General features: G+C 39.1%; 2 protein-coding genes across 2 annotated transcripts; both read right to left on the minus strand.

The window, feature by feature from the left end:
- Positions 1-822: 822 nt before the first annotated feature.
- Positions 823-80,176, minus strand: LRRC69 (leucine rich repeat containing 69). The gene is made up of 8 exons (XM_052651585.1): positions 79,994-80,176; positions 51,326-51,452; positions 45,921-45,993; positions 42,873-43,068; positions 39,892-39,963; positions 23,560-23,661; positions 14,339-14,518; positions 823-933 (listed from the first exon to the last, which is right to left on the minus strand). Exons 1-8 carry the CDS (start codon positions 80,174-80,176, stop codon positions 823-825), a joined length of 1,044 nt encoding a protein of 347 aa, XP_052507545.1.
- Positions 80,177-81,738: 1,562 nt separating this feature from the next.
- Positions 81,739-104,604, minus strand: OTUD6B (OTU deubiquitinase 6B). The gene is made up of 9 exons (XM_052651683.1): positions 104,473-104,604; positions 103,688-103,839; positions 101,132-101,212; positions 93,626-93,938; positions 91,981-92,042; positions 89,977-90,083; positions 89,243-89,293; positions 81,953-82,019; positions 81,739-81,846 (listed from the first exon to the last, which is right to left on the minus strand). Exons 1-9 carry the CDS (start codon positions 104,552-104,554, stop codon positions 81,760-81,762), a joined length of 1,002 nt encoding a protein of 333 aa, XP_052507643.1. The 5' UTR covers positions 104,555-104,604; the 3' UTR covers positions 81,739-81,759.
- Between the last annotated feature and the right edge of the window lie 31,099 nt (positions 104,605-135,703).

Consider the following 135,703-nt stretch of genomic DNA (forward strand, 5'->3'; position numbering starts at 1 on the left):
GCATTATTTACAAATAGCAAAGACATGGGAACAACCTAAGTGTTCATGAATGATGAATGGATGAAAATATGGGATATTATATAATACTACTCAGTCATAAAAAAATTAGATGCAATATTGTCATTTGCTACAACAGGGAAGCACCTTGAGGAGATTACGCTAAATGAAATAAGAGAAAGATGAACATTATATGATTTCACTTATATGTGGAATATAAAATAAACAAGCAAAATAAACACACAGATACCGAGAACATATTAGTGATTACCAGTAGGGAAGTGGGTTGGGGAAGGGCAAAATGGATAAAGGGGATTAACCATATGGCAATGAATGGAAACTAAACTTCTGGTAGTGTATACAGAAGCTGAAATATAACATTGAATATATGAAACTTACATAATGTTATAAACCAATGTTACCTTAATAAAGAAAGAAAAAGAAAGATTTTAGTGCCTCTTAGAAAATAAGAACTCAACTGAAATCATAATTGAACTATCCAGCACTAAAAAGTGATTCTCTCTCACTTGCAAAATACCCATAAAATAAACACTTGACCCCATCAAAATAGAATGACCAAAAAATGACACCCAATTGCCACACACACTGATTTTTCTATTTTTTTATTTTATTTTTCAGCACACTTAAGAGTCTAAACAATCTAAAGGTAGACTGTGGTGCTTAAATTGGTCCTTTACTTTTCTTTTCTTCCTTTACTTAATGTATTGACAAAGAGCAGGGTATCACAAGCCGGGCATAATCTGACTATGTGTGCAGAGCCGACGGGTAAGTCATGTGAGGCTCTAAATGAGCTTCTTACCTGCTCTACCCCTGAGCAATCCCAAAGATGTTAGGGTTACGTTGGTAAAAACATTTATAAGAACAAATTAATATTTGAAGAGGTACCAGCTGTAGATTTCTGCTTATTTTCCAGTTCTAAAAAGTAAAGATTAAAAATAAAATTAAGGCACTACTGAATAAATATTTTAAACATTTACAATATTTTAAGTATTTTAAGTAAATAAATATTAGCTTTCTCAGAGATTTCAGAATATGGATTTCTAAAGTACATGCTAAACTATTTATGCTTGATTTGCTCTTTTCCCACACACAAACAAACAAGCTTAACTAGTTAACAAAGGCGTGCTGCTGTGTGCTGTGCCTAGTCGCTCAGTCGTGTCTGACTCTTTGTGACCCCAAGGACTGTAGCCCACCAGGCTCCTCTCTCCATGGGATTCTCCAGGCAAGAATCCTGGAGTGGGTTGCCATTCCCTTCTTCGGGGGATCTTCCCAACCCAGGGATCAAACCCAGGTCTTCTTCACTGCTGGTGGATTCTTTACTGCCTGAGCCACCAGTGAAGCCCTAAGAAGGGCATACTCAACACTAAATAAAATTCAAATGATAAAAGATTATCTAGACTTTTATCCAAAGATATTATTCTATTGCCTAGTTGTAAAGTTTCTGGGATGAAGGCAAAAAAAATGATACAGAATCCACACAAACCTGATTCTGATCTACAGGGATGTTAAACTGATCAGTAAACAGAGACTAACTGAACACTTCAATACACATCTCAGTTTTACCCAGCATCCATTTCTCATGGAAATTAATCTTCCTGATACTCTGTTTATTGTCTGCAATGTTCATTAAGATTTTCATGGGCTAGGTTTCAGGCAAGTTGACCAATATATGACTTAAGTTTTTGTACTTACAATATCTCTCATGTTACTTCTAAATGTACAAATAAGGAATTTTAGAACATATACACTAAGTTGGTATACATGTTCTGACCATTTCAATTCAGTTCTGTTTGGTCATTCAGTCGTATCCAACTCTTTGCAGCCCCATGGACTGCAGCAGACAGGCCTCTCTGTCCATCACCAACTCCCAGAGTTTATTCAAACTCATGTCCATTGAGTCAGTGATGCTATGCAACCATCTCATCCTGTCATCCCCTTCTCCTCCCACCATCAATCTTTCACAGCATCAGGGTCTTTTCAAATGAGTCAATTATTCACATCAGGTGGCCAAAGTATTGACCTCTTAGTGTACATGTTCTGACCACTATATTTGAAATAATAGCAACCTCAAAGCTTACCATTTATATGCTTTATAAACACTTCTGAGGTCAACACAGCTCTCAGTGAGAGAGTCCAAAATAGAGTCAAAATTTAATTGGTTGATAACGCTGCTTAGTTTTATCATTAACCAACCCACTGGGCTATCATTATCACAATCCACAGTAAAAGATTTCATTACTGTTCTGTTCACTCTTCCATAAAAGAACACCCTGGACCTATTTAAAGGTTAAAGCGCCTAAATACAGCTATTAATCCACCCTCAAGAGAGTTATAATCTTTCAACTTGGTAATAAATCAATGAAGAGCCAAAGGCTCAGAGAATACTAATGATAAAATATTTTGGATGAGGGTGAAAATTAGAATCTCTACAAACCTGACTTATCTCCTAGAAGTTTACGTGATCAACCAGGAAACATGACTGAAATTCCCTAATGGGAATATTATTTTTTGTCTGTCAGCACTCATTTCCCACCAGCTGGCACAAAAGCCCACCTGTTCCTTTAAGGAACTACCCATACTCCAATTTCAGTGCAAATGTTATGAAAGAGAGAGGGCAACTGATCCCACTACCATAGCCATGTAAGCACATGACCCAAGAGCTTCCAAGAAAACCGATAATCATCAGCCCCAAAGCTTTCCCTGAATCTGTTGAGAGAGGGAAGTGCCCCCTCCACAGCCAAAAGACACAACTGAGAGAACTGTAACCGAAGAGCAAGGGTGCCCCTAGTGGCTCAGTGGTAAAGATCCACCTACAGAGCAGGAGCCACAGGAGATGCAGGTTCGATCCCTGAGTCGGGAAGATCCCCAGGAGGAGGGCATGGCAACCCACTCCAGTGGGTTGTTCTTGCCTGGACAATCCCATGGACAGAGGAGCATGGCGGGCTACACTCCACAGGATCACAAAGAATGAGACACGACTGAAGCAACTTAGCACACATGTACGCAATCCGAGAGAAAAGTCAAAACAAAGGAAACCAGGAGGACAAATTCTGGATGAATAAATTTGGATACCCAACCCAGCATGATTAAATATTCAGCCAGACTTATCCCTAGACCTTCTTCATTACTTGAGTTAGTGTGTGAGGTGGGTTTCTTTTACTTGCAGCTAGGAATTATGACAAATAAAACCAAAACCCTGTACCCCATTAGGCAAAAGTGTCAAAGATACAAAGATACATAAGAAACAATCCCTGCCTCTAAGAATCTTTCAGCAACTAGTTGGAAATGTAAGACATAAACACAAAAAAATAACTAGAAACATAAGGCTCAATCCAATGACGTGTTCTGCATGAGCACAGAGAAAAGACACATCACCATAGGCTGCATATGAAGCAAGACTTCACAATATAACAAAACAGTGAACTAGGGCTTTAAGGATGTCTAGGATGTGGCTACCTGGAGAAGATACAAAAAGACATTTATTAATAGAAAAGGTTAACTATGAGAGCAGTAATTCAAGAATGTTCATTTTGTATTGGGAAAAATATACTCTCTATATAACCAATAAACATCATAAAATGTTGACTCACAGGACATCAACAATAAATATTAGTCCAAAGATAAAAAGAATTCATAAGTAGTTGTACAGTATCAGACACATTATATATAATAATTCAAATCTACTCTATATGAGATCAAATTGATTAATTAGCTTATAATGGTTGTATGTTGAAATGGTACTTAAATAACTAATGACAAAAGCCAAAATCTACATGTGGCCTTCCCATATACATAGTAGATAACCCTCTCATCTAACAAGCTATTCCTGTCGACTACTGTAACACATCTCATCCAGAAGTAACGGCTATCAAAATATACCGTGCTACATGCACTTCACTCAGCTTCTGTTTAAAAACCAGGACAAAGAGCAGAGCCATGAACCAAGAGGAGGAGGTTGAAGAAAGACAAACACAAACCAAGGAAGCAAGCACGGCCATACAGCAATCCAATTCTCTTTGTCCAGTTTCTCCATGAGGTGAAAATTTCATAACAGAAACTATTAAAAGCATTTTCTATTTCTGCTGTGGTTTTAGCCATTCTCCCTCGTGTCTTTAAGAAACTGCATGAGCAGAATTTGACTTGGCACTTGCTGCAAGCAGGAATGCAAGATGTCTGTGTTCCTCATTCTTCTTCTGGAGGATATTATTAGAATACAGTATTTTATTTAAATTTTTTAGTATCTTATTTTACCAAAAGCTATTATCAGCTTTGTATTGAACAATTTGTGGTTATTAAAAGAAAATCTCTAATACCTCGACTCTTGATGCCCATATAAGTTTCTATTTCCATCTGTGGCACTGTCACCACTATGACATATATTTCTAATTGTATAACATACATCCATTTGAAATAAGCATTTACAAAGGAATTATGACACACAGAGCAGACATGTCTTCAAAAACCTCAATTAATAACACCTCGTAACTCTACCAAAGATAAATACCGCTTTGTTGTTTACAGTTAGAAACTGAAACGCTAAAACATCCTTTTTATCAAGCCAAAGTCAGAGAAGAAGGAAAGGAGTTGGTTTATGATTTTCTATCTTTTTAGCAAAAAGCTTTAAAATGTGAAATGCTACACTAAAGTCTAATTTTCAGTCTTTAGTCTCTATAGTGAAATGCATTATTTCATAAAGGAAATAAACATGATTATAATCCTCTCCGTATTTTAAGGAAAAGTAGTCTTACACTTTAAGTTTGAAAATGCATGCTTACTAAGTTTTATATTCATTGAATGGTGGAATTGAGAGTTGTTTTTAAAATATGCCTGAGTGACAACTACCATATTTTAAGCTTTAAGAAACCAAAAACTATCAAAATATATATTTATATCATATAGTATAAAGCAAAGCTTTGGATAAAGTTTCAGTATTTCATGAAGCGCAAGGACTAGGAAAGAAGAGATTGATGTCTTTCTTTTTTTTTAGGAAAAGGTATCATGGTAGGCAGGAAAAAGGCTCCCCCAAAATATCCAGGTCTTAAACTCTGGAACCTGTGACTACATATGTTATCTTACATGGAAAAAGAGACTTTGCAGGTGTGATAAAATTAAAGATCTTTAAAAAAAAAAAAAAGATTAAAAGGATCTCAAGATGGAGCGGTTAGCCCGAATTATCCAGGTGGACCCAATTTCATTGTAAGGACCACTGAAAGTGGAAGCGGGAGACAAAAGAGAAAGTCCAAGTGACGTGGTCTGAGAAGGACTAGATTTGCCAATGCTGGCTTTGAGGATGGAGGAAGGAGACCTTGAGCCAAGGAATGAAGGCGGCCACTAAACCCTGGAAAGAGCGAGAAAATGGATTCTCTCTTGGAGGAAAGAATCCTCCAGAAGGAATGTAGACCTCCTGACACTGATTTTAGCACAATAACACTCATATTGGACTTCTGACCTACTAAACTACAAGATAATACATTTTTGTTGTTAAAACATCAAGATTATTAGAAATTTGTTACAGCAGCAATGGGAAACGAATACTAGTATCATGTTCTGAATTAGCAGGACCATGAAAAGCATGACTATGATAGCCACTCTCCCAACTAAGGAATCAAGGCACTCTGGAGCTAGGAAGATTTTGAATCTACTCACTTCATTATACAGATGAGGAAACTGGTCCAGATATAATGAGAAGGAAGGTGACTTACCTTAGGCCTCATAGTTAGAGGCAGAGACATGACAAGAATCTAAGTTCACTAAACTCTAGATCATTTTAGTCATAGTGTGCCTCCCAGCTTCTTTCTCCAATGTAGTGTTTTGATCAGAGTTTAATAATAATTTGCAGAACGGTTTGGAAGAATGAACAGTTACTGGAAAGTGTACATATTTTCAAATAAAACATAAAAGTTTGTTGTCTGCTATTCTAGTCTGTCTCCAACTGATTGCTAAACATAGTCACTTGAATTATCCACATATCACTTGAAACTCAACATGTCTAAAATGAAACTTGAAGTCTTGCCCCAAATCAGATCCCTCTGGAATCTTCTGGGTTTCCCACGTCCAATCAGTCACCGCGTTCTGCTCTCTTTCCTCCCTCATGGCGCTTCCTTTCCTTGCATTTCTACTTCTACCCCCCACACTCCACCAGGCAAGCACTCTAACAGGTCTCTGTTCTTTAGTTTCTCTTCTCTTCAAACTCCAATTACTCTAGTATAAATGATTCCTTCTAAATCCCAAATGACTCCTTCTAAAATTCTTTTTTATAGCATTGACTCATCCCCACACATTCAGGAGCACTCCATTTCCAAACAGGATCAAGTTCAAACTCTTTATTCTATCCTTTCCCATGTTCACAGAATTTGACCTTAATATTTCTGTCTCTTTCTCCTACTCTTAGCCACAAATCACCTTAATTGATTCATTGCCTATAAACATGACTCTATCGCCTCCATACTGTTCTCTTCTCCTAGAATATCTTCCCTGCTTCCTTCTCCATGTATCTGAATTCTAACTATGTTAATGCCCTGCACAAGTTTCAGCATCTGCCTAGGCACTTCCTAGGCCTGACAACCTATAGCAATCTCATCTTACACTTTGAATCCCTAAAGCAACTAGTCTCATTTAACATTTTGAGTTTATAGCTAATGTCTTTTACACCTTCAGAGTTTGAACTCTTAGATTTTAACCATTTGAGACAAACTAGGTTCCCTATTTGTTTCCATGGTACTTAGCACCCAGACGTCCCTGCTTAAAGCAAGCTCTCAAATATCTATGGAATGACTGAAAGTGAAAATGAAAGGTGAAAGTGAAAGTTGCTCAGTCGTGTCTGACTCTTTGTGACCCCATGGACTATACCGTCCATAGAATTCTCCAGGCCAGAAAGGAGTGGGTAGCCTTTCCCTTCTCCAGGGGATCTTCCCAACCCAGGCATCAAACCCAGTCTCCCACATTGCAGGTGGATTCTTTACCATCTGAGCCACAAGGGAAGCCCTGAAAGTAAGTATAAAAATACAAGATGAACATTCAGAATGACAACTCCTCTATTCCACATAAGCACCAGGAATGAGCACTCCTCTAAAGTTAACTGCTTCAATTAGGAAGTGTAGGAATATTCAGTTTTGCTTAGGACAGTCCTGGCTTCCTGATTTTTCAGTTACTAAGAATGCTGTCTACTTTCACTCTCAAAAGAATCTTGACTAACATGATATACTATACATGGTCAGTCCACCCTTAGGGCAGTTTGGACTGTAATAAGGGCAGAAATCATAAAGAAAATCATGCTCATGACTCAGCGACCCATCTAGCTACGCAACATTCTCTCCAGTACAGAGTGATACTGCCCTCTCATCACCATCTCTGCATAATCAATGGCTTTTGAGTTTCACGTGGGAGGTTCAAACATTCTGGTAATGCACAGCAGATAAATGTGCAGTTGAATGAAATTTAAGATTCTTTAGAAGGAAAAAAAAATTATGTATACTGAATACAATTGTTAACTCTACCTAGCAGTTTAAGAAAAGAGTTCCTTAAAGGGAAAAGAGAATTCAATGAATTCCCATATAAGTAGCAGCAATCAAGAGACAGTATGTGAGATCATTCATGATGCTGTTATTGTTCAGTAGCTAAGTAGTTTCCCGACTATAGATCACCAGGCTCCTCTGTTCGCCACCATCTCCCAGTTTTTCAAATTCACATGCATTGATTTGGTGATGCTACCTAACCGTCTCATCCTCTGCCACCCCCTTCTCCCAATCAATCTTTCCCAGCATCAGGGTCTTTTCCAATGAGTCAGCTCTTTGCATCAGGTGGCCAAAGTATTGAACCTTCAGCTTCAGCATTAGTACTTCCAATGAATATTCAGGGTTGATTGACTTTAGGATTGACTGGTTTGATCTCCCTGCTCTCCAACAGACTCTCAAGTCTTCTCCAGCACCACAGTTCAAAAGAATCAATTTTTTGGTGCTCAGCCTTCTTTACGGTCCAACTTTCATAGCCATACATGACTAATGGAAAAACCATAGCTTTTACTAGATGGAACTTTGTTAGCAAAGTGATGTCTCTGCTTTTGAATACATTGTCTAGGTTTGTCATAGTTTTCCTTCCAAAAAGCAAGCATCTATTCATTTCATGGCTGCAATCACTGTCCACAGTGATTTTGGAACCCGAGAAAATAAAAATCTGTCACTGCTTCCATTTTTTTATTCTTCTATTTGCTGTAATGGGACCAGATGCCATGCTCTTAGTTTTTTGAATGTTGAGTTTTAAAGCAGGTTTTCCACTCTCCTCTTTCACCCTCATCAAGAAGCTCTTTAGTTCCTCTACATTTTCTGCCATTAAAGTGGTATCATCTGCATATTTGAGGTTGTTGATAGCTCTCCTGGCAATCTTGATTCCACCTTGTAATTCATCAAGCTGGAATCATGCTTGGCATTTCACATGATGTACTCTGTATATAAGATAAATAAGCAGGGTGACAACATATAGCCTTATTATGCTTCTTTCCCAATTTTGAACCAGTCAGTTGTTTTACACCTGGTTTTAACTGTTGGTTCTTGACCCACATACAGGTTTCTCAGGAGGCAGGTAAAGTGGTCTGGTACTCCCATCTCTTGAAGAATTTTTCAGTTTGTTGTGATCCACACAGTCAAAGGCTCTAGCATAGTCAATGAAGCAGAAGTAAATATTTTTCTGGAATTCCCTTGCTTTCTCCATGATGCAACAAAAATTGGCAATTTGATCTCTGGTTTCTCTACCTCTTCAAAACCCAGCTTTTACATCTGGAAGTTCCTGTTTCATATACTGCTGAAGCTGACCTTGAAGGATTTTGAGCATAACCTTGCCAGCATGCGAGATAAGTGCAATTGCACAGAAGTTTGAACCTTCTTTGACATTGTCCTTCTTTGGGATTGGAATGAAAACTGACCTTTCCTAGTCTTGTGGCCACTGCTGGGTTTTCCAAATATTCTGACATATTGACTGCTTTGATTTAGGTCATACCTGGATGGCTTAGTGGTTCTCCCTACTTTCTTCAATTTAACCCTGAACTTCAGTCATGATCTAAGCCACAATCAGCCAGGTCTTGTTTTTACGATCTTATAGAGCTTCTCCATCTTGGTTGCGAAGAACATAATCAATTTGATTTTGGTATTGACCATTTATATCCACGTAGAGTCATCTATTGTGTTTTTGGAAGATGGTGTTTGCTGTTGCTAGTGTATTCTCTTGACCAAACTGTTAGGCTTTGCCCAGCGTCATTTTGTACTCTAAGGCCAAATTTGCTTGTTATTCTGGGTATCTCATGACTTCCTACTTTTGCATTCCAATCCCCTATAATGAAAAGGACATCTTTTTTTGGTGTGAGCTCTAGAAGACCTTGTAGATCTTCTTAGAACTGGTCAGCTTCTTCAGCATCAGTAGCTGGGGCACAGACTTGGATTACTGTGATGCTGAATGGTTTGCCTTGAAAAAGAACCAAGATGATTCTGTCATTTTTAAGACTGTACCCAAGTACTGCATTTTGGACTCCAGTGGACTGTGAGGACTACACCATTTCTTCTAAGAGATTCTTGCCAATAGTAGTGGATATAATGGTTATCTGAATATATCCACCCATTCCCATCTATTTTAGTTCACTGATTCCTAAGATGTCGATGTTCAATCTTGCCATCTCCTGCTTGACTGCATCCAATTTACCTTGATTCATGGACCTAACATTCCAAGGTCCTATACAATATTGTTCTTTACTACACTGGACTTTACTTTCACCACCAAACACATTCACAGCTGAGTGCCATTTCCACTTTGGCCCAGCCACTTCACTCTTTCTAAAGCTATTAGTAACTGCCCTCCACTATTCCCCAGTAGCATACTGTACACCTTCTGACCTGGGGGGTGGAGGGGAGGGCTCATCCTCCAGTGTCATATCTTTTTGCCTTTTCATACTGTCTTTGGGGTTCTCCAGGCAAGAATACTGGAGTGGGCTGCCACTTCCTTCAGCAGTGAACCACATTTTATCAGAACTCGTCACCATGACCTATCCATCTTCGGTAGCACTGCACCACATGATTCATAGTTTCATTGAGTTATGCAAGCCCCTTTGCCACAACAAAGCTGTGGGTCATGAATGGCAAGATTATCTATACTCTAACTGTTTAACTGTTTTCCAAATAAAGTGATAAGAAACATTCATGCCATTTCAATTTTCTGAATAACTATATATTACTGTCATGATTATTTATAGTTCGAAAATGTGGTATCTTTGATCTCCTAAGTGTGTAATTTACTTTAAATTAACTAACCACTGCATAAATGTTTTAAAACTAACATTCATTTTCACAGCTGACTGGTTGAAATGATCAGTTTCATAAATTAATGTCAGTGGTATATAAACAATAATAACTTTTTGTTGCAAAGTAGCATTTTGCTCTATATGTAATGAGTAAAATTATTAAATGTAATCTTATATTTTATTACTGACAGCTTGTTATAAAAAAAGGAATTAAGACTGAAATTTTCATTATTTTCATAAAGTAGATCAGCTTTTCCACTCATGTGTGGTGAAACCTACTCAATTGAGATTCTTTTGAAGGAAGCCCTAATTACATTACATCACAAAATACAGGACTGAGAGTTCATATTCCAAACTATTCCCTCCCTAAACTCTTCAACTTTAAAGGAATCTAGGAAAATATTAAGTTCAATTAATCTAACTATACAAAATGAAAATATTGAATGCATATCTTTGGCACTATTTGGAATGAAGTATTTGGAAATAATTTTACGAGATTATTTCATTGGTAGTACCAAGTACCATCAACATAGATGTTATGATCCAAGTTGGTGGTAACTAAAAAGGATTAATTTTTGTTGTTGCTTTGAAGCATTATATCCGTAATAGTTAATACTTAAGTATCAATTACTTGAAGTTAATGATAATTCTGTAAATGCTGAGGACTAACAAAACTCAGATGGCAAGAGCTATAACACATGAAAAAGTCAAAGGCATCTGACTGAATTATGGTAAAAGTTAATATTTGAGATTCAGAAGAATTTTTCATCAAATATTTTCCAATCCACATCTCACTAATTCATAAAATAATTATGGCATAATTTCACATTCACATGAATAGAAACATTACAATTTGATATTTAGTTATTTCTAGGTTTTTAAATCAAGAACAAGGCCAATTTGTGATTGTGTCTCCTTTTTCAATACAATAGGAAAGACTAGAGATCTCTTCAAGAAAATTAGAGATATTAAGGGAACATTTCATGCAAAGGTGGGCACAATAAAGGACAAAAACAATATGACCCAACAGAAGAAGAGATATTAAGACGTGGCAAGACTACACAGTGAAGTGAAAGTCTCTCAGTCATGTCTGACTCTTTGCAACCCCATGGATTAAACAGTCCATGGAATTCTCCAGGCCAGAATACTGGAGTGAGTAGCCATACCCTTCTCCAGGGGATCTTCCCAACCAGGGATCAAACCCAGGTCTCCCACATTGCAGGCAGATTCTTTACCAGCTGAGCTACCAGGGAAGAAGAACTATACAAAAAAGATCTTAATGACCCAGATAACCACAATGGTGTGATCACTAACCTAGAGCTAGACATCTTGGAATGCAAAGACAAGTGGGCCTTAGGAAGCATCACTACAAACAAAGCTAATGGAGGTGACTGAATTCTAGCTGAACTATTTCAAATCCTAAAATAGGATGCTGTTAAGATGCTGCACTCACTATACCAGCAAATTTGGAAAATACAGCACTGGCCACAGGACTGGAAAAGGTGAATTTTCATTTCAATTCCAAAGAAGGGCAATGACAAAGAATGTTCAAACTACCGCACAACTGCATTCATTACACATGCTAGCAAAGTAAAGCTCAAAATCAACAGCAAGTGAACCTAGAACTTGCAGATGTTCAAGCTGCATTTAGAAAAGGCAGAGGAACCAGAGATCAAATTGCCAACATCCACTGGATCATAGAAAAAGCAAGAAAATTCCAGAAAAACATCTACATCTGGTTCATTGACTATACTAAATCCTTTGACTGTGGGGATCACAACAAGCTGTGGAAAATTATTAAAGAGATGGGAGTATCAGACCATTTGATCTGCCTCCCTAGAAACCTGTATGCAGGTCGAAGAAAAAAAAACAGTTAGAACCGGACAAGGAACAATGGACTGGCTCAAAACTGGGAAAGGAGTACATCAAGGCTGTATACTGGCACCCTGCTTATTTAACTTATGTGCAGAGTACATCGTGAGAAATGCTGGGCTAGATGAAGCACAAGCTGGAATCAAGATTGCTAGGAGAAATATCAATAACCTTAGATTTGCAGATGACACCACCTTTACAGCAGAAAGTGAAGAAGAACTAAAGAGCCTCTTGATGAAAGTGAAAGAGGAGAGTGAAAAAGTTGGCTTAAAACTCAACATTCAGAAAACTAAGATCGTGGCATCTGTCCTATCACTTCATGGGAAATAGATGGGGAAACAGTGGAAACAGTGTCAGACTTTATTTTTTGGGCTCCAAAATCACTGCAGATGGTGACTGTAGCCATGAAATTAAAAGACACTTGCTCCTTGGAAGAAAAGTTATGACCAACCTAGACAGTTTATTAAAAAGCAGAGACGTTATTTTGCTGACAAAGTCCATCTAGTCAAGGTTATGGTTTTTCCTGTAGTCATGTATGGATGTGAGAGCTGGACTATAAAGAAAGCTGAGCACCGAAGAATAGATGCTTTTGAACTGTGGTGTTGGAGAAGACTCTTGAGAGTCCCTTGGACTGCAAGGAGATCCAACCAGTCCATCCTAAAGGAGATCAGTGCTGGGTGTTCATTGGAAGGACTGAGATTGAAGCTGAAACTCCAGCACTTTGGCTACCTGATGCAAAGAGCTGATTCATTTGAAAAGACCCTGATGCTAGGAAAGATTGAGGGCAGGAGGAGAAGGGGACGACAGAGGGTGAGATGGTTGGATGGCATCACCAACTCAATGGATATGAGTTTGAGTAAAGTCTGGGAGTTGGTGATGGACAGGGAGACCTGGCGTGCTGCAGTCTATGGGGTTGCAAAGAGTTGGACACGACTGAGTGACTGAACTGAACTGTATGCACTACTGGTGGAAATGCAAATTTGTACAGCCACTATAGGAAAGAGTATGTAGGTCACTCAAAAAATTAAAAATAGAACAACTATAACATACATCAATTCCACTTTATTACATATCCAGAGAAACTGAAATCGGGATCTCGTAGAGATCTGCGCAGTCGTGTTCATTACAGCATTACTCACAATAGCCAGGATTTAGAAACAACCTATGCATGTCTGTTAACAGATGAATGGATGAAGAAGTTGTGGTGTATATCTATACACCACTGAATGTTATTCAGCCAAGGAAAATAAGGAAATCCTGCCATTCATGACAACTTAGATGGACACTGAGGGAAGTACACTAAGTGAAATAAATCAGACAGAGAAAAAATAAATACTGCACAATAATTTATATGTGGAATATAAAAAAGACAAACAGAGAAATAGTAAAGTGATAGTTATCTGACGTTATGGGTTGGGAGAAATGGGGAGATAGTGGTCAAAGTGTACAAATTTTTAGTTATAAGATTAAGTTACAGGGTCTAATGTACAGCATGGTGATTATGGCTAGTACAATATACATGTATCATGCTTATTATATATATGTATATATATATGCATCACACATATGTATGATATATATTAGTCATATACACATATATTAGAATACATATTACATATGTATCATATGTTTGAGAAGAGTTGACTCATTGGAAAAGACTTTGATGCTGGGAGGGACTGGGGGCAGGAGGAGAAGGGGACGACAGAGGATGAGATGGCTGGATGGCATCACTGACTCAATGGGCGTGAATCTGAGTGAACTCCCGGAGTTGGTGAGGGACAGGGAGGCCTGGCATGCTGCGATTCATGGGGTTGCAAAGAGTCAGACACGACTGAGCAACTGAACTGAACTGAACTGAAGAAAATAGATCTTAAGTGTTCTCACCACAAAAATGAAAAATGATGATATGTGACAGGATGGAGATGTAGGTGATAACTGTGGTGGTAGTCATTTTGCATTTATAAATGTATCAAATTAACATGTTGTACACCTTAAATTTATACTGTTATCTATCAATTATAAATCAATAAAGCTGGTGAAAAACTCATTATATCATCATAGATGTCAATTCTTAGATACAAATGTAGTTTATATTGATCAACTTAAACAAGGACAAAGAATAAGAGGTGGTCTATGTTCATATTCATACAAAAAAACACCATTTACCTTTGATGGAGGAAAAAATTCAACACATTCCAGCCATATGGTTAAAAAGAACTTCCCACATATTGCACACTTTCTTCCCTGAGAGATTATGCTCCTGACCTGTGGGTACCATTTTATGGCTTTCATAAGGAAAGGATTCTTTTCTGCTAGCTGATTCATTATAAATCTTGATGTTATTTCCTAGATTAAAAAAGAATATGGTTCCTCAGATTATTCTCAAAATAACTGTTTTATATTACATTGATTCCCATTTCACTAATTTATATTGTTGGCTTATTCTTCACAGTTTCTGTTAAATTAGTTCTCCTTGGTATATATAATGAATTATATTGTTAATAACTGGCATTGCAAGTTTAGTTTTCAGCATATACAAAAAGCAAGTTACTTCCATTGTAATATTTCTGTCTCTGACATATAGGAATTCAGATTATAATAAATTTACATTATTAAAGTATAGGTTCAAATTTTGTATCTCTCATCACAATAGGCAAGGACTGTACAAATATTTAGACTAGACTCAAAAATTGTAAAGTAAAATTGTAAAGTAAAATTCATTTACTAAGCTCTAAATCCTTACTACTTAAGCTACAGAATCAGTAGAACCTGTATCACCTAGAACCTTATTAGAAATTAAGACTTAGCTGCACTTCAGATCTATTGAGCCAGAATCCACAATTTAACAAAGTTCCCCAGGTATTCTGTATGTATGTTAAAGTTTGAGAGATACTAGACTTAAGTTATCTACTAAACTGAGTACCTGAATTGAACCAAATTAGTAGAGTATTGACTTCTATTAATCAAATCTTTGAATACAGTATGTATTAAATGTATCCACATAAATACATACAGAAAACTACACTTTAGATAATAACTTTATTAAACAATAAAATAGGTGGTAAGGATGGTCACTATGACAACATCACCATTCTAAAATAAAAAATTATAAAATACATAATTATATCTTCACTGCCCAAGCAAACAAAATAAACATTTGATTCACTCCACTAAATGCCCCTCTTGTACCAAGAGCATGAAGTTCTATGTAAATTTTACAAAAACACTGCATGAATTTTTAATAGTGTATAAGATCTTTATCTATGGGCTTCCCTAGTGGCTCAGATGGTAGTCTGTCTGCAATGCAGGAGACCTGGGTTCGATCCCTGGGTTGGGAAGATCCCCTGGAGAAGGAAATGGCAGCCCACTCCAGTATTCTTGCCTGGAAAATCCCATGGACTGCGGAGCCTGGTAGGTTACCGTCCACGGGGTCGCAGAGTCGGACACAACTGAGCAACTTCACTTTCACTTTCAAGACCTTTTTTTGGCCAAAGTGAAAGATTTCTCAGTGGTATTCAAGATAGTCCATGTGGAAATACAAACATACATACATAAATATACATATATAAGCATAACCTTTCACTCAACTATCCCAATTAAAATATTAAAAAATAATAACAAATTCTATAAATCTCTGTCTCCCTGTTCCTTATTACTCTATCCCTCCCACTCAGCAAACATCTGGCAAAGTTGCCTCTGTACAGAAACAGCCCTGAGCATGGGTTCCTTAACTGCCTGATCCTTCAGCAGCATAACCTCCTACATACTTCAGCTTATTCTCTGGGATGGTTACATGATGAAGTCATCCTTTCTGAAAGAACTGCCCTTTAACACTAATATTACAGGACTCCTAAATTCAATGTCTATTATCCCTTCCCTCTAATTAATTACACAGAACATAGCTTGTGATTCTGAATAAAGTGGTGATTTTTGAGGTAAGTTTTAGCTACCAGAATTCAATGGCTAGTTTCACTATAAAGCCACAGAAAATAGAGAAGAATTCAGACCCAAGATAGCAGACAGTAGAAGAATTTGCTGAAATACACGGGACCAATGAACAGGTCCCATGAAAAAGACACTGATGATGGGGAGAGGCTGAAGGCAAAAGGAGAAGGGGGCAGCAAAGGACGAGATGGTTAGATACCATCACCAACTCAATGGACATGAATGTGAGCCAACTCTGGGAGACTGCAGAGGACAGAGGAGCCTGACGTGTTACAGTTCATGGGGTCACAAAAAGTCGGACATGACTTAGCAACTGAACAATAACAATTCACACAGCTGACATTTTCCATTCATGATTTCTGGAACCAATCATGTTTGTTGCACTTGGAATTGTTGCAGAACTCTTCTATTACCCATTATTTATATCTTTCTCCTACTTGCTGCCAATGTGTTGCTTTGGAAGACTAATATATATCATTGAAATATAAAGTTATTACTAGAAGAAACACACACACACACATATATATAATGATACTTTTGGCATGACCAAAACTTTAAATTTTAGGAAATTTGTACCATAAAGACACATGCAATGCAGTTTTTGAGAATATACTACTTAATGATGGCTTGATCTCAGTGTTATTTAAAAGTCAAGAAATCATTTATGGAAAAATAAATTATTCCTTTTGAATAGCTTATATGCTATTCTGTTAGAATATTTGTTAGCTAACTATATGCAGGTCAGAGATTATATCTATGTTTAAACAATCATAGATTAAAATTAGTTTAAGGTGTTTCTTTTAGTTTCCTTGATTTGATTTGGATCATAAAGTTATCTTTACATATATTTATATATAAATATTAAAAACTATAAAACATAAAAATAAATGTGAATCAGAAGTAATGGAGAACTTTGGAACTCTTGTATGATCAGTTGTTACTGAATGATAGGCACTAAAACACAGCATCAAGAGCAAGATACTGAGTCAGTCAGATACATAAATAAGTGCAAATCATGTGGCTCTATGACTTACTAGTGTGACCCTATTTGACAAGTCCTTAAATTCTCTGATCTGGAATACCTCACCTATAAAATAGGAATTTTGTTTCCAACTCTACCATACAGATTTCAGAGAATTAAATGATATAATACAGGTAAAACTCTGTCTAGTATCTGCTGACAGAGTATACTCTGGTTAATATTTTGTTATAATATAATTATCAATATTAAATTTTAGTTCACAAATCTCTGAGATAAGGAAAAGTCTTTAAAAATCTTAACCAAGGAATATCCTGAAACCAGTCCCTATAGTTTTGAAAGTCCAAGTGGTTTAATCAGTCATGTTATAATGGTAACCAAATATCCAGTAGAAATGACTTTTAAGTATAAATACAAAATTATAGTAAATTTGTCATCTTTCTAAGAAAAAATCTTAGAGATACTTTCAAAAACACCCAAATCATTTATATAAGTAAAAATCATTGCTTCTACTAAATAAGCAAAACAAAACTCCCAAATTGTTGTGCTCCTGGGTCCTTAAAGTTTTGAAAATGAGAGGGAAGAACTGTTCTCTCACCCTGCACCTGGGTCCCCGACTCAAGGTAACATTCTTGCTCTCATGGGCTCCCTGTAAGACCCCTGCCACCTTGGGTTAACTGCTTATCCAGTCCCCTCCACAAACCAGAATTTCTTCGAACAAGAGACTACCTTTGTTTCCCTTTTCCCTCACTTCTGGCAGCCCCTTTCTGAGGCAATATTGCAGCATGGAGTCTGGAGGCCAACTGCGTAGAATGGCATCAGCATTTTAAAACTTACTAGACCTGTGAACTTGGACAAGTTATTTAAACCAAGGCTCAATTTATCTATAAAAGAGGAATAATAATGGTGTCTTCTTTCTGAGGGTTAATGGAGGACTGCTGCAATTCATGGGGTCAGACACGACTGAGCGACTGAACAGAACTGAACTGAAATTAGTTCATTTCCATTAAGTGCTTGGAACAATGCCTTGCCCATGGTAAGTATAGTAAGTACTAGTTGTCTATTAGTATTTTTATTATTACTATCAATACTATTTTATTACCACTGTTCTGAAATGTTTGATTCAAGGAGAACAACTAGGGTAGGAGGAATTGAACAAATTTAATACTTCAATTTTAAAATCATTTATAATTAAACATCAAATAAGTTTTTATTCACATAAGAGAGGGAAATAATACTGTTTATGGAAATATAGATTGAGTCTCTGGAAGAGAACTGGAAAAGAGTTAATCAGCCTTGAAGGATGAAAGTCCTTTGGCTAAGTGATTTCATTCACAGGGATAATATGGACATGAGAAGAGGGTCCAAGGTCAGGGGCGGCAGCCAGGAGGAGACACCCCACGTCCAAGGTCAGAGCGGTGGCCGAGAGGAGCTACTCCGCATCCGAGGTCAGTGGTGGCCGGGAGGAGACACCCCACGTCCGGGGTCAGTGCGGCGGCTGGGAGGAGCTACCCCGCGTCCCAGGCCAGTGGCAGCCAGGAGGAGACACTCTGCGTCCGAGGTCAGGGGCAGCCAGGAGAAGCCATCTCGCACCCGAGGCCAGGGGAGGTGACCCTGAGGAGCCACCCTGAGCCCAAGGCCAGGGGCGGCAGCTGGGAGGAGCCACCCACGTCCGAGGCCAGGGTCAGTGGCGGGGAGGAGCAACCCTTGGAGCTGTGGCTGCGCAGGCACAGGAGGGCCTAGAGGAGCCATCCCACGTTGAAGGTCAGGAACGGAGGCAGTAAGGAGATAGCCCTCGATCAAGGTAAGGAGCAGCGGCTGTGCTTTGCTGGAGCAGCCATGAAGAGATATCCCATGCCCAAGGTAAGAGAAACCCAAGTAAGATGGTAGGTGATGCAAGAGGGCATCAGAGGGCAAACACACTGAAACCATACTAACAGAAAACTAGTCAATCTAATCACACTAGGACCATAGCCTTGTCTAACTTAATGAAACCAACCCATGCCTGTGGGGCAACCCAAGATGGGCAGGTCATGATGGACAGGTCTGACAGAATGTGGTCCGCTGCAGAAGGGAATGGCAAGCCACTTCAGTATTCTTGCCTTGAGAACCCCATGAACAGTAGGAAAAGGCAAAATGATATGATACCGAAAGAGGAACTCCCCAGGTCATTAGGTGCTACTGGAGATCAGTGGAGAAATAACTCCAGAAAGAATGAAGGGATGGAGCCAAAGCAAAAATAATACCCAGCTGTGGATGTGACTGCTGATAGAAGTAAGGTCCGATGCTGTAAAGAGCAATATTGCATGGGAACCTGGAACGTCAGGTCCATGAATCAAGGCAAAGTGGAAGTGGTCAAACAAGAGATGGCAAGGGTGAACGTCAACATTCTAGGAATCAGCGAACTAAAATGGACTGGAATGGGTGAATTTAACTCAGATGACCATTATATCTACTACTGCAAGCAAGAATCCCTCAGGAGAAATGGAGTAGCCATCATGGTCAAAAAAAGAGTCCGAAATGCAGTACTTGGATGCAATCTCAAAAACGACAGAATGATCTCTGTTCGTTTCCAAGGCAAACCATTCAATATCACAGTAATCCAAGTCTACGCCTCAACCAGCACGCTGAAGAAACTGAAGTTGAACAGTTTCATGAAGACCTACAAGACCTTTTAGAACTAACACCCAAAAAAGATGTCCTTTTCATTATAGGGGACTGGAATGCAAAAGTAGGAAGTCAAGAAACACCTGGAGTAACAGGCAAATTTGGCCTTGGAATGCAGAATGAAGCAGGGCAAAGACTAATAGAGTTTTGCCAAGGAAATGCACTGGTCATAGCAAACACCCTCTTCCAACAACACAAGAGAAGACTCTACACATGGACATCACCAGATGGTCAACACCGAAATCAGATTGATTATATTCTTTGCAGCCAAAGATGGAGAAGCTCTATACAGTCAACAAAAACAAGACCAGCAGCTGACTGTGGCTCAGATCATGAACTCCTTATTACCAAATTCAGACTCAAATTGAAGAAAGTAGGGAAAACCGCTAGACCATTCAGATATGACCTAAATCAAATCCCTTATGATTATACGGTGGAAGTGAGAAACAGATTTAAGGGCCTAGATCTGATAGATAGAGTGCCTGATGAACTATGGACTGAGGTTTGTGACACTGTACAGGAGACAGGGATGAAGACCATCCCCATGGAAAAGAAATGCAAAAAAGCAAAATAGCTGTCCGGGGAGGCCTTACAAATAGCTGCGAAAAGAAGAGAGGTGAAAAGCAAAGGACAAAAGGAAAGATATAAACATCTGAATGCAGAGTTCCAGAGAATAGCAAGAAGAGATAAGAAAGCCTTCTTCAGTGATCAATGCAAAGAAATAAGATGAAAACAACAGAATGGGAAAGACTAGAGATCTCTTCAAGAAAATTAGAGACACCAAGGGAACATTTCATGCAAAGATGGGCTCGATAAAGGACAGAAATGGTATGGACCTAACAGAAGCAGAAGATATTAAGAAGAGGTGGCAAGAATACACGGAAGAACTGTACAGAAAAGCTCTTCATGACCCAGATAATCATGATGATGTGATCACTAATCTACAGCCAGACATCTTGGAATGTGAAGTCAAGTGGGCCTTAGAAAGCATCACTACGAACAAAGCTAGAGGACGTGATGGAATTCCAGTTGAGCTATTTCAAATCCTGAAAGATGATGCTGTGAAAGTGCTGCACTCAATATGCCAGCAAATTTGGAAAACTTAGCAGTGGCCACAGGACTGGAAAAGGTCAGTTTTCATTCCAATCCCAAAGAAAGGAAATGCCAAAGAATGATCAAACTACCGGACAACTGCACTCATCTCACATGCTAGTAAAGTAATGCTCAAAATTCTCCAAGCCAGGCTTCAGCAATACGTGAACCATGAACTTCCTGATGTTCAAGCTGGTTTTAGAAAAGGCAGAGGAACCAGAGATCAAATTGCCAACATCCACTGGATCATGGAAGAAGCAAGAGAGTTCCAGAAAAACATCTATTTCGGCTTTATTGACTATGCCAAAGCCTTTGACTGTGTAGATCACAATAAACTGTGGAAAATTCTGAGAGAGATGGGAATACCAGACCACCTAACCTGCCTCTTGAGAAATCTGTATGCAGGTCAGGAAGCAACAGTTAGAACTGGACATGGAACAACAGACTGGTTCCAAATAGGAAAAGGAGTACGTCAAGGCTGTATATTGTCACCCTGCTTATTTAACTTACATGCAGAGTACATTATGAGAAACGTTGGACTGGAAGAAACACAAGCTGGAATCAAGATTGCCGGGAGGAATAACAATAACCTCAGATATGCAGATGACACCACCCTTATGGCAGAAAGTGAAGAGGAGCTAAAAGGCCTCTTGATGAAAGTGAAAGAGGAGAGTGAAAAAGTTGGCTTAAAGCTCAACTCAGAAAATGAAGATCATGGCATCTGGTCCCATCACTTCATGGGAAATAGATGGGGAAACAGTGGAAACAGTGTCAGACTTTACTTTTTTGTGCTCCAAACTCACCGCAGATGGTGACTGCAGCCATGAAGTTAAAAGACGTTACTCATTGGAAGAAAAGTTATGACCAACCTAGATAGCATATTCAAAAGCAGAGACATTATTTTGCCGGCTAAGGTCCGTCTAGTCAAGACTATGGTTTTTCCTGTGGTCATGTATGGATGTGAGAGTTGGACTGTGAAGAAGGCTGAGCGCCGAAGAATTGATGCTTTGGAACTGTGGTGTTGGAGAAGACTCTTGAGAGTCCCTTGGACTGCAAGGAGATCCAACCAGTCCATTCTGAAGGAGATCAACCCTGGGATTTCTTTGGAAGGAATGATGCTAAAGCTGAAGCTCCAGTACCTTGGCCACCTCACGCAAAGAGTTGACTCATTGGAAAAGACTCTGATGCTGGGAGGGATTGGGGGCAGGAGGAGAAGGGGACGACCAAGGATGAGATGGCTGGATGGTATCACAGACTCGATGGACGTGAGTCTGAGTGAACTCCGGGAGTTGGTGATGGACAGGGAGGCGTGGCGTGCTGTGATTCATGGGGTCGCAAAGAGTTGGACACGACTGAGCGGCTGAACTGAACTGAATGTTTATAAAGGCCAAAAGTTATAAGATTATTAATATCTAAACAGCCAACAGCAGGAAATTAGTTTAAAATATTCTGGTATAATTGTATACCAGTATATTATTATGTAATCATCAATATAGATGTCATGGACTTATTTTTTACTGACTGGAAAAATATTCACCATATTTTGAGTAAAAAATGAAGTATCTAAATAGTACACAGCTTGAACAAAGTTTTGATATCAAAAACTTCTGGATTTATGAAAAGTTCTAGCAAAATAAATGTTAGAACAGTGATTGTATCTCTGCACACTGGATTTTTGAGTATTTTTATGAATTTTTATTGCCTTTTCTCTGATTTCTCTAAATAAGCTTGTATTACTTTTAAATAATTTTTCAACTGGTGGCTCAGATGGTAAAGAATCCGCCTGCAATGCAGGAGACCCTGGTTCAATTCCTGGGTTGGAAAGATCCTCTGGAGAAGGAAATACCAATACACTCCAGTACTCTTGCCTAGAGAATTTCATGGACAGCGGAGCTTGGTGGGCTACAGTCCACAGTATCGCAAAGAGTTGAACACAACTGAGTGACTGACACACATGGCATTATAACTAATATGTTCTTCCTCGCTCATCTGTATTTTCTAGTTTTCTGTATTAAACATATATTACTTGTTCAATAAGGGGAAAATGTTATTTTTAAAAAAAAACTAAACCATTATTGTTTCCTGTAGTCAAGAAACTTGAACCATTCCCAATACTTGAACGTTTTAAGACAATTCTGCATGTTCAGCTAAAAGGACCTGAGAAATCCACATTCACAATAGAGACTCATACTCAAATGTGGTAAAATCTGCAGTCTTCGATGTGTCTATCACCAAAAGACATACACAGCCAGTCCTCTAGTATACTTCCCTATTCCTTCTTTTAATATCACCAACTTCTTTGACTAAAGGGAACACAATTTCTGGATCTTATTCTTTCATCCCCTAGGAATGGGGATAAATGACAAGGGGATGGAAGAGGCAAAAGACCCCAGTAAGAACAAATCAAATATATCTTTAGATAATACTGAAAAAATACATGGACGCTAAAGCGAACACAAATTCCTCTCTTTTGATCCAACAAAATGTTTAAAACGTCTCTGAATGTGGTCACTCTGGAAATCAGATAGGATCACATTGGATTCTGCATCAAGTCAAAAAGATTATGACTAGGGTCCACAATGCCAATGGATTATGGTTGTATTAATCATTTGCTGGCTTGGTAAGAATGCTTTAGAAGAAAACTCTTTAAAACTTAAATCATGGCTGTAGCTCGAAGACCTGTGTGAATGACATAAGGCTTCACCTGTAAACTCCAGACGTCCTCCTGTTTTATAGCACTAACTGGCCACTTCAGGAACAGTGGGTTTCCCTCACAGTAGAACTCCTTCAGCTTCAAATCTTGAAACTTTCAAAAACAAAATAAAAAACTTCATTACACAACAAAATAAACCTTACTTCGGAGCCTCCATCGTCAACAAAACTAGACTTTTTAAAAAATCTACTTTAAAATTTAAAATAATTAAATATTTACCAATATTTTTAAAAAATATTACTTTATTTAAAATCCATATTCCACATTAGGATTTTAACAGCATGGCATACTCAAGTTATTAGAAGCATAACCATGTTAGCAAGGATGGCAATGACTTTAAAGGTCATTGGTGGCATCCCCCAAACTAGACAGCTGAGAAAGCTTGTTCAGGATCATAGACCTGGTTATTAATGAAATAAGGGTTAATTAATCAAATGCTGGGTACAGTCTGCAACTGGTATGTTTGTTAGGAACCAAGTATGATGAAAAATCCCTGGAGGTATGCATAGCAACCCACTCCAGTATTCTTGCCTGAAGAATCCTCATGGACAGGGAAGCCTGGAGGGCTACAGTCCATAAGATTGCACAGAGTTGGACCCAACTGAAGCAACTTAGCACGCACTCATGCATGATGAAAAATAACACTCTAATACACACCATCATCTAGGTATCACATACTGTCTTATGATTCATTTATTTATGATCAGGGAGGGAGGAAGGTAAGGGGAATAGAGAAATATCAAAACAGTTGATTTACCTGTTGTGCACAATGAAAATTTTAAAAAAAGGAATTCTCTTATATTAATATTATGCTTTGACTCCCAAGAACTTATGTGGTTTTTAAAATTAAACTAATTTAGGGATTTACTTTTCCGAGACTGTGAGATAGGGAAAATAATACCTGCCTTCAGTGGTGTGCAGATAAAATGGTTCTTTGGAAAGGAAAAAGAAGCTCTGATTTGTGGCATGTTTCGATTCGAAGGTGTCAATTTTCCTACAATGGCTGATTCCAGCCACTGAACAGAGTTGGGAAGAGATGTGGAAAACTGACTCTTCTGAGCCAGGACCAGTGCCATTACACCACTGCACTTCACACTTATGAAAGAATTAGAGATACTTCCTTGATTTCAGCCCAGGGTTTAAAAAAATAATTGATTTTAATACATCTCTCCAGGGCAGCATGTCATCAGGTCTCAAAAGTCTCATGAAATTTCTACAACATAGACAAGATTTTAAAATGAAATACAGGGTTCAAGACCCCACTGGAATCACCTTTAGACATTCTGTCTTTCTTAATTTAGTTTCCTCTGGTATCCATCAAGAAGGAGAACCCAGAGAGTTGAATCCAATGGTAGCCCCTGGTAAGTGCTGGGTGTGCTAAAATGAAAAGAGCACTTCTTGTGCTTAATGGAATCACCCTTTCTTCCTTCTGGTCCTGGAAAATAACATTCTATTATTTATACTTAAACTCAGTCTTTTTATAAAAAACTGATACAAACGAGTATCTTGGGATATGCAAAAGCATTAACAGATGTGAACCTCATTTCAAAGCTGACCATGGTCCAAAGAGCATATATTTTTCTTTAGGGATCATTTTTTTCTTCCTTCAAACCCTGTCATTATTCTTCCATTGAACATGGTAATGAGTTATCCAGCTTGCTAACTTACTACACATAATATATCAGAAAGAAATTAATGAAAGGAAAATAATTAATAATGAAAGTCATTAACATATGTTTTGTAGCAGGTAAATTTCAGCAACCTGAAGTCACACAACGTCTCAGTGTCCGCTCTGAATATTCCCAGAGCAGCATTCTTTAATAGCCTGTTTCTACATGCACTATGGGGCTTCCTGTCAGTGCAAGCACGCTGTCACCTCAGTAGTGCCTGACTCTGTCTGACCCTATGGACTGCAGTCTGTCAGCTCCTCTGTCGATGGGACTCTCCACGCAAGAATAAGTTGCCTTGCCCTCCTCCGGGATATCTTCCTGACTCAGGGATCAAACCTGTGTCTCTTATGTCTACCTGCATCAGAAAGCAGGTTTTTTACCAAGAGCGCCAGCTCAGAAGCCCTTCCTGTCAGTCTAACTTTTTAATACAACAATATACTTTGCTAGTGTCATCACTCCAATAGCATAATCTCTCCTGCTAATAAAATACTGTTATAGCTGTTCAGAGGTTCTTTGCATAGGCCTGCTTGAACAAACACTGTCATGACTTTAATCTCAAATGGAACAATTTTGTCCCTCCCCTCCCCCTTCAAGGGTCTACAGATATTTTTCATTGTTACAAGTGGGGGAGGGGCAGTATTACTGGCATCTATTTAGTAAATATTAGGGATGCTGAGAAACATCCTATAATATATACAGCAGCCCCCGTAACAAAGAATTATCAGGCCCAAAGTGGTGCTGAAGTTGAGAAAACCCTGGTTTAGAGGTACAAGGTCATAAACATTCACTGACCCTCTTATCTAGAAAGGGTATTTGCAGCTGGAGGAAAATGAAGGTTCAAATGAGGGGTTTTATTTTTTTAACATAAAGACGACTTGATCATGTAGAAGTACCAACATGGAGAGATTAATTTAGAGGAGAAAGAATAATTGAAAGAGTAATGCTCAGGTGAAGGACACAGAAAGACCTTTGAATATTAACATTTTTGAATTATCCTGTTCTCTATGGCTAGAAGAAAAGATGCAGACATGAATAAGTTTGAAGGTGTGGAACTGGATGTGAAGGAGTCAGACGTGATCCTTTCAATTTTGCCTTTGAAATAGAGAATAAGACCATCTGCTAACTGAGTTATGAAGTTGTTAGCAAGTTGCTAATGTGGGAAAAGTATGGAACAGTATGGGATATGCTATAGGTTTTAGAAAAGGAACCTGGCATGGTACAAGCAAAAATATTATACAGGGGTGTTGAGGGACCCACTGAATCCACACATTTGGAGCAGTCCCTGCCCATAGACTGTGTGCTCCTGTGGCACCCAGCAGTCCAGATGCACTAAGAATCTGCAGAAGGATATACCAGAAAGCAGGGAATGAGCACATACGTACTAAAGCATAAGTGAACTGGACTGGGTTCTTTGACGTTTGGACCAGATAGAAAAAGAAATAACAATACAAAGTTTTGAGGGACTGAAAGTAAAAGGCAGTGTGGAGGGACATGAAGTCTCAGTGATCTCAAAGGAAAGATACTGCGATAAAGCAACAAGAGAACTTGAGCATGGAATAAAACAGAGGTCAAACTGCCAAACTGGACTCTTAATTCTTCACACTGAGAGCAGCTGAACAGACGTGATGTGATGGTAAAGCGAAGACCTGAAAAGAGCATCAAAGTCAAGGAATCAAGGGACTTTGAGCCTAAGTTGACTGTGTTGACCACATTTATAAGACTTGAGTAATATTTATTCTCAAATATTTGGCTGTCTCCTGGACATCTCCAGATGGGAGTCCCACAGTCACCATAAATTCTAACATTCAAGAATTGAATCCATTTCTCCCATATTTTCTTCATTCCTTTTCCTTATTACCCACATCAAATCTTCTGTCATCAACCTCCTGTTCTATCAATTCTACCTTCTTAAAACTTCCGGAATTTATCCTTTCTTTTCATCCCCCATCCCACCCACCTCCTCAGCACCTCTGCACCATCCTTCTTCCTGCTCCCTGCCCCAGCCACTAATCTCTCTGGTTTGATTGAGGCCTTCATCTTATATGAACTACTGCAACAGTTCATATATTGCAAACTTTTGCTCCCAAAGCAGTCTTTTAAAATGAGAACTTCTTCATAATACATCCTTGCTTAAAATTATCAAGGTTCCCTTATATCCATAGGATAAATTCAAAAGTCCTAGTATATCATATTTGGTTCTCCTTGGCCTGTTTTAACAACCATATATCCTGGTAGGCTCTATTGTTACCCTTATAAAACTGCCATCCTGTAGAACTTAGGGTCTCAGAAGAGGCCAGTGTCTTATAATTATCACTTGTGTTATGCCCACTACTCAACACACTCCTGGATATTCACTTCATGACTAAAATATCACCCCTGTAAGCTTTTTTACCTTCCTTGTGACTCAGATGGTAAAGAATCTGCTTGCAAGGTGGGAGACCCGGGTTCGATCCCTGGGTCGGGAAGATCCCCTGGAGAAGGGAATGGCAACCCACTCTAGTATTCTTGCCAAGAGAGTCCCATGGATAGAGGAGCCTGATGGGCTACAGTTCATGGGGTTGCAAACAGTCAGACACGACTGAGCTACTAACATTTCCACTTTCAGTTTTTGCAACTACTACCAAATATTCCCATATCTCCTTAGGCCTTGTATGTAAATTAATCATATAAGTCATATATGAATCATGCAAAGTCGCTTTTGTCATGTCTGACTCTTTGCGACCCCATGGACTGTAGCCCACCGGGCTTCTCTATCCATCAGATTCTCCAGACAAGAATATTGGAGTGGGTTGCCATTTCCTTCTCCAGGGGATCTTCCTGACCAGGGGATCGAACCTGGGTCCCCTGCATTATAGGCAGACGCTTTTACCGTCGGCCACCAGGGAAGTCCAAATTAATCATACCACCTGTAAATACTATGAGGCAATCACTGTTGAAAAGTCTGTCTTCATTTATCAGGTTTTGGTCTTTTTAAGAGCTGCATCTAGAGCTCTTAAATTACTTTACTCTTAAATTAACTTATTATTTAATGTAAGTTCTAAATAGCACCTAGTACACAGTTGAGGCCCAATAAATAATCAATCACATACAGCTCTCCCTGGATACTCAAGATTTGCAAAGGCCTCCTTCTCTAGACTTGTTCAATTGTTACAAGCGTTTCTGAAAAGCCCCAGGCCTATGGACAATGTGTAAGTTCTGCAAGCCCTTTTTTTGCTTCAGACCAGTCTTAAGTAATGGGGGAGATCAGAACGGGGCTAATTTAGGAAGAAATTTGTTAGTGTAAATGAGGAGAATGGAGGCTGAAATTTCATATGAACTCAAAAACAGAACTGATAAGTAAGTGATGGCAAATAACCACATACCCTTTAGACCATCTCAAAGCTCACAGGGTTGCCCTTTAGCAAATTGGAAATGATATATATGCTAACAGTTATTTGTGACAAGAGTTAAGATTTTAAGTATTGGGACTATGTCATCCAAAAATATGTGAAATGGGAGCAAGTATGTATATATAATTTCCTCAGAATTATTTAAAATTTTAAAACCTTCCTATATATTAAACAATGTATGACAAGTCACATTACACATGTAATATTCAGGTACTCTGCCTTATCACTGTCTATGTATAGAGATCACCCCTACCATCAGCTTTCCCTGTCTCTGCACCAAAGTAAATAAGTGCTATTTGCAGTTACACCTTAGGGTATGCAAGAATCACAATAAACTCTTCACCGACTTCCAATATGGTAGTTGGTGGTTGCCAGAAATTCTCCTCTAGTCAACATGCTAGTCAATACAATTCCATGTTTTCTTTGCTGGCTCATCTTTTTTGCCCAACCATGAAATAGTTCTCCCCTAAGCCTAGCACATTCTCTTCTCACTTATTTTTTCCCTAGGCAATCTGAACCATATACATGACTTCAGTGAAACCTTTATGCATATGACTCAGGTTCCACACCCTACAGCCAACTGCCAACTCAAAATCTTCACTTGGATATCATAAATATATGTTAAATTCACTCTATCCAAGACTGAACTCAGGATCTGCCCTCCTGAAGTTGGTATTTTTCCAGTGTCTTCTATCTTACTCTATAGAAAGCTCACTAGCTCATCACCATTTCTAAATTTACCTCTTAAATATCTCTTGAATTTGTTCAGATATTTCTATCCCAATTGTCACCACCTTAGACCAACTTACTATCATTTACTTCACTTCAGCAAAAGTCTACCAGATGCCCACCCAGTTCCCTTTGTCAACCCTTCCGATGTGTACTCTACACTTCATAAATATGATTTTTTCAAAATATAGTTCTGATTATGTCACCCCCCTTCCTAAAACCCTTTAGACTTGCATTGCTCTTCAAATAAAGATCAAAATCCTCAGCATACTCTACATTCCTTGGTCATGGCCCCCTTCTATTCCTTCCAGTTCCCCGAATATCCAAGGTCCCTCCCATGCCAGGGCCTTTCCACATGCCACTCACTTTGCCTGGAAAGCATCTTTCCCCTTCATCTAATTGATTCCCAGCATTCTTCAGACAAGTTTTGTCACCTCTTCTAAGAAGTCTTCCCCTACCTACTTTTTAATCATTTTCTTTTTCTCCTTCTCAGGCCAGTGGTCCTTTCTTTTAGTGTAGTGATATCAGTTTGCAATTATACATTCATAATGATAATTATTGATTAATCTGTTCTCCTCCCTATAGTACAGCACTGGAAAGAACAGAGATCCTGTCTTGTTTCCTCACCGTTATATGCCCAGTTCTTAGTACAGGGCTTAGTATGTAATATAAAATGTCATAGAAAGAGAAGATAGAATCAGAAATCAAATTGCCTTGTTTGAATTTGAGGTCCTTTAAGCATACCAGCAAACATCCTCTTCCAACAACACAAGAGGCGACTCTATACATGGACATCACCAGATGGTCAGATTGATTATATTCTTTGAAGCTGAAGATGGAGAAGCTCTATACAGTCATAAAAAACAAGACTAGGAGCTGTCACATCATTTACATAAAACCATAGAGCCCACAAGTGGTTTTCAATAGGTAAGTGTTGGCTTGTGTCCCACTTTTTAAAGGCCACTGAATCTTGTTTTAAATGTATATCTCCTAATAAATATTGGAGAAGGAAATGGCAACCCACTCCAATATTCTTGCATGGACAGAGGAGCCTGGTGGGCTATACACCCCATGAGGTCGCAAAGAGTCGGACATGACTGAGCAACTAACACACACACACACACACACACACACACACACACCCCTAATAAATTGAACCACTGACAACCAAAGAAAAATACACTATTTTCAAATTAAGGTCAAATTTTAGAGAGGCTATAACAAGCTGTGAGAATAGGGTACAGCATTTCCTAACATTCAGCCTAGAAAGAAGATAAACTATAGATACTGAACAGGAAAAAAGTGGATCTCTAACATTGCTATTCAATAGAGGCAGAAAAGCAAGGAAGATGGAGGTAGATAACTGGAATGTCTCATGGCTATTTGAGCAAAGTGGAATACTCAAAATACTTCAAAACAAATCATTAGAATATGGAGATATTTGGAGATGTCCTTGTCTATAGCTTTATGAACATTTCCCTGAGTATCATTTTTCACTTTTAGGTTATTTTTAATCATCTTGCAAGAGAGTTTCAAAAGTTTTGATAGAACTTTTGGTACTAGTCTGACATCATAATTTCATTTTTCCAAGTTCCTTTCACAAAACTGTACAAAAGTCACCACTCAAGGACATTTTTGGTCATGGACATGTTGAAACTATATAGAACAATTTTCTAAGTGTACAATCAATTTCACAAAAATACTTGTCTTAATCCAAAGCTGAATGACCTCCATGTGTGTATGTGAACATATCTGTAAATAACTGCTCATACATGGGTATAATTTTACTGAAGGCAAGTGAGTTTATTTGGAAATTATAAGAATCATTCAAATATAAAATGGCTATCATCACTTCACTTTGGATGAAGCACAAAAAAAGTAAAACAACAAAAGGCACTGGGAACATTTGTGAAATATTTAGGCTTTATAAATTAGACAAATAAGAAGCCAAGAGTGACACTAAACCAGGATCTATCTACTAGATATCAAGCAAGGGTCTGGAATCAAGGGAATATAAGATATGCTTTCACTGGAATAGATTAAAATCAATCAGCATTGCATTTTTAGAGCAATGCAAAACAAAACTACAATAATGTATCACCTCACACTGGTCAGAATGGTATCATTAGAATGTGTGCTGCTGCTGCTGCTGCTGCTAAGTTGCTTCAGTCGTGTCCAACTCTGTGCGACCCCACAGACGACAGCCCACCAGGCTCCCCCGTCCCTGGGATTCTCTAGGCAAGAATACTGGAGTGGGTTGCCATTTCCTTCTCCAATGCATGAAAGTGAAAAGTCAAAGTGAAGTTGCTCAATCATGTCTGACTCTTCACGACCCCATGGACTGCAGCCTACCAGGCTCCTCCGTCCATGGGATTTTCCAGGCAAGAGTACTGGAGTGGGGTGCCATTGCCTTCTCCATTAGAATGTCTACAAAGAACAAATACTGGAGAGGGTGTGGAGAAAAGGGAATCCTCCTATGCTATTGGTGGGAATGTCAACGGATGCAACAGTGTGGAAGTTCCTCAGAAAACTAAAAATAGAATGACCATATGATCCAGCAATCCTATTTTTGGCATACACCCAGACAAAACTGTAATTCAGAAAAAAACCCATGCACCCCCGTGTTCACAGTGGCACTGTTCACAATAGCCAAGCCATGGGAACAACCTAAACGTCCACGGACAGATGCATGCATAAAGATGTAGCACATATACACAATGGAGTCCTATTCAGTCATTAAAAGGAATGCAATGCTGCCATTTGCAGCAACATGGATGCTAGAGATTATCATAATGAGTAAAGTAAGTCAGAAAGGGGAAAAAAATATCATGTGACATCACTTATACGTGCAATCTAAAATATGGCACAAATGAACCTATCTACTAAAACAGAAACAGACTCACAGACATAGAGAACATACCTGCGGTTGCAAGGGGGAAAAAGGTTGGGCAAGGGAAGGACTAGGAATGTGGAATTAGCAGCTGTAAACGATCATTATATTGCTATTATTATATATTGTTATTTTTTTATTTGTATATGTAGGATGGACAAACAACAAGAGCCTACTGAATAGCACACGGAACCATATTTGATATCCTCTGATAAGCCACAATGGAAAAGAATATAAAAGAAGAATGTCCATATATTTATAACTGAGTCACTCTGCAGCAGAGATTGGCACAATACTGTAAACCAACTACACTTCAATAAAAAATATACACATATAAACAGAGCTATAAACAGAGAAATAATTTTAAATTAAAAGTATTCAAGGAAATAAATGACATCAAGATAAGTAGTAGGTGACCAGTTGTATAAAGCATCTAAGAAAAGGGAATTCAGTTAACAATGGATTCAGAGGGATCTCATGTGACAATCAGAAACCAAGTGAGTCAGGAGGAAGGGGGGAAAGGATGAGACAGAAATAAACAGAGAATCAAAGGTGAGGATCTAGGGAAAGAAGGAACTCTTTCAGGGAGACAGCTGATTAGTACTGTTTTGTTGATTAACCAAGGTAGGCCAGAGAATGTCAATGGATCTGTAGAGGAAAATAACCCAAAACATTGTGCTGCTAACACAGTATTTACCCTTGCACACAGAACTGTGGTTACCCTACAAATTGCACATTAGAATCATTCAGGTGTTCTCGTAGCTTTGAAAGACATCCCTACATTTGGTATAGTTTCAGCAGCAGATAGCTCAGACCAAACTTTAAAATGAAAAGAAAATAACATTTAATATCCAGCATGTGCCAAGCATTAGTAAAGGATTTATATACATTATCTAATTTAATTATTCATTCATTCTATATGTGCTACGCATCAGCTATTGTGTCACTTACCGAACAATGTTATGATACAAGCGTTTATTAATATCTTTGTTTAAAATCACATGCTAAAAACCTCTCCATTGCTTAGATTGGCTGACGAATACATGTTTAAGAGATTACATCACTTCTGGTTGAAGATGGGCAGAGTAGAAGGACAGGCACTCATCTCCTCCTGAAAGGGCACCAAAATCGCAAGTAGCTTTTGAACAACCATCAACAGGAGGATGCTGAAATCCACCAAAAAAAGGTATCCCACATCCAAAGACAAAGAAGAAGCAACAATGAGATGGTAAGAGGGGTGCAAACACGATAAAATCAAATCCCATACCTGCTGGGTTGGTAACCCACTATCTGGAGAACAATAAATACCAAAGAAGTTCTCCCACTGCTGTGAAGGTTCCGAGTCTCATGTCAGACTTCCCAGCCTGGGGATCCAGCCAAGAGACTGGGAATCCCCAGGGAATCTGACCTTCAAGGCCCATGGAATTTGATTACAGGACGTCCACAGGACAAGGGGAAACAGACTCCACTCTTGGAGGGGGCAAATGAAATCTTGTGTGCACTAAGACCCAGGGGAAAGGAGTCATGACCCTACAGGAGACTGAACCAGTCCTACCTGCTAGTGTTGGAGGGTCTCCTGTGGAGGTGTGGGTCAGCAGGGGCTCGCTGTGGGGATGAGGGCACTGGCAGCAGCAGGCCTAGAAGGGGCCCCTTGCCATAAGTCCTCTTGGAGGTCACCATTAACCCTACCAGAGAGCCAGTAGACCCCAGGGCTGGGTTGTCTCTAACAGAGGCAAACAACTAACAGAGAGTGAGTGCAACCACACCCATCAGCTGAGAATTGGATTAAAGTTTTACTCAGCAGGCTCTGCCCACCAGAGTAAGACTCAGTTTTTCCCACCAACAGTCCCTTCCATCAGGAAGCTTATACAAGTCTCTTAGCTTCATCGATCAGAAGGCAGATAGAAGAAGCAAGAACCACAATCCCTCAGCGGCGAGAACCAAAACCACATTACAGAAAGTTAACCAGAATGAAAAAGTAGAGGGTTTTGTCCCAGATGAAAGGACAAGATAAAACCCCAGAAAACAAATGAATGAAATGGAGATAGACAACTTTCCAGAAAAATAATTCAGAAAAATGACAGCGAAGATGATCCAGAATCTCAGAAAAAGAATGGAGGCAAAGATTGAGAAGATACAAGAAATGTTCACCAAAGACCTAGAACTAAAGAACACACAAACACAGATGAACAATACACGAGAAGGAATCAATAGCAGAATAACTGATGCAGAAGAACAGATACGTACCTGGAGGACAGAACGGTGGAAATCACTGCCACGGAACAGAATATAGAAAGAAGAATGAAAAAAATGAAGACTGCCTCAGAGAACTCTGGGACAACATTATAAATACCAACATTCACATTATAGGGGTCCCAAAAGAGAGAGAGAGAGGACTTGAGAAAATATTTGAAGAAATAATAGCTAAAAACTTTCCTAACATGGGAAAACAGTCAACCAAGTCCAGGAAGCACAGAAAGTCCCAGGCAGGATAAACCCAAGGAGGAACGCACCAAGACACATAGTAATCAAAATGATGAAAATTAAAGACAAAGATAAAATATAAAAAACAACAAGGACAAAAGGACAAATACCATACAAATGAACTCCCATAAGATTATCAGTGGACTTTTCAACAGAAACTAGAAGCCAAAAGGGAATGGCATGATATACTTAAAGTGATGAAAAGGAAGAACTTCCTACCAAGAATACTCTACCCAGCAAGACTCTCATTCAGATTTGATGGAGAAATCAGAAGCTTTCCAGACAAGCAAAAGTTAAGAGAATTCAGCACCACCAAAATGAGCTTTGCAACAAATACTAAAGGAACTTCTCGAAGCACAAAACACAAGAGAAGGAAAAGACCTACACAAAATAAACCCAGAACAATTAAGAAAATGGTAATAGGACCATACTGTTGTTCAGTCACTAAGTCATGTCTGACTCTGTATGACCCCACGGACTGCAGGATGCCAGGCTTCCCTATCCCTCACCATCTCCCAGAGCTTGTACAAACGCATGTTCATTGAGTCAGTGTACCATCCTACTATATTATCCTCTGTCACCCTCTTCTCAGTCTCTCCCAGCATCAGGGTCGTTTCCAATATGTCGGCTCTTCACATCAGGTGGCCAAAGTATTGGAGCTTCAGCTTCAGCATCAGTCCCTCCAATGAATATTCAGGGCTGACTTCCTTTAGGATTGACTGGTTTGATCTCCTTGCTGTCCAAGCAACTCTCAAGAGTCTTCTCCAGCACCACCATTCAAAAGCATCAATTCTTCGGAACTCAGCCTTCTTTATGATCCAACTCTCAAATCCATACATGACTACTGGAAAAACCATAGCTTTGACTATACAGACCTTTGTCGGCAAAGTGATGTCTCTGCTTTTTAATATGCTGTCTAGGTTTATCATAGTTTTTCTTCCAAGGAACAAGTGTCTTTTAATTTCATGGCTGTAGTCATCAACCACAATGATATTGGAGACCAAGAAAATAGTCTGTCTCTGTTGCTATTTTTCCCCATCTATGGTGGCTCAGAGGTTAAAGCATCTGCCTCCAATGCGGGAGACCCGGGTTTGATCCCTGGGTCGGGAAGATCCCCTGGAGAAGGAATGGTAACCCACTCCAGTATTCTTGCCTAGAGAATCCCATGGACAGAGAAGCTTGGTAGGCTACAGTCCACCGGGTCGCAAAGAGTCAGACACGACTGAGCGACTTCACTTTCACTTTCACTTTCATTTGCCATTAAGTGATGGGAATGGATACCATGGTCTTCGTTTTTTGAATGTTGAGTCTTTAGCCAGCTTTTTCACTCTCCTCTTTCACTTTCATCAAGAGGCTCTTTAGTTCCTCTTCACTTTCTGCCATAAGGGTCGTGTCATCTGCATATCTGAGGTTAATGATATTTCCCCCGGCAATCTTGATTCCAGCCTGAGCTTCACCCAGCTTCATCCAGCTTCATCCAGAATTTCACATGATGTACTCTGCATATAGTTAAAATAAACAGAGTGACAATACACAGCCTGGACATACTTTCTCAATTTTAACCAGTCCTTTGTTCCATGTCCTGTTCTAACTGTTGCTTCTTGACCTGCACACAGGTTTCACAGAAGGCCTGTGAAGTGGTGTGGTATTCCCATACCTTTAAAAATTTTCCCCTGTTTATTGTGATCCACACAAAGGCTTTATTATAATCAATGAAGCAGAGGCAGATGTTTTTCTGGAACTCCCTTGCTTTTTCTATGATCCAACAGATACTGGCGACTTGATCTCAGGTTCCTCTGCCTTTTCTAAATCCAGCTAGTATATCTGGAAGTTTTTGGTTCACGTACTGTTGAAGCCTAGATTGAAGGATTTTGAGCATTACTTTGCTAGCGTGTGAAATGAGCTCAATTGTATGGTAGTTTGAACATTCTTTGGCATTATCCTTCTTTGCAATTGGAAAGAAAACTAAACTTTTCCAGTCTTATGGCCACTGCTGAGTTTTTAAACTAGCTGGCATACTGAGTGCAGCACTTTAATAGCATCTTTTAAGATTTGAAATAGCTCCACTGGAATCCCATCACCTCCACTAGCTTTGTTCATAGTAATGCTTCTTAAGGTCCACTGGACTTCACACTCCAGGATGTCTGGCTCTAGGTGAGTGACTACACGATTGTGGTTATCTGGGTCATTAAGACCTTTTTTACAGTTGTTCTGTATATTCCTGCCACCTCTTTTTAATCTCTTCTGCTTCTGTTAGGCCCATGCCATTTCTGTCTTTTATTGTGCCCATTTTTGTATGAACTCTTCCCCTGATATCTCTAATTTTCTAGTCTTTCACATTCTACTGTTTTCCTCTATTTCTTTGCATTAGTCACCTAAGGCTTTCTTATCTCGCCTTGCTATTCTTTGGAACTCTGCATTCAGTTGAGTATATCTTTCCCTTTCTCCATTGCCTTTCACTTCTTTTCTCAGCTCTTTGTAATGCCTCCTCAGATAAACATTTTGCCTTCTTGCATTTCTTTTTCTTAGGGATGGTTTCAATCATCACATCCTGTACAATGTTATAAACCGCCATCCATAGTTCTTCAAACACTCTATCAGGCTGAATCTATGTCACTTTCTCTGAATAACCATAAGGGACTTGATTTAGGTCATACCTGAATGGCCGAGGGTTGGTTCATCCTCTGTGTTCATCATTTACCACAATAGTGGCCTTATCTCTCAAATGTGGAAAATTCTATTCATCTGGACTAGTTGGACCAAACCTCAGATGAATTCACAGAATATTTTACTTCAATGCTCCCAGAAAATTCTGAAATAGGTGCTCCAAATGCAACACTAAGTCATATTCTTTCAAAATTACCCTAAATTAATGGGATGGTGTTTTATTAAAACAGCAAAATTATAACTATAGTATCACTATAGAAGGAACTTTGAATTCATGGTACTACTAAGTCAAATACTGAATATAGTTAAAGAAAATTACTTTTATTTATATGTTTAACAAATATTTATTCAATTCAAGAGCTTCCCAGGTAGTCTAGTGGTCCAACTGTCAATGCAGGAGATAATAAGAGACATGGGTTCAATCCCTTGGTCAGAAAGATCCCATGGAGGAGGGCACGGCAACCCACTCTAGTATTCTTGCCTGGAGACTCCCCACGGAGCCTGGCAGGCTACAGTCCACGGGGAGTCAGACATGACAGAAGTGACTTAGCACACATGCATTTGATTGAAATTCAAGACTCTGCTGGTATAAAGGGAAAAAAGAGAACTCTTTTCCTTTGGAAGATTACAGTCTATTAAGAAGACCAACTTGAAAAGTATTGTTCTATTTTGTGGTACATACGAACCACAGAGGTGCCAGAGAAGACATGGGCGGCTTTGGCAATCAAGGCAGGTATCACAGGGCAGAAGAAGAGTCATACCAAGACATGGATAATATCGTGTAGCAGGAGAAATAAAATTCTGTAGGATTTGCAGGGTTAGTATTAACATCAAATGCTTATTAAACATTCAAAACTGTATGTTTTTGGAAAACAGTTTGGCAATTCCTTAAAAAAAATTAAAATATGGAATATGACTCTGCAATTCCACTGTGGGGTATAAGCCCAAAAGTGAAAGCAGGGACTTGAGCAGACATTTGTACGTCTATATTCACAGCAGCATTATTCTCAATAGCCACAAAGGGCAAGCAATCCAACTGTCTGTGGGCAGACGAATGAAAATACAAAATATATATATACATTTAATGCATATGCATTACATATAATGGAGTATTATTGGAGCCATAAAAAAGAAAATCTGACACAGCTATAACATAGATGGACTGTGGAGACATTATACTAAGTGAAATATGCCAGTCATAAAAGGACAAATATGGTATGATCCTATTTATATGAGATTCCCAAAGTACTCGAATTCTCAGAGACAAGAAGTAGAATGCTGGTTACCACGGGTTAGAGGGAGCGAGGAATGGATAGAAAACTTCTGGAGATAGGTGGTGATAATGGAGCTACACCAACATGAATATATATATATATTTATATATATATATATAGTGACTTAGAACTATACACTTAAAAATGGTTAAAATGATAAGCTTTACTAAATATCACTCAGAGGGTAAAAAGGATGATAATCTCAATTTTGTATTGATTAATCAGAAAAAGTAATGGATCAACAACTATTTATTGAATACCTCCTGGATTGTTGGGCTTCTAATTACTACCTTGAAGTGGAAACACATTCACTCCAACATGAAAAACTATAGCTTATTTCTGAAAAGTTACAAGTTGCTAAGACCAGTTACTTAAAGCAAAGTCAAAATTCATCTCCAAGTGGAAAAAAGTGCATTTCTCATTGTCCATGGCTTAAAAGTAACTAATAAATATCTCCTTTGGACGAACTCAGTTCAGTCACTCAGTCGTGTCTGACTTTTTGCGATCCCATGGACTGCAGCACACCAGGCTTCCCCATCACCAGCTCTCAGCATCAGGGTCTTTTCTAATGAATCAGTTCTTCACATCAAGTGGCCAAAGTATTGGAGCTTCAACTTCAGCATCAGTCCTTCCAATGAATATTCAGGACTGATTTCCTTTAGGACTGACTGGTTTGATCTTACAGTCTAAGGGACTCTCAACTGCAAGGGATAAAAATCTATGCTCTGGAAAGTAATACTTTGAAAAAGTCTGAAGTGACCAAAAACAGTATGTGATTTTTTAAAAAAAACAATCATAGATAATCTATTAAAATATTTATGATAACAATCAGAGTTCACTCCATTCAAACAAGTTCAGCAAGCACAGAACACAAAGGAAGGAATAAGAAAGAACAAGTTCTGAAGTTCTAGAACAAAGCAAATCTTTCCATTATTCGTATTAATTCAAGGTTCCAATTACCAGAGGTTTTACTGGCTGCCTGTTTTTTCACAGAGGATTTCCTCTGGCTTAGACAGTAAAGAATCTGCCCGCAACGTGGGAGACCCAGGTTCAGTTCCTGGATTGGGAAGATGCCCTGGAGAAAGGAGACAGAGGAACCTGGCAGGCTACAGTCCATGCGGTTGCAAAGGGTCGGACACGACTGAGCGACTGACGCTATTTTTTCTATTCCCAATAAACAAAATTATTTTTCAATTATAATACAAGTTGACTCTACTTACTCCTGATGGAAACATCTGAATAACATTTCCAGCTACGTCTAGAATTCTCAGGTTGAAAAGATCACAAAGTCCCTGTGTCAGGAAACAAAAGAGAGAAAGAGAGCTTTTACAAATCTAATATTTGGCATCATAAACATCTCTTGTAAGTTTAAACCTGATGAGGCTGATCACCTTTCCTAATTACCTGATCAGTACTCTCCCCAAGGAAATCACTACGAATGAAGCACCAGATTCTCTGAATTCTCCATTTCCTCTGACCACTTCAGGGCAACATAACATGGTAGCCAAGAACTAGACTATTTGTAGTAAATATCTGTAGGTTCAAATTCACCTCTGACACTTACTATATATCAAATTTCTTAATCTTTGTACTTTAGCTTCTCCATTTCTAAAATGGAAACGTTAATGGAAACCTTACTTTCAATATACCAGCAAGAGATCCAACCAGTCAATCCTAAAGGAAATCAGTCCTGAGTGTTCACTGAAGGACTGATGCTGAAGCTGAAACTCCAATACTTTGACCACCTGATGTGAAGAGCTGACTCATTTGAAAAGTCCCTGATGCTGGGAAAGATTGAAGGCAGGAGGAGAAGGGGACGACAGAGGATGAGATGGTTGGATGGCATCACCGACTCAATGGACATGAGTTTGAGTAAACTCCGGGAGTTGGTGATGGACAGGGTGGCCTGGCGCGCTGCAGTCCATGGGGTCGCAAGGAGTCAGACACGACTGAGTGACTGAACTGAACTGAACTGACCTTCAATATGGACACTGAATGCATTAAACAAATTACTAATCAGAAAGTGCTCACTAAAGGGTTTAATAGATAATGAGCATTTAGTAGACATTTCTATCATTAAAATAGAAAGAATCTTTGGGAGACAGAAAACAGACATAATTCCACTGGCACTTACTTCACAACTACCTCTTGTGCAGCAATAAGCTGACACAACCCTTTCCTTATAAAGGAAATCCGTTAGTCTACCACATGCCCAACAGGACTGGATGGGCATATACATTCAGACACATGTGTGCAGACATACACATGATTTACAACAGATCAGAAAATGATTCACAATACATTCATTATCAAAACAAATGACTATTTTCTGCAATGTCTTATCATTTATAATACAGACCAAAAAGAACAATGATAGACTGAATCATATTAAACTTACAAGGATATAAATGATTACAGGCATTCTTTGCATGATAATTCAGGACAGGATTTACTAGCCTTCAAGTTTTTTTTAAGTTTAAAAGCTTCAGGGTTTATAAATTTGTAGTAAGACTATTGATTTGAAATATGGACTTTTACGTTAGACAGGCATGAATCTAAGATCCTTCCTTGACCTTTTCAAACTATGCTTGAGTCACATAACCACCCTGATCTTTATTCTAAAATGAGTTTAATAAGAGATATATGATAAAGTTGTTATAAACACAAAATAACATAATGCTTCATGATGATCCTGTTGCTGCTGCTGTTGCTTTCCTTCAAATAAGAGAGACATGCTTTTAACAGGTTTATTCTATAATTTCAAGATATTTTACTTGTTTATACTAAGTAGGATTTTAAGAAATATATGAATAAATTTTTGAAACATACTTATTTACAGCCTATACCTTGGTATATTTTTACATATCATATTACAGTGTGCACAGAATTTTTAAAGGAAACATCTTCTTTAGAGAAAAGTGAAATAGTAGGAATTAATCTATTTTTATTCCTCAGTTTACTGCATACCATGCCTTTCCTCCTATCAAATTAATTCTAATTTGCCTAATAAGGAAGGTAAATCTGTTGACAGGTTCCTAACAAGAAACAGTACTCTCAAACTAGAAAAATTGAGGGGGGGGGGGGTTTAATAAAGTCACTGTTTATAAAAGTTTGACAGGGTTTAGGGAAACCAACAAGGTTCTCCAAGCCAAGAAAGGTTGTTCCCTAAACCTACAAAGTTCCCAAAAGCTAGCAACAGCAGGGAGTTCTTTGACACCACAGGTCTAAAGAGCCAAGGGAATGTAACAATGTTCACACGAGAATGTTCTGATGATCGTTCTGATGATCACAGGACGTTGCTATGACCCTCCAGAGAGGCATGCGGGCAACTCACAGCAACATTCTAGAGACAGCCCCAAGGGAAAACCATCTGGTACTCAGTCTCTAGGGCTTTCCAGGGGGCTCAGTGGCAAAGAAGCCGCCTGCCTATGCAGGAGGTAAGGGTTTGGTCCCTGGGTTAGGAATATCCCTTGTGGAAGAAATGGCAACCCACTCCAGTACCCTTGCCTGGAAAATCCCATGGATGGAGGAGCCTGGCAGGTTACAGTCCATGGGGTCACAAGGAGTCAGACACGACCGAGCAAGTGCTCATGCATGCACTCAATCTTCTCCTGCCCTTTCACCTCCTGACACTGCCTCTCACTGAACATACCCTATAGGAGATCAGGGGACAAAGGAGTTCACTGATGCTCATACAAGTCAGTCTCCCAGACACAGAAGAGAAAAGCAGGTTGGAAAAGGATGGACAGTGGATATAAAAGAAAAATGGAAGATATCCAGAATATATTCCAAAATCAAAAAGTACTTATACTTTGTGCTCTATACAAAGTTGCCAGATAAAAATGCAGGAGACTCACTTAAATTTAAGTTTCAGACAAAAAAGATAAGATTTTTTAAATGTATAAGTATGTCCCATATGCAATATTTGGGGCATACTTATACTAAAAGAATTCTTCTTTGGTAGTCTGAAAATCAAATTAAAGCATTTTGTATTTTTATTTACAAAGTCTAGCTTTGTAAAAAAAATCCAAGTTATAACCTTCTTTTGTCATAGTGATTTGGGAACGAATCATATATAATCAGAGGGAAAGCAAATGATGGCTTGTACTCAGACACCCTAATCTAGTCTATAACTGCTCTCTATCATGGTGTAATGAGTTCTTCACCAACAAAAGAAAATCTGGTTCCATCTTGTGCTTACCTCTGGCAAAGATTTAATGTTGTTCCTGGCCAGAAGAAGCTTCTGAAGCTTCTTCAAGAACTTAATTTCTTTGGGTATGCACACAAGCTGATTGTAGTTAAGTTGAAGTTCAGAAAGATTCTCAAGGAAACAAAGTTCTCTAGGAATGCTGGCTAGCTGGTTATGATTTATACTCAAACATCTAAGATTTTTTAATCTAAAAAATAAACAAAATATATGAATGAAATTCACAAGAATAAGCAAGTCCATTGTACATTTATGTACATGTATCATTTATCAGAGCCACATATCAATTCATATTTTTTGTAGCTCATCTGAGCTTTTCTCCAGTCAAGTGTTCACAACTACAATGAATCATTTGAGGATTAAAAAAAAAAAAAAAAGCCTTTGCTGTAATTTAACTTTTAAAGACATTTTATGATCAGATAGTTCATGTTTAAAGTATTTTATGTAATCACAACCTAGATTTAAGAGAAAGAAAATTTTGTCTTCAGTCTTTGTACTTTATTAATAGTTATACTGAAGAGGAAGCCAGAGGCCAAATGCCATATACACACATATGGATATAGATAGATAGGGATAGATTTAGATATAGATCATATATTCTGTACCACTTAGATGCTGTGAAATATGCAAAGACAGGTTGACCACAAATTCTACCCTTATATATATCATTGTCTAGAAGAAGATCTTAGAGACACAAAATAAGGAGAGCAGATACCAACAAACAGTGAGAAAAGGATTAATGTTTGAGCCTGTAATTGCAGATACAGTACCTGAGGTTCATAAGCACATTGGAAGAACAAACATTTTGAACTTGGCCTGAAAAAATTAGGGCAACAGGGAGGCATAGTAAATATGCCTTGAGTAATATTTTCCTTGAGAAAATATTAAGTTTATTTTGAATAAAGAAGCCAGAAGAAATAAGCATTGAAAGTGAAAAGTGAAGTCACTCAGTCATGTCTGACTCTTTGCAGCCCCATGGACTGTAGCCTGCACCAAGCTTCTCTTTCCATGGGATTTTCCAGGCAAAGGTATTAGAGTGGGTTGCCATTTCCTCCTCCAGGGGATCTTCCCGACCCAGCGATCGAACCTGGGTTTCCCGCATTGCAGGCAAACGCTTTATTCTCTGAGCCACCAGGGAAGCTAAAATAAGCATTACTGAACACCAATTTTGTACTTGTGCATTAAAGTTAATCAACAGCACAACCTTAAGGTTGGAATTATTACATTTAATCTAGAAATGAGGAAAACAAAAGATCAGAGGCAGTGAATAACTTGTCTAACTTAACCATCAGAAAACAGTGTCAAGATTCAAATTTCTTCTTGCAAAGCTAAGAATGAAGATTTATAATGCTCTAAAGGTGTTCCCTGGTGGCTCAGACAGTAAAGCATCTGCCTGCAATGCGGGAGACCCAGGTTCGATTCCTGGGTCGGGAAGATCCCCTGGAGAAGGAAATGGCAATCCACTCCAGCACTCTTGCCTGGAAAATCCCATGGACAGAGGAGCCTGGTAGGCTACAGTCCATGGGGTCGCAAAGAGTCAGACACAACTGAGTGACTTCACTTCACTTCAAAGGTGTTAAAAAAATAACAGAATGAGGTGCCATTTCTAGGCAGTTATAAATGGGGCCTGGAGCTTACGATAATAGTGAGAGTGAAAGAGATTTATGGAAAAACTCTATGATCTCAACTGTGGAAGCCATGTGAATAGACGAGACTGACAGAAAGAACAAAAGCGAAAGGGCAGAAAGAGACAGAGAGGAAGCCAATGGAAAGATTCTTGAGAAATATGAACATCTGATCCCCTCCCAAAAGGCACTCAGAGAAGGCAAGAGCAGAAAAATAGATAAACCAGGTTAAGAAGTAATTTCTAAAGGTATGGGAGAAGAGTATTTCAAAATTAAAAAGGTGGGCAAAACTCTAAATATTAAAATATTAAAGAGAAGTAGTGCAAAAAAAATCCAAACCTACTAGAACTAAAAGCAGGGTCACAGACTACAAAGTCTCTATTTAAAATTTATTATTTATTAGTTATTAGAGATGAGAAAACCAAGATCCAAGACAGTTAAAATATTTGGCTAATGTCATAAGGCTATTTGCGCAGTTACGACCTGAACCTAATTCACCAGATCTTCCAAAGCATCATTTTTTTCATTACATCACCAACATATAAATCAATTGATAAACTCAAAGAGTGAAAAAGAAGACAACTATTGGCATTTTATTACTATAAATATTTCTTTTCTTCAGAAATGAGATGGCTTCAAATATTTTTCTAGGTGCTTCTATTTAAAACATTACTTTTTCTGTAAAAACCTATCTTGGAAAAATACATTGGGTAGAGGTATGGACAAGTAAATTGGAATAAACTTTAGGTAAGGCAGAAAGCCTTTTGTTGAGAACTATTCATAGTTTTGGATTCTTCCTTCAAAAATCTGGAGTTTTTATGTTGTAATACATCTGTTTCTGTTCAACAGGCAATACGGAGTCTCTGAAGTAACCCTAAAGGTTTCTCTAACAGTCAGAAGAAAAGCCCAAGAGGGTGTTCTGCCAACAGAAGGACAAGGCCCTCAGTTGGCTCCAGAAAGCCCCTTTAACAACAGCTTGTCTGTGCAAATTTGAGTGATAATAAAATGTGGGGCTTTTTTCATGAAAATGACATACTGATTTTAAAGCCTTTATTTTCACATTACCTATTCCATCAAGCTGAAAATGTTTTACTGTAAAGTCCCCAGTTCTATGGCAGAGCAAGCTCCAAGAACCCCACAGTTAGGAAATCAGTAACAATCAACTTTAGAACTGTTTCAAACCCTCACTTTAATACTTAAAAACACTACCAAATCCTGTGGTTTCTCATTTCTCTGGAGTGTTTAAAGAACCATCTGCTTAAACTTAGTGGCTTGCCTCAGTCTTTCGACTGCTCTTTGCTATGTATAAATCTCACAGGGACTTGAGTCTAGGCATACGGTGTTCTAACGACCAGGGTGGGGGGACACAGTAACTGAGGGGGGGGAAAGTAACCATCTCTCATTATAACAAAATTACCTGCTAATTTCTTGAGGAATCCATGTAAGCTGATTGTTGTTCAGATTAAGCAGGATCAAACTTTGTAAACCATCTGTTAAGAAATAATTTCAATCACTTTAGCTATCTGTTAGAAAATAATGTTTAGTCACTTTTCCATACACCTTTGCTCTCCTTGTTTTTTTGTGTTGGCCAAGGTTCTTTGGGTGCTGCTAACTGATATCCTCTTAAATTAGTTAAGGCAAAAAGGTACACCTTACCACAAAGTTACAAAGCTAAATCGTGGCCCCAGTACTGCCAAACTCACCAGAAACTTGAAGCAGAAACTCAAAGGCACCAGTGCCCAGGGCTGTTTTAGTTGTTTTTTAGACTTGCAAGAGGAGCCCCATCAGTTCAGTTCAGTTCAGTCGCTCAGTTGTGTCCGAATCTTTGCGACCCCGTGAATTGCAGCACGCCAGGCCTCCCTGTCCATCACCAACTCCCAGAGTTTACCCAGACTCATGTCCATCGAGTCTGTGATGCCATCCAGCCATCTCATTCTCTGTTGTCCCCTTCTCCTCCTGCCTCCAGTCCCTCCCAACATCAGAGTCTTTTCCAATGAGTCAAATCTTCGCATAAGGTGGCCAAAGTACTGGAGTTTCAGCTTTAGCATCATTCCTTCCAAAGAAATCCCAGGGCTGATCTCCTTCGGAATGGACTGGCTGGATCTCCTTGCAGTCCAAGGGACTCTCAAGAGTCTTCTCCAACAACACAGTTCAAAAGCATCAATTCTTTGGTGCTCAGCTTTCTTCACAGTCCAACTCTCACTTCCATACATGACCACTGGAAAAACCATAGCCTTGACTAGACAGACCTTTGTTGGCAATGTAATGTCTTTGCTTTTGAATATGCTATCTAGGTTGGTCATAACTTTTCTTCCAAGGAGTAAGCCTCATAAATGTTTGCAAAGCGCCATGAATCAAGTCCAGAAGGTCTTCTTGACCCGTAGAACTCATTCACACGACAGAAAACTCACCAAAGGCCCGCGGCCTGCAGGCACCTCCCACCCAAGCAGGGGTCTGCAGACCTCCCACCTGGACGGAGTCTGCAGTCTCTTAGGAACCAGGCAGGCAGAACTCCATATCGAAGAAAGCAAAGTAGACTCAGAGCGTGCTCCACTCCATGCAAGTGCAGAGCCAGGGTCTCCCTGGAGCAGAAGTCGCAGACGTGCACTGGCCCATGAAAGTTTCTGATCTTCCCCGGAGACTGGAAGGATCCGGGAAATTCTGTGCAGTCTTCCGTGGAGAACAGGTCCTCTTCGGTCACCAGCATCTGCGTAGGGCACAAGACGAAGTCTAGTACTAGGGGGCTCTCCCTGCTCTCCATGCCGGCTACTTTGATGGCTCCCCTCTGGCACCCCTCCTGCGTGCAGGGCGCCAGGCTTGCCCACGCTACTCATGGACACCGTCGTGTGATGCTTCCCAGCCCCTGGAGGAGGTCGATCTCCCAGGCACCACTACCAGTGCCTTGAACTTGAAGTCGGTGACTCCAGACTGGGTGTACCCCGCTTCTAGGTACCTTTTCGTCTCCCGAGCAGTCTCCCTGGTCTTGGCCTCAGACTTTCCCAGGAGCCAGTCCATTGCTGCCTGGGCCTGCCCCGCCCTATCCTATTTCCAACACGCTGGGCCCTGTGGTGCAGCGAGAGTCAAGTTAATAGAAATGTATGCATGTGTATAAATGTGTATGTATAAACATACATAATATGTAATTTTACGTAACTCTGTAATGTAACTCTGTTTGATACTTTCTGAGGCTAGCATAGATTAGAAATATAAAGAAAAAACACTTCAAGGGAAAATAAGTTTTCTGGTTGAGCAGCTTTTATCAAAAGCGGGTTATAAAATGTCCACAGGCCTCCAAGGCCAGAAGATATAATATACACAACATTGTTTGTGGGAAAGGTATGCAGAAAAAAGCCTGGTCTTGATAAGGGTCAGGGCTGCTGACCCTGCATGACTTTGTATTATCCATTGATCTCTAGGTACAACTTAAAGTATAAAAGCTTTCCTGGAAAATAAAGAGGCAGACCAGTTTCTCGGAAATCTGGCTCCCCCCGTGTCAATTCTCTCTCTCTCTCTTTCTCCCTCTCCCTCCCTCTCCTTTTCAGGCTGAATTCCCGTCTGGAACACAAAGGCTTGCCGTGTCTGCTAATTTTGCCTGGGCTTCTAAGACTCAAATGGGAGGCGCTTTGCGTCTCCGCTCCTTCGGGAGACCGGCAGGGTGCCTGTGGCCTAACATAGACAGTGCAAGCTCCTTGTCTCGGAACTTTATTAGCTTCTTGTGTAAACCAAGGAATCTCAGCCCCTTTTTCTCTATTACACTATTCTCTTCTAATCTCTCTTTATATCTCTAAATAAATAAGTCTCTTCTCGCCGATGCTGTCTCCGCTTCGAATTACCCTGGATCCACTCGGGCTGGACCCCGGCAGGAACCAAGAAGATAACTCAAAGCACAGCAGTGGGCCTGGCAGGGGTCCACCTCGCATGGGTACACTGAATCGGTGAGTACATGCTTTCTGCCACAGGGGACCTGCATTTCTGCCAGCTCCCAGTAACTGGTGTCATGTGGGAATATGAGTCCATTGTTGCCTGATCTTTCTTTTTCAGAGAAACACAAAAGAGCCAGAGATCCAGACTTTTATATGAACTCTCTTAATTTGCAAATTTGGGTTGTTGTTCAGTTGCCAAGTTGCATCTGACTCTTCACTATCCCATGGAGTGCAGCACACCAGGCTTCCCTATCCCTCACCATCTCTCTGAGTTTGCCCAAGTTCATGTCCACTGAATCAGTGATGCCCTCCAACCATCTCATCCTCTGTTGCCCTCTTGTCCTTCTTCCTTCAGTCTTTCCTAGCATCAGGGTCTTTTCCAATTAGTTGGCTCTTCACATCAGGTAACTAAAGTATTGGAGCTTCAACTTCAGCATCAGTCCTTCCAATGAGTATTCAGTGTCGATTTCCTTTAAGATTGAAGGATTTGATCTCCTTGCTATACAAGGAAGGGACTCTTAAGAGTCTTCTCCAGCACCACAATTCAAATTCAGTGCTCTGCCTTCCTTATGGTCCAGCTCTCACATCTGTACATGACTACAGGAAAGACCACCGTCTTGACTATATGGACCTTTCTTGGCAAAATGATGTCTTTGCTTTTTAACACACTGTCTAGGTTTTTCATAGCTTTCCCGGCAAGAAGCAACTGTCTTCTAATTTCCAGGCTGCAGTTACCATCCGCAGTGATTCTGGAGCCCAAGAAGAGGAAATCTGTCACCTCTCCCACCTTTTTCCCATCTATTTGCCATGAAATGATGGGACCAAATGCCATGATCTTTGGTTTTTTAATATTGAGTTTTAAGCTGGCTTTGACCCTAATTCAAAGAGGCAGACAAAACAGAACCAACCTATTTGTAAACCAGATTCATCCCACAGGTCACCAGTTTGCAACTTTTCTCTTAGTTCATGTGTTTAGCTCAGACCAGAAAAACTATTTTAGATTCTGTCATAAACCCCAAGAAAGAGAATGTGACTGACTCAGCTTGGGACACATCTTATCCTGGTCCAGTCTACTCTGATGGGGTAGGGAGAGGGGCAAGAACAGCACCATGCAATATATGTTGGACACCAAACTGCTTCTGCCTTTGGATAATCAAGACCTGGCATAGAACATAATTTATGTCACTCACATGACATTTTCAAAGTTCGACAGCCCCAGATCAAGAAATAGAGAAACTATAGACCTTCAGGGGTAGGGTACTGTACACAGATTACATATATTTTTTAAACCTCAAATTTAAGAGCAACATGAGAAAAAATTTCTTTACAGAAGCCTAAAGTAGCATGAACCAGGTTGCTTAATATCATTTATGTATATCAGATTTTACCTGTTTGCCCCTCAGTGTAGATCATAAATATTATTATATACTTTTTTGCATCCCCTTAATTTTTTCTTATTTATAAACTGTTTTCTTTGTAAGTAAATTATAATTGAACCCTGTATCTATAAGTTTGTATATATAATGTACATACCATTAATAAGTTTATTACAGTTATTATTTTGTGGAAAAATATTTCTCCAAGACACATGATCTAATATTTTAAAATATTTTAAAGAGGTAGGTAGTACTAGAATCTACTTGTGTTTTTATTATATATCCACAACTGAGACCCCATGAAATTATACCTTTAATAAATGCTGCTCAGTGATAATGATGACAATATACAGTACCCATGCCTCAGAAGTTCACAGGACATCATAAATTCTATTCTATAGTTATGATTTTACTCTTGAGGACACATAAAGTAGTGAAGGGCCTTACATGAGTTAATGAAGCTATAAGATTATCTGGATCTTTTTGTCATGTGTTCTATCCTTAAGCATTTTCTGCCTATATTAAATAGGAAAAAGGTCATATTAAATGGAGAAATTATTAGCTTAAGGGAAACACGAAGAAGAAATGCCATTTATTTAACCTCATATCTTTTCTTTAAAATTCTCCCCAAGTTGAGTTAAGCTTCACATCTTTATTTATTTATTTATTTATTTATTTATTTTAATTGGAGGCTAATTACTTCCCAATATTGTAGTGGTTTTGCCATACATTGACATAAATCAGCCATGGCTGTATATGTGTCTCCCATCCTGAAGCCCCCCCCACTTCCCTCCCCATCCCATCCCTCAGGGTCATCCCAGTGCACCAGCCCTGAGCACCCTGTCTCATGCATTGAACCTGGACTGGCAATCTATTTCACATATGGTAATATACATGTTTCAATTGTCTCAAATCATCCCACCCTCACCTTCTCCCACAGAGTCCAAAAGTCTGTTCTTTACATCTGTGTCTCTTTTGCTATCTTGCATATAGGGTCATCGTTACCATCTTTCTAAATTCCACATATGTGCGTTAATATATTGTATTGGTGTTTTTCTTTCTGACTTACTTCACTCTGTATAATAGGCTCCAGTTTCATCCACCTCATTAGAACTGATTCAAATGCAGCTTCACATCTTAAACAAAGATAGTGACTTAATAGTTAATATGGTATAAAAAGTATAAAGAACAAGGAGAACTGTGGAGATGTTTCTTGATTTGATTTTCAACTAGTTTTCTCTCCAGTCCAAAAAAAGGGTGCTCAGATATGACAGTCTATGTGTACACTGATTCTGAAAAGGGGAAAATTTGCTAACTTTAATTTAACTACTTATTTTCTTAGATTTACATGTAAAGAAATATATAATGCAGTAGTTTAAAAAAGTTGTTCCCCAAATTCTCTAATTTCAAGTGTAAATATCTTAAACCAAGACTAAAATTCCTTTTTCACTTTAGTTCCAAATTGTTCAATATAAGGAAATTAACTTTGACACTATAAACATGCTCTTATCTGACTAACTTACCACATACTCCAGGCGCAAATCTATGTATCTTATTTCTAAATAAATGGAGCTTCTTCAGGGATGTAAGGTATTTCATCTCTTGTGGAACTTCTTCTAAAAGGTTGTTTCCCAGATTTAGTGCTGTCAACTGCAAACATATAGAAATTAATAAACTCATAATAAACTCATTATCCACCTTCAAATGAGAAAAAAAGAAATAATTAAGCCACTTTCCTGAGATCCATATAACCTAAAAAAAAATCATCATAACCTTAATTATTTCACATTACCCAAAATTATCTTTATAAATAAAAGTTCATTTGAGTTTCATGTTCACTTGATTTAAGCACAAATTCTCAATTAAAGTACATAATTTCATTAAAATTTTATTACGAACCATTTCAAGGGCATTTAAAAACACAATTAATGATCCATTCACAACTCACTTGAGCAACTCAAGAGTATCCTAACACTGTGACTCACAGACTGAGAATCATTTAAAAGTCAGCAAAGGGGCCAATTTCCTGAAATCAGAAATTAGCCAAAGATCTGAGGTCCTTCTCTCATACTAACCCCAAATGAACTTTTTCACTTAGGCCAGTAAGACATGGGTGGGGGTGGAGTAGGAACGTAGCCATTAACATCACTGTGGTCACAAAGTTCATACCAGAAACTATTAACATGATAGGTAGGGTAGGGAAAATCTGCTCTACATGTACCTACTAACATCAGATTGGTCGGATATAGGAAGGACCATACATAAGAGGAGTTAGAAAGATCCTCTAATCCAATAAATCCGTGACACAGGATTATTTCCTAAAGATGGTATTCTTCACTGATTTGAAATCTAATTTTATCTTTCAAGATTTGGAATCTTTCTTTTTACTCCTAAACCACAATCACAAAAAACTAACCAAACTGATACATAGATCACAGCCTTGTCTGACTCAATGAAACTGTGAGCCATGCCAAGTAGGGACACGCAAGACGGACAGGTCATGGTGGAGAGTTCTGACAAAATGTGGTCCATGGGAGATGGGACTAGCAAACCACTTCAGCAGTAAGAAAAGGCAAAGGACAGGATACTGAAAGATGAACTTCCCAGGTCCATAGGTGCCCAATATGCTACTGAAGAACAGCAGAAAAATAGCTCCAAAGAAATGAAAAGGCCAAGCCCAGCAGAAACAACACCCAGTTGTGGATGTATCTGGTAGTGAAAGTAAAGTCTGGTGCTGTAAAGAACAATATTTCATAGGAGCCTGGAATGTTAGGTCCATGAATCAAGGTAAATTGGAAGTATTCAAATAGGAGACAGCAAGAGTGAGCGTCAACATCTTAGGAATCAGTGAACTAAAATGGACGGGAATGGGCAAATTTAATTCAGATGATCATTACATCTACTGTAATGGGCAAGAATCTCTTAGAAGAAATGGATTAGCCTTCATACTCAGCAAAAGAGTCTGAAATAGAGTACTTGGGTGCATTCTCAAAACAACTGAATGATCTCTGTTCATTTCCAAGACAAACCATTCTATATTATAGTAATCCAAGTCTACGCCCCAACCACTAATGCTGAAGAAGCTGAAATTGAATGGTTTTATGAAGAACCTACATGATCTACTAGAACTAACACCAAAAAAAGATGTCCTTTTCAACATAGGGAACTGGAATGAAAAAGTAGGAAATCAAGAGATACCTGGAGTAACAGGCAAGTTTGGCCTTGGAGTACAAAATGAATCAGGACAAAGGCTAACCAAGTTTTGCCAAGAGAATGCACTGATCATAGCAAACATCCTCTTCCAACAACATGAGACAACTCTACAGATGGTCAATACCAAAATCAGATTGATTATGGAGCTTCTCCACCTTCGGATGCAGGGCTTCCCTTTGGCTCAGCTGGTAAAGAATCCAACTGCAATGTGGGAGACCTGGGTTCAATCCCTAGGTTGGGAAGATCCCCTGGAGAAGTGAAAGTTTACCCTGTCCAGTACTCTGGCCTGGAGAATTCCATGGACTGTATAGACCAGGGGGTCACAAAGAGTTGGACACAACTGAGAAACTTTCATTTTCACCTTCAGGTCCAACGAATATAGTCAGCAAAAACAAGACCAGAAGCTGACTGTGGCTCAGATCATGAACTCCTTATTGCAAAATTCAGACTTAAAATGAAGAAAGTAGGGAAAACCATTAGGAGAAGGTGATGGCACCCCACTCAAGTACTCTTGCCTGGAGAATTCCATGAACAGAGGAGCCTGGTGGCTACAGTCCATGGGGTTGTGAAGAGTCAGACATGACTGAGCGACTTCACTTTCACTTTTCACTTTTATGCACTGGAGAAGGAAATGGCAACCCACTCCAGTATTCTTGCCTGGAGAATCCCAGGGACGGAGGAGCCTGGTAGGCTGTCGTCTATGGGGTCACACAGAATCAGTCATGACTGAAGTGACTTAGCAGCATAGCTTACCGTCAGAGAAGGCAATGGCACCCCACTCCAGTACTCTTGCCTGGAAAATCCCACAGACAGAGGAGCCTGGTGGGCTGCAGTCCATGGGGTCGCTAAGAGTCAGACATGACTGAGCAACTTCACTTTCACTTTTCACTTTCATCCATTAGAGAAGGAAATGGCAACCCACTCCAGTATTCTTGCCTGGAGAATCCCAGGGACGGAGGAGCCTGGTAGGCTGTCGTCTATGGGGTCACACAGAATCAGTCATGACTGAAGTGACTTAGCAGCATAGCTTACCGTCAGAGAAGGCAATGGCACCCCACTCCAGTACTCTTGCCTGGAAAATCCCACAGACAGAGGAGCCTGGTGGGCTGCAGTCCATGGGGTCGCTAAGAGTCAGACATGACTGAGCAACTTCACTTTCACTTTTCACTTTCATCCATTAGAGAAGGAAATGGCAACCCACTCCAGTATTCTTGCCTGGAGAATCCCAGGGACGGAGGAGCCTGGTAGGCTGTCGTCTATGGGGTCACACAGAATCAGTCATGACTGAAGTGACTTAGCAGCATAGCTTACCGTCAGAGAAGGCAATGGCACCCCACTCCAGTACTCTTGCCTGGAAAATCCCACAGACAGAGGAGCCTGGTGGGCTGCAGTCCATGGGGTCGCTAAGAGTCAGACATGACTGAGCAACTTCACTTTCACTTTTCACTTTCATCCATTAGAGAAGGAAATGGCAACCCACTCCAGTATTCTTGCCTGGAGAATCCCAGGGACGGAGGAGCCTGGTAGGCTGTCGTCTATGGGGTCACACAGAATCAGTCATGACTGAAGTGACTTAGCAGCATAGCTTACCGTCAGAGAAGGCAATGGCACCCCACTCCAGTACTCTTGCCTGGAAAATCCCACAGACAGAGGAGCCTGGTGGGCTGCAGTCCATGGGGTCGCTAAGAGTCAGACATGACTGAGCAACTTCACTTTCACTTTTCACTTTCATCCATTAGAGAAGGAAATGGCAACCCATTCCAGTGTTCTTGCCTGGAGAATCCCAAGGACAGGGGAGCCTGGTAGGCTGCCCGTCTATGGGGTCGCACAGAGTCGGACACGTCTAAAGCAACTTAGCAGCAGCAGCAGCAGCAGCATAGATTACCATTCAGACTGCATTACAACTTCCATACTTCAGAATTTTAATATTAAAGGGTAAAAGAAAAGGAATCATGGGAATTTGACAAATTATTGAGTTTACATAAGATAAGAAAAATAACTAAAAAGAAAATTAAGGCAGTTTGTGGTTTATATTGAAATACCACCTGGTATTTGGTATGAATGTATGTCAATTATTTAAATTAATAAAAGTAGACATAGATATATTTACAATGAAATTCCCTGTCCTTAGAATTCATGGAAAAGATTTTACTTCAGAAATTCATGCTTTCCTCTGAGAATTACCATTATCCTATAAACAAAAAAAAAGAAAAAAAAAAAAAAAGCATCCATCCTGGAGGCCTTATTCTTTTGTGAAGCTTAAGTTAAAATATATTCAGGTAGCCATGCTACAGAAAGACTTAATCCAGAGTCAGTGACTGTATTAGTTTCCAATTGCAGCTATGACAAATTACCAAAAACTTAGTGGCTTAAAATCATACAAATTTATTGTCTTACAGCTCTGCAGACCAGGTATCAGAATGGGTCTGATTGACCTAAAATCAATGTGTTGTAGGGGTGTGTGTATTTTGGAGACTCTAGGAGGGAATCTGTTTTCTTGCCTTTTCCAGCTTCCAGAGGCTGCCCACATTCCTCAACATCTGATCCCCCTCTTATCTTCAAAGCCAGCAACAGCTGGTCAAGCCCTTCTCAGATCACATTACTCTGAAGCTCTCTTCTACAATTTAAAGACCCTCATAATTACACTGGGTGCACCCAGGTAATCCAGGATAATCTCCTTATATCAAGATGAGGCGACAACTCTAATCTCATTTTCACCCTTCTTTCCCCTTTGACATATGATCCAACATATTTGTAGATTGTGGGGATTAGGATGTGTATATCTTTGGGGCACCAAAGCAACTAAACCCACACACTACAACTACTGAGCTAATGCCCCACAACTAGAGAGTTTGTGCGCGACAATGGAGGATCCTGCATGCTGCAACAGAGACTCAACGCAACCAAGTAAATAAATATTAAAAAAAGAAAAGCTTTCATAAGTCACCTAGTGCAGCAGATAAAATACAAGTGAGCAACTATTATACCTTCTTCATGAACACGGTAATGAGTGGCTTTTTATTTCGTTAGGCAGTTTTACATCACTCAATGGCCTATACTCTTAATTTCTACATTATATGCACTATTTATAGCAATTTTAAACTATTTTTAAAAAGAATTCATTGCTGTTCAGAATGATCATATATATACATATAATACATACACTCATTACACATACACACACAATGGAATTGTATGCAATATATGGATCTCTCATTTTATTCTTTTTCTATAGGTTACACCATCTAGTGAGTATTTTGCAGTAGGTAAAGCACAGGCTTTGGAGACCATCTGCTATGCGATGTACTAGCTCTGGGATCTCAAGAAAGTCACTCAAATTCCTAAGTCACCCTTTCTATTTTTTAAATGGAAATACTAGTATCTACTTCTCAGGGCTGTCTTAAGGATTAGAGACAATATAATGAAGTACCTGGCAAATAATGGATATTATAATGCTAACTATAATCTTTTAGACTTAAGAGAAGACCATGGAACAAGATGTTAGACATACATGGTGCTAGGAGTGCTTCTATGTTGACACTTCAACTCAGTTTTCAAATGTTGAGCCCGTTTGTTTTCTTAATGATTTCTAATTCATTTTCCCAAAGATTTCTAAATTCATAGCCACTTTTGAATGACATTTTCAGGAAAGAGAAAAATATCTGTTATTCTGTTGGCCACAGAATGACTTTCTATTAAACAGTTAATTTTGCTGTAAACTTTTTTATTGTTTCTACAATGATAATGTGTTCAGAATTTCCATTAAACTATTACTATGCCTTGGTTCTCCAATTATTATAATGGATATCTGTGTATAATGGATATCTGTGTATATTATAATGGATATCTGTGTATCTCCCTCTTGCTTCTCCTCCATGTATCACCTTCACCAGGAAGCTGTCTTCCTTTTGAGGTTGCATAGCACTGTGTACTTCCTATGATCAATTATTATCTTCTGCTTTGTATTATAGTGACTCATGCATATATCCTACCTTTACTACAAAGTTGGAAATATTGCAAAAATAGGGCCTCTTTGCAATGCTGTCATTCATCTAGCATTAGAAAACAGTGTCTGGCATATAATAGCTGTTCAACAAATATTAGTTGAATGCTGCCTTAGATCATTTCGTTAAAAACCCAGTGGATAGGGGCTAAAATTTTATGACTAGCCAACACTGCTAAGGCACTCTGCACAAGATGAGTCAAGGGAGGCACAGAGACATTATATGCTCAGTCAGCAAAGTGAGAAAAGGCTGGTGCTCTTCTGGAGATCTGACAGCTAGAGGAAAGAGCAGAAGTTCCAGTGGGGGTTCAAGAGGTTTAATGCAGCCTTGGGCATACAAGCACAGGCAAAAGGAGGAATCAAACTAGGGTAGAGAGAAGGAATTCACTAGGTGCCAAGACAGCGTACACAGTATAAGGAGGCCCTGTTTTGATAGCAAAGCCAGGCTTGGAAAACAGAAGGCACTGCCTATGCTTGACAGAGGAAGAGTGCATTTCCAGTGAATGAGACAGGACAAAGGACAGGCTTGATGTGGACAAACAGTACGATGACATCCGGTCCTCAAACATCCAAACGCTTAGCTCTTCCAAACATTTAAAGTTTTACATTTTAATGGAATGAGTTTTGTGTTGTAATTCTTCTTTTTGGGGATTTGGAACTCTTATCCTTGCTTCTTTAGTCTTTTCTTTAGAAGCTGTGGACAGTATGATAAAATGCCTTGTTAAATCTTGTGCTAAGACTGCCAGAGATTCTTTCCAACACTGTTGAATAAGAAATGCCAGTTCCCATAGAATTAATTTTGGGCTCTAAGGGAATAGTTTTTAGAGGTCACAGGGATCCTCTAGAGATTAGATGTCATGCTTGACCTTGACTACAGTTCCTCATAACACAACATAATTCTTCTTCATGACACTTTTCACAATTATAATTTTACATCTATTTGTATATTTGGTTACTTTTCCCCACTAAACCTAAGAGTAGGGACCCATGGATGTTTTCATTCCTTTTCGTACTGTCAGTATCTAGCAGAGTGCTAGTCTACTAGCAGGCACAAGAACTATTTGTTAAACACAGGAAAGGAGGAAGGCAGGAAGGGAGGGAGGCATTTGGGGAGGGAGGTGATTGGGTTAGGGGTCATCCAAAAGGACCGTAAAAGTATGAAAAATAGAAACTATGGCTATAAAGACAATTTACAAACTACCGAACTCTGCTGAGAGTTGTCCTTATTTACTGTCAATTATTTAAGGTCAAATAAAAAGCTATCACAGACCATATCTTTGTCCTGGGCAGCCACACATGTGAACCACTCAAGGAGATCATTGCTGTACTACCACTGGACTTTATGATGCATGTCAAAATACACTGCACGGAATCAGAAATAAAGGCTATTTGTTTCTTTCGGGATTTTAAAACTCCGAGTGACTTACCTATAAAGGATCTTAGTTTCTAGATGGTGCCATAATCATGACAGCCCTGTGCTTGATTAAGTTGGACTTTGAGAATGGCTTACATCCCATCCCATTCAAGTCGACACTCAGTGGTTTACTTAGTGGCAGTCAATAGGGACAAGACAAGGCCTTCACCCTCAAGAATTAAAATAAAGTGCTTCTTTGAACACTGTTGATATCCCAGCACTTCAACAGTCCCAGGCCAAATGCGTTCATCCTATGTTACGGGACAGAGGCAGAGTCAAGATGGAAGAGTACCAGACATCACTTTCCCAACAAAGGTGCATCTAGTCAAAGCTATGGTTTTTCCAGTAGTCATGTACGGACGTGAGAGGTGGACCATAAAGAAGGCTGAGTGCCTAAGAATTAATGCTTTTGAACTGTGATGTTGGAGAAGACTCTTCAGAGTTCTTTGGACAGCAAGGAGATCAAACTAGTCAATCCTAAAGGAAATCAATACTGAATATTCATTGGAAGGACTGATGCTGATGCTGAAGCTCCAATACTTTGGCCACCTGATATGAAGAACCAATTCACTGGCAGTGACCCTGATGCTGGGAAAGACTGAGGGCAGGAGAAGGGGGTGACAGAGGTCAGGGAAGCTGGTGTGCTGCAGTCCATGGAATCACAAAGAGTTGCACACGCCTTAGTGACTGAACTAAAAAGCAAAAACTAAAGAACAAATAGTAATGAACAACACAATAACTGAAATGAAAAATACCCTAAAAAGAATCTATAGCAGATTAACTGAAGCAGAAAAATAAGTGAGCTGGAAGATGTTAATAGAATGGTGGAAACGATTGTCAACGAGCAGAATAAAGAAAAAAAAAATCAGTCTGACAGTATCAGACAGCTCTGGACAACATTAAACATAGGAACATTTGAATTATAGGAGTCCTAGAGAAGAACAGAAAGGGTCTGAGACAATATCTGAAGAGATTATAGTGAAAACATCCTTAACATGAGAAAGAAAATAGTCAACCAAGCCCAGAGTCCCATACAGGATAAACTCAAGGAGAAACATACAGAATCAAATATTAATCAAACCAATGAAACTAAATTAAAATTTAAAAATATTGAAAGGAGCAAAGGAAAATAATACAAGGGAATCCTCAAAGGTTTATCAGCTGATTTTTCAGCAGAAACTACAGGCTAGACAATAATGGCAGGATATATTTAAAGTGATGAAAGGGAAAAACCTACAACCAACATTACTCTACCCAGCAAGGATTGCATTCAGATTCAAAAGGTTTATAGACAAGCAAAAGCCAAAAAAACTAAGCACCATGAAACCAGTCTTCTGATATATGCTAAGGAATTTATCTAGACAGACAAAAGATAAAGAAAACATCCACAAAAACAAATCCAAAACTATTAGGAAAATGCCAACAGGGACATACATACTGATAATTACTTTAAATGTAAACAGATTAAAGCCTCCAACCAAAAGACATAGACTGACTGATTCAATACTGAAAGAAGACCTGTATCTATGCTATCTACAAGAAACCAACTTCAGACCTAGAGACACATACAGACTGAAAGTAAGGGCATGGGAAAAAAATACTACATGCAAATGGAAATCAAAAGAAAGCAGGAATAGCAATAATCATACCATACAAAATAGACAATATTTTAATGAATTTTTTAGTTGGAGGATAACTGCTTTATAGTATTGTCAGTTTCTGCCATGCACCAACATGAATCAGCCATAGGTATACATACGTTCCCTCCCTCTTGAATCTCTCTCTCACCTCCCACCCAATCTCAACCATCTAGATGGACACAGAGCACCAAGTTTGATATCCCTGAATCATACAGCAAATTTCCACTGGCTAAATATTCTACATACTCTAATGTATATATTTCAACATTAGTCCTTCAATTTGTCCCTCCCTTTCCCTCCCTGTGTCCACAAGTCTGCTCTGTCTGCATGTCCACTGTTGTCCTAAAGATAGGTTCATCAGTACCATCTTTCTAGATCCCATATATATGCATTAATATAGCATATTTATTTTTCTCTTTCTTAGTTCACTCTGCATAATAGACTGTAGGTTCATCCACCTCATTAGAACTGACTCAAATGTGTTCCTGTTTATGGTTGAGTAATCTTCCATTGTATATAGGTAACACAACTTCTTTATCTATTCATCTTCTGATGGGTATCACATTGCTTCCATGTCCTAGCAACTGTAAACAATGTTGCAATGAACACTGAGGTACATGTCTTTTTAATTATGGTTCCCTCAGAGTATATGCCCAGTAGTGGGATTGCTGGGTCATACGGTAGCTTTATTCTGATTTTTTTTTTTTTTAAGGAACCCCCATACCATTCTCCTTAGTGATTGTGATTGTATCAACTTACATTCCCAGCAATAATGCAAGAGTGTTACCTTTTCTCCATACCCTCTTCAGCATTTCTTCTTTGTAAATTTTTTCATGTTCACCATTCTGAACAGTATGAGGTGATATTCTTTGTAGTTTTGATTTGTGTTTCTCTAATACTAGTGATGTTGAGCATCTTTTCATGTATTTATTAGCCATCAGTATGTCTTCTTTGGAGAAATGTCTGTTTAGGTCTTCTGCCCAATTTTTGATTGGATTGTTTGCTTTTCTGATAGTGAGTTGAATGAGCTGCTTTTATATTTTGGAGATTACTTTGTCAGTTGTTTCATTTGCTATTATTCTCTTCCATTCTAAGGGTTTTATTTTCAACTGCTCACACCTCTGTTGTTTACTCACTCAGTCATTTCCCACTCTGTGACCCCATAGACTGCAGCACTGCTAGTCTTCCCTGTCCTTCACTATCTCCTGGAGCTTGTTCAAACTCATGTCCATTGAGTCAGTGATGGCATCCAACTATCTCATCCTCTGTTATCCCTTTCTCCTCCTGCCTTCAGTCTTTCCCACCATCACGGTCTTTTCTAATGAGTCAGCTCTTCACATCAGGCAGCCAAAGTACTAGAGCTTCAGCTTCAGCCTCAGTCCTTCCAGTAAATATTCAGGATTTATTTCCTTTACGATTGACTGGTTTGACCTTGCTGTCCAAGGGACTTTCAAGAGTCTTCAGCACCACAGTTCAAGAGCACCAATTCTTCGGGGCTCAGCCTTCTTTATGGTCCAACTCTCACATCCATACATGACTACTGGAAAAACCATAGCTTTGACTATATGGACCTTTGTTGGCAAACAATGAGAATTTTATTAATACTTCTTTTTTCAATCAAGATTCATTTCTTTTCCTTCTCTGATTGCTGTGGCTAGGAATTTAAAAACTATGTTGAGTAATAGTGGTGAGAATAGGTACCCTTGTCTTGTTCCTGAGGAAATGCTTTCAGTTTTTCACTGTTGAGAATAATATTTGCTGTGAGTTTATCATATATGGCCTTTATTATGTTGAGGTATGATCCTACTATACATACTTTCTGGAAAGGGTTGTTTTTTTATTAAATCATAAGTGGGTGTTGAATTTGGTCAAAAGCTTCCTCTGCATCTATTGAGATGATCATACAGCTTCTAGCTTTGAATTTGTTTATATGGTGCATCACATTGTTTTATATGTATGTACTGAAGAATCCTTGCATCCGTGGGATAAAGTCCACTTGATCACAATGTATGATCCTTTTGATGTGCTGTTGGATTCTGTTTGCAGTAATTTTGTTGAGGAATTTTGCATCTATGTTCATAAGTGATATTGGCCTGTAGTTTTCTTTTTTCTAGCATCTTTTGACTGGTTATGGATTCAGGGTGATGATGGCCTCATACGTTCAGTTTAGTTTTCCTTCCTCTACAATTTTCTGGAGAAGTTTGAACAGTATAGGTGTTAACTCTTCTCAAAGATTTTGATAGAAATTGCCTGTGAAGCCCTCTGGCCATGGGCTTTTGTTCGTTGGAAGATATTTTACTACTCTATTTCCATGCTTGTGATTGGTCTGTTCTTAATTTCTATTTCTTCCTCAATTACAGAAGGTTACACTTTTCTAAGAATTTGCCTATTTCTTCTAGATTGTGAAATTTATTAGCATATACTTACTTGTAGTAGCCTCTTATGATCCTTTGTATTTCTGCATTGTCTGTTGTAACTTTTCCTTTTTCACTTCTAAGTTTATTGATTTGAGTCTTCTCCCTTTCTTTCTTGATGAGTCTGGCTAATGGTTTGACAATTTTATCTTCTCTAAGAAGCAGCTATTAGTTTTATTGATCTTTGCTATTGCCACCTTCATTTCTTTTTATTTCTGCTCTGATCTTTGTGATTTCACTCCTTCTACTAACTTTGGAGCTTTTGTTCTTCTTTTTCTCTTACTGTAAGTATAAGGTTAGGTTGCTTATTTAATGTTTTTCTTGTTTCTTGAGGTAGGTTTGTATTGTGATAAATTTCCCTCTTAACACTGCTTTAATTGCGATCAATGTCTTGAGATGAGTGTTTTTCAATTCCTCTTTTATCTCTTCACTGACCTCTTGTTCATTCAAAGTATGATGTTTAGCCTTTATGTGTTTGTGTTTCTATAGTTTTGTTTTGTTGTTGTGTTCTTTTTCCTGTATTTGGTATCTAATCTGAGAGGACTGTGGTCAGAAAACCTGCTTGAAACAATTTCAATACTTTTATAATTTACCTTGGCTTGATTCGTGACACAAGAGGTGATCTATCCTGGAGAAAGCTCCATGTGAACTTGAGAAAAAGTGAAATCTGCTGTTTGTGGATGAAATGCCCTGTGGATATCAATTAGGTCCAATTGGCCCAATGTATCCATTAGAGCTCGTGTTTCCTTATTAATTTTCTGTCTGGGTGATCAGTTAAGTGTTAAAGTCCCCCAATATTACTGTGTTACTGTCCATTTCCCCATTAATTGTTGTTAGCACTTGCCTTATTTATTGAGGTCCTCTTGAGTGCATATGTATTTTTAATTGTCACATATTCTTGGATTGATCCTGTAATCATTATGTAGTGTCCTTATTTCTTGTAACTATTTTAAAGTCCATTTTATCTGAGTATTGCTACTCCTTCTTTTGATTTCCATTTGCATGAGTATCTTTTTCACTTTCATTCTGTAGGTGTCATTACCTCTGAATTGTGTCTCTGGTAGAGAGCATATATAAGGGGTCTTGTTTTTGTATCCATCCAGTAATTCCGTGTGATTTGGTGGTAGCATTTATTCAACTTACATTTAAAGCAATTATTCATATGTATGACCAACCTAGATATTCAAAAGCATATTCAAAAGCAGAGACATTACTTTGCCGACTAAGGTCCGTCTAGTCAAGGTTGTGGTTTTTCCTGTGCTCATGTATGGATGTGAGAGCTGGACTGTGAAGAAATCTGAGCACCAAAGAACTGATGCTTTTGAACTGTGTTGTTGGAGAAGACTCGTGAGAGGCCCTTGGACTGCAAGGAGATCCAGCCAGTCCATTCTGAAGGAATCAGCCCTGGGATTTCTTTAGAAGGAATGATGCTAAAGCTGAAACTCCAGTACTTTGGCCACCTCATGCGAAGAGTTGACTCACTGGAAAAGACTCTGATGCTGGGAGGGATTAGGGGCAGAAGGAGAAGGGAACGACAGAGGATGAGATGGCTGGATGGCATCACTGACTCGATGGACGTGAATCTGAGTGAACTCCGGGAGTTGGTGATGGACAGGGAGGCCTGGCGTGCTGCGATTCATGGCGTCATGAAGAGTCGGACACGACTGAGCAACTGAACTGAACTGATGATCCTATTACCACTTACTTTATTGTTTTGGGGTTTTTTGTAGGCCTTTTCTTTCTATTTCTTCTCTAGACACATCCCTTTAATATTTTTTGTAAAGCTGGTTTGGTGTTGCTGAATTTTCTTAACTTTTGCTTGTCTGTAAGCTTTTGATTTCTCCTTCAAATAGGAGTGAGATCCTTGCTCAATAGCATAATGTTGGTTGTAGGGTTTCTCCTTTTATCACTTGAGTATATCAAGCTACTCCCTTCTGGCCTGCAGTTTCTATTAAAAGATGAGCTGTTAGCCTTCAAGGGATTCCCTTGTATGTTATTTGTTGCTTTTCCCTTGGTGCATTTAATATTTGTTCTTTGTGTTCAAATTTCATTAGCTCGATTAATATGTGTCTTGGCATGTTTATCCTTGGATTAATCCTGTATGGGACTCTCGGGGCTTCCTGGACTAGAATGGCTATTTCCTTTCAAATGTTAGGGACATTTCTAATAGAATTCCCTCAAATATTTTCTCAATACTGTTTCTTTTTGTCCTCTTCTTCAATTTGTATATGGGTGTGCTTAATGTTGTCCCAGAGGTCTCTGAGACAGTCCTTGTTTATCCTTAGTCTTTATTTGGCTCTGCTTCCTTTATCCACCAATCTATCTTCCAGATTACTTATCCATTCTTCTCCCTTTATATTTCTGCTATTGGTTTCACCTAGTGTATTTTTAATCTCAGTAATTTCGTTGCACATTGCAGATTATCTCTTATTTCTTCTAGGTCTTATTAATAACCTTTTATCATATCTTCTTGATATGTGCATCCAGTCTATTTATCTGAGCCTCTATTTTATTTTCAAGATTTTGGATCAACTTTACTATCGTTATTCTGAATTCTTTTTCAGGTAGAATGCTTATTTCCTCTTCATTTCTTTGTCTTATGAGTGTTTCCATGTTCCTTCATCTGCTACACGTGCCTCTGCTTCTTCATTTTGCTTAATTTATTGTGTTTTGTGTCTTCTTTATGTCAGCTGGAAGATCATGGTTCTTAATAATTGTGGAATCTGTCTCCCATGGGTGGGGTTGGACTAGTGCTTTTTGAAGATTTCCTAGTTGGAAGGACTTTTGCCTGTGTTCTGGTAAACAGAAGTAGATCCTGTGTCTCTGAAGGGCAGTGCATGTCCAGTAGTGTGTTTTGGGGTGCCTATATATTTGGTATGGTTTTGGGCAGCCTGTCTGCTAATGTGCAGATTTTGTTCCTGTCTTCCTGAAGGACTGGTGTGGGGTGTCTGGCACTGGAGATTGCTGGCCTTTGGGTGGGCTTGGTCATAGTGTTGAGATGAAGGCCTTTGGGAGAGCTCATGCCAGTTAACATTCCACGGGGTCGGAAGTTCTCTGATGGTCCAAAATCCTGGACTCAGGTCTCCCACCTTGGGGGTTTACGTCTGACCCAAGACTTCACAGGCCATATAGCATAGAAGATAAGACCTGAAGGTTAATGGTGAAAGCACACTGAACAGCCCAGAAAACCCAAAGAAACTCACATCCTTACAAAGAAAAAAGAAGAGAAAAAAAGGAAAAAGAAAGAAAAAAAAGGAGGGGGGATAAAAACAAGAGTCAAAAAAGAAGAGAGCAATCAAGCCAATAAATCCTTAAATGAAAATGAGTAACAAAACCTAGACTAGCAAGAATACGAAATCAAAAGCATAGCCAAAAATGCAACATAACTAAAGGGTACTTTGTTGATTTTGCCAAGAAAAGTCCATTTTTTCAAAGCTATGGTTTTTCCAGTAGTCATGTGTGGATGTGAGAGTTGGACCATAAAGAAGGCTGAGTGCCAAAGAACTGATGCTCTCGAACTGTGGTGCTGAAGACTCTTGAAAGTCCCTTGGACAGCAAAATCAAACCAGTCAATCCTACAGTAAATCAACTCTGAATATTCATTGGAAAGACTGATGCTGAAGCTAAAGCTCCAATACCTTGGCCACCTGATGTGAAGAGCCAACTCATTGGAAAAGACCCTGATGCTGGGAAAGAATGAGGGCAGGAACAGAAGCGGGCATCAGAGAATGAGGTGGTTGGATGGCATCACTGACTCAATGGACGTAACTCTGCACTAACTCTGGGAGATAGTGAAGGAAAGGAAAGTCTGGTGTGCTGCAGTCCATGGGGTCACAAAGAGTTGAACATGACTTAGCAACTGAACAATAACAACAACTATAAAAATAGGGAAATTTACTTAAAAATAAGATAGTTTTAAAAAGTAAAAAGTTATACAAAATAAAAATGGAATAATATAGAAAGACCAACACTAGAATAATATGAAAAAGAATAACAGAAAATTATATAAGAGTGGTAGTAAGAGGAATGTCCTTCTGATTTCTGTGTTTTCCATCCCACATAGTGTGCTCCAGTCAATCTGCTTACTCAGAAAGTTCTCTAGTATTTCTAGGAAGGTCTCTGGACCTGTGTGGGCAGAGTAGGGTCAGCACAGTCTCAGACCTGGACATACTCCAGCCTGTACTTGCTCCCAAGGGCCACAGTTGCCCCTATAATCCAGTCTCAGGCTAATCACGAGGATTTAGTTTGCTACATCTGAAGCTGCAGAAGCTAATTCCCTTTCTATTCTTCAGTCACATAGCCCCTGGTGTTCAGCTTTGGTTTGGGGCTAACCTTTGCTTGCAGGTCGCCCTCCAGTGTCTGCTCCCCACCTAGGCAAGACGGGGCAAAGACCAAGGCTTATTAGGGCCACTTTTTCAATTGGGCTGGGGAGAAGGTAGTATATGACATCACTCAGTGTGATGTACCAATGAGTGTCTGCAGTAGCAGAACCTGTGGTATGTCGTTACAGTCTGAGATGTCACGTGTGCTCTCCTAGGGGAGTTGGCCTTGGGTTATGAGTCCCTAGGAAGAGCCAAGCTGCTCAAGCTCTGGGCAAGGTGTGGGCAGTAACCTGTGCCTGCTCACCACCTGGTGGCAGATGTTATCTGGGGTTGGGACCCCAGCGGCAGTGTTTTGTCTACTGTCAGGCACTTCCCCTAGCTTTGGCAGTAGCTAGTGGCTTATGTTTCCTGCTCTGGGATCATAAACAGCAGTCACATCTAATGCCAGCAGCACTCTTACTGGTTCGGCCAGTTTGGTGGCCACTGATGGGCACACAGCCATTGTCTGTTGACTGCACGGAGTTAAGAATGGCCTGGGAAGAAAGATCTCTTTCCTCTCTGGGACGGCCAGTCTTTTCCCTCAACTCCCCCAACTGTGTCGTACTAGACCCCTCAGAGTATCTTTACAGCAGCCAGCACCAGTGCTCTCTCCTGGGGCCAAAACCTGAGCCTGAGCCTCAGCACCCCGCCCCTCCCTCTGCTGCAGGCAGGCATGCCAGCCGCTCTCTGGCTCTTACACACTATTCGGCAATGACCTCTGTGGTGAATTCTCTCCATTTTGCCTTCTGAGCACCGGCTATTGCACTTCCGTCCACCCTGTCCATGATGGGGTTTCAAAGTGTGCAGAAACTTTTCCTCTTTCATGACTCCCTTCCCAGAATGGAGGTCCCCATCCTGAAATTTTCTCTTTATTTTTAATCTTTATCTTTTGCCCTATCTCATTCTAAGGAGACCGGCTTGCCTTTAGGGAAGTCTGGGTTTTCCTTCCAGCATGCAGAAGGTGTTCAGAAGGAGCTGTTCTATATGCAGATGAATTTTTGATGCATTTGTGGGGAGGGAGGTGATGGCCCCATCTTATTATTCTTCCATCTTGGAAGTCCTCCTCAAAATAGACTTTAAATAAAGACTGTTTCAAGAGACAAAGAAGGTCACTACATAATGGTAAAGTGATTAAACCAAGAAAAAGATTTAACAATTATATTTATGCACCCACCATAGGAGCACCATAGGAGCATCTCAATAAATAAGGCAAATGCTAACAACAGTAAAAGGTGAAATCAAAATAGTAAGGTATTTTAACACCTAAAATATACTAATGGACAGATCTTCAAGGCAGAAAATAAATAAGGAAATACAAGCTTTAAATGACAAAATACACCAGGTAGATTTAATGGATATCTATAGGACATCCCAGCTGAAAGTGACAGAATATAGAATCTTCTCAAGTGCACATGGAACATTCTCTAAGATCATATTCTGGGTCACAAATCAAGCCTCAGTAAATTTAACAAAATCAAAATTTTATCAAGCATCTTTTCTGACCACAATACTATGAGATTAGAAAACAAGTATTAAGTTAAATATTAAAATAAAAACATGCTAGCTAAACAATACATTACTAAATAACCAAGAGATCACTTAAGAAATCGAAGAGGAAATTTTAAAAATACATAGAAACAAATGACAATGACAACATGATGACCCCAAACCTATGGGAGGCAGTAAAAGCACTTCTGAAAGGGAAGTTCATTGCAATTCAACCTCACCTCAAGAAACAAGAAAAATCTCAAGTAGACAATCTAACCTTACAACTAAAGCAACCACAGAAGGAACAATAAAACCTAAACTTAGTGGAAGAAAAGAAATCATAAAGATCAGAGGAGAAATCAATGAAACAAAAATGAAGAAAATGAGAGTAAGGATCAATAAAAGTAAAAGTTGGTTTTTTAAGAAGATAAAATTGATAAACCATTAGCCAGATGCCTCAAGAATAAAAGGGAGAGGATTCAAATCAGTAAAATTTGAATTGAAAAAAGAAAAATTACAACTGACACTGCAGAAATACAAAGGATCGTAAGAAAATATTACAAGCAACTATATGCAAACAAGATGGATAAGCCAGGAGAAATGGACAAATTCATACTAAAGTACAACATTCCAAGACTGAACCAGGAAGAAATATAAACAGACCACTCATATGTAATTAAACTGAAACTATAATTATAATCTTCCAACAAATTAAGGTCTAGGACCAGATGGCTTTACAAGCAAATTCTACCAAACATTTAGAGAAGAGCTAATGCCTATCTTTCTCAAACTATTCCCAAAAATTGCATGGGAAGGAACACTCCCAAACTTATTCTATGATGGCACAATCACGCTGATCTCAAAACCAGACAAAGACAGCACACACACAAAAAAGAAAATAACAGGTCAATATTACTGATGAACACAGCCACTACAATCCTCAACAAAATACTAGTGAAAAGAATCCAACAACATATTAAAAGGATCATACACCACGATCAAATGGGATTTTTCCTAGGGATGCAAGATTCTTCAACATTTACACAATTCAATCAGTGTGCTACACCATATTAACAAAAACTAAAAACCATCTGATAGTCTCAATAAATGCAGAAAAAGCTTTTGACAACATACAAAACCCATTTACGATGAAAACTCTCCAGAAAGTGGACATAGAGGGAACCTACCTAAACATAATAAAGGTCATTAAAACAAACCCACAGCAAATATCATTCTTGAGAGTAAAAAACTGAAATCATTTTGTCTAAGATCAGGAACAAGGCAACAATGTCCACTCTCAGTACTATTATTCAATGTAGTTTTGAAAGTCCAGAACAAGGCAATCAGAGAAGGAAAAGAAATTTTTAAAAATCTCAGTTGGAAAAGTAGTAGTAAAACTGTCACTGTTTGCAGATGACATGATACTACACATAGAACATTCTAAAGATGCCACCAGAAAACTACTAGAGCTCATCAGTGAATTCGGTAAAACTGCAGGATACAAAAGCAATGCACATAAATCTCTTGTAGTCCTATAACCTAACAACAAAAGATCAGTAAAAAAAAATTAAGAAAACAATCCTGTTTACCATTTCAAGAAAAAGAATAAAATACACAAGAATAAACCTACCTAAGCAGACAAAAAACCTATGTGAAGAAAACTATAAGACACTGATGAAAGAAATCAATGATGACACAAATGGAGAGACATATATACCATGTTCTTGGATCGGAAGAATCAATATTGTGAAAATGACTATACTACCTAAAGCAATCTATAGAATCAATGTAATCTCTATCAAATTACTAATGGCATTTTTCACAGAATTAGAACAAAAATTTTACAGTTTGTATGGAAACACAAAAGACCCAGAATAGACAAAACAATTTTGAGAAAGAAAAGTGGAGCTGGAGGAATTAGGCTCCCCAATTTCAGACTATACAACAAAGCTACAGTCATCAAGACAGTATGGTATTGGCCCAGAAACAGGAATATGGATCAATGGTACATGATAGAAAGCCCAGAGATAAACCCACAGACTTACAGTCACCTAATCCATGACAAAAGAGGCAATAATACACGATAGAGAAAAGACAATCTCTTCAATAACTGGTGCTGGAAGCAAAGGAAACTATAAACAAGGTGAAAGACATCCCTTAGAATGAGAGAAAAAAACAGCAAATGAGACTGACAAAGCATTAATCTTCAAAATATACAAGCAGCTCATTCAGCTCAATACCAGAAAAACAAACAACCCAATCAAAAAGTTTGGGACAGAAGACCTAAATAGACATTTCTCAAAAAAAGATATACAGATGGCTAATAAACACATGAAAAGCTCATTATTAGAGAAATGCAAATCAAAACTACCATGAGATATCACCTCACACCAGTCAGACTGCCCATGATCAAAAAAATCTACAAACTAAATGCTGGAGAAGGTGTGGGGAAAAGGGAACTGTACTGCCCTGTTGGTGGTAATGCAAATCAATACAGCCACTATGGAGAATTCATGGAGATTTCTTTAAAAACTAGGAATAAAACTACCATATGACCCAATAATCCCACTATCTGTCATATACCCTGATGATGCTGCTGCTGCTAAGTCGCTTCAGTCATTGTCTGACTCTGTGCGACCCCATAGACGGCAGCCTACCAGGCTCCCCCATCCCTGGGATTCTCCAGACAAGAACACTGGAGTGGGTTGCCATTTCCTTCTCCAATGCACGAAAGTGAAAAGTGAAGTCGCTCAGTCATGTCTGACTCTGAGGAAACCATAATTGAAAAAGACACATGTACCACCAATGTTCATCACAGCACTATTTACAATAGCCAGGACATGGAAGCAACCTAGATGTCCAACCTAGAAAGATGAATAGATAAAGAAGTTATGGTACATATACACAATATGACTTGGACAGAAAAAGGAATACATTTCATTCAGCTCTAATGAGGTGAATGAACCTAGAGCCTATTATATAAAGTCATGAAGAGACTTTACATATGCATATACATGGAATCTAAAAAGATGGTACTGATGAACCTACCTGCAGGGCAGCAACAGAGACACAGACACAGAGAACAGACTTGTGGACACAGGGGGAAGGAGCAGAGGGTACGAATTCAGAGAGTAGCATTAAGACAAACATTATTATATGTAAAATTAGAGAGCCAGTGGAAATTTGCTGGATGAATCAGGGAGCTCAAATCCAGGGTTCTGTGACAACTTAGAGGAGTGGGATGGGTGGGAGGAGAGAAGGAGCTTCAACAGGAAGGGGACATAGGTATACCTATGTATACGGCTGATTCATGTTGATGCTTGGCAGAAACCAACACAATTCTGCAAAGCAATTATCCTTCAATTAAAAATAAATTAAAAAGCAAAAAATTAATTTTTTTAAAAAGTGGTGCTGGGAAAACTGGAGAAGTACATGTAAAAGAATCAAACTAGAACACTGCTTAATACACAAAAAATAAACTCAAAAAGGATTAGAGACTATAAAAACTCTAAGATGAAAACACTGGTAAAACACTCTTTGATAAAAATTACATCAAGCATTTTTTTGACCCACCTCTTAGCATAATTAAAATAAAAATAAACCAATGGGATCTAATTGAAAGCTTCTGCACAGCAAAGTATTAGCAAGTTGAAAAGACAACTCTCATAATGGGAGAAAATACTTGCAAATGAAGAAATTGACAAGGGATTAATCTCCAAAATATACAAAAAACTCATGAATTCAATATCAAAACAAACAACACAAGGACAAAAATAGGCAGAAGATCTAAATAGACATTTCACTGAAGAAGACATACAGATGGCTAAGAGGCCCATGAAAAGATGCTCAACATCACTAACTACTGCAGAAATTCAAATCAAAACTACAATGAGATATCACCTCACACTGGTTAGAATGGCCATCATCAAAAAAAATCTACATACAAGAAAAAAAATCTACACACAGGAAATGCGGGAGAGGGTGTGGAAAAAATGGAATCCTCTTGCACTGTTGGTTGGAATGTAAACTGATATAGCCACTATGGGGAACAGAAAGGAGGTTTCTTAAAAAACCAAAAAGCTAGAACTATTATATTATCTAGCAATCCCACTACTGGGCATATACCCCGAGAAAACCACAATACAAAAAGAAACATATACCCCAGTATTCAATGCAGCACTATTTACAATAACCAGAACATGGAAGCAACATAAATGTCCATTGACAGATGAACGGATAAAGTTGTGGTCCATATATACAATGGAATATTACTCAACCATAAAATAGAATGAAATCAGACCCTTTGTAGAGATGTTGATGGACCAGAGCCTGTCATACAAAGTAAAATAAGTCAGAAAGAGAAAAACAAACATCTTATATTAATGTGGAATCTAGAAAAGTGATATAGATAAACCTATTTGCAGGGCAGGAATAGAGACAGACATAGGGAACAGACGTGTGGATACAAAGGCGGGGTGGGGAGGGCTGGATGAATTGGGAGATTAGGACTGACATATATATACACTGCTGCTGCTGCTAAGTCGCTTCAGTCATGTCCGACTCTGTGCAACCCCATAGACAGCAGCCCACCAGGCTCCCCCGTCCCTGGGATTCTCCAGGCAAGAACACTGGAGTGGGTTGCCATTGCCTTCTCCAGTGCATGAAAGTGAAAAGTGAAAGTGAAGTCGCTCAGTCACGTCCGACTCTTCCCAACCCCATGGACTGCAGCCCACCAGGCTCCCCCACCCGTGGGATTTTCCAGGCAAGAGTACTGGAGTGAGTTGCCATTGCCTTCTCCATATATACACTACATATGTAAAATAGCTAGTGGGAACCTGGAGCTAGCTCAGCTCAGTGTCCCTGATGATACAGATGGGCGGGATGGGGGAGGGACAGAGGTCTCAGGCAAGGGGATGTATGTTTACATACAGCTGATTCACTTTGTTGTACAACAGAAACTAACAGGATACCGTAAACCAATTATACTCCAACAATAATACAAAATAAATTATAGGACATCAACTATTTCTTTCAAGTCATTAGAAGCGATTTGAAAATTTCCAGTTTCACAAGTCAATTACCAAAGAAAAAAGAGATAAAGTCTGTATTCTCCAAAGACTCTGGTCCCACTTATCCTTGTGTTGTTGCTGCTGCTCCTATGTCGCTTCAGTCGTGTCAGACTCTGTGCAGCCCCACAGACTGCAGCCCACTAGGCTCCTCTGTCCCTGTGATTCTCCAGGCAAGAATACTGGAGTGGGTTACCATTTCCTTCTCCAATGCATGAAAGTGAAAAGTCAAAAGTGAAGTAGTTCAGTCGTGCCCGACTCTTAGCGACCCCATGGACTGCAGCCTATCAGGCTTCTCCGTCCATGGGATTTTCCAGGCAAGAGTACTGGAGTGGGTTGCCATTGCCTTCTCTGAGTCTTGTGTTGCTAGTCAGACCATTAAGGTGATAATAATTTTAATAGCAACACTAATTTATTTAATAGATCCAATGTCAAGTACTGAGTTTTTTATATATTAAAATTTAATTCTCAAATGTGAAGACAAAGACCTTGTTTTTTTCACATCTGTATCCTCAGGACCAGCATAGACACAAGATGATGAATGATAAGTATTTGTCAAAAGAATGGACATGTAAAACGGAGAGTTGGAACAATATATGTATTAATAGTATTTAAAACTGCCATCTTCAGACAACTCAGGTTTTCTAAGTGTATAAAATAATAAAACAACAGAGCTGAGAGCACCTCAAGAGACTTCATTTTATACATGTATTCAATGGTTGACCTTGAAAAGCAACTTAATCTCTTTCTGAATCATAAATTTTATTATCATATCAGTGATAATAATAACTTCCTTGAAAACTTCCTTCCTAGCACTGTGCCAGCACTCAATACATGGGGGATGCTGCTATTCTATCTCATACCATTTTGTATCAAAATGGTACAAAAATTTAGAAACATTACTTTTCAATTAGGAACTTAAATATCAAGATTATTTTAATGCCATGTAAGTGTTTATATATATATATATATATATATCATAGGGGGAGTTTCAATCATTACTAATAAAACTACAACCTATAGCAACACAAAAAAGAATTCTAATTAACTTTAGAAAAACACATTCCTGGATTTTATAGAAAATTGTTGAGTACAAATTATCATCTTTGAACTATGACATAAGCATGACCAAGTTATGAAGACCACAAGGACTCTTACATCATTTCACCTGAAAGACACAACGTGTCCTGCCTGCTTTTTCTGTTATATTTTTTTCCTTAGCACTAATCACTACCTCACATTCCGACTTGTTCTGCCATTTCTTGCATCTCTTCTGACTACAGCATAAGCTCCATGAAGGCAGGTATTTTCACCTGCTTTTAACTAAGTTACCTGAGACATAGATGGTACTCAACACTTAAGTGTGGCTTTGAAAAAATGAAAGCAGAAAATGAGGCCCATAAGAAAGCCTTCCTCAGTGATCAATGCAAAGAAATAGAGGAAAACAACACAATGGGAAAGACTAGAGATCTCTTCAAGAAAATGAGAGATACCAAGGGAACATTTCATGCAAAGATGGGCTCGATAAAGGACAGAAATGGTATGGACCTAACAGAAGCAGAAGATATTAAGAAGAGGTGACAGGAATACACAGAACTGTACAAAAAAGATCTTCACGACCCAGATAATCACAATGGTGTGATCACTCACCTAGAGCCAGACATCCTGGAATGTGAAGTCAAGTGGGCCTTAAGCATCACTACGAACAAAGCTAGTGGAGGTGATGGAATTCCAGTTGAGCTGTTTCAAATCCTGAAAGATGATGCTGTGAAAGTGCTGCACTCAATACGCCAGCAAATTTGGAAAACTCAGCAGTGCCACAGGACTGGAAAAGGTCAGTTTTCATTCCAATCCCAGAGAAAGGCAATGACAAATAATGCTAAAACTACTGCACAATTGCACTCATCTCACACGCTAGTAAAGTAATGCTCAAGATTCTCCAAGCCAGGCTTCAGCAATACGTGAACCGTGAACTTCCTGATGTTCAAGCTGGTTTTATAAAAGGCAGAAGAACCAGAGATCAAACTGCCAACATCCGCTGGATCATGGAAAAAGCAAGAGAGTTCCAGAAAAACATCTGCTTCTGCTTTATTGATTATGCCAAAGCCTTTGACTGTGTGGCTCACAATCAACTGTGGAAAATTCTGAGAGAGATGGAAATACCAGACCACCTGACCTGCCTCTTGAGAAACCTATATGCAGGTCAGGAAGCAACAGTTAGAACTGGACATGGAACAACAGACTGGTTCCAAATAGGAAAAGGAGTATGTCAAGGCTGTATAGTCACCCTGCTTATTTAACTTCTATGCAGAGTACATCATGAGAAACACTGGGCTGGAGGAAGCACAAGCTGGAATCAAGATTGCCGGGACAAATATCAATAACCTCAGATATGTAGATGACACTACCCTTATAGCAGAAAGGGAAGAAGAGCTAAAAAGCCTCTTGATGAAAGTGAAAGAGGAGAGCGAAAAAGTTGGCTTAAAGCTCAACATTCAGAAAACGAAGATCATGGCATCCGGTCCCATCACTTCATAGGAAATAGATGGGGAAACAGTGGAAACAGTGTCAGACTTTATTTTGGGGGGCTCCCAAATCACTGCAGATGGTGACTGCATCCATGAAATTAAAAGATGCTTACTCCTTGGAAGAAAAGTTATGACCAACCTAGATAGCATATTCAAAAGCAGAGACATTACTTTGCCAACAAAGGTCCATCTAGTCAAGGCTATGGTTTTCCCAGTGGTCATGTATGGATGTGAGAGCTGGACTGTGAAGAAAGCTGAGCACCGAAGAATTGATGCTTTGGAACTGTGGTGTTGGAGAAGACTCTTGAAGAGTCCCTTGGACTGCAAGGAGATCCAGCCAGTCCATTCTGAAGGAGATCAGCCCTGGAATTTCTTTGGAAGGAATGATGCTAGAGCTGAAACTCCAATACGTTGGCCACCTCATGAGAAGAGTTGACTCACTGGAAAAAGACTCTGATGTTGGGAAGGATTGGGGGCAGAAGGAGAAGGGGACGACAGAGGATGAGATGGCTGGATGGCATCACTGACTCGATGGACGTGAGTCTGAGTGAACTCCGGGAGATGGTGATGGACAGGGAGGCCTGGCGTGCTGCGATTCGTGGGGTCGCAAAGAGTCGGACACGACTGAGTAACTGAACTGAACTGAAGATTAAATACCTGTTTAGTTGGTGAACAGCTGAACAGGTTGAAGTACCCAGGACTTCCAGATACTCATCCAGGGTTCTTTTCAGCTCTCCAAGCGCTCTCTTTTCTGAAAGTTTTGTTTTCTCTGTTAGCAGCTGGCAAAATGAGCAATACTTCTGAAATGTGTAAATAATCTCTATCCATCATTTGCGGATTTCTAGCACATTTGAGGTGCTTCTAGAATGGGCTTCTTCTGGTAGCTCAGAAGGTTCATTCACCTGCAACATGGGAGACCTGGGTTCGATCCCCAGGTTGGGAAGAACCCCTGGAGAAGAACTGTGTAAATAATCTCTACCTCTCATTTGAGGGTTTCTAGCACATTTTATTTGAGATGCTTCTTCAACACCCATTATAAAAGGGAAATACATTTTTTTTCCAAAAGTCCACAACATTGGAGATTCTATATGAAAAATATTGGCTAGTTCATAACAGTCAAACAATAATGCCATGAGCCTGCATGTTTGTAAAGCACGTTAAAGATGGACCACAAAAAGCCTAATTTCTATCAGCTGAATTCTTCTTTAAAAGTAAGATGTGATTTCTTCTTTAAAAGTTAAGAGCTGAGCTGAGCGAACACCCTGTTAAAGGAAACTGAGCTGGGAAGTCAAAATTTAGAGTCTCTCCTAATAGTCAAAGGATGAGGAGGAAAGTAACAAGGGAGCCACAAGAAGACAAACTAATGATCAGACTCATCATCTTTTTTTACCTGCGGAAGTATATTTTGCAATCTATACTCTTTACTAAACAACTATTAATCAAACAGGAGAGAAGAATACACATGTTTTCAAATATGCAAAAGTTCAAAAAATCTAATTACCACATACCTACTAGGGTGGGGCTTCCCAGGTAGTGCTAGTGGTAAAGATCCTGCCTGTCAATGCAGGAGACAAGAGATTCACAGTCCATCCCTGAGTTGGGAAGATGTCCTGGAGGAGAGCATGGCCACCCACTCCAATATTCTTGCCTGGAGAATCCCATGGACTGAGTAGCCTGGCGAGCTACCGTCCAAGGGGTCACAAAGAGTTAGATACGAGACTTAGGATACACGAAGATCGGGATGATGCCTGGAGAATTATTTCTAGAAAATAAGTGAGTAAACCAAAAAAAAGAAGAAAATATGGTTATGGGAAACACTGATTCCAATTCAGGAGAAATGCACAAGGATATTTGAGCAGGAAGTATCCACCTAACCTAGATTAGCTTAAACTGGGGCAGGAGGATGGAGGCTCCTGGAAGTCACCCAAGGAAAAAGCACATTTGATAGGATATGTAATATGATCAAGTTCAAAATGAGGCCATGACAAAGGAAAAAGGTACAAGAATAAGTGAAAGACATTAGGAACTCCAAGGTAACAAAAACAGTATATAAGGACGAAAATATAATCATAGTACTTTGATTGGCTCCATGTACATTTCCTAAAGGAAATCAACGCTGAATATTCATTGGAAGGACTGATGCTGAAGCTGAGGCTCCAATACTCTGGCCACCTGATGCGAAGAGCTGACTCATCAGAAAAGACCCTGATGCTGGGCAAGATAGAAGGTGGGAGAAGGGGACAACAGAGAACAAGATGGTTGGAGGCATCACTGACTCTACGGACATGAGGTTGAGCAAACTCCAGGAGATAGTGAAGGACAGGGAAGCCTGGCATGGGGTCACAGGGAGTCAGACACAACTGAGCCACTGAACAAAATGATACTTACTTATTAACAATATACATTTTAGAATTTTAGAATTCTCCGAGACAAAGATTTAATCACGGTTATTACTGGGTACATTGTAAATACTATACACCTCATAAAATAAGAAGTTTATAATTTGTGAAGAGGAAGAGAAAACGTGAGCTGAAAGTAGATTACAGATGCTAACGCTGCCATCTCACCAAGTGGAGAGGAAAAAGACTGTAGCTGATGAAAAATAAACAAAGGTTGGGAGATTAGGACTGACACATACACACTACTATACATAAAACAGACAACTAATAATATCTACTGTATAGCGCAAGGTACTCTACTCAGTACTCTGTAATGACCTATATGGGAAAAGAATCTAAAAGAGTGGATATATGTATATGTATTACTGATTCACTTTGCAGTCCATCAGAAAATAACACAGCATTATAAATCAACTATACTCCAGTAAAAATTAATCAAAAAAGAAACAAAGGTACATTTCAAAGATAACTATGAGAAACTAAACATATTAATAATTTATATTTGGAAGATGATGAAGATTGATATTTAAAATGGACATATCAAGAAAAAGAACTAAAAGCAGTTATATAAGGAAGTCAAAATTGTGATTTCTTAAGAATAAATGGACTGTTACTCTAATGAAAAAAAAAAAATCACACAAAGGTGGAGAATTGGCTCACTCAAATTCCAAATTCTTTTACATAAAACTCCTCCGTCACATTAGAAAAGTCCAAATCTTTACTGTTGTTCTGTAACTCAAAGGTACTTTTGGAAGTTATTAAAGGGGGAGTTTTGGAGTATTTCCCTATTTCTTGGAAAGACATGGGCACAGATTACAAACTCAAATAAGTTTGTAAACCTAAGAAATGAAGTAGGTGAAGGAAAGAAAATAAGAGTTGTTGTTAGTAACTCTCAACTCAAAACTAATGAACTTAATGAATTACTGTTACTTAGCTGGTTAGAGATTCTTTCAGTGCTGATGACAGTTTAGAAATGAACAAAAAGAAAACTACAAAGTTAATATCCCTTGCCTTCTCCCAACTTTAAGATTTTTAGCAGCTGGAGTTTCAAAGAAATGTCGTTCATCAGAAATACTTAACACAAGCATCTGGGATTCATTCTGTTGCTCTTTACAAAGGATATTCTTTATTTAAAATGCTAAGTTTCTTTTAAGGACTACTTCATAAGAAATCCATGTTGTCCTTCCCATTTCCTGCCAGTACTCCATTTCAAAGTGTAGCCTGCTCTAGGAAATTGAAAAGAACTCCCCTCTAATATCAGAAATCTCTCTTCATTCCATACGCAATAGCTTCAGGATAGTCCTCAGGGTATACAGCCTCTCAGGGATCTTCAAACTCACTTTGAGACGGAGCCCCAAGGTAGACAAGTAGATCCAGGCTCCCAAGCCCTCTCCAAATGACAGCCTCCAGAAAAATAAGTGTTGCAGAGGCCTAACCCTCTGATGCCAAGTGTGGGCCACAGAGCATATGAATAAATTGAAACATCTCCCCCTACCATATGTAATTCACTAGAAGAGAAAACCATCTGATGCTGTTCCAGCAACCATCCACATTAATTCTCCAGGGAGCTAAGTCTCCAGTGATTGAAGCCTTCTTCTCTTAATTCTTTTTTCTCTTCCTATCCTCTTTCCACCCTTAGTTGAAAAAGATAATGCTGTTTCTCACCTGGGTCAAGTTGCTTATCTCTGGGCACACTTTGGAAATTTGGTTATTCTGAAGGTACAGTGTCTTCAGGCCTGGCAGTTTTTCTAACACTGAGGGCATCTTTGTTATGTTCTTTCCATTTAAGGTTATGATTTTAGTGTTTTTACCACCCTTCAGTGCTCTTATTAACAACCTTTCAGCCATGGGTATGGAAGAGAAACAGGTTCCTTATTATCCATCTTTGGAATCTCTAATTGCAGAATTGGTGTGTCATGGAAACAGAAACATTCTGAGATCTATCATGCTGAAGGTGGGAGCACTGGATAATTTCCTGTGTAAAAGGTAGGGAAGGAAAATAACTGATTCCAGGTTTAGGGCAGCAAATGTACAAGATGAGCCTAGAATATCTTATACCAGAAACATGACATTACCAAGGACTAATGAGATCACATCAAAAGAACATACAAGCGGGGCTCCCATTAGTCTAAAATGGGAAAATTTGAGAATCACAAAGAATGACGAATGGACCAAAATAAATTAAAATCTAGAGCTAATGGTATCATAAAAATAAAAGAAAGCCTCTGATTACATTGGAAGTTGCTGGGGAACCAACTCTTAAGACTGAAAAATAATAAATGGAAAAAAACGAAGCACTTATTCTGCTTTTCCAGTACAAATCATATTTTTGTATAACCTAATAAAGTTCTTACTCATTGAAAAATTGAAGCCAATAAATGAGGAAGAAAAAAATAGATTTAGAAAAATCACCAGTTTTGCAAAACTAATGAAATAATGGATATATAAAGATAATTGGATGCTAAATGCATTAGGTGAGAGGTTGACAGGAAACTTTCCAAGTATGAAATCAGGTTAATTACCTACTAATCAATTTTACCATCACTAAAATTGAGAAAATCATATACTGTTTTTAGGTTTATCATGGTGTCATACAATAAAAATTACACAGTATCAATATTAAATATTCTTGAATCTGAGTTTAATCATGCTTCTATATCTAAATACCATTTACAGAAAATATGAGGGATAGAAAAAAGCTAAATTAATCTCAGGGAAACAGTCAGACAAATCCCCAAACTGGGAAATTCTATAAGGCAAATGATATACAATATTTAACCAACAAGTTATGTCACTAATAAAAAGATGGGAAAACTGTTATGAAAAATGAGACTTAAGAAAAACAACAGTCAAATGCAGTCTGTGAATCTTGTTTAGCTCCTGATTTGAATAAAAATATTTCAGAGTCAACTGAGGAAATTTGATCATGGACAATGTATCAGATAATAGGAATTACTAATTTTGTTATGTATAATAATGACATGGTAGTACTATTTTCTTAAAATGTACCTAACATTTAGAAATGGATCTGAATTTTCAGGTGAATTTTTTTTTTAATAAGTGGGGCAGAAAAGTGAGTGGAAAAAATAGACCAAATAAGATTGACCAAACATTGGTAATTATTAATGCTCAGTAATAGGTAATAGGGGTTCATTATATTATTCTATTTTTTGTATAATCTTTGAAAATTTCCAAATGAATGATTAAGACAAAGGCAAAAGAGTAAGGGAAAAGAGATAAGGGCAAAGATATTTGATTAGAACCCCACCTGGGCTAGTTATGAGGCTTGGAGGCATTTGGACTACATATGTACCACATCTGGAGGGCTCATTTCCAAAAACTTGAACACTATAAAACGCATTCTGCATTCAAAGTACTCAGAACACAATTCCATCTTCCTCTGTAATTCCCTTTATTCATTCAACAAACATTTAGAAGTACCTACTATGTGCGACACTGTTCCACTGGGGATAAACGAATGAAATAAAATGACAAAAATATCTCAATGAAATTACATTCTAGAAGGAGGAGAAAAAACAAGCAAATAAGTAAGGTGTTAGATGGCACTAGATGCTACAGAAAAAAATAATAAAACAGGTAAGAAGCTTGCAATTTTAGAGTAACCTGAGAAGGCTTCACTGCAAGGGTGCTATCAGAGACGGGAGCTTTTCCAAATAAGATGGCGAAGCAACTGCAAAGAAGAATCATTAAATTTATACAGGTTATTATAATTAACATCAGTATCATCATAACACTAAAATAAAAGGTGCTGATTAATAGAGTTCCAATTGCTAGAATCATCATTTTTGGGGGTACTTAATCACTGCTCTTTTTATTGAAATATCTCTTCCAAACCTTCCAAACCTATTTTCCAATGTCTTTATTTTGATACTCTTTTAGTTTCCTAAGAACAATCACGATGTTACTATCTGAACAAATTATAAAACTTTGTTTTAAAAAAAGAAGTCTCATAATACTCATCTCCTCTAAAGTAATGCTGCATGGCTAGGACCCCAGCTGACACTGTCTAAATGGGTCATTTTTTTCCTGCTTTAAATGGGTAAACAGGCCAATACAATCTACTACTGCTTTTTTTTTTTTTATTAATTTTCCTAACCTAGAAAATCTGGTAAACATTTTTAATTTCTCCTTCTCTCTCCAGGCTCCTCTGCCCAGAGGATCCTCCAGGCAAGAACACTGGAGTGGGTGCCATCCCCTTCTCCAGATCTTCCGGATTCAGGGATTGAACCCAGGTTTCCTGCATTGCAGGCAGATTCTTTAATGCTGAGCCACCAGAACGACCAACCCCAGACCCTAGGTAACCACTAATCTCCCTTCTATCTCTATATGTTTGCCTAGTCCAAACATTTTATACAGATAAGAACATATGTCTTTCACTCAACGTAATGCTTTCAAGGTTCATCCAGAGTTACAGCATGTACCAGTACCTCAGTCCTTTTTATTGAATAAAAATACTCCATCCTATATTTATTTATCTACTTATCAGTTGATGGACATTTAGATTGTTTCTGCTTTTTGGATACTACAAACAGTGCTCTGTACAATTTTCTTGGGCGTATACCTAGGATAGGTCAAATGGTACCCTTTCAGGAACTGCCAGATTGTTTACCAAAGTGCCTTCATCAGTTTATATTCCTACCAGCAATGTATAAAAGCTTATCTTTTCATTTACTGTCGCTTTTGACCCAAATTGATACAATCAATCCCTTTAAAAAATTTTGCCTTGAAACAGTTCATAATTCACTCCATCAGACTAAAGCCACATCCCAAAACTCTTTGCAATAGCCTTTCTCTATTATAGGTTCCCAAATGAAACTACTGTGGGACAGTAAGAATTTTAGAAGCTCTCTCATCTGCTGATTAGGAAATGCCTTTAATATTTCTGAGATCCTAACAAAGGGTTTCACATATGCCCTAGGCTTCATCTTTGGAGTTCATTTTCCTGACAGTTCCCCGATTTGGTCTCTATCTAAAAGTTAAAGTCTTAGTTGCTCAGTCATATCCGACTCTTGGCGACCCCATGGACTGTAGCCCACCAGGCTCCTCCATCCATGGAATTCTCCAGGCAAGAATACTGGAGTGGTTGGCCATTCCCTTCTCCAGGGGCATTTTTCCAACCCAGGGATCGAACCCAGGTCTCTTGCATTGCAGACACATTCTATCTGAAACTTACTCCTTAATTTTACCATAATTTACTGTCTGGCTGGCTGAAGCACAAGCTGGAATCAAGACTGCCGGGAGAAATATCAATAACCTCAGATACACAGATGACATCACCCTTATGGCAGAAAGCGAAGAACTTAACAGCCTCTTGATGAAAGTGAAAGAGGAGAGTGAAAAAGCTGGCTTAAAACATTCAAAAAACTAATATCATGGCATCTGGTCCCATTACTTCATGGCAAATAGATGGGGAAACAATGGAAACAGTGACAGACTTTATTTTTTTAGACTTCAAAATCACTGCAGATGGTGACTGCAGCCATGAAATTAAAAGATGTTTGCTCCTTAGAAGAAAAGCTATGACCAACCTTGACAGCATATTGAAAAGCAGAGACATATTACTTTGCCAACAAAGTTCCATCTAGTCAAGGCTATGGTTTTTCCAGTAGTCATGTATGGATGTGAGAGTTGGATTATAAAGTTGAGTGCCAAAGAATTGGTGCTTCTGAACTATGGTGTTGGAGAAGACTCTTGACAGTCCCTTGGACTGCAAGGAGATCAAACCAGTCAATTCTAAAGGAAATCGGTAATGAATACTCACTGGAAGGACTGATGCTGAAGCTGAAACTCCAATCCTTTGGCCACCTGATGCATTGGAAAAGACCCTGACACTGGGAAAGATTGAAAGCAAGAGAAGGGGATGACAGAGGGTGAAATGGTTGGATGGCATCACCAACTCAATGGACGTGAGTTTGAGCAAGCTCCAGAAGTTGGTGATGGACAAGGAAGCCTGGTGGACTGCATTCAGTCCATGCAGTTGCAAACAGTCAGACATGACTGAGTGACTGAACTGAACTGAACTGTCTGGAGTGGCTAAGAATGAGAAAGTTTTGCTTTGCTTTTCAAACCCCCAAAATTTGCAGCTCATTTATATTTAATAATTTTTCCTCTTGCTTGCCTTTCTCCTCCATCTAGAAGAATCCAGATAGCACCTTCAATACTCTCTAGAAATCTCGTCAGGGAGATCACCCAGCTGATGAGATATACTTATTTTCCACTTAATGCTTACTGGCATCATTATTAAACTTTCTTCTACTATGTAACAGAAATTACTTTTCTTCCAAATTCTAATAATATTTTCCTCATATTCCTTACCAGCATCAGGCTCCTGCTAACAATCTCTTCAAGGCCTTTTTAACTTACACCCGAGTTCCAAAGCTCATTTCATGGTTTAAGTATTTTGTTACCATACCAAATTCTTTTCAGGGCTCAATCAGAGAAAAAGACCAACTGGGAACCATACAGTTTGACTTTAGCTAATTACAGAAGCTGCCGAAGCCATCTGTGTAGGTCTGTTGCGTTTGTGTCTGGTGCTGTGCCTACCCCAGAATTCAGAGAAGCTCAAGCAAAAGATCTGGCAGAAGTGGGAGAAGCTAAAGGCTTTACGAAAAAAGTGACCTATCTTGTTCATTTCTATGTCCCTAGTGCCTCAGTGCTACATGGTGTTAGCACCTCTCTAAGTCCCAAGAGTAGTGCTTGCACACTTGAGAGTTAACAAAAGCTGAAGATTTCTATTTAAATGTCTACATGAAACAGCACAAAAAATAACTACTTTTACTGAGCATTTATTACATATTAGGCAGTGTGCTAAATTCTTTATGTAAGTGGACTTACTTAGTCATAGAAGGCAGGGCTTGGTATTTTTTAAAAAAATCAGAAGCAAGACTGTAAGTCATTCCTGTTAAAAAAAATTAATAAATTCAGCAGCCTTGTGCAAAAGCAGTAATTTGTTTCAGTAAGCCATGTTAGTCACCCAAGTATACTGAAAGAAGACAATCATTAACTTCTTCCTGGTCAGTATATTAACAAAGCTTTTTATTTGTTTTGGGTCTGTATATTTATTTTCAGCAACCCCTGGGTCAGGAAGATCCCTTGCAGGAGGAAATGGCAACCCACTCCAGTATTCTTGCCTAGAAAATTCCATGGACAGAGGAGCCTGGTGGGCTGCAGTCCATGGGGTCGTAAAGAGCTGGACACAACTGAGCACACACACATACCCACACTTATTTCAGAAGTTATTATTTTTTAGGTTTGTTAAAATCAGATTGTCCTAATCGACACAGGAAGGTAAATTAACTGTAACACACTATCAGAAGTTTTAAAAAGGGAAAACTCTCTTGGGTTCCATTCTTCAACTAACCAGAAGACGTAAGAATTCACCAAGGGTAATATAAATTAAAAGACAGCCCTTCTGTGAGCCAAGAATAATTCTAAGTCACTATCTCGTTTATTCGTAACAGTCTATTAGCCTAATGAAACTCCTAAAAGTCATATCCTATCCACTGAATTGATCTTATAACTATTAACAAACCTTAAGCACTTTATAGGACTAACAATGTGACAGACATTTTAATAGTGAGGTCCTTGTTTCTAAGCACTTAAAGACTAAGGGGAGATAATAACAACAATAATAAACAACTAAATGTTAATAACTATCATTAAGTTACTTGCAAGTAACATGTATGACCCGGGGTGCCTAACCTAGCCCCGGTGGGAGAAGTCTGGGGAGCTTACCTAGGTCAGAGCTATTTAAGCTGAGACCAGGAGGACAATAAACCAGGTAAAGCAGGTGGGACCCAACTTCAAGTGTCAGTTCAAAGGCCTTGTAGGAGGGAACATGGTGGGATAATATAGAGAACTGCTGCTTCTGAAACTGACTTTAAAAACAGCATTAGAAACTCTGTGAGTTCTACTTTTCCACAAGATGGAGAAAGATATATTTCAAATGAGACTTAGAAAAATCAATGTATGTAAATACACAAGACAGGAAGAAAAAGCTCATTTGTTCAGTAACAGTAAAAACAGTATGAAATTACAAATTAAACTTCAAAAAAAAAAAAAAAAACCCTGCCCTATTGCTTCAGCTAGTTCCTAACAACTTCTACCAAGACCAGGTATTAACAAGCATGTGCCCGCAGTAACTTGCAGATTTCCTTCTTACTGCTTCATTTTCTTACTCATGTGTATTCATTTTTCTTTAACATCCAAGAGTTTTGGATAGTCTTCTAATTTGCCCTTATTTTAAAATAACAAAATAATACATAAATATTAGAATCTGTTATTTTCAATTATACATGAGGACAAAATAAAAACTAAATAAAATTCTCAAAAAGTTTTCTCTACTTCTATATTCTAAAAGTATTAAAGAATAACAATTTAAACAATGCTCATTTAATTCATCTTTTATTTTTTTCTTTTAGCCAACATTAGATAATATGAACAAAACTGTACTGTTAACTATAGTTACACATCCTTATTTGCTTTATATGTTATAAACATACTTAAGCAGATAAAATTCACTGAATTAGACATATTCCAGAACTCTGACATATACTTTTCTAAGTCAGGCAAAAGAAAGCTTATCAGATTTTCCTACGAGATCAGCATCATACAGCAAACTAAACTAGTATATGCTGCTTTTAACTTAACATGTGCCTTTTCAGACTTTAATTTTAGGTCACAGCTAAAATAATTTTTATCTCAAGTTTTATGAAAGAACAGAAGCTGAAACATACAAATCCTGTCCGTAACCATATTGGCCATTTAAAAATTAAAAATATACCTATAATCAAGAAAATTCTATTCACCCTGCTAGAAAAAAATAGCCAATAAGTTATTTTATAATACTTTAAGTATAGTGGGAATTTACAATAACTAGATTTCACTGTATCTTATTTTATTGCTTAATGCTTCTCTTTTAATTTTAAAATAACAGATTACCCATCGCCCCTCCTTTGCAAAAAAAGCCAGATCCAGCATTACAAAACAAGCAGCATTCAGAATATATTCTGCTTAGCAGGCAGAGTGGTTCTTAGTCTTTGCAAGTATGTAAAACCTTCATGCAGCACTTATCTGCTCAATAGTTCCCCACACGTCCCCTGCTGAATACATAACACTGATACCCTGTTTTCTATGTTATAAAACCCAGTTGTTGTTACTTAGTTATTCAGTTGTGTCCAACTCTGTTGACACCACAGACTATGCAGCCCACCAGGCTCCTCTGTCCATGGAATTTTGCAGGCAAGGTTACTGGAGTGGGTTGCCATTTCCCATTACAGGGGATCTTCCTGACCCAGGGATCAAACACGGGTCTCCATACCTCCTGCATTGCAGGTGGATTCTTTACCACTGAGCCACTGGGGAAGCTCATAAAACCCAGTATTTACTTAGAAAAATTTGTTGCATTCATGGAGAAAAAATTCAAACTTTATATACACTTGATGTAAGATGTTATTAGTTACTTATCTGAGAAAAACAGATCAAACCAAAAAGGTCTCATTATCATAAAACCCCTTACATAACAAATTACCACACACATTTGTACATATGGGTGTACCATCTTCTTAAAATATTTTTATAAATAACTTAAAATCTGATCTGACAAATCATTCAACTGAAAAGTACTACACTGACTTTATTATACAATCTTGACTCAACAGTGGCTTTCAGCTTTCTCCATATATATAACATAAAAATTCCCAGATATTTGAAACAAATATTTTCAAATATTTGAGGAAAGATGAAATTAATAAGGCTAATAAAATAATAGTAACAAAAGCTTTCCCTAATCCTAGAGAATGAAGCAAAAAGAGAGACCTTATAAGACAAACTGGAAAAGAAGAATTTGAAGTAAATTTGGCCTTGGACCCTTTTATAAATTTACAAATTGCTACTCCTTCAATTTGCACAAGTTAAAGAATAACAGAAGCTAATAACTTATTTCTCAGTGGAAAAGGGTGCAAGGAAAGCAAAGCAGCTGAGTAGTGATGGTGAAAGTACAACAAAGAATATAAAACTTTATAGTTAAGATAATCAAGAAATGATGTCACAACCATTCTGAAGTTGAGAAATAACAAGGAATAATCAATGAATTAGAAAAGCAATAATGTGCTGTATCTTTTAAAGTTATATACAAATAAAAGACTTATTTTTATTTTTATTAAAGCAATCTTCTTAGCTGCACTTTGATGGGGTTACAAAAATGGCACAGCATCAACCTAAAGGGGTGGGAAGGGTAGTGATGGGAGGGAGGTTCCGGAGGGAAGGGATATATGTATACTTAAGGCTGACTCGTGTTGTTATATGGCAGAAACCAACACAACGTTCTAAAGCAATTATCCTCCAATTAAAAATAAATGTTAAAAAAAGTCACAGCATTAATCCCATCAACAGCAATGTTACTGCAATCAAATTATTTATAAACATTAATTATATTTGTTATTACCATCACCACATTATTGCAATGTCAGAGAGACTGAGTCATTTCACATCTTCACGAAAAATTACATTGATACAGTTACTGAAAGCTTTCGGTATTATAAGGAGAAAAAAAAATTTTTTTAACTTCAACACAAAATAGAATGTTCAGAATCTTATATTTAATAAAAATATCAACAATCAGGGTACCATCTTGGTCTATAAATGATATTCTTCACAAAGAATTTACAAGTGTTTTTAAAACACCATTAAGGGGACATTGGTTAAAGTTTCTCTCGGACACGTTTTTTTAAAACCTATTAGTAGCTTTGCCATAAAACTGATTTAAGGTAGTTGTGTTTTTTCAGAAACACTGAAAATAATCCAATACTTGGTATTAATACTCAGATCAGCACACTGACATAATAGCAACATTTTATAGACTAGCTGCAATTTTCAGTAGCTGTGTTCACCAACCGTGTAACAGAATTGTAGTGTTCTCCTAAGCCATATGCATGTCTCATATAACTGAAATGAAAAAAGGAGAAATAAGTAATTTAGACAAAAGTACTTCACTGTATATAAATGTTTTATGTATTTAAAACCAAGTACTCTGAATTAATCACTTCACAGGGGTATCATTCAATAGACTTCATTACTTAAAACTTTAACACCATTTAAAAAGCATCATCAGTGAGTAAAATATGGTTCAGTAACTCTGCTGAGTTTGTCCGGTAAAACACAATCATTAGAGTGAAAAAAAAGACTGAGATGGCAAATTCTCCATGCTGTGTTTCAGAGAACTCTCAATTATGTAAAATACTTTCACAATATGAAGAAAAAAATCTCTAAAGAATAAACAATAAGGCAACATGAGTGTATTTCAGCTTTTACACTTGCTGAAACTTTTAGCGTTATTAATGTCAAACCAGAAGAACATTAAAAATAATCCTCAAATTTTGTAACCTTTAGAAATGGCTTTATTCTTAACACATACATAAGAATAAATCACAAAAGGTTTAAACAATTATCTAAACCATGTATTTTGACAATGCTTTCTAATTCTGTAATTGCCTTTAAGATGAAATAAGCATAATTAATGCTGCTGAAAATAGACTTGTTTTGATTAATCAACATAACCTAAAATTTTTCATAATCCCTTTTGTCTTAATTATGAAAAATATTAACAGTAGGAATTTCTAGGTACTTACACAAGTATTAACGGATCTTCTGGATATTCTTCACCAACTACTATAGGAGGAGAATCTGCCTGTATTATCTCTATTGGTGTTCGTAAAATGTGAGACAAGGCTCTTAGCTATAAGAGACAAAATGAAAACTATATATATATATATATAATTTGTAAGAGAAATAGAGGTAAATCTTATTCAAATCTTAAACTACTGAGTTGATGCATGAACAGGGCAACCAGTCAGAGCAGGGATCTACTTCTATTCCTTAATACACATCAAGAGCTCAGTAAAAGGGCATGGAATGGAGGGTGCAAAACAAGCTCTGGAAATCTTAGCATCCCATCTAAGTCTTCAGAAATCATACACAGAATTTCTCTTTAATAATTTAAATTTACTCCATTGTGAAAATAGCAACTCTTATTTCAAATGAATTAACAAATGATTTAAGAGAAAATGTCCTTCAAAAGATGTTTAAAGGTTTTTCCAATTTAAAAAGTCACTTATGTCTCTAGAACTCACATTGATTTGAGATTCTTATTAAAAGTTCAAGCATCTTTAATTACTCCTAATGTAGTCACAAAGCTAGCCTTCCCAAGTTTCGAAGACCCAGGAGAGGCATATAAAACATTAAGGCATATTAAACAAGTTCCCTCTGGTGGCTGAGAAGAGGTACAAATATAACACTGCTAAGAAAAACACTTGGACGAAGCAATCACGTCCTATCTTCAAACTTAATTCTTGAAGTGAAATACTCAGAGCCACAAACTATTTGAGATGGCTAATCATCATTACTGGAGAAGGCAATGGCACCCCACTCCAGTACTCTTGCCTGGAGAATCCCATGGACAGAGGAGCCTGGTAGGCTGCAGTCCATGGGGTCACTAAGAGTCGGACACGACTGAGCGACTGAGCGACTTCACTTTCACTTTTCACCTTCATGCATTGGAGAAGGGAATGACAACTCACTCCAGTGTTCTCGCCTGGACAATCCAAGGGGCGGCGGAGCCTGGTGGGCTGCCGTCTATGGGGCCGCACAGAGTCGGACACGACTGAAGCGACATAGCAGCAGCAGCAGCAATCATCATTACACAGTAATATTAATAATACTGCTAGATTCATCCACGTAGCACTTTAGCTTCAAACTTCAATGCATATAGCCTTTGCTTTGTTTAATATATACAAATGGACTATCATATACACATGGGGTTTTATTATCCTCATTCAATAATCAGGAAACTGGAGCTCAGGAGGTTGGCTGACTCCCCCAAAGTCAGAAAACTGAGAAGTAGAAGGAACCAGCACCCAGCCCCCAGACTTTCCCTGTTACTCCCTGACTTCTAACACCCCAAGCTACCTCATCACCATCTGCACACTCGGGGGTTTCATTTTCCTTTAATGAAACAAAGATAACAGTAAAATAAATAATTAGAGCTATAAAAAAAAAAGTCATGATTAACTCCCTACAAATGACTAAACATATTTTCTTGCAAGTAAATTTTAATGCATTAAATACTGCTTTCAAATCAGTCAGTATCAACTAGGAACTCAAGACACAATTGTAATAGATGTGTTATGGTAGGATTTGACCTGTAATCTCACATTAAAATATTGTTTTCTATTTCTGACATTTTCCAATGTGATTTTCATCAGTTGAGCCACTTGGGTAAAATTTTACTGTATTTGAGAAAATCTTCACTTTCATAAGTCCATAAACTCAAATATATTGCCTGTAGCAAGATCACAAATGGAAATATGCAGACAACACTAGCTTCACCAACTCACAGATCAAACACTGGGCTATTTAAAATTAAACAGTGCTTCAGTTCCCAAAGGTACATAATTAAATTAAAGGCCTAAGAATATTAACTCCTTATATCAGTGTTTTATCGGTAGAGAAATAGCAAATATATAAAGAAAAGGAATTGTCAAAAGAAAAATTGGGGTCACCTGAAAAATATGTCTGGAAACTACAGAAGGGATTTAAAAATGATTTAACAATTTCCCAATGAATAACAAACTTACCTCAAGTTGACCCCCCCATGCAGCTGTGTTTACAATATCATCACAATACTTTCCAAACTCTTCTGTAGGAAACAGATCAGAATATAGCACTTTTTAGAATTCATATTAGATCCCTTTTCTAACTCCCACAATGCCTGATGAAACTGCCCAAGTTACGAACTTCCTCTTTCTCCATATATATCCTCCAGAATTTAATCCATTTCCCAAATCCAAACTTAACTCACTCCATCTTTCCATCCAAGAGCAAAGCAATTCATCTGTTTCTCTCTCTCAACCTGAGGTCTAGCAATCTCAACTAAATTATAAGCCTACCTCTCTCTTGATCCAAGCACTGACCCCAAAATTGCCACCACATTCACACTGCAAAATCCAAATCTGCATCTGAAAGAATATGCTACAAGATTAAAAGATGCATCCTCTGTAAAACAGGCTTCACTATAAAACCCTATAAGAAATGTGAGAAGAGAATCAAAGTACAAATGAGTTGAAACTCCTTACCCAGTGACTATCTGATGACAGTGACATCAAACAGTGCCTACATATTTTGGAAATGTTTACTTTACTATTCTAGCCAAAAAAAGGTCTTCCTGTATCAGTTTTGAGAGGAGGTAAAAGACCTAACTTCAGAGTTTATAATGGCATATCTTGAGCATACACACTGCTGTTATACAGAAAGTTAAAGTCAGAAGAAACACTAACACCCTTGGTGTTTAGAGGAAGAGGAAAAAAATTATGGGCATCTAGGAGAAAACACATTCCATATGCCCATCTTATTCAGTCTCATATCCCCAGTGATAAGAACAGTGTATCAGCATGCTACGGCCCTCAATAAACACTGACTGAAGGACTGGGGATAATTACAGCTTTCGTCTTTTTCTTTGATTCACCAAGCTGAGGTATCACCTCCTCTCCCCTGCCCTACAACTAGCACAGCTGGGGACTTCATTAAACAAAAGCCAACCCTAGCCTTCCCCTCTTCAATCCACCCTGACCATATGACTTACTCTCAGGGGATATTGCCACATCTGCTGTCTTATCTCAAGGACCAACTTTCTCCCTTACTCCCCTTTCACTTTCAGAAACTTTTTCAAATTTTTACTCGTTTCCTCCTGTATTTGCTAGTTGTACATTTTTTTTTTAACCTTCTCAACTATCAAAGATATTATACAGACTAATAAGGCAGGTTTTGCAGTCAAATTCTGCCTGAATATTATGACTTATTAAGAATAAAATTAAATCTTCCAAAGTACAGGATAAAAGGAAGAATTAGTTTTCCTAACCATTCTCTACTGATCGTCTTCAGATCCAATACTTGCAGAGACTAGGCAAAGCTTAACTTTGTGAAATATGAACTTATTTACACACTTTTTAAACTAGTAATATGAACCCTATTCCTATTTTTATCTTAAGATTAATATTTTCAACTATAAAATAGTTAAGTACTTAAAAAGATCTTGATAAACAAAAATGTGCTATCATCTACTAAAGTCATAGAAAATAATTTTGCCTAAATGTTGAGATGTTTTCCCCCCATAGGACTATTCAGGCTTTCTTTTCTTTTTCATTCTCAGTTCCAGAAACCACTTTACTTAATAACCATCACAGCTACAACAGCAACAAGACGTAGCAGAGAAAAATAAATTACCTGGAGTATACATTTCTCCTGTATTAGGATTTGTTAAAAATGGCAGAAAGTCTTCCACATGACTCTGCATATAGTTAGCAGTCTGACACCTTAAGGCAGCCACAGTCAGAACGCCGTTCTGCTCTTTCAGCTGATCTTCAATGGCTCTATACATACAGTGCCCATCAGATGGAATCTGTTTAATTTCCAACTGTCTAGCTGCCAATATTTGAGCAAGTTTTTCACTTTCTACATGTCTAGCTCCGGTTAAGTTTTCAATTTCAGCTTCGGCTATCCTTTCTTCCCGCTCCTTTTCCAATGCAGCCTTTTTGTCCTATGCAGAAGGTAAAACGTAGGAAAGTTAATTCCTAATAATTAAGACTCGTTTACATTTATCATGGGAACAGAAATATAAGATTCTCAAAAACATTTTTCTCCCTTCTCCCACAAGCACTATCAGATAGATGATCTCATCACCTGTAGAATTTTCTATACTGTGAACTCTTCTAAAGGCAAACAATATTTCTCATCTGTGTGTACCCAGCACGGAGCTGTCTTGGAACAAAACAAGGCTCTCAAATTTTTCTGTGAAGTCTGTCTGAAACTATATGCCAAGTTTCTAAAAACTTGACTTACTGATTTCAAAGTACTATGGTAGATTGAGCTGTCCTAGGCCTTAAAGTAATATCATTATCATACTTAAGTCCAAGCTTTATAACTTATTACTCCACCAGTGAGGTCTTAATGTGCTAGATCACCAGTTCATGAGCAAGGCATTAATTTGCTTAGGTCTTTAGAATGGTATAGCAGCTCTATTTATCCGGCATTAAAAAAAAAAAAAAAATGTCCACATACAAACACACACACATTTAGCTTAAGTAACAGATAAAAACATTCTTCTCTATTAAAAAAACTATTACAGATAATCTAAAGTCCCCCTTAAGGACCACTGCCAATCTCTCAGCCTGCTCTAGAGATCTGATATGTATCCCTCTAGATTTTTTTCCTATGCATTTTAATAAATACAGATGTATTCATAGAAAATCTATAGAAAACAGTATTTTAACAAACGTGCTATCATCCATTACATTCTTCAACTTGCTTTCCTTCTATTCAAATTTCCTAAGAAATCTTCCCATACCAACATATGCAAAGATGGGATGAGGAGAAGGTAATGAGAGATTTATGACATGAAGGATGGATAGGAAGTAGAATGGGAAGACTAGGGAAAAGAAAGAAAATTCCTGACACTTGGAATAACAAGGATCAAAAGGCAGAAAGCACTGTATGCTTCATTCATGGCTGAACACAGTTCATATAGCTAAAATACCAGAGAAAAGTGTCAAGAGATGAGGTGGGAGGCAAAAAAGACTGTACATAGTTAATAACATGAAAATCTATGCATACATAGTTCAAAAAGCACCAGAAGGATATCCATACAATAGTGCTTTTCTCTGGATGGCAGATTACAAAATAAGTTTTGTTTTGTGTGTGAGCCTGCGTGCGTGTGTGTGTGTGTGTGTACATGTTTCTGAATCTCCATGGTTTCTTTTGGGTACCAGCTGCGTGTGTGTGTGTACATGTTTCTGAATCTCCATGGTTTCTTTTGGGTACCATGGTATATTCCCAAGTGGCTCAATGGTAAAATGTCAATGCAGGAGATGGGATTCAATCCCTGTGTCGGGAAGATCCCTGGAAGAGAAAACGGCACTCCAGTATCCACTCCAGTATCCTTGCCTGGAAAATTCCACACACAGAGGAGCCTGGCAGGCTACAGTCCATGGCGTCACAAAGCGTCAGATACGACTGAGCACACAGCACATGTGCCTGCCTGTGCGTGTAAACAGCTCTCTAGCTGTCCATGATATGTTTTATTTGTACGCTGAGAGCAAGTATTTTCAACTTAAGAGAATAAAAAGTTAAACTACATTCTATAAATTTTGATGTACTGGTAGCAAACTACAGGGAAGGATTTGAATAAACCAAGAAAAAGAAGATACAGGTAAAAATTTTTATATCCCCAGCTCTAACCTTCCCGTAACAGCAGAAAATATGAATGGAAAGGCAAATTTCAATTTCACTTAATGCCACCTGCTTCTACTATACGCTTGTTATATGCCATGCCAGATAACGCTAGTGCTTCCTAAGTTACCTGAATCAAAAGCTGCTGCTGCTGCTGCTAAGTCACTTCAGTCGTGTCCGACTCTGTGCGACCCCACAGACGGCAGCCCACCAGGCTCCCCCATCCCTGGGAGTCTCCAGGCAAGAACCCTGGAGTGGGTTGCCATTTCCTTCTCCAGTGCATAAAAGTGAAAGTGGAGTCGCTCAGTCTTGTCCGACTGTTAGCGACCTCATGGACTGCAGCCTACCAGGCTCCTCTGTCCATGGGATTTTCCAGGCAAGAGTACTGGAGTGGGGTGCCACTGCCTTCTCCGAATCAGAAGCAGTATTATCTTAATAAAACATAAACCTATTTAAATTTTTTCTTTCCAACTCAAACCATGACAAAAGTAACATGATACAATTTATTTCATTGCATATCTACAACTGTGGATCACAGTGGCATAAAACCTTAAAACACAAGATGGCACTATTACTTTTTAAAAGACTACAGAAAACATTTTTCAGAGGGGAGAGGAAGAATAAGCACCTTGAATATCACCTAATCCAAAACTCCTCATTTTCCTCTTCTGAGGAAAGGAAGATTTCCAAAATAGCATGAAGAAAGATTTCAAAAGGCCATACAGTTGGTTAGGAGCTGAGCAGGGACCAGGGACAACAGACAGCTCCTTCTATCCAGGCACGTGAATCAGAATAAAAGTTGGAGCAGACAGGAGCTGGAGTTAATGATGTCAAGTACTATGGGGAAATTGGAACTTTACACTATCTATAAAACCTTAATTTAAGCCTCTAAAATACTCATCCAAGAATCTCTTTTTTTTTCCCCTCATGCTCTGCTTCAATATTACACAGCAACTGCATTTCCTTTCCAGGACACCCAGTAGAAAACACACTGGATTGTTTTCCCAACATTCTTCTACTATATGAAGTTTTCCAATGGCAGTTTTCCAATGGCATGAGCAATTTCCATTTTACAACCCTAGTCCTGGAGATAGAATGGCATCAATAAACTCTAATGAAAATGTATGTGAGATGAAAATAGCACAATAACTCAAACATACACTGTCAGTAAAACTAGACTCATTCTGGTATAGCAACAGCAAAAACAAATCTGAAGATAAATATTAAGAGCTAGGAACCAGTGCAGCAGTTGTAAACTTTTAGCATGCCACTGAGACAACTTGAGACTCCTCAGCTTTTCGTTTATAATATAAAGAAATGAGGGAGATCTCATTCCAGCTCTCAAATTTCAAATTTTTGGAACCCAGTTCTACGTTCTACTTCAGGCTGTTTCTACTATATCAATGAGTTTTCACTGAAGCTCTCTGAAATAAATAAAATACTCCCTATGCTTTTCTAGATTGACTTTTCATCCCTTGGTGCCTCTGGGTGGGTGGGAGTAGGGAGTGGGGTGGGAAGTGGTTCAATGTAAGTCTAAGACTCAATTATCTACCCTCGTTTTCAGGTCCCATTTTCTTAAATACTATAAACTCAGTGTTTTCTGCTCCAAAATCCTATTAACACAACGAAGCAGTAAGAAACTTTGGGCATTATTTATGAGGGTGTTTTCTCTGCCAAGTGTTGAACTGGCAAAGAAGTGTTGCCAATCTGCTGACTATAAAAGTATACATTTATTGACACTATAGCTGGAAAAAGCATGCATTTCAGCTATGCAATACTTTAGGAGAAACGTAACAAAGTGTTTGAGAAAGGTAAGCATTTGTTTTGTTGCCTAAGGGACAAGGTAGAGTGAACAAATTTTGATAGACATAAAGGAGTTGTATCCTTTTCTAGAATTAAATAGTTGCTTCTCTAAGATACAGGGGCTTCCCTGGTGGCTCAGAGAGTAAACCGTCTGTCTGCAATGCAGGAGACCTGGGTTTAATTCCTGGGTGGGAAAGATCCCCTGGAGAAGGAAATGGCAACCCACTCGTGTTTTTGCCTGGGAAATCCCATGGACAGAGGAGCCTTGCAGGCTACAGTCCATGGGACTGCAAAGAGTTGGACATGACTGAGCAACTTCACTCTAACATGCGTGGGCTTCCCAGGTGAAACTAGTGGTAAAGAGTCTACCTGCCAGTGCAGCAGACTCAAGAAACACCTGTTCAATACCTGGATCAGGACGATCCCCTGGAGAAGGAAATGGCAACCCATTCCAGTATTCTTGCCTGGGATATCCCAGAGGAGCCTGGCGGGCTACAGTCCATGATGTTGCAAAGAGTTGGACACGACAATGACTGAGCAAACACACTCTAAGGTATGTATATACTATATACTACTATACACTAAGCAGAGTCAATTCCAACAAATATTTTGTTATGCAAAATTTCTGCCCTTCACTTCTGACCTATAGAAAATAGATGACAATTATAAGACTATAACAGAAAGAACATATGTCATTAAGTAGAGAGCTGGTGAATTAGATAATCTCTCAGTTCAGTTCAGTTCAGTCGCTTAGTCGTGTCCGACTCTTTGCAACCCCATGAATCACAGCACACCAGGCCTTCCTGTCCATCACCAACTCCCGGAGTTCACTTAGATTCACGTCCATCGAGTCAGTGATGCCATCCAGCCATCTCATCCTCTGTCGTTCCCTTCTCCTTCTGCCCCCAATCCCTCCCAGCATCAGAGTCTTTTCCAGTGAGTCAGCTCTTCGCATGAGGTGGCCAAAGTACTGGAGCTTCAGCTTTAGCATCATTCCTTCCAAAGAACACCCAGGGTTGATCTCCTTCAGAATGGACTGGTTGGATCTCCTTGCAGTCCAAGGGCCCCTCAAGACTCCTCTCCAACACCACAGTTTAAAAGCATCAATTCGGCACTCAGTCTTCTTCACAGTCCAACTCTCACATCCATACATGACCACTGGAAAAACCATAGCCTTGACTAGACGGACCTCAGTCATCAAAATAACGTCTCTGCTTTTCAATATGGTATCTAGGTTAGTCATAATTTTTCTCGAAAGGAGTAAGCATCTTTTAATTTCATGGCTGCAGTCACCATCTGCAGTGATTTGGGAGCCCCAAAAAATAGTCTGACACTGTTTCCACTGTTTCCCCATCTATTTCCCATTAAGTGATGGGGCCAGATGCCATGATCTTCGTTTTCTGAATGTTGAGCTTTAAGCCAACTTTTTCACTCTCCTCTTTCAATTTCATCAAGAGGCTTTTTAGTTCCTCTTCACTTTCTGCCATAAGGGTGGTGTCATCTGCATATCTGAGGTTATTGGTATTTCTCCCAGCAATCTCGATTCCAGCTGTGCTTCTTCCAGCCCAGTGATTCTCATGCTGTACTCTGCATAGAAGTTAAATAAGCAGGGTGACAATATACAGCCTTGACATACTCCTTTTCCTATTTGGAACCAGTCTGTTGTTCCATGTCCAGTTCTAACTGTTGCTTCCTGACCTGCATACAAACTTCTCAAGATAACCACTGCTGCTGCTGCTGCTGCTGCTAAGTCGCTTCAGTCATGTCTGACTCTGTGCGACCCCATAGATGGTAGCCCACCAGGCTCCTCTGTCCCTGAGATTCTCCAGGCAAGAACACTGGAGTGGGTTGCCATTTCCTTCTCCAATGCAGGAAAGTGAAAAGTGAAAGTGAAGTCACTCAGTCGTGTCTGACTCTTCGCAACCCCACAGACTGCAGCCTAACAGGCTCCTCTGCCCATGGGGTTTTCCAGGCAAGAGTACTGGAGTGGGTTGCCATAACCTCTAAGATACCATAAAACCTAAATTTCATGAGTCTATGAAGTTCACAATTATAATAATTACTCAAGAATAAAATTTTACATTAGTATAAGAAATGCTTGACAATTTGCAACTTAAGCAACTTTCAAACAAATTGTCTTAGGTTGAATTTCTTAAGTGGTGTACTATGCAGTACTTAAACACAGTGAGAAACAGTATCATTTGCTGACCCAGCAGTTCTTCAGGCCTTGTGTTAGGGCTTTGGAAACAGTAAATTATTTAACATTCACAATAACTCTATGAAGTAGGTATTAATTTTCTCCTATTCTAAACATGGGCTTCCTTGGTGGGTCAGATTGTAAAGAATCTGCCTGCAATGATAGAGACCTGGGTTCAATCCCTGGGTCAGGAAGATCCCTTGGAGAAGGGAGTATCAACCCACTCTGGTATTCTTGCCTTTAAAATTCCATGGACAGAGAAGTCTGGAGGGCTACAGTCCAAGGGGTCGCAAAGAGTCCAAAGGATCAGACATGGCTGAACAACTAATACTTCCACTGCCATTTCATACATGTGAAACTAAGGCTTAGAAAGGTTAAGAATCTTATCCAAAGCCACCACAGTGGGATTAAAATCTCCACCTGACTGACACCAATTCCATGCTTTATTAAATGTACATACTAAATTATATTTACTACTAAATTATAAGATACAAGCTAGTTTAAAATAAACATTTGAATCCTAGAAAACACTGTGTTAATATAATAAAACAATATTTGAAAATAAAAAGACTGGATTTAAACTTGTTCTTTTTCAAAGTGAAAAGCCCTTTCCTATCTAATCACATTCTCATAATTTTGATATCATAAACTTATTACATCCAATAAATCAGTTTCCTTATAGCTCTTTGATGATGCAAAATTTCATTCTCACATTTGTTTTTGTGCAAGATGTCTCACTTACTCCAAATAGCCTAACTAAATAATTTTATTTCCATAAAATACCAACTATTTAACACTTAGCACAGTGAGTTTTTCCTTCTCTAAATTTTCATCACAACCAATACATATGTAACTACATAATCCTGTTAATTTTGTGTATCTATATATCTTAACTTCTAGGTTCAAATTCTTCTTTATCACTTAATACCGTAGTTCTTAACCGAAGCTGTACATCAGAATCACCTGGGCTCACACTCTTCAGATTCTAAACTAAGTCTGGAAAAATATATTTGTAAAAAATATCCTTTTCACACCCCCTTTCCTAGATCCACCCTCCTATGAGAACTGCAGACTGGACATTTCTTATCTATTTTCTTATCTATAAAATGAGGATAAGAAATCCTACTTCACAGGATTACTGTCAAGACTAAATGAGATTTCCTATAATCTAAAGCCTAATAGGGCTTCCCTGGTGGCTCAGAAAGTAAAAGCGTCTGCCCACAATGTGGGAGACCTCGGTTCAATCCCTGGGTCGGGAAGATCCCATGGAGAAGTAAATGGCAACCCACTCCAGTATTCTTGCCTGGACGGAGGAGCCTGGTAGGCTACAGTCTACGGGGTCACAAAGAGTCAGACACGACTGAGCGAGTTCACTTCAAAGCCTAATAAATGTTAATTTAGGCCCTTTGGCAAGGGAACTCCTTTTTTTTTCTATTCCCTTCCAATACAACACCTAATATAGTATTACACACATAGCATTAACAAATACTAGGCGACTTTCATACCCGTCTCTTTTGTGCTTTTGATATCCGAAGTGGCTGATTCTCAAGAACCAAGTTTGAAATATTGACAGCAACAGAATCTATCTAAAGGAAACAAAAAATATTACCTAGTTAAGGAAAAATACCTTTAAGTTATTATTTAAAGTATTAGATTATTAAATTATTATTGCAAATCACATATTATGTGTCATTCCACAATTCAAATCTGAATAACAGCACTAGATACAATACTAAATGACATGGTTGTATATACTTTCTCTATATTTTAGAGAGAATTTGTCAGGTTCCCAAGAACTTTCCTTATAGCTCTACAAAGACAATGCTTATTTCTGCATGGTTTCCTTCCGTCTCAGAATGCCTACTCCATTCATATAAATACTTCCTACAAGTGCCAATTCATTCAGTGCACCACCCTTCCCATCTCTAAATGTTTTACTTTATAAAATATATAAGGTCCTGTGTTGGCTCAGTTTATACTACTTTCATAACCTCAAAAATGGGGGCAAAGGCCTTCCTCCATCATAGTTAGCCAAAACCTGATAAGCAATGCTTCTTGACCCTAGTAGAAATTTGTTAATTTATAGTTATCATTAAGACATTACAACCAGTCTTAATCATCAAATGACTGTTATATGTTTGCTAAAGAAAACAGATTTAGACTTATTTACTATCAGGATTAACAGCTAGTATTTTATTACCACAACTATATATTAAGCTAGTTTTTAGGTGACACATACATGGAACATTATCAAAGCCTCTAATAACAAGAGTCAGCAGTCTCTAAGTCTCTTTGGCCCAAATGATCAAAATATCAAAATAAGATTAAGACTTCAAAGAGTGAAATAGGATTCTTACAGTTTTTCAGAGGAATGTGCTAAAATTTATAAACTGCCATACTGACAACAGGCAAGATACAAAGAAACAACTGGGGAAAAAAAGAGAAAGAAATGACAAAAGAATTCAGGTGACATTCTAGAAGAAAACAAGTTTCAGTTAAAATTAAAAAAAGATAATAGTTCAAAGTATGAAGAGAGTTTGTATTTTAACAGTTGGACAATATGTCACTTAACAATCAAACATTTTTCACCTTCGAAACCTAGGAAAGAAATCTCACAATTGAAGGGCCTGAGAGACTAAACTATCTCACTAACAGAAAAGATAAGGAGATAATTAGAAATGCCATGACTCTAACAATACAAACACCTGGAAGCATGCCTTGTTTCTTGGATTTTAATAAAGTGTGTTAAAGGCAAGGAAGGCCAGGATCTTGATGAATGGCAAAAAAACTTCAAGAAAATAAAACTAAGTTATTAAATTTAGTATAAACAAGCCATTTTCCCTGTCAACAGCAGATCAAAAATAAACCAAATAAAATTTATTTATGGTAGATAAAATCTTGGGCTTCCCTTTATAGCTCAGTTGGTAAAAAATCTGCCTGCGATGAAGGAGACCCGGGTTTGATTCCTAGGTCGGGAAGATCCCCTGGAGAAGGAAATGGCAATCCACTCCAGTATTCTTGCTTGGAAAATCCCATGGACAGAGGAGCGTGGCAGGCTACAGTCCATGGGGTCGCAAGAGTCAGACAAGACTTAGCGACTTTACTACTACTACTTGATGAAATCTTGCATAGACATAAGAACTTTTCAACTATCAAAAATGAGAGTGAGGAGTCTATGATATTTGACATCTAAAACCCATGAAATAAATTATCACTCTAGATAAAAATTATAACAGAATTCAGTATTTACCTTCTGGAGTAAGAGCTCTAAATTTGAATTTGGGCTTTGATACTTAGCAGTTGTTATAAATTTAGAAGGCAGTTTTTAATCTCTCTGAATCTGTCTCCCACTTTAAAACTGGGATTATCTACACTTACTTCAGAGGTAACACTGACCAGTGTGTTATTGTGAGAATTATTTGAGAAAATGAATGCAATATATAACAAAGTATGTGGCATACAATACACTGTGTGCAGCTATACTGATGAGATACATATTAGCTAAACTGATGACAGTTAACATGCTCCAATTTACCCAAGAAACATCAGTAAATTTCTATTTATTACAACTTGCTCATAAAGCACTTTCATAACTTAAAAAATGATTTCACATTTATTCTATTTCTTAGAAAAATCTTGTGCTTAAACAGCAGTAGTATTTGTATCATACATGTGAAGAAATTGATGCTCGAGAAGATTAAGTAAATTTGCCCAGGTTCAAATACTATTTAATAGCAATTCTGACACTAGGAGACTGGTCTTCCACTTTCTTTTGATAAAGCCTCCTCTAGCCCATTTTATGAATCTGTTCATCTTTGGGGCAGCAGACTTTCTTTGCTGTCCTTCCTTAAAAAACACACTACCATGTAAACCTGATCAGAAAAAGACCAATGAAAGGTGATGCCTGAGCATGACTAAGTGCCTTCTTTCCCTCCAGTTTTACATTTCATATACTTATATAGTTAACTGTGTTACAGAATCTATATAAAATCTATGGATTTTTATATAGTTAACTGTGCTTTCCGATGTTGGAGACAAGGAGAAACATTACTTTCACATACTTTACTCTCTTTAGAAGTCAGCTTCAACTGATCCAGCTCCTCTCTATGTTTCTGTTCCATTTCTGCTTCTAACTTAGCAACATCTTCTGTAAGTTGCTTCCTCCTCTTTTTGTCATTCCTGGGAACAGCATTCTTCATACTCTGTATTTTGGCTGAAAAGCCAGCAAAATCATTACGTCAAAAACCAAGGGATTAAGAGGAAATAAGAGATAATAGCAATAAGGAGATGGTAAGAAGAAAAGGGTATAGGAAAAAAGTAATTATGAAAGCAAAAAGACAAATTACAAAACAGACAGCTACAGAGAAGAGTCCAGATGAAGCTGAGGCCCTCTCTCAAAAAAAAAATAATAACATAACCGTGAGTTTGGTGTGAGATGAGAAAAGGGCGGGTGGGGGGGGAAGAAACTTAAACGTTTAAATCTTTCAACTCTCCTTTCCGAGTCCTTAAAACTGAGGTGAGATATTTCGAAACGCACCTATTAGGGCCAAGTGTCGGTTAACTAGGGCAGGACCAGGAAAGGGGGGGCCTGAATCCAAGACTGTGGCTAACAAGGGTTTTCAGAAACCCGCACCCCGGCGCCCTCGCAGGATGGGGGAACGCGGCGCACCCGAAAAGAGGAAGCTTTTGAAGGTCGAGGGGATTAAGGGGGCCTGGGATGTAGGTCACTGGCTACCCTGAAGAAGCCTAGGAGGGTTCAGAAGTCCCTCAACGTTCCCCAGAAACGACCCGCCACGCTCCCTTCCCTGGGTCCTTGCGACTCCTGGGTTCCCCGGTCCCCCGTCACCTTGCAGCTCCTTCTTCTCTTTGCGATGCCGTCTCACCAGCTGTTCCTCTTCATCAAGTTCCTCAGTCAAGACTGCCTCCATGACGGGTAGGCAGCCCAGCACACGCGCTGAGAAGCACCAGCGCCTCGGCCTAGCGCCACCTTCCACCTTTCAACCTTCACCCCGCGCGCCATTGGCCGCGAATGGCATCCAGCCCCGCCTTAAGGCGGTATCGAAAGGTCAAAGGTCTGCGCGTGCGCACTCCCTTGACCCGCGCTGATAGGGAGGGGCGGCGGGGTGGAGCGTGTCGGCCGATTGTGGGTGTGGCTCCGTCGGGGGATGTTTGCCTGTGAGCGCTCGTCTATTGGCCCTGACTTGAGCAGTGCAGAGATGACGTAGATTGAGGCGTGCAGAGATGACGTAGAGGGAACTTTCTCGGACGTTTGTTTTGTTCGTTAACCGAAACATCTTTCCCGTTCGGTGCCATTGCTTAGAAGGGTTGTTCAAAAGGTAAGAAAGAAAAAACATTTCAACAAAATCTTGAATAATTCTCATTGGAAATCTTTGTGTTGATTCAGTCAAACCGTAGGGGATTGAGTTCTTTTTTTCTTATTTTCAAGGTCCTGATACCGCAGGTCCTAAGGAAAACAGCTAATTGAGAAAATGCCGCCTCTTGAAACGAGTATAGCGGTGAAAACAGAAGAGATAGCAAGGATTAAGTATCATATCGCACCAGAGCTTAAAGATCTATGCTTAATGATAAAAATTGCTCTTGTCGGAGCACTTGAAAAGTGCGAGGGAGCTGAGAGAACGGAAATGTTCAAGTCTGATGGGGCACAAAATCGAATTACTGAAGTGAACGCAAAACGAGAAATTTTCACAGCATGCAGAAAAAAAAAAAAAAAACAGAAAAAGGAATCAAGTAAAGAGAAAAAGGAAGCCCTCGATGACCTGTCCAGGTGATAAAATCTATGCATAATAGGAATACCTGAAACAGAAGACAAAGCAAATGAAGCTGAAACTGTAATTAAGGAACTAACTGAAGAAAAATATTCAGAGTTAAGAAACTAGATCTACAAGTAGAAAAGGCTCGCAGGGTGCCATTAAGTTTTAGTGAAAAGAAAGCAGTACCTACATATATATATCCTGCTAGTTTTTTTAAATTAGAAAAGGTAAAGAAAAAAAGTCCACAAGTATACCAGAGAAGACAAGCCACTTATAAGAGGATAAAAGTTAGCCTGACCTCAAATTTTTCCCTTGCAACTGTAAATGTCAGAAAACAGTATCTACAGTTTTTGCTCAGAGGCTCAGTCTTATATCCTGCTCTTTACGACCCCGTGGACTATCAGGCTTCTCTGACTGGGGGATTCTCCCAGCAGGAATGGTGGAGTGGGGTGCCATTTTCTCCTCCAGGGGATCTTCCCCACCCCAAGATGGAACAGGTGTCTCTTTTGCCTCATTCATCGGCAGGCGGATTCTTTACCATGTGCGGAGCCCATCTATGGTTTTAAGGGCGAATAGTTTTGAACCAGTTAGATGTCCTGACAAGTTATTTCTGTACCAAGGCAATTGGAAGCGTTCACAGATATGCAGAGGCTGAGAAAGTTTATCTTTTAAGTACTACCATTGAAAACTTTGTTAAATGATGTACTGCAGCCAACAAAAAACATGGATTAAAATAATAAGACTAAGAAGGCAAAGGGATTAAAAACTTGGTGGTAAGGTTTAGTTAAACAGCCTTAAGGTTACAGTGTTATGTAGAATTATAAAAATAAATGCAAACATAAATATGTAAACTGGGTCTAAAATTTCAGCTTATGTCTTTATAAGCTTAAAAGGCATGCTAAATGTTCAATATGTAAAAACAAAAAAAAATACTGCTTTATTTTTAGCATGTAAAGATATGCATGTTCTTAAGTTAAACATTAAAATAAACGGACTTTGTCACTGTGGACAGAACCTGTAGAATAAAGGCATATCAAATGTTAACCTGACAAAATGGGAAAACCAGTAGTATAGTTTTGTTTCCACTAGTTTTAATTACAGGAGTGGGAGAGTAGCAAATTTGTAATGCTAATACTAGTAGTGTAAAAAGAAACTATAAATTACCGATTGGGGTGGTACTGGATTGAAACCTTGTGTAAAGTACATCTTGCCTGTGGAAAATCAGTACCTACTGCTTTATGTAGTAGCTACTTGAAGGTAAATTTGACAATAAATGCTACAAATAGAGTACATATTCAAATTGTAGGGGAAGTGGTGGAAAACAGCAAGGAAGCATTAAAATTGGCATAAAGTAGATTGATACAGGTACTGCTGAGTTACCACACTCAAACTGGTTAAATGTTCCTATTTTAAAAGATTGAAATTGGATCAAAAATCAATCTATAATCCTGGATACCCACATTTGTAGAAAACCGTAAAAGAATTTAAAGACTATGAAAACAGTGAGTCATAAGGGAGCAATATTTTTATTAGACAACTCAAGCTATAACATTTATAAAATATACAGTACAGGTTGTAATACTTAAGATGCTTTCTGTGGTAGATAACATGAATCCATTGTAAAATAAATGTTCAATATCTTCCTATGAGTGATAGTTTTACTGATGTATACATGTTTTTTAAAATTGTACATTTAACATTAGTACACTTTATGTACTTAGAATTAATAAAGTAATCCTTTAAAGAAAATACACATCACAAAAACTGTCAGACTGTGACTTCAATACTTAAAGCATTTAGTAAGCCAAATAAATGAAAAGTTGAGATAACTAAGAAGTAAATAGTTTAGAGGTGTGTGTGCATTTATATTATTTTCAAATTGTCCTGAAACATTTCTAAGTGATTTTATACTAGGGTGCAGAGAAAACTTCAATATATTTCTAGAAATCACAAATTATCACATTGCAAAAAAGCCTAAGAGCTAAGTTAAATGCTGGAAAATAACATATTTGAACATTTTTACTGTTACGAAATCAGTTCAGTTCAGTTCAGTCACTCAGTCGTGCCCGACTCCTTGCGACCCCATGAATCGCAGCACAACAAGCCTCCCTGTCCATCACCAACTCCTGGAGTTCACTCAGACTCACGTCCATCGAGTCAGTGATGCTATCCAGCCATCTCATCCTCTGTCGTCCCCTTCTCCTCCTGCCCCCAATCCCTCCCAGCATTAAAGTCTTTTCCAATGGGTCAACTCTTCTCATGAGGTGGCCAAAGTACTGGAGTTTCAGCTTTAGCATCATTCCTTCCAAAGAAATCTCAGGGCTGATCTCCTTCAGAATGGACTGGTTGGATCTCCTTGCGGTCCAAGGGACTCTCAAGAGTCTTCTCCAACAACACAGTTCAAAAGCATCAATTCTTCGGCACTCAGCCTTCTTCACGGTCCAACTCTCACATCCATACGTGACCACAGGAAAAACCATAACCTTGACTAGACAGACCTTAGTCGGCAAAGTAATGTCTCTGCTTTTGAATATGCTATCTAGGTTGGTCATAACTTTTCTTCCAAAGAGTGAGAGTCTTTTAATTTCATGGCTGCAGTCACCATCTGCAGTGATTTGGGAGCCCCAAAAAAAATAAAGTCTTGACACTGTTTCCCCATCTGTTTGCCATGAAGTGATGGGACCAGATGCCATGATCTTCGTTTTCTGAATGTTGAGCTTTAAGCCAACTTTTTCGCTCTCCTCTTTCACTTTCATCAAGAGGCTTTTTAGTTCCTCCTCACTTTCTGCCATAAGGGTGGTGTCATCTGCATATCTGAGGTTATTGATATTTCTCCCGGCAATCTTGATTCCAGCTTGTGCTTCTTCCAGCCCAGCGTTTCTCATGATGTACTCTGCATAGAAGTTAAATAAGCAGGGTGGCAATAGACAGCCTTGGCGTACTCCTTTTCCTTTCTGGAACCAGTCTGTTGTTCCATGTCCAGTTCTAACTGTTGCTTCCTGGCCTGCATACAGATTTCTCAAGAGGCAGGTCAGGTGGTCTGGTATTCCCATCTCTCTCAGAATTTTCCACAGTTTATTGTGATCCACACAGTCAAAGGCTTTGGCATAGTCAATAAAGCAGAAAGATGTTTTTCTGGAACTCTCTTGCTTCTTCCATGATCCAGCAGATGTTGGCAATTTGATCTCTGGTTCCTCTGCCTTTTCCAAAACCAGCTTGAACATCAGGAAGTTCACAGTTCACGTATTGCTGAAGCCTGGCTTGGAGAATTTTGAGCATTACTATACTAGCATGTGAGATGAGTGCAATTGTGCGGTAGTTTGAGCATTCTTTGGCATTGCCTTTCTTTGGGATTGGAATGAAAACGGACCTTTTCCAGTCCTGTGGCCACTGCTGAGTTTTCCAAATTTGCTGGCATATTGAGTGCAGCACTTTCACAGGATCATCTTTCAGGATTTGAAATAGTTCAACTGGAATTTCATCACCTCCACTGGCTTTGTTCATAGTGATGCTTTCTAAGGCCCATTTGACTTCACATTCCAGGATGTCTGGCTCTAGATGAGTGATCACCATTGTGATTATCCGAGTCGTGAAGATCTTTTTTGTACAGTTCTTCTGTGTATCCTTGCCACCTCTTCCTAATATCTTCTGCTTCTGTTAGGTCCATACCATTTCTGTCCTTTATCGAGCCCATCTTTGCATGAAATGTTCCCTTGGTATCTCTAATTTTCTTGAAGAGATCTCTAGTCTTTCCCATTCTGTTGTTTTCCTCTATTTCTTTACATTGATCGCGGAAGGTTTTCTTATCTCTTCTTGCTATTCTTTGGAACTCTGCATTCAGATGCTTGTATCTTTCCTTTTCTCCTTGGCTTTTTGCTTCTCTTCTTTTCACAGCTATTTGTAAGACCTCCCGGACAGCCATTTTGCTTTTTTGCATTTTTTTTCCATGGGGATGGTCTTGATCCCTATCTCCTGGACAATGTCACGAACCTCATTCCATAGTTCATCAGGCACTCTATCTATCAGATCTAGTCCCTTAAATCTATTTCTCACTTCCTATGTATAATCATTTAGATTATAATAAATGATAATTTAGGAACTGTAACAATAAGAACATTATGTGTTGTATATTATGGGATCGATGTACAAAAGGCAGGGAGCTAAGAAGGAGATGAAGAATGGTATATGCACCTAGGAAAGACCTAGTTACTGAACTTTGTAAATTTTGCTACCTTCCAATTCTAAGCAGTGGATTTACTTAAATATAAACTATTTTAAGTGCCACAGTTAACTTCTTGTTCAATTGCTAAGTCATTCAGTTGCAACGCCATGGACTGCAACACACCAGGTTTCCCTATCCTTCACTATCTCCCGGAGTTTGTTCTTCAAGTCATTGAGGCCATCCAGCCATCTCATCCTCTGTAGCCCCCTTCTTCTCCTGCCCTCAATCTTTCCCAGCATCAAGGTCTTTTCAAGTGAGTCAGTTCTTTGCATCAGGTGGCCAAAGTATTGGAGTTTCAGCTTCAGCATCAGTTCTTCCAATGAATATTCAGGACTGATTTCCTTTAGGATGGACTGGTTTGATCTCCTTGTAGTCCAAGGGACTCTGAAGAGTCTTCTCCAGCTCCACAATTCGAAAGCATCTGTTTTTTCAGTGCTCAAGCCTTTTTTATGGTCCAGTGCTCACATTCTGTAATGACTACTGGAAAAACCATAGGAGCAGATTTTTCACAATTGAATTTTACCATAATGAATTCTAAGGACTTAACAGTTGACTCTTTAAAGAGAGAGAAGCTAATTCTCAACTCTCACCACCAACCTGGCCGTCTCCCCATCACTGTTTTGTTATTCCTTTCTCAGACATCTATATAATTCTTCTTGCTCTACAATCTTTATTGAAAAGTATCATCCTCAGAAAAGCAGCATGAGCATTGCCTGGGAGCTTGTTAGAAATGTGTTATGCCAAGGTAACAGTGGCACAGATTAGATGATGAACTGTATTGTTAAGCATCTATAAACCTCAGTTCACACAGTGCATTGTACATTATGAATGTTTAATAAGGGTTAAATAGTATTAGAATCTAGAAACAGGTTCGTTCAAGCAGTGTTATTGTATGAGAGATTTTGTGATTAAACTAGGCTATTGCAACATCCCTCTTTAAATCAACGATTTGGGCTCGTTTTCTATATATTTCAGATGAGAACTAGTGCTTCTGTTTTTCTTTGTAAAGATGGAACACAAGGAAAACTTATTGAACAATCCAAATTTTAAAATGTTGAAGGAGTACAATTTAAAATGGCAGAAAGACAATTTCCCCAGTGGTCCAGTGGTTAAGAATCCACTTTCCAAGGCAGGGGACGTGGGTTTGGTCACTGGTCATGGAAGTAAGATCCCACATGCCACAACTGCTGAGTGTGCATGCTCACTCAGCCCATGCACAAGAGAGGCCCTGAGAGAAGTCTCTGCACTGCATTGCAACAGGAGAAGCCTCCACACCACAACAAAGACCCAGAACAGCCAAAAAATGCATAAAAAAAAATAAAGGATAATGAAAGAATGAACCTTTCTCTAGTAAATAAAATAACCATGAAGTAGATTGAAATTAGATATTTCAAGGTTTCTGAATAAAATATCCATTTACAGCAGCTATATATAATTGATAACAGGTACATAAGAGCATTGGCAATAATTGTAATAGTAGCTTTAGTAAGTTACAGGACTTTTCTGACTCATGAATGATCTACTCCCCTGAAGGCGCTACAAAACCTTTGTTAGCAAGGGAAAACCAGACCAGTGATGCTTAAATTTAAATATGCAAACCAGTTGCCTGGGAAGATCATGGTGGTGGTTTAGTCGCTAAGTCATATCTTACTCTTACAACCCCATGGACTGTAGCCCCCCAGGCACCTCTGTCCATGGGATTCTCCAGGTAAGAATACTGGAGTGGATTGCCATTCCCTTCTGCAGGGGATCTTTCCGACCCAGGAATCAAACCCTGGTCTCCTGCATTGCAGACAGATTATCAACTGAGCTACGAGGGAAGATCATATTAAGATGCAAATATTGATTCACCAAGTTTAGGGTAAACTTGAGATTTCTTGCGAGTCCCTGTGGGGTGTTGTTGCTGCCACTTTGAGTACCTACCACACTTTCAAGAAGAACAATAATAAAACCTATATTGTATCTACTGTCCATGAAAATGATGCTCAAAAAAGGTAATTGGCTTAAGACCACACAGTAAGTATCAGAACCAAATCTGATCTCAAGGTCACTTTATACCATCTATACAATCCTGTCTTCATCCATACTACAACACCTACGTAGAAGATTGTTGTGAGGAAAAAATTCACAGAATAATGAACAAAGCTCATTACTTCAGGTAAGGTACATAGGTCAGAAAACAATGGCTCATGGAAGGGAAAATGAATTTTGTTTGTAACATGCTGAGCATGATTTGTGACAGGGACATTTGTGGATAAGTCAGACAGGTATTTAGAAATTCAGATCCAGAGCCAGAAGACATGTCATGATTAGAAATTTAGGTTTTAGCTTTCTGACTTGAAGCTGGCATTTGTATCCATCAGAAATCACCCTGGAAAGAGTGATAGGAAATAGAAGAAAAAGAAAAGGAGGTTAAACCTTAAGGGCCACACCTATATTTGATGGGTAGTTGTTAAGAATGAAATATATTCAAATTTATAGTTTCAACTGAATTAAACAACAAAAATAATGCACTACAATCACTGAGTTGAATAATGAGTAGGAGAACCTTTTATCTTTACAGAATCATGCGATGCAGGAGACCTGGGCTCATTCCTTGGGTCAGGAAGATCCCCTGGAGAAGGGAATGGCAACCCACTCCAGTATTCTTCCCTGGAGAATTCCATGGACAGAGGAGCCTGGTGGGCTATACTCCATGGGATCGCAAAGAGTTGGACACAACTGTGCTAACACTTCAGATTTTTTAACTTATAATTTATAAACTATAAAAAATCTGTAATACCACACATTATTCCATATTGATTCTAATTTTGTGATTCACTACTACATGTCTGTATCTAGTTGACTTTTGTTAGTGGTGGTAGTTATGTTCTCTAAAGTTTCTTAAAAAACACTGAATTCAGTTCAGTTCAGTCGCTCAGTTGTGTCCGACTCTTTGCGACCCCATGAATCACAGCACGCCAGGCCTCCCTGTCCATCACCATCTCCTGGAGTTCACTCAGACTCATGTCCATCGAGTCAGTAATGCTATCCAGCCATCTCATCCTCTGTCATCCCCTTCTCCTCCTGCGCCCAATCTCTCCCAGCATCAAAATCTTTTCCAATGAGTCAACTTTTTGCATGAGGTGGCCAAAATACTGGAGTTTCAGCTTTAGCATCATTCCTTCCAAAGAAATCCCAGGGATCATCTTCAGAATGGACTGGCGGGATCTCCTTGCAGTCCAAGGGACTCTCAAGAGTCTTCTCCAACACCACAGTTCCAAAGCATCAATTCTTCGGCCCTCAGCTTTCTTCACAGTCCAACTCTTACATCCATACTTGACCACTGGAAAAACCATAACCTTGACTAGACGGACCTTAGTCGGCAAAGTAACGCCTCTGCTTTTGAATATGCTATCTAGGTTGGTCACAACTTTCCTTCCGAGGAGTAAGCGTCTTTTAATTTCATGGCTGCAATCACCATCTGCAGTGATTTTGGAGCCCCAAAAAATAAAGTCTGACACTGTTTCCACTGTTTCCCCATCTATTTCCTATGAAGTGATGGGACCAGATGCCATGATCTTCGTTTTCTGAATGTTGAGCTTTAAGCCAACTTTTTCACTCTCCTCTTTCACTTTCATCAAGAGGCTTTTTAGTTCCTCTTCACTTTCTGCCATGAGGGTAGTGTCATCTGCATATCTGAGGTTATTGATATTTCTTCTGGCGATCTTGATTCCAGCTTGTGTTTCTTCCAGTCCAGCTTTTCTCATGAGGTACTCTGCATAGAAGTTAAATAAGCAGGGTGACAATAGGCAGCCTTGACGTACTCCTTTTCCTATCTGGAACCAGTCTGTTGTTCCATGTCCAGTTCTAACTGTTGCTTCCTGCCCTGCATATAGGTTTCTCAAGAGGCAGGTCAGGTGGTCTGGTATTCCCATCTCTAAGAATTTTCCACATTTGACCTTGCCAAAGTCAAAGACTTTGGCATAGTCAATAAAGCAGAAATAGATGTTTTTCTGGAACTCTCTTGCTTTTTCCATGATCCAATAGATGTTGGCAATTTGATCTCTGGTTCCTCTGCCTTTTCCAAAACCAGCTTGAACATCTGGAAGTTCACAGGTCATGTACTGTTGAAGCCTGGCTTGGAGAATTTTGAGCATTACTTTACTAGTGTGTGAGATGAGTGCAATTGTGCGGTAGTTTGATCATTCTTTGGCATTGCCTTTCTTTGGGATTGGAATGAAAACGGACCTTTTCCAGTCCTGTGGCCACTGCTCAGTTTTCCAAATTTTCTGGCATATTGAGTGCAGCACTTTCACAGCATCATCTTTTAGGATTTGAAATAGCTCAACTGGAATTCCATCACCTCCACTAGCTTTGTTCGTAGTGATGCTTCCTAAGGCCCACTTGACTTTGCATTCCAAGATGTCTGGCTCTAGGCAGTTAATCTTACCTAACACATATTTCCTCTATGAGTTACTTAAGAACAGTACACTACCCTTAGGGATCATTTAAAACAGCCAAATCACTCATAAAAAGCACAAAATTCCAAAAATCCAGTAATTATATTCTGAAAAGGATACTTGTTTACAGTATGAGAACTGAGACAAGATAGGCTGTCACCTTTTTCCATTTCATCAGGGATTATACATTTCAGGGGACTGGTACAATGTATAATTGTATAACTATACAATTATAAATGTATAATTATACAATGTATAATTTATAATGTATAATTTTTTTGCTGCTCTGCACATCAATATGCCATTAGTTTTGATTTCAGGGTTACTAATTTTAGTAAATGAATTCACAATCTGTGAAAAATAAGTATACACCAACAACATGCTTTGTTCAGTATTTTTTCAACTTGAGTTTGGGAAGCCATATTTCTACTAATGAAGCCTAAAAGTTCTGACTTTTCTTTTTTCTTGGTAGAGAGTACCACACTGATGACTGCCACAGGTTCAAACATCAATACAAAAGTTCTGAAGGACTTGTACATGGTTACCATGAACTGCTTAGGAGACTTGCTATATTCTCTTCTGTTGGCACTGAGCCAGAAAATCTAGCTTACTAGCAACATTATTTCATTATCCTCTCTGGGATGGCAGGAGAATATTCCCAATATGAAACAGGAAGAGTTGAAATCTAAAATACCTGTTCCCAACTGTTAATTTCAAAGAACTCTCAGGAGGATTAAATGATGGTATGAATCTATATGCCAAAAAAAATTACAGGAAAATTGAGGGTTTCCATTTTCTGTTTGGTTGGCGAGACTGCAACTATTTATGAAATGAGATTGATATTCGAGGGTGACAAATTACCTCAGCAGGGTTACACACAGCAGAAGGGAATTGGGCCTTAGTTTTTATTAGTTGGCAGTTTTGAGCCAATCATCCTAAAGACTATCCTAATGATAAAAAGGGGAAAAAATGATATTTCTTAGTCTATGTGGCTGCCGTAACAAAATACCATAGACTGGGTAGCTTAAACAACATAAATTTTTCTCACTGTTCTGGATGCTGACAAGTCCAAGGTCAAGATGCCAAGAGACTCTGTTTCTGATGAGCACTCTCTCCACAACTTGTAGACAGCAGCCTTCTCATTGTTTCCTGATGTGTTTCAGGGTGAGGAGAAGGGAGGGAAAGAAGCAGGAATGGGAGAGAGAACGAGCTCTCTGGCATCTACTTGTGCTGTGCTTAGTCGCTAGCTCAGTTGTGTCCGATTCTTTGCAATCCCATGGACTGTAGCCTGCCAGGCTCCTCTGTCTATAGGCATTCTCCAGGCAAGAATACTGGAATAAGTTGCCATGCCCTCCTCCTCCAGGGGATCTTCCCAACCCAGGGATCAAATCCATGTCTCCCGCATTGCAGGCCGATTTTTTGCCATCTGAGACACCAGGGAAACCCAAGAATACTGGCGTGGGTAGCCTATCCCTTCTCCAAGGGAACGTCCCAACCCAGGAATTGATCTGGGATCTCCTGCATTGCAGGCAGATTCTTTACCAGCTGAGCTACCAGGGAAGCCCCTATTGACCCTGGACAGGTGAATTTTCATTCCAATCCCAAAGAAGGGCAGTGCCAAAAAATGTTTAAACTACCCAACAATTGCACTCATTTTGCATACTAGTAAGGTTATGCTCAAAATCCTTCAAGCTAGGCTTCAGCAGTATGTGAAGTGAAACCCAGATGTACCAGCTGGGTTTAAAAAAAGGCAGAGGAACCAGAGATCAAATTGCCAACATTCGTTGGATCATAGAGAAATGAAGGGAATTTCAGAAAAATATCTGCTTCATTGACTATAAGAAAGCCTTGACTATGTGGATTACAACAAACTGTGGAAAATTCTTAAAGAGATGGGAAAACCAGACTACCTTACTGTCTCCCGAGAAACCTGTATGCAGGTTGATAAGCAACAGTTAGAACTTTATAGGGAACAACTAACTGGTTCAAATTTGGGAAAGGAGTATGTCAAGACTGTGCATTGTCACCCTGTTTATTTAACTTATATGCAGAGTAGATGATGTGAAATGCCAGGCTGGATGACGCTCAAGTGGGAATCAAGGTTGCCGGGAGAAATATCAACAACCTCAGATATGCAGATGACACCACTCTAATGGCAGAAAATGGAGATGAAGTAAAGAGCCTCTTGATGAGGGTAAGAGAAGAGAGTGAAAAAGTTGGCTTTTCACCAAAAACTAAGATGATGGCATCTGTCCCATCACATCATGGTAAATAGAAGGGGAAAAAGTGGGAGTGGTGACAGATTTTACTTTCTTGCACTCCAAAATCACTGCAGATGGTGAGTGCAGCCATGAAATTAAAAGACACAGGCTCCTTGGAAAAAAAGGTGTGACAAACCTAGACAGCTTATTTAAAAAGAAAGACATCACTTAGTCAACAAAGATTCATATAGTCAGAGCTATGGAATTCGCCTGCAATGCAGGAGACCCCAGTTTGATTGATGGTTCGGGAAGATGCTGGAGAAGGGAAAGGCTACCCACCGCAGTATTCTTGGGCTTCCCTTGCGGCTCAGCTGGTAAAGAACTCCCCTGCAATGCAGGAGACCTGGGTTCAATCCCTGGGTTTGGAAGATCCGCTGGAGAAGGGAAAGGCTACTCACTCCTGCATTCCCGCCTGGGAAATCCCATGGACAGAGGAGCCTAGCAGGCTATAGTCCATGGGATCACAAGAGTCAGACATGACTTAGCTACTAAATTACCACCACCACATATGAATTTAGGGGGGAAACCAAGACTCAACCACCACCACCACCAGTTCAACCTACAGCAAAATGGGAAGGCCGTGCATTTTGAGACGTGCAGCCCTAAGCAACTACTAGTTTACCGACACTGAGCTCTTAGGCAACAACCTGTTTACTCAGCTATTATATGCTAAATATTTTGTAATAATAAAAAAAATGAAATGAAAATCAACTTGGAAGTTTGAGTTTAAGAGGTTTCCGTATTCTAAAAAAAATTTTAACTAAACTTCTGCACAGTTTTGTTTAAAGAAGAACTGCAGATATTCAATTAATTTCCATCATATGCCTTCTATGATTGCTAAAATGGGCACAGTGCTCTATGATTATAAAGTCCTTATATATTATTACTATTTTAAAACCTCAGTTCACTAAGATAAGAAAAAACTATTACCATCATCAATCCTATGCTAGAGATAAAGAAAATAGGGTCCAAGAGATTTGAACTGGAGCAAATAATACAACAGTGATGAAATGATCAATAAATTCCTCAGTGTGATTAACCTTTTACACTTTTGAAGGTAGCATAGTAATTCATACCAAAACCAACTACTTAATCTCTTGAAATCTATCCTGGAAAACAATAGAAGAGTATGAGAAAATCTGTAAAAACTGGAAACAATGTGTATGTCCAGGTATAAGATGTTAGTTACATACATTAATGTATAACTGTTAAAAAGAGCAAGCTCTCTACTGATGGATAATGGAAAGGGTCTCATAACATACAGGAAGGAAAAAGTCTAAATAAAAGTCAAAAGCAAATATAATATTACTTCTTTTACATTTTCTTTTTTTACTGTTAAATGTATTTGTCTCTCCATCTATATAGAAAATGTAGAAAAATATTTGGATATTGCACATTTAACAGTAGCTACATCTGAGTGGTAGACTTTTGGATAATTATTTATCTTTCATCATCATGTTCACGTTAAAAGAAAAAATAAAGTTACTTTACCTTTTTTAATTAAAACATTTCTGCAGAAATTTTGAACAAATTATACATGATATTAAGTGTTACCCACCATCCAGGGATGTCCTGAGAACAGGATATTTCTTATTGGAAATTACTTTTAAATTACAGGAGGGGTGGCAGTGAGGAGATACCCCTCGTCCAAGGTAAGGAGCAGTGGCTGTGCTTTGCTGGAGCAGCCATGAAGAGATACTCCATGTCCAAGGTAAGAGAAACCCAAGTAAGATAGTAGGTGTTGAAAGAGGGCATCAGAGGGCAGACACACTGAAACCATAATCACAGAAAACTACTCAATCTAATCACGCTAAGACCACAGCCTTGTCTAACTCAATGAAACTAAGCCATGCCTGTGAGGCCACCCAAGACGGGCGGGTCATGGTGGAGAGGTCTGACAGAATATGGTCCCCTGGAGAAGGGAATGGCAAGCCACTTCAGTATTCTCCCTTGAGAACCCCATGAACAGTACGAAAAGGCAAAATAATAGGATACTGAAAGAGGAACTCCCCTGGTCAGTAGGTGCCCAATATACCACTGGAGATCAGTGGAGAAATAACTCCAGAAAGAATGAAGGGATGGAGCCAAAGCAAAAAAAAATACCCAGTTCTGGGTGTGACTGGTGATAGAAGCAAGGTCTGATGCTATCAAGAGCAATATTGCATAGGAACCTGGAATGTCAGGTCCATGAATCAAGGCAAATTGGAAATGGTCAAACAGGAGATGACAAGAGTGAACGTTGACATTCTAGGAATCAGTGAACTGAAATGGACTGGAATCGGTGAATTTAACTCAGATGACCATTATATCTACTACTGTGGGCAGGAATCCCTTAGAAGAAATGGAGTAGCCATCATGGTCAACAAAAGAGTCCAAAATGCAGTACTTGGATGCAATCTCAAAAACGACAGAATGATCTCTGTTCGTCTCCAAGGCAAACCATCCAATATCACAGTTATTCAAGTCTATGCCCCAACCAGAAACACTGAAGAAACTGAAGTTGAACAGTTCTATGAAGACCTACAAGACCTTTTAGAACTCACACCCAAAAAAGATGTCCTTTTCGTTATAGGGGACTGGAATGCAAAAGTAGGAAGTCAAGAAATACCTGGAGTAACAGGCAAATTTGGCCTTGGAATACGGAATGAAGCAGGGCAAAGACTAACAGAGTTTTGCCAAGAAAATGCACTGGTCATAGCAAACACCCTCTTCCAACAACACAAGAGAAGACTCTACACATGGACATCACCAGACGGTCAACACCAAAATCGGACTGATTATATTCTTTGCAGCCAAAGATGGAGAAGCTCTATACAGTCAACAAAAACAAGACCAGGAGCTGACTGTGGCTCAGATCATGAACTCCTTATTGCCAAATTCAGCTTTAAATTAAAGAAAGTAGGGAAAACCGCTAGACCATTCAGGTATGACCTAAATCAAATCCCTTATGATTATACAGTGGAAGTGAGAAATAGATTTAAGGGACTAGATCTGATAGATAGAGTGCCTGATGAACTATGGAATGAGGTTCATGACATTGTACAGGGGACAGGGACCATCCACATGGAAAAGAAATGCAAAAAAGCAACATGGCTGTCTGGGGAGGCATTACAAATAGCTGTGAAAAGAAGAGAAGCAAAAAGCAAAGGAAAAGAGGAAAGATATAAGCATCTGAATGCAGAGTTCCAAAGAATAGCAAGAAGAGATAAGAAAGCCTTCCTCAGTGATCAATGCAAAGAAATAGAGGAAAAGAACAGAATGGGAAAGACTAGAGATCTCTTCAAGAAAATGAGAGATACCAAGGGAACATTTCATGCAAAGATGGGCTCGATAAAGGACAGAAATGGTCTGGACCTAACAGAAGCAGAAGATATTAAGAAGAGGTGGCAAGAATACATGGAAGAACTGTACGAAAAAGCTCTTCACGACCCAGATAATCACGATGGTGTGATCATTCACCTAGAGCCAGACATCCTGGAATGTGAAATCAAGTGGGCCTTAGAAAGCATCACTACGAACAAAGCCAGTGGAGGTGATGGAATTCCAGTTGAGCTGTTTCAAATCCTGAAAGATGATGCTGTGAAAGTGCTGCAATGAATATGCCAGAAAATTTGGAAAAATTAAGCAGTGGCCACAGGGCTGGAAAAGGTCAGTTTTCATTCCAATCCCAAAGAAAGGCAATGCCAAAGAATGCTCAAACTACCAAACAACTGCACTCATCTCACATGCTAGTAAAGTAATGCTCAACATTATCCAAGCCAGGCTTCAGCAATATGTGAACCGTGAACTTCCTGATGTTCAAGCTGGTTTTAGAAAAGGCAGAGGAACCAGAGATCAAATTGCCAACATCTGCTGGATCATGGAAGAAGCAAGAGAGTTCCAGAAAAACATCTATTTCTGCTTTACTGACTATGCCAAAGCCTTTGACTGTGTGGATCACAATAAACTGTGGAAAATTCTGAGAGAGATGGGAATACCAGACCACCTGACCTGCCTCTTGAGAAACTTGTATGCAGGGCAGGAAGCAACAGTTAGAACTGGACATGGAACAACAGACTGGTTCCAAATAGGAAAAGGAGTACGTCAAGGCTGTATATTGTCACCCTGCTTATTTAACTTCTATGCAGAGTACATTATGAGAAATGCTGGGCTGGAAGAAGCACAAGCTGGAATCAAGATTGCCGGGAGAAATATCAATAACCTCAGATATGCAGATGATACCACCTCTATGGCAGAAAGTGAAGAGGAACTACAAAGTCTCTTGATGAAAGTGAAAGAGAAGAGTGAAAATGTTGGCTTAAAGCTCAACATTCAGAAAACAAAGATCATGGCATCTGGTCCCATCACTTCATGGGAAATAGATGGGGAAATATTGGAAACAGTGTCAGACCTTATTTTGGGGGGCTCAAGAATCACTGCAGATGGTGATTGCAGCCATGAAATTAAAAGATGCTTACTCCTTGGAAGAAAAGTTATGACCAACCTAGATAGCATATTCAAAAGCAGAGACATTACTTTGCCAACAAAGTTCCATCTAGTCAAAGCTATGGTTTTTCCTGTGGTCATGTATGGATGTGAGAGTTGGACTGTGAAGAAAGCTGAGGGCCAAAGAATTGATGCTTTTGAACTGTGTTGTTGGAGAAGACTCTTGAGAGTCCCTTGGACTGCAAGGAGATCCAACCAGTCCATTCTGAAGGAGATCAACCCTGGGATTTCTTTGGAAGGAATGATGCTAAAGCTGAAATTCCAGTAATTTGCCCACCTCATGCAAAGAGTTGACTCACTGGAAAAGATTTTGATGCTTGGAGGGATTGGGGGCAGGAGGAGAAGGGAACGACCGAGGATGAGATGGCTGGATGGCATCATGGACTCGATGGACATGAGTCTGAGTGAACTCCGGGAGATGGTGATGGACAGGGAGGCCTGGTGTGCTGCGATTCATGGGGTTGCAAAGAGTCGGACACAACTGAGAGACTGAAATGAACTGAATTGATATTTAGACTATAATATATATATATATATATATATATATATATATATATATATATATTTCTGCTTTTTGTTCACTTCCAGTAAAGCATTTTTAATGCTGCATATTTCCCCATCACTTAAGACAACTGTCAAAATCATCAGTTTTCAGCCTGCCACTAGCTGACTTTCTAAGTAATAGTGGACACCATTGACTATCCCTCCTGTCCAACTTCTACTCAAACATGAATAACTCTGCCCTTGTCCGTCTTCACAAAACAAAACCAAAAGCAATGTGCCCTCCCCACCTAGCTTTGCTATTGCCTTGCTTAACCTGCTTAATTCTAACAGTTATCACTATCTGGAATACATACATATATACTTTCTTCAGCATCATCTGTCCCCCCCGTGGCCTCTGTGACACAGCCTCTCCTCTTGGCTGGATCTCTATCACTCACTAAAATTTGCTGGATGCCTTTGGGCTCTGTCCCAGCACATCTGTCATTCTTTGCACTTCCTGCCAATTTCACTTCCCATGGCTATAACTACGCATCTACGTGCCAAATGAGCCTCTCTTCCAAGTGCCAGGGTCAGACATACGTATACAGCTTCCTAGTTGACTTCACTTGGATCACCCCACAGGTATTTCAGACTTAACGTATTTAAAGTCCTAGAACTCATTAAATGGCATCACTCCATATCTTAGAAGACCCCACCTGTTTTTGTTCCTGTATTCATGTCTGATCCCATCTACTCCCAACCCCAGACCTTAGCAATTTTGATCTTTTTCTCTGTTTCTTCTTGCCACAGAAGTTTTCCTCAAGGTACTTTTACGAATTGGGAAAAATACAATTTTTTTTAAGCTGGCCTTCTACTCAGGTAAAAATTCATACGTTTCACTTTGTCAAAGATGCTTCAAAACCTACATGGCACCCCTGCCATCAACTATATAGCACCTCTCTCAAGGCACTGCCAATCTCTTTACCTGCTGTATCACTGTCATAGCCCTGCTTCCTCTCTGATAGCATCTTCTTTTAACCTTTTATCTCCTTAAAGCTTTATCCATTGAGGTATAATTGACATACAGTAAATTATAACAAATCAATCAATAAATAACATCACTTTCCTCAGTTACTTACATCAAAAACCTGGGTATCCCTCTTGCACTTTTGGTGGGAATATAAACTGATACAGCCACTAAGGAAGGCAATATGGAGATTCCTTAAAAAAACTAAGAATAAAACTATCATATGACCCAACAATCCCACTACTGGGCATATACCCTGAGAAAACCATAATTGAAAGGAACACATGCACCCCCAGTGTTCATTGCAGCACTATCACAATAGATAGGACGTGGAAGCAACCTAGATATTCACTGACAGATGAATGTTACCAGCTGTGTACATGGATATGATGGAATACCTCTCAGCTATAAAAAGGAACACATTTGAGTCAGTGCTACTGAGGTGGATGAACCTAGAGCCTATTATACAGAGTGAAGTAGGTCAGAAAGAGAAAGACTAGTATTGTATATTAACTCACATATGAAGAATCTAGAAAGATGGCACTGATGGACCTATTGTCAGGGCAGTAATGGAAATACAGACATAGAGAACAGACTTACAGACATGGGGAGGGGGGAAGCAGAGGGTGTGACAAATGGAGAGAGTAGCGTGGAAACATATAGACTGTGTGCGTCCATGGAGAACTTGTGTCTGACTCTTCACAACCCTATGGATTGTAGCCCTCCAGGCTCCTCTGCCCGTGGGATTCTGCTGGCAAGAATACTGGAGTGGGTTGCCATGCCCTCCTCCAGGGGATCTTCCCAGCCCAGGGATCAAACCCACATCTCTTATGTCACCTGCATTTACCACTAGAGACAGCTGGGACAACCAACATACACACTACCGTATGTAAAATGGAGAGCCAATGGGAATTTGCTGTATGACTCTGGGAACACAAACTGGGGGCTCCGGGACAGCCTAGAGGGGTGGCAGGTGGGAGGGAGGTTCAAGAGGGAAGGGTCATATGTATACCTGTGGCAGATTCATGTTGATGTATGGCAGAAACCAACACAATATTGTAAAGCAATTATCCTTCAGTTAAAAATAAATAAATTTAAAAAAAACCCTGGGTATCCTTCTTGACTACTTTACTTACAACAAATCATTAAGTCCTACTTTTTAACTATATCTTATATTAATCCACCTTCCTCAGCTTTCACTGGCACCTGTATAAGTCTGAGCCTTAACCACTTCTCACTTGTACTACAAAAACATGCCGCTCTCATATTTATTCTTTATAACACAATAGAGTGATCTTTAAAAATTCAAGCCGAGTTTAAGAGTTCCAACTCTTTAGTTTTTCAACGAATGTGTAGCTTTTAGTATGCTTCTCAGGGCCATCAGCAGTCTCATCCCATGCCACACTCTATTACAATCTGATTATGCCATCTGGAATTTGGTATCTTGAACTACCATGCTTTTTTTTTTTTTTCCAGGCATGGATACCTTTGGAAACAGTGATTTCTCAACACTGCAAATATAGACCCGTTATCACTCTCTCACCACTCTGTCCAAAGTAATTCACAATCTTATACATTCATTCTCTATTGCAAGTGCCTTATTTTTCTTCTTTGTAATATTTTTGTCTTCTCTGAATCCTGCACTTGGATATATTTCCATGAAGCATGGACTAACTAGATCTGTGTTCTTCACGTGTGTGTTCTCATTACCTAGTATGGTGCCTAGTATATAGAAGCCCTTCAGTAAACATTTTAATAAGTCAAACATGAACTTGTAATCACTTAGCAATAGTAAAGGCAGATAAAAGAGTATTTAAGGTTTCTTTTATCTCTGAATTCAACATTTATAGAAATATCTTCTTACATGTTACCTTCAGCATTTCTCAGCCGTGATTATAAGATGGAAGATCAGGTCTTGTCTCTTCGATGAGCTTTTACCCAATGGCAAATAATAGAATGCCAGGAAATAAAAAGAAACACCTTAAAGAACTTCTCTTTTGGTCTTTTAACTTTCTAGGATGTCTTCTGATTTATATTCTGTTTTACTTTGTTCAAATATTTTAAGTTACAGTGTTTAAAATCTCACATTTTCCTTTCTTGCCCATTTCCAAGTCCTTTTTGCTAAATTACTTTTCTTCTTCTTTCATGAAATGTTTTCTTTCAGCTATCATTAAAAAAAAAAAAAAAAATCCCTCCATGGATCACAGCCTTGCGGTGGCAAAAGGGCTTGCATAACTCAATGAAGCTGTGAGCCATGCCATGCAGTGCAACTCAAGATGGACAGGTCACAGTGAAGAGTTCTGACAAAACATGGTTCACTGGAGGAGGGAATGGCAACCCACTCCAGGATTCTTGCCAAGAGAACCCCATGAACAATACGAAAAGGCAAAAAGTTATGGCACCAGAAGATAAGCCTCACAGGTCAAAGGGGTCTGATATGCTACTGGGAAAGAGTGGAAGGCAATTACTAACAGCTCCAGAAAGAAAGAAGCTGGTGGGTCTAAGCAGAAATCATGCTCAGTTGTGGATGTGTCTGGTGATGAAAATAAAGCCTGATGCTGTAAGGAAAAATATTGCATAGGAACCGGGAATGTTAGGTCCATGAATCAAGGAAAGTTGGAGGTGGTCAAGCAGGAGATGGCAAGAGTGAACATTGACATCTTAGGAATCAGTGAACTAAAATGGATGAATGGGTGAATTAATTCAGATGACCCTTATGTCTACTAATGTGGGCAAGAATCCCTTAGAAGAAACAGAGTAGCCCTCATAGCCAACAAAAGAGTGCAAAATGCAATACTTGGATGCAGTCTCAAAAATGACAGAATCATCTCAGTTTGTTTCCAAGGCAAATTATTAAACACCACAGTAATCCAAGTCTATGCCCCAACCACTAATGCCAAAAAAAAGCTGAAGTTGATTGATTCTATGAAGACCTAAAAGAACTTCTAGAACTAACACCAAAAAAAGATGTCCTTTTCTCCATAAGGGATTGGGATGCAAAAGTGAAAAGTCAAGAGATACCTGGGGTAACAGCCAAGTTTGCCTTGGGGTACAAAATGAAGCAGGGTAAAGGCTAACAGAGTTTTGCCAGGAGAATACACTGGTCATAGCAAACACCCTCTTCCAATAACACAAAAGATGACTCTACACATGGGCATCACCAAATGGTCAATGCTAGAGTCATATTGATTATATACTTTGCTGCTAAAGATGGAGATTCTCTATACAGTCAGCAAAAATAAGACCTGGATCTGACTGTGGCTCAGATCATGAGCTCCTTATCGCAAACTTCAGGCTTAAATTGAAGAAAGAATGGAAAACCACTAGGCCATTCAGATAGGTCGGTTTAGCCACTCAGTCGTGCCCTGCTTTTTGCTACCCCATGTACTGTAGCCTGTCACACTCTTCTGTCCATGGGATTTCCAGGCAAGAATACTGGAGTGGATTCCCATGCCCTCCTCCACAGAATCTTCCCTATGCAGGAGCTGAAGCCGGGTCTCCTGCACTGCACGGGGCCACCAGAGAAGACCTGGCCATTCAGGTATGAACTAAATCAAATCCATTACGATTATACAGTGGAGGTGATGAATAGATTCAAGGGATTAGACCCAAAGAACTATGGACAAAGGTTTGTAACATTGTGCAGGAGGCAGTGATCAAGTCATCCCCAAGAAAAAGAAATGCAAGAATGCAAAGTGGTTGTGTGAAAAGGCTTCACAAATAGCTGAGAAAAGAAGAGACGTGAAAAGCAAGGGAGAAAGGGAAAGATGAATCCAACTAAATGCAGAGTTCCAGAGAATAGCAAGGAGAGATAAGAAGACCTTCTTAAATAAACATTGCAAAGAAATTGAGGAAAACAATAGAATAGGAAAGACTAAAGACCAGAGATCTCGTCAAGAAAATTGGAGATATTGACAGAGCCTTTTATGCCAGGATGGGCACAATAAAGGACAGAAATGGTAAGGAACCAATGGAAGCAGAAGAGATTAAGAAGAGCTGTCAAGAATGCACAGAAAAGTAAAAGTCACTTAGTTGTGTCTGACTCCTTGTGATCCCATGGACTGTATAGTCCATGGAATTCTCCAGGCCAGAATACTGGAACAGGTAGCCTTTCCTTTCTCCAGGGGATCTTCCCAACCCAAGGACTGAACCCAGGTTTCCCACATTGCAGGCAGATTCTCTCTACCAGCTGAGCTACATGAGAAGCCCAAGAAAAATGGAGTGTGTAGCCTATCCCTTCTCCAGCAGATCTTCCCAACCCAGGAACTGAACCAGGCTCTCCTGCATTACAGGCGGATTCTTTACCAACTGAGCTATCAGGGAAGCCCTGAATGTGAGACCAGACAGTACAAAACTCCCAGAGGAAAACATTGGCATAACACTCTGGCATAAATTGCGATAAGATCTTTTTTGACTGCTCTCCCAGAATAACAGAAATAAAAACAAAAAATAAGCAAATGAGGCCTAATTAAACTCAAAGTATTTTGCAAAGCAAAGGAAATCACAAGCAAAATGGAAAGACAACCAAAAGACAGGGATAAAATATTCTCCAAAATTTACAGTTCATGAGACTTAATATTATCAAAGCAAACAAAAAAAAAAAAACCGAAAACAACAAAATTCTGTAAAGCAATTATCATTCAATTAAAAATAAATAAATAAATAATGGTCACGGTCTAAACTGACATTTCTCCAAAAAAGACACACAGATGGTTGAGAGACACATAAAAAGATGTTCAAGATCACTAATTATTAGAGACATGCAAATCAAAATTACAATGAGATATCACATAACATCAGTCAAAATGCCTATCATGAAAAAATACACAAACAATAAATGCCAGGAAGGATGTGGAGAGAAGGCAGGCCTTCTATGCTGTTGGTGGGAATGTACATTGGTATAGCCACTATGAAGAACAGTATGAAGGTTCCTTAAAAAACTAAAAATACTGCTTCCATATGGCCCTGCAATTCTACTCCTAGGTGTATATCCAGAGAAAAACATTGTCCAAAAGTATACGTGCACCCCAATGGTCACTGTACGCTGTTTACAATCGCAAAGACACAGAAGCAACCTAAATGTCCACTGACATAGGAATGGAAAAGGAAGGTGTGCTACATATATACAGTGGGGTATTAGTCATTGAAAAGAACGAAATAATGCCATTTGCAGCAATGTAGGTGGACCCAGAGATTGTCGTCCGAGTGAAGCAGGTTTTATGCAGGGAAAGAAATATTGTATGACATCCCTTGAAAGCAAAATCTAAAAAGAAAAAACACAAATGAACTTATTCACAAAACAGAAATAAACTCACAGACTACGAGAAGGAACTTATGGTTATCTGGGGGAAGAGTGGGGGGAAACAGATACTTAGGGGTTATGAGATAGTCATGTACACACACCTGTATCTAAAATGGATAATCACCAAGGACCTACCATAAAGCACAGGAAGCTCTACTCAGGTATGTGGCAGCGTGGATGGGAGGCAAGGCTGGGAGAGAATGGATGTGTGTACGTGTCTGGCTGAGTCACTCTGCTGTGCACCTGGAACCATCACAAAATTGTTAATCGGCCATGTGCCAATATAAAATAAAAAGCTAAAAAATAATAAATAAAGTGGGCACGTGTATATGCGTAACTGATTCACTTTGCTGTACACCTGAAACTAACACAACATTGTGAATCAATGATATTCCAACAAAAATTAAAAAGAAAACTATACTATCATTTTATCATACTATGGCCACAGGACCAGAAAAGGTCAATTTTCATCCCAATCCCAAAGAAAGGCAGTGCCAAAGAATGTTCAAATTACAGTACAGTTGCATTCGTTTCACATGCTAGAAGATTATGCTCAAAATCCTTCAAGCTAGGTTTCAACAGTACATGAACCGAGAACTTCCACATGTACAAGCTGGATTTAGAAAAGGCAGAGGAACAAGAGATCAAATTGCCAACATCCTTGGATTATACAAAAAGCAAGGGAATTAAACATATATATATATGTTATATATATATGTATATATATATATACTTCTGCTTCACTGGTTATGCTAAAGCCTTTGTGTGGATCCCAACAAACTGTGGAATATTCCTTAAGAGATGGGAATACCAGACCGACTTATCTGCCTCCTGAGAAACCTGTATGCAGGACAAGAAGTAACAGAACCAGACATGGAACAATGGACTGGTTCAAAATCGAGAAAGGAGTATGTCAAGATTGTATATTGTCACCTGCTTATTTAACTTACATGCAGACTACATCAAGTGAAATACCAGGCTGGATGAATCATAAGCTGGAATCAAGATTTCCAGGAGAAATAGCAACAACCTGAGATATGCAGATGACACCACTTTAATGACAGAAAGTGAAGAGGAACTAAAGAGCTTCTTGATAAAGGTGAAAGAGGAAAGTGAAAAAGCTGGCTTAAAACTCAACATCCAAAAAACTAAGATCATGGCATCTAGTCTATCACTTCATGGCAAATAGATGGGGAAAATGAGGCAACAGTGGCAGACTTCATTTTCTTGGGCTCCAAAATCAATGCAGACAGTGACTGCTGCCATGAAATTAAAAGATGCTTGCTCCTTGGAAAAACAGCTATGACAAACCTAGACATGTATGAAAAAGCAGAAACATCATTTTCCCAACAAAGATTGTATAGTCAAAGCTATGGTTTTTCCAGTAGTCATGTATGGATGTGAGAGTTGAACCATAAAGAAGGCTGCTGCTGCTGCTGCTAAGTCACTTCAGTCGTGTCGAACTCTGTGCGACCCCATAGACAGCAGCTCACCAGGCTCCCCCGTCCCTGGGATTCTCCAGGCAAGAACACTGGAGTGGGTTGCCATTTCCTTCTCCAATGCATGAAAGTGAAAAGTGAAAGTGAAGTCACTCGGTCATGTCCTACTCTTCGCCACCTCATGGACTGCAGCCCACCAGGCTCCTCTGTCCATGGGATTTTCCAGGCAAGAGTACTGGAGTGGATTTCCATAGTCTTCTCCGAAGAAGGCTGAGCACCAAAGAATTCACACTTTCAAACTGTGGTGCTGGAGAAGACTCTTAAGAGTCCCTTGTAGATCAAACCAGTCCATTCTAAAGGCAATCAACCCTGAATATTCACTGGAAGGACTGATACTGAAGCTGAAGTGGTGGCCACCTGTGTGAAGAGCTGACTCATTGGAAAAGACCCTGATGCCGGGAAAGATTGAAGACCAAAGGAGGGAAGAATGGCAGAGGATGAGATAGTTAGATAATATCGCTGACTCAGTGGACATGAATTTGAGCAAACTCTGGGAGATAGTGAAGGACAGGGAAGCCTAGAGTGCTGCCACACTGATTCGCAAAGCGTCAGACATGACTGAGTGAACAACAACAGCAAGTTAATGTTTGTTTGTTGATCTAATTAATATAGATATGTCTACGAGTCATTAACATTAAGCATAGTATTTTCACTTTTCCTAGGTTTAATATAAGTCAAATAAAATCTTGTTATATCTGTTATAAATTTGTTGCCAAAGAAAGTAACCCGATGTGAAGAAACTTCTTGGGAAATAAAATGTAAATGAGATAAGAACTTTCAGATAAAGTCTATTAAGAACAATCATGTTGGACCGGAATTTCTGTCTAAAATAGTCTCTTTAGATTTTGATAACTTGAATTTCTAGGGTTATCCTAAACTAAGTGATGGAAGATTATTGAATAGCTAGGTCATTTCCAAATATAATAAGACCCTGAAACATTAATTACTGAACACTGGCATCACCAACTCAATGGATGTGAGTCTGAGTGAACTCCGGGAGTTGGTGATGGACAGGGAGGCCTGGAGTGCTGCAATTCATGGGGTCACAAAGAGTTGGACACGACTGAGCAACTGAACTGAACTTCCTCTTACAGAGAAACTAAAGTGATTTTGGACTATTAATGAATATGTTTGGTGCTATCCTGAGACATTCTCTATAAGAAACCAAAAGTTTTTTTAGAAATTATCAGCGGTAGTTATGTTGACCAATCTACAGAATGTTAGCATAAAGGACCATTCATGGTTGCTGAAGGAAAGTAGAATGTGTGTTTTAGTAAAGGTATGAAGAATGGAATTGCATTTTGTTAGGGGAAAAGGCAGTAGGTTTGACACGGATGTCTGTTTCTGAATGGAAGAACAAAGTTATGAACATAGAAAGTGATAAAAATATTTGTGGACAGTTGACCCTAATAAAAGAGTTTTGTGCATGGTCAGGATTGACTAAGCTTAAAGTAAATTTCATTGCGTAAATGAATTTAAAAATAAGCTGGTGCAAAGCCTGAATTTGGCTTTTCTCTCTGTGAAGAGGACAACCTTTCTCCAGATGTTGAACTGTCTTCAATAATAGAGTTTATGCTTCATTACCTCTTAATTGATCTGTTATGTATATGCCTTTGAAATCTTTTATTGTTATTTTGGCTAGGCAATAAATACCATTTTACAGTGACCTGTAATCCATCTGACTGAGTGTTATAAACCCTTTTTGCTATTTATTGCTATTTATTTCCTAAATCAAATTCTAATGAAGCCCTTTTAACCTCTAGCTAACTTTGGGATGCCTCAAAGGACCCCTGAAACATTCAAAAGAGAGATATTAAACTAATTAGGTTCATTTAGTATGTTTAATTGCATGGGAAGGGTTATCAAATGAATAATAAATCTCCTCAGGTTACATTGAATGGTAACTCTTACTAATATGGATATCCTAGAACTATATAGAGTTTTTAAAATTCTGATACATCCTCATACAAAATGCTATCAGTCCTAATTAGAGTTACTATCTTAAAGTGTTGTCACTACAGTAACCAAATTTCTTTGTCAATTGCATTATAATCAGATTTTAAACATGCCTTAAGACTTTTGTCATTATATACAGTTATTGTTTTATTCTAATTCCTTTGCAAAAATGCTTCCTTTCAAGAAGATTTATAGAAAGGACTTATAGATAAACACAAGTTTCTAACTTTCAGATCATAATGCTGACCTGGGTAAGAAATTAAAGGAAACTAATGGGAAACTTGATAGTATCATGAAAGGTTAACAAAAGGACTGAATGAACTGGTGAACAGGCTTATAACTTTTATGGTTTCCATCTGAAAAATTACTGATTTGAATCTGTGTTTTCCAGGTATAAGGAAAACCTTCTCCTCAAACTAATTATGACTTCTAGTAATTTGATAAAGAACTGAGAAGACATCACAAGTAGACAGCTTACCCAAGATGCTGGTCCTGACTCGTGATCGTTTACAATGTTTTCCTGACTTCTTGGATCTTTACATATGAATCAAAAGTTTTCTATCGTGAACATGACCCTATGCTAATTTTAAAAAATCAATCCAGTTGTTGAAAAGTTAAAGTGAAATTCACTCAGTCATGTCCGACTCTTTGCAACCCCACGGACTGTCAGAATACTGGAGTGGGTTGCCTTTCTCTTCTCCAGGGAATCTTCCCAATCCAGGGATTGAACCCAGGTCTCCTGTATTGCGGGCAGATTCTTTACCAGCTGAGCCACCAGGGAAGCCCAAGAATGCTGGAATGGGCAGCCTATCCCTTCTCTAGGGGATCTTCCCAACCCAGGAATTGAACCAGGGTCTTCAGCATTGAAGGCAGATTCTTTACCAATTGAACTATCAGGGAAGCCCCACTGAGCTATCAGGGAAGCGAATCGTTGAGTTTTGGGCCAGTTACCTGTGTCAAGTGTTTCTAAATTACCTTGGTGCTTCCCTCAAATCCAAGGCTCTAATTGGAAGACGGCTTTAGGAAATTTATTTAGAAGAATGAAAGTTCAATTCTGTTTAGGCTACTCTTGATATTAGTAGATAGGATCCTCTCACCTGGCCAACTAGTAATGCCTGTTCTGACCATGGCCAGAAATATGAATTTTCTTCCAAAGTTACTCAAGCTCAATCAGAGCAATAAGCAAAAATTCAGCCAAGGAATAAAACTTCGAACCATTTCGGGATTGATTGATGTGGTTAACACCTGACTGTTAAGGCCCCCCTCCTTTATCTTGGGAACAATTAAATTATACTAAGGATGGAGAAGGCAATGGCACCCCACTCCAGCACTCTTGCCTGGAAAATCCCATGGATGGAGGAGCCTGGTAGGCTGCAGTCCATGGGATCGCTAAGAGTCGGACACGACTGAGCGACTTCACTTTTCACTTTCATGCATTGGAGAAGGAAATGACAACCCACTCCAGTATTCTTGCCTGGAGAATCCCAGGGATGGGGGAGCCTGGTGGGCTGCCATCTATGGGGTCGCACAGAGTTGGACACGACTGAAGCAACTTAGCAGCAGCAGCAGCAAGGATAATCAGCCTAGTAACACTAGGAAATTGGGCTGGGAGTGCCAATGTATAATTTCCCTAAAAAACTAAAAATAAAGATTGGTACAGAATAGACTAACTCAGACAACCTAAGGATATACTGGGCTCCACCTAATGGAAGTTCTTGGCATAATTCTCATTTATGATTTTAATAATATGGCTAGCTGTGTTATTGGTATTTTGCTTATTTTACAAGATTGCTGTTCCTTGCAATTACCAAATATCTAACTAAGTCTCCAACAAAAATAATGATGACTAGGTGACTTGTAGCAGTTGATCAAATATATAGCTTGGTATGTGATCAATGACTGTAGTTGTGCAACTCTAGATATGGGAAGATGCAACATGAGGGAACATCTTTCTGTTCTATAGCTAGAAGATAGGCATCCAGAGACCTTTGACTATTAAGACTTAGTCCAGTAGTGATCTATCAGAAAAGTCTTCACCAGACCTAGGAAAGAGCCTTCCTAGCTCCATGGGAGGAAATGGTCATGAAATGCTTCCCAAAGTATGGTTGGATTTGTGAACACGAGGGGGCCCTGTCAATTACAAATTGTCACTTGCCAAGGGCATTTGCCATCTACCTCTGAGGGGACTGACCCTTATGCTGCTACAGCTGATGACCTTCCACACGCCCTGAAGGGAATCCAGTGTGGATAACAGGAATGAGGTGCTTTGTACTCCAGGAAAACTGTGGAACGGTTAGATATTTTCAGGATCTGACTTTACAAGCCCAATCCTTGCATTGCCTCACATCTAGAAAAGTACTAAATGCCTTCATGGTGACTTCAGCTCCATGTGACTAGCAGAAAATCTTTCATAAGATAAGTGCTTGATTACATGAACTCCCCCTTCACCAAAATCGCATATATTGACCTTCCCTCCTACCTCTTTGGGGCACTTCTGAGCTATCTGAGGTGTTTTCTCCTGGGCTGCAGTCCTCATTTTGCACCAAATAAAGCTTCTCATAACACGTTGTGCATCTTTTTTTTTTAAGTAGACAGAGGCTCCAGAGTAGCCTGACTCCCAAAAAAAGAATGAAAGGCAAGTGGCTTACCCCAGAATGATACCCACAAAAACACAAACAACAACTAAGATATGGTCACCAAAACAAAAAATCAAAGGAGGTATAATCTCAAATTCCACCTCTATTCCCAGACAGAGGCCTCCAAACACATAGGCCCGGCTCGCGAAAGAGTGTGGACCAAGCTGCCCACTTCTCACAAAGGAAGAACCCCAAATGGAGTGGAGAGAATTCCCAGCCTGGGCAAGTTGGAGTGAGTCACTTCCAAAGACACTAAACGTGGCCTGCAGATCCAGACTTTCCCTGGCTCCAGACAGCCTCGTGCCATGGGTGGCTGGTGCCCATTGGGGACAGGCCCTCTGAGATCCCTGGAGCAAAACGGGTTCCAGCAACTGCAGGGGGCTCAGGGAAGGGCCTATCCCAGCCAAGGTCGACCTGCTACGGGCACAAAACCAGACTTCCGCTCGTTCACCAGAACTGTTCTTGTAAGTTCATGTGTTCTTTTAAGTTCAAGTTTTCTGGTTTTGTTTTTTTTAAACCTCATCACTGTTTATTGATTTGTGAACTGTTGCGATCACTGCTGAAATCTCACACTCATCCTGATCCTCCTCTTGGCTTCTACTTGGAAAGGAAGCTTGGAGCAGGACCATCCCAAACACCAGAGGGTAGAAGGGGGACATGGGGGGCTGCAGAGGATGCAGGGAGATGAGGGGTGGGAGAGGGCAGGGGACCAGCGTGCATTGTTAGGCTCCTGGGGACACACCCACACTCCCTGATGCACAATGAGGCCAAACAAATCCAAACGTCAGTCTGGAGCAGAGAAAGGTTTAATGCAGGGCCAAGCAAGGAGACTGTTGCGTCACGCCCTAAAAAGCTCTGAGCTCCCCAAAGGGTTTTGGCAAAACACTTTTAATGCCAGGTGGTGGTGGGGTCGCAAGGTTTGTGGTCAGCTAATCAGCTCATGCCAGTTCCCTGATTGGCTGATGGTGCGGGAACAGTCCTTAGGCTCCAGGAGGCCTAGGGCTATGTGCTCATGGTCATCAAGTAGTTCAGTTTCCATTTGGCGGGGGTTTTTCACTTCTGCAGAATAGCTCAGGAATTGTGCAGCCAGTACTGTTGCCTAGGTGCTTCAAAGAAAACCTAAAGCAGAGGGTGGTGGGGAAGGTCCCGCAGGGTCCAGCTCAGTGACACAGCTGGTTTCTGAAGCCATGGGAAAAGTAGGTTTCTTATCATAAAATGTGTTTTTACATTAATCAACTGCTTCTATGGTCTCAAATAGGTTTCTCTATGAAATGTGCATATGTGTGTCTCCGAGGGCTAAAAGGATTTTTACAAAGCAGCTTTACTCTAGTAGATTGCATTAGTTCAAGCTGCCACAACAAAATGCCACAGACAGCTTAAACAACAGAAGTTTCTTTCCTCACAGTTGGAAATGAAGGATGGAAGTCTCAGAGCAGGAGCTCAGTTTCTGATTAAGACTCTCTTCCTGACTTGCAGACAGCTATTTTCTCACTGTTTCCTCACATGGTATTTCCTCAGTGCCAATTCGTGGAGAGAAAGATAGAGAGAAGCAAAGAATTTAAAACTGAACTTCTCTAAAGCATTATGTCCCTTGAAGAACTCTCCTTTGTCTTTCTTAATGAATTTTTTTTTTACACAAACTACTTTGTGTGTTTGTGAGAGATTATGAAATGACCTCCAGTGAATTACACCTTCTGCATCCACGCTCCTCTGCATGTAACATGCCACATCTTCCAACAAGAGACTGAATCTATCCTTCTGCCTGTCTGAATGTGGGCTGGCCTTGTGCTTTTCTTTGACCAATATAATACGGAAGAAGTAACATTGTACGTGTTCCAAAACCTTGGGCTTGTGAAGCCTTGGCAGCTGTGTCTTTGCCCTCTAGGTACCCTGTTTTGAGACTGACACGGAATGAAGCAGCCCAGGGTAAAAGTGCATTTGTAGACAGAGATTCAGCCAATGCAGCTTTTTTAGTACCCAGCTCATCCACCAG

Source organism: Budorcas taxicolor, chromosome 14 (genome assembly GCF_023091745.1).
Source record: "Budorcas taxicolor isolate Tak-1 chromosome 14, Takin1.1, whole genome shotgun sequence".
NCBI lineage: Eukaryota > Metazoa > Chordata > Mammalia > Artiodactyla > Bovidae > Budorcas > Budorcas taxicolor.

What these genes read in the sequence shown, in the direction of transcription:
- OTUD6B (XM_052651683.1), bottom strand. Translation starts at nt 104,554, where the DNA reads ATGGAGGCAGTCTTGACTGAGGAACTTGATGAAGAGGAACAGCTGGTG. An exon ending in AGAGAAGAAGGAGCTGCAAG is followed by an intron (nt 103,840 to 104,472) that starts GTGACGGGGGAC and finishes CTGGCTTTTCAG; the next exon opens with CCAAAATACAGAGTATGAAG. An exon ending in GAAGATCCGTTAATACTTGT is followed by an intron (nt 89,294 to 89,976) that starts GTAAGTACCTAG and finishes TTTTCATTTCAG; the next exon opens with TTATATGAGACATGCATATG.
- LRRC69 (XM_052651585.1), bottom strand. Translation starts at nt 80,176, where the DNA reads ATGGCTGAAAGGTTGTTAATAAGAGCACTGAAGGGTGGTAAAAACACT. An exon ending in ATTTGCGCCTGGAGTATGTG is followed by an intron (nt 45,994 to 51,325) that starts GTAAGTTAGTCA and finishes ATTTCTTAACAG; the next exon opens with ATGGTTTACAAAGTTTGATC. An exon ending in AGGACGTCTGGAGTTTACAG is followed by an intron (nt 14,519 to 23,559) that starts GTGAAGCCTTAT and finishes TTTTTAATCTAG; the next exon opens with GAAATAACATCAAGATTTAT.